The sequence below is a fragment of the Sinohyriopsis cumingii genome, chromosome 5 (genome assembly GCF_028554795.1).
Source record: "Sinohyriopsis cumingii isolate HCF-2022 chromosome 5, ASM2855479v2, whole genome shotgun sequence".
Classification (NCBI taxonomy): Eukaryota; Metazoa; Mollusca; class Bivalvia; order Unionida; family Unionidae; genus Sinohyriopsis; species Sinohyriopsis cumingii.
In genome coordinates, this window is record NC_142965.1 from 76960643 (window position 1) to 77104821 (window position 144179).

The following is a 144179-nucleotide window of genomic DNA, read 5'->3' on the forward strand; positions in this document are numbered from 1 at the left end:
AACCCGGTTCTTAAAGTCAAAGCGCGGACGTGAAGGAAAACATCCCCACACGGATTTCGAGTCGCAACGTTCAGTGAGTGTCATGAGAGGGATAGTAAGAAATGAAAGAGCATCAATCCAACATTCTTATAGCTAAACAAAAGACAAAGGCATTTTTTTCAAAACATAACATTTTTTATTCAAAAATCACTTAACACTAAACAACAACTCTACCATTTTTTAACAATAATCCAACACTATAACATCAAACAATTTTTTTGCAAATCACAAACATTTTTTCTCAATAGACAATCTACTTTGAACAGGGCTGACAACGTTGTGAATGAAATTGTGATTTCCACTGTTGGAAATCATTAGGCCATTGATGGACACTACGTTTCCTAGCTTGAGACAAAAGATAAGCATAATGGTCACAAAACCATCGATCTACTTTCACATCGTTTCTAGCAGAAGAACGAGGATCGAAATGAGTCACTAAATGTTCTAAGGAATAGCCCAGGCTGCGATGATGCAGAAAATACACACAGTACTGTCCACACACCAAGGAATCTGTGCCTTGTAATTTCACATTATTGAATCGGGTGGTTTGAGCATTTCTTCTCATAAAGTCGATGATATCGTCTTCCAAAGGGGGCAATCCGTACGAATCGAAATATTCCACACATCCTTCTTGAGGAAAGTAGACGGCTACCCAGTGGGTTCCTGGGAGATGACTGTCGTCCGTGTTGATCACGTAAGCTTGATGGTCTTTAGGTTTGCGATGAGGGAGTTCATCTTTAGCACAGACGACAGGATTCCAAGAAGCCGTATACGAACTGTGGTTCAAAAGGTAATAAAGTTCCCAGGTATCCATTTGTGTGGTTTTTTTCTTCTTCACAGGTAATAATAAGTCGTCAATTCGATCCTGACTTTTTGCTTGAAAATGTCTGACGAATAAACGGTTATTCGTTCTGTTTCCTCACTCTGATTCAGGAGAGCTTCGATACGATGGATCTCTTGAGTGGTTAATGGTGGACAAGAATGTTCACGCAAGTCTTTATACCACTGGTGCAACACGTCTTTGTTCGAGATGAGACTCCAAGCTTCGTCCAGATACTCGTCCAATTTTTCTTCTTGACTTAACATTAGGCATTTATCGTGTTGAATTTGACTGGGATGATCGTTTTGACATCCATAGCAATTTTTCTTGATCAATTCCGTCATTTTGTCGACCAAGTGTTTGGCAAAACAGGAGACTAAATGGGCTTCTTGTTCTGGCCATCTCGATTTCATCATGATCACTTCTTCTTTTTCCACAGTCTCCTCACATTCCATCTTCAAATTTTCTCCACTAGGTAAAGAGGGATAACAATCTTCCATGGCTTTCTAATAATCTAGAATGACTTCTCTCAAACTGTTGATTTCTATGGTATTATCGAATTCGGCATACAGGATGACGTTCACTGTTGCTGGTAGTTCTTTTGCAAACTGAAGTTCCACACGAATCTGGCCGGATTTTATAGGGTGGAAATGTCCCTCGTCGCTGCCTTGGTCTGGAGTGAAATCGAAAGCCCACAAAGCATAGCCTCCTGCGTAATCGTCGTACGTAATGCCGTGACTGGTGTTGGTTCCTAACTGGCCGGTGGCTTCGTACAGGGACAAGTACGATCTCAAGTAATTCATCTTCGTGTCACTAAAGTCAGGTTCGAAAGGTCGGGTACACAAGGTCTTGCCATCACGACTGACTTCGATTTTCTTCACGTTGAAGTGTTGAAAGTTGAAAGGATTTTCTTTGAAGGCTCCGTTGAAGGCTGAATTCAGGACCATACCAAGGATTAAACGCTTGGGTAACTGTCCCTGAAACAGATGATCTTCGATCATGGAATGCTGTCCAGCAGGAATGGTGAACGTTTTCACTTCCACACGGCGGATGGGATACTTGGCGGTCGTTCTGCTCAACGTCTGACTGATGTCGTTACCCACTTTGGGTAACACTTCTACGCGTCGTACGTAGAGTTTGGCCTCCTCGATTTTGCTTTTGGGATTGCCACCAGTAGTAGCATCAGCATCAGCCAACAAATGGAAAGCGGCACTGCTACGATTCAGTCTCAGGCGAACATTGACCCCGTTCAGCAAATATTTCTCTTGCAACCACATGTCCAAATGCAAACGATCCATTAGTTCTAAACTCTTTCCATCTTTGATTTTGTTTCTTCGTTCTACAAATCCCTCATTGGTGGTTGTTTTTAATTTGGGGTCAGCTTCAAGACCTGTTTTATCAAATTAGTTCGCTTCGTCAGGTTCCCATAGCACGCAGGCATTGAGATGAGTATCCTTGGCATCTATTCCGTACGTCAAGAGATTTTCCAGGTAGGCACGGTAAGGGTAAGTATCCATGCTGCTACTGACCAGTTTGTTATTCAAGTACAAATCCACTGAGCTGAACAAGGAATGCATGAAATTGTTGACGGGAGCTACTTTCTCTTCGCCGCTTATAATATCTTCTCCCTTATCTAGAACTTTGACTTTCAAGTACAAGTAACTGCTATTCAGATCGATGTAATCTTCGGGTTATCCCTTGATTTCAAACTCGATGGGAGCGGAATCGGTCAATGAGGAGACGGGGTGAAATTCCACCCACTGGGATTCTTGCATGGTCATCATGGTAGGGGGCATGGCAAACAGGTCCAGTTCCGTCTTGGAACAAGGGCAAGATTCTCGGTGCATCATTTTGTTCTGTTCTTTCTCAATAATCGAAAACGTCTAAGTCTCGAACGGTTCTTCTTTTCTTGGCCTTTCTAGCTTGAAGTCTGGTGAAAGGGTGTTTTCTTCGTCGTCTCTTTCTGCCTTGTCCTTGCTGAATGCCTGACTCGGTAGCGTGCAGGGCATTTATAGGTGTGTCTCGTCGGCCCAAAAGGTCTTTGCCCGTTTGCAGCAAGACATTTTTGCCAGCCCTCATGAAGGCTTCTTTAGGGTTTTGTTTGTCGATGATGACATTTTGGAGAAATTCTTTGCCTTGCGTCAGTGCCGCATCTTTCAAGGCGTGCAATCCGCGTGTCACCATCGGTTTCAACACTGGGGCCACCGAACGAAAGGCCGATTTTAACATGTCTCCTAAACCGTGTCCTCGCTGTCGTGCAACCCCTCGGTACACTGGATACATGACTTACGAGTCGTGAGAAAACCGTTTTCGAAAATGGAGTTTCACCGTGACTTTTCCTTTGGTGAATGGAATATTTTGTCCCAGATCTCCTTTTATAGCAATGTTGACCGTGTCCAAATACGACTTGCTGACGGGTAAATAGTGAGGATGGACAAATTCGCGGTGGACGTGGTAAGTGTTTCCACCTTCCTCGTCAGTGACCGTGGCAGAATTTACTTTGAAAGGAATGACACGCAGTAACGGTACGGAGGTGTGTCCCACCACGTTGTACTCCACCACATCGGAGTACACGAAGATCAAATTCAGTCCTTGGTTCAGTTCTACCGGGTAACGAAAATACCTTGCAAAATGCCCGTCGTTGTCAATCTACCATTTTAATCTTTTTGGTCTCCCTGTCCGTGACCATTTTGAGGTCTCCACCCAAAATGTCATACAATTCAGGGCAAAATTTAATACGTATACTTCTTTCATCACTTTGAAATTTGATGAGTAGACGGTGAGACAGTTTGTGGTACTCAATGGTGACACGTTTTTTTAGTCCGGTCAGAACTTTGTCAAACGCTGCATAGAATTTGTCAGCGATGGCCTCCACCAGATGTTGACCACTAAAATAATGGCCTGAGTTAATTTTAAATTCATAAACGTAAAAAGGAGGAGAAGGGTCACTGCCGCTGCGGGGTATTGGGGTCTTCGCAAGTGATTTATGTTGAGGAGTGGCCGTCATGGTTTGCTGCACTGTTGGGTCCAGAATTTCAACCTCAAAAGTGTTTTGAGTTTCAGTGATGTTTTTGATTTGTGTTGGGTGAATCATTTCTACTAAAGCCACTTCCCAATGGGCTTCGTGATCTAAGGGGATGGCTTGAGGTAATTTAGCCGTGTAACAGCACAACGTGTTGTGGGGAAACACCTCCATGGAACTGTCACTGGGTAAGGTTAAGTAAAATTGGTTTTCGTGACTCATAATTCTAGAGTTCTGTGGCTGTCCGAGGGGATATTACTGGACGTCAGAGGCGTGTCTCCGCTCAAAATGGGGTTCTGGTTGTGGTTGCAGTGGTGACTGACACTGGCACTGGACACAAGGTTCCCGTTCGAGGAGAATTTCAGGGAGGGATTGGGAAGTAGGTAACCGATGCAACTGCTCAATAAAATGGTCCACAATTGTTTGTCTCCTTGTTGCAAACTCAGATTGGCGATGGCTGCCCCGATGACACAATACACCACGAAGATTTGGCAGAAAAAGACGATTTGCGTTTTAGGCACACGTTCTCCACACCACACCCACAAGGGTTGTTTTTGTAAATCTTGCACAGAAGAACTAGGGGAAGAAGGAGTGGTCGACGTAGCTGCGTCTGCTGAGTGAAAGGGCATGATGGTCACTTCTTCTTTTTATAGTCGATGACTTGTGAAGCGTCGATCCAAGAATCGAAACTGGGTGGATATCCTTTCCAACGTACTTTGACTTCTTTGACACGTCGTTTGCCCACTTTACGGGTTCTGCGTTCGAGAATGCTTTCGATGTCGTACACGTCGTCTTCTTTTTTGGTGACACGTTGTAACTCGGGCAAATAAAACGTTCCTTTGAGCACTTCTCCGTTCATGTCTTCCAATTTATAGACGGCAGGATGACGGCCATGCACTCGTCCAGTGACGCGAAACAATTCGGTCGTCCAGTTAGGTAAGTAACCTTTGTCGAAAGTACGTTTGGTTTTGCCAATGCGCACCCAATCTCCTACGGCCAACTCTCCACTTTTCTTGGGGACAGCCCTCGTCGGGGACGTACCGAACAGGCGCTCAAACACCAGCACTTCGTTGTCAGGAGTCACGTCTTGCGGGGCACGTCCGATGCTTCGATGGTAAGATTGGTTGTACGCTTGCACCAGGTGCGGTAAGATGTCGATGTACTTCAGAGTGTGGTGATGCGTAAAATATTTCCACATGCGTTCTTTCAAAGTGCGTTGAAAACGTTCCACGATGCTGGCTTTGGTTTCGGGATTCTCGGTGGTAAAAAAATGAATGTAACGTTTCTTTAATTCTTTTTGGAAAGCTAGGTTCAGAAATTCGGTGCCTTTGTCCGTTTGCCATCGAAGAGGGTGACGACCGCTTTGTTTCAGCACTCGTTGCAGGGCTCTCACTAACTCGCTGCTCGATTTGGAAGTCAAAGGCACGACCCAGGCAAATTTGGAAAAGACGTCGATGACCCAAAACAAATATTTGCAGCCACGATTGTAGCTGGCCAAATGAGAGACATCGGCTAAATCGGCTTGCCATTGATGATCGATGCCTTCCACTCGGGTGCGACTTCTGGCAAACTTGCGTCGAATGGGTTTGTGTAAAGTGTAGGTAGCTTGTTCTTGTAACCATCGTTGCACTTGAGGTAAACGGAGACTTTTCAGTCGAGTTTTGGCAGCACGATACAATTTTTGAACTCCTGCGTAACCTGCAGGATGGGAGGGATCGTAGTAAATGCTGGCTAAGACTTTTTCCATTTTTTTGTGTTGGTTGGTGTGTTAATAAGGCACCCACTCTTGGAGGATGCAACTCTTTTTTTCTTGGGGTATTTTCTTGGATTGCAGTGCTTTGCGTGTGCGACCGGCAATAGGTGTTGAAGAGGAGGAGGATGTCTGAGCGGGGGATATCGGTTCTTGTTTCACTTCTGTCTTCACTTTCTTTTTCTCTTGTGATGAAGAAGGGGTGGCCATCATCTTTTTAATCCATCCAATTCTGGAGGTAGGTGGTGTTGTTAACTTGCGTACTTTTTCTGGTGGAGTTTGAAACCCTTCTTCTTCTTCTTCTTTTCCTTTTTCTGTCTTGGTCACTGGTACTGGTACTGGTGATGGTGCTGAACTTTTCATCAAGGTCTTAAAATCTTTCAGAGTGGGTAGAACTGTTTCGTCTAAAGATTTCTGGTGAAAGAGTTGCAGTCGTTGCAAAAGTTGACCGTACTTTTGCGATTTTTCTGTTTCGGACAAATCTTGGCGATCCATCAAGGACTGCAATTCGTGTTGTAACTGGGACATCTCGCTCAAATTGGGATTGGGAGGTAAATGCGGGGTGCGCTGTTCTTGCCAACGATGGTATTCCATCCATCGTTTGTAAGGCACTAAAGCTAGTTTTCGTCCTTCCATGGGGTTGTCAGGGGTGGATTCTGAGATCTTGGGACTTCCGAAGGCCTTTTTATCTTGCTCCCACCAGTCCTCCCAACATGGTTCCCAAGACTCCTTTCAGTATGGGGCCTAACAAGAGAGGTAAAATGCCTCCACGTTGCACTAACATCTTCTTTTTTTGACGAATGGGAATTTTCTTTCGAACCATTTGGCGAAGAACGTGACGATGTTTGCTTAAGCATTATTTCTGGTGTTTGGACAAAGGGATCGTGCCTTTCAAAACGTTCAAACAACATTCGCACACGGTATCGATGACCTCTTTGAATGAGTTTTTTTCGTAGGGGTGGAGAAGCTTTGGACAGGACAGATAACAGCTCCCCGTGCTTGGCTAAACGTGGTGGCAGTCCTTTCCTTTTCTTTCCTTGGGGTTTTCTGGAGGGTGACATCTTTGAGTCTTTAGTAGCACCTAAAAACACTGATACCCTACTCGGTCACAGGCCTTTTTTATACTGGAACGCGTCGCCATTGATTGTCTTTACGGCGTATCAGTTTGAGGACAGGCAGGACACGTCGTGCAGGGGTACGTAACGGACTAAATCGAGCCAGTTCTTGCTTGGACAAATCCAGTAAACTTTGTAACATGCCCGATCTTTCATGGACTTTGATTTTGGGAGAAGGTACTTTGTGAGCAGCAGCCACTGCCACTAAATTGGAGGGTCCTGCCACTGGGGAAGTTCTTTTGGGGGTCATCAACGGAGAAGTTCTTGGTGTGATCAACGTCTCCAAGTACTCTTCAGTTCCTGGTGACATCAACGGAGAAGTGGATAAACGTGAGGCTGCCGGAGACGCAGTCACCGCTGTGGCAGGTCGTGGTTTGCGAGTATAAGGTTGCGTCCTGGCCGCAGTGCCTCTCTTGCGACTAGTTTTCTTCTGTGGACTTTTCTTTTTCTGAGGACTTTTTCTCTGTTTCTTTTTCTGGGGGCTTCTTTTCTTTTTCCGGGGTGGTGTCTGGTAAGAGGAGGGTCCTGCCACTGGAGAAGTTATTCTTCTTGGGGACCTGGTCTTTTTCTTTTTCTTCTTGGGGCTTCGTTGGACTTTTGTCTTGGGGATAACTTTGGGGGCATTAGGATCCCATCTTAAGAGTGAGCGAATGATGACCCCTCCTAGAGTACCGCTCCCTCCAGGTTTCAAAATGATTTGTTTTTTGGTTTGAGTGTCGATGCGGGGATCGGCCAGTTGGACCAAAGCGACTTTGTTTCGATCGAAAAAGCGTTTGGTTTGATGAGGAATCTGAATGATTCCTTGGAGTAATTGACGTGCCGTCACCGTGAACCATCGTAAGACTTCTTTGAGACTAGCTTCTAAGACACGAGCTCGTGTTTGTGGATCTTTTTCTCGACTGATGCCATACAAGGCACGAATCAATTTGACGGGAAGATGCGACTGAAGGGACGTCATGTTCGCACTGAGAGTGAGACAGACGAAAAAGGGTCTGAGGTTTTTATAGATTTTTTTTTCATGGGGAGTGAAATGAAGTCGAGGACGGAGACGTGTACAGGACAGTGCCCTCCGTCTTGGCACCAGTGGTGAAACAAGTGGGTACGAAATCGCAAATCCTCGGGAGTCGTAGGTTTCAAATCGACGAGTAAATAGGCGTGTGGCGTTTGAGTGGCATCGTCGTACGCCTAAGTCAGCCAAGGCGTTCCTAACTGTTTGGCTAAGACTTGCACTTGCGATTTATCTCGAGGGCTTTTAAACAAGACCACGTAATGCGCATTGAGACTGATGGTGCGATGGGCTTTTCTTTGTTGAAACAAATTTTGGGTGATGTAAACGACACTGGCATTACGGTGATGCCCTTTGCGCGTGAACCACAATTTAATTTCTTCTTCGTCTTCTCCTAACATGTCGTCGAAAATGACCAAATGGGTTTGACGGGAGTCAGAGACGATGCCGTCGTCTTCTTTAGGAATGCCTTCCACAAACACGATGGAATCTCCTTGACTTTCTCGCAAGAGACTGTACGCCGATTGCCACTCTTTGTAACACCACACGATCCGTTGAGGTGGCCGATCGATCAAATGATGTTTATGTTCGATCAAACGTTTGACGAATTCGGTTTTGCCAGAACCGCTAGGTCCAGCAATGAGCATGTTAAAGGGATGGCGAAGATACAAAGCCTCCCAACTGGCACGATCTAAGTGTTCGTCGATGACTTTGACAGTAGAGGAAGAGGGAGCAGGGACAGTAGAGGTAGCCATGGTGTGAGAAATGTCACTTGTGACACGAAAACAAACAAGACAAGAGTTTATATACTTTTTCAGAACACGTTTATTGAATGTTTTTTTTTCAAACATGAATACGAAAGACAAAAATACATAAAAGCCAAAGGCTTAAGTACAACAATAAAAGGCACATGATAACTATGAACGTGGAATAAACACAAGTGTCTGTACAACAATCACATGTTTTGGGTAATGTTCTAACCAGTTCTATAGTAGGGGGTAAGGTCACACAAGTGTCCTCCCGAAAGGGTCTTTCAGGCCTGTCCACGACAGTCCTGTCCTGGGTGACGGGTTCTTCTGGCACCGTCACTAACACGGGTTGAAAAGTAACTTTTTTCCTTGAACAACTCTCGTGCATACTGGGCCACTTCTTGGGTCCAAGCCTCAAAACCCCATTCTTTCCAGGCATGGACATCTCTCCAATGGGGATGTAAGTCACAAGCTACACACACATCGTCATACACGTCTTGGGTAGCTAAAAGTTGACGAATCTTTTTTTCCTGTTGAGGTCGAGAAGTATCCAGATGAAAACGCAAGGCTTTGAGCAAAAGGAGTTTTTCGTGACCATTTAAGGCCATTGAGGTGGTAAGTACTGATCGTAAAGAGTCCACAAAGAATCGGCTGGTAAACGAAATCCCAGAAAACAAGTCACTAAGACACACACCACTTGTCGTCCCAAATTGAATGGATACAGTTGTTGTAATAATTGATGGTAATGATCCACGGTTTGAATATGGTCATTGAGTTCCTTCCACGGAATCTGTTGGATGACATACGACATAAGTCGTGGCATAACAGCCTGTTTTTATAGTCTCTTTGTTTCGAAAAGAATACACGTACTTTCTAGCCAGAGGTCTTCGTTCTCCAGTTGGGAATGTAAATCTTGCATACTGTAACCGAAACGTTAGAGTTCGATTAGAAGTTTCCTCTTCCGCTAAGTAGATTCCACGTAACAAATGTTGGTAATCCTTTACCTTGTCTTCCTCAATGGGTTGCTCTAGGTGAATCTCGAAGTAACCAAAATGATCAACACGTCGATCATCGGGGGCCTGGAAGTATTGAACAAGGTCTGACCACTGAAACAATTTCTGACGAATCAGTTCTCTTATACCATTCAGGTACCAGTGGTTAAAGATCTGGTGACGTAACGGATGCAGTTGTTCTTTACGTTTCACTTGTATTTTCACCAGCTCTCGGTAAATGCGTTCTCTCAACTCCACAGGCAAAGCACGAATGTTCTCTAGCAAAGTATCCATGAATAGGTCATACTAAATCCTCTTTGGTCTGACACAAGAAATGTACTCTTTGCACAAACATGGTTTCACTTCAGTGTCGAATTTAAATCGTTGAGTCACTAATCTACACATTAGAATTCGTTCAGAAGTTTCCTCTTTCACTAAGCTGACATTGTGTTCAAGATGTTGGTAATTCGTTAACTCTTCCTCTGGAATTCGATGCAGTACGTTTACAATGATGTAACTACAATCGTCCATACCAAACCAATCCTTTTTAAAACTAGAGGATCGTTGATCAATGTCTGTCCGATGGAACACTTCAATTGAATCAATCCTTGTATAGCCTTCAGGTACCAGTGGTTCAAACACCGGTGACGTAACGGATGCAATTGTTCTTTACGTTTCACTTGTATTTTGACCAGCTCTCGGTAAATGCGTTCTCTCAACTCCACAGGCAAAGCACGAATGTTCTCTTGTAAAGTATCCATGATCAGATTATTATGGTAAGAAGTTACTTCAATGTCTCGGTCCCACTAAGGGTAAGTAATGACAATTCGGTGACCATCGAGCATGTTCTACGCAGGCCGAATCTTGCGGTTCCCAGTGGTGAAGTGACACACCGCAACTGAAGCACTTGACTTTATCTCCTTCGCCCAAGTAGAAAAATCCGGCTCTGGCTAATTCTTCGGGGGTCGGTCCTCCCAGATACTTTGGCCATTTTCCTTTGAACGATTGAAGACGATTTTCAAAGTCGCAGTATTCCGACAAACGCACAGGGAACGAATATTCGTCTTTCACAGGTTCGTTTCGATGAGGGTTGAGTGACATGGGCAGGAGTTTGTTCAGGGCTGGATGACATCCGTAGGGGGGTAGACGTGAAGGTGAACATTCCCCTTTAAAACGAAACCCAGTAAAATGTCCAAGAGGACGAGCGGCATCGCTTTCGCATCCCACAGGTTTGACACGCACAGCATCACTTTCCATGACAGGGGTAGGGACACTAAAGTTCCCATGATGCTTTACGGCATCGCTCAGGTCACAAGGTACAGCATCGTATCCATCGCAAGGCTCACAATCGCACTCATCTGCAAACTCCGTTACGCAATTACAATGGTAACCACATGGACAATCGCAGTTTCCTTCCGGACATTTTCCGTCGCAATGCATGGGTCTTATCCATCCAATATTAGTCACACTAGAGGAAGATACAACTTTTTTACAATCCCCAAACTGGAACGATGCCTCTTTCAAAGTATTCATCTTGTTCGCTCGGTCTTGGTAGTCACAATGAACTATCGATCTTGCCTAGGGTTCCTTTTTTATATACAGACCAATACCGACGTGACCGTACGGCAACGTAAAGTGATTGGGAAGTCGCACTCGCTTCTGGTACACGATTTGATAGACTTTTTCCAAGGGCCGACTGACGATGTGGTGAGTGGGTAAACGTACAATCTTGTTCGGTTGATAGGTGGTCACTTTAAAGTTTCCATCCTCTCCCGATTGCAAGGCTTCTTTCAATACCCCAAAATTGACCACTCGACTGGTACGATGATTCAGAGTCAATCCTTTCACTTTGCACGTCGTGTGCACTTCTCCTTGTTTGTCCCGGTATTCGTAGCCGTAATTTTTGGGACCGCCACTGACGAAACTTAGAATCTTGTCGTCGGGATGCTCGTCTGTCCAGGCTCCTAAACGGTCTCCTTCGATGTCAGGGTGATGTTGAATCGGGTGATGGATGTAAATGCAACTGTCCGTGTCAAAGTACAGGACGCGTTCTTCTAACAGTTCCAAAGCTTCGTACAATTTTAAGCGAGCATGAGCTGTCACGTAAGCCGCAATGATGACATTTCCAAAAGGGTCGTCTTGTACAAAGTCCAGATCTTCTTCGTAATTGACCAAGATCAAATTCTCGCGATCGACGTCCACGTATTTCATGTATTTGGTTTTGTCGTGAATCATTTGGAAGTAGCGGGAAGGTTCTGTCAAATATTCCGTCTTGGGTAAACACGGTCGTTGTGCCATTTTACCCCACAAGCAATTTAACATCACTTTGGCAAACGATCGCCTACCTTCGTTTTTCTCGATGTGGTCTAAAGTGATGCCTTCTTGTTCGTAGTATTTCTCTTTGAATTTTATTTGGTCTTCGGGAGTGTGACACCAGGACGGATAGCCGCTGGCTTCTTGTTTCAGTTTCAAAAAGGCATCCACGTAGTCGGCGAAAATGCCTTTCTGAGTAGGGTCACCCTTGCGGTATTGTTGTGTCTTGGGAAAGTGGCAAATTTCGTACACTTCTAACAGTTGGTATCCCATGTCCAGAGCTTTGAACAATTCTACGCTGACCCAGGTTCCCGTCAAGGCCCGTTCTTCCTGGCTGTGATGGCAAGGTTGGTCCTGGTTGCACGTTTCGGCACAAGTACGGCACAAGGGAAACATCAGTTTGCCTTGACAATGGTGAGGTAAGACGGGATGGTATAGGTTCGTGGTAGGCAAAACTTTACACTTGATCAAGCCTTCGTATTGTCGAATGTTTTTCAGGTTGATGTGTTCCGTCAGCAATTGCGGGTGCCCTACAGGAAAGCGACAATATCTGCACACGTAGGGATACAGCGAACACACGTCCAAGTATTTGATTTCTTCTCCTTTCTCTTGGTCGGCTTGGTACAGCAAACAGGTGGCATTGGTCCCTCCTCCGTACAAACTATCCCTCGGGTTTAGGGGGTCCATCAGCTTGTAACTTTCCACGGCACGTTTAAACTCGGGATCGATTTTCAAACGGTGATCGTATTCGTGTTCCCACATTTCCACCACTTGGTATCCTTGCTGTTCTAACTTTAGGCGCCGCTGACAAGTGTCCTGGTACAGGTCTTCCGTGGTCCGTTGTAAAAACTGATTTTTAGTGTCACGGTCAGGGTAACAGACGGGACATCCGTGAAATAAGCAACCGTTAAACTCGTACACGATCTTGCGGTTTTCTAAGTCCCAGCCATCAACCGAATACGTTCCGATGGTCTTTTCGCCCCCTCCGTTGCGGGCATGCTGAATCCACTTGTCTTCCTTGTCGCACAAGTAATGTAACCAACGTAGGGCTTTGACCGAGTATTGACGTTTGACATAGTGGGTCGTTTGAGGACTGATGACAGCCACGGTGTTTTCAGGCATGAATCGTTGGCGGTACACTAAGGAACACGCTTTGGCAATGGTGCAAGCTTCTTTCAAAGGATCGACCCCTCCGTGTTCCATGAACAGTTCTCGAAATTTTCCACAGCAACGCCGTAAAATGTCCACGTCGGAACGACAATACTTTAGCATTTCTTCCTGAAAGTTGAAGGGGTCCGAAGCGTGAGCCTGGTACCAAGCGTAGAAAGCTTCTCGTTGTTCGGTACGCATGTTGTCGGGGTCGTAATAGTGAGCCTCTGGTAAATGGGGTAGAACAGCATGTTGGTTGGCTTCCGTATTGAAAAAGTGTGGAAAGTACCCTTTAGCCATTTCTGTCATTCCAAACGTTTTAGGCATTCGACTCAAAGGCATGGCCAAGTAACTCATCGAATCTTTAAACTGTACTTGTCCCACTTGCATGAAAATGATTTTGGCTCCGTTCAAAGTCACTTTAGGACGCTCGGTGCCATGTTCCGTATAGTACCTCAAAAGAAACTGTCCATCGTATCCGGAGAAATTGTGAGCCATCACCGTGGCATGGCGATGACAATCTCGGTAACGTTCGATGTCCTCTTTGCTCCACGTCTTGTCGACGGGGTCTAAGACCCATTGGGCAAAATCGGCTAACGTGTTCGGTCCTCGAAAGATTTTTTCACGCCCTCCAGGAATCTTGCTGCAGTGAGGGCAATGACTGAAGATAGGTTCTTGAATACACTTCTCGCACGCTCGATGAGCCACGCAGAAATTAGGAATGTGAATGCCAGTCTCTTGCATGCATTCGAAATCGAAAAAGATGAAATTGCCTTTCTTCTTGTGACCGTCCTCTTTCTCTGGTGGGGGTTGGTATTTTTGCATGTAACATTGGTGTTCCAAGTCCACGATGTGGTGACAAATGTGACATTTTTTCTTTCCTGAACATACGTGTGTCTTGGTATTATTGGTACGTATGACTTGTTCACACGTAGGGCACAATCTCAGGAGTTGACAAGCACATTTCTTCTGTGAACCTTGCGTCTTCAGATGTTGTTGGTAACAGGTAGGGCTGACAAACGTGCGCAGACAAGTTGAACAAGGCACTGGTTCTTCGCTCAGACAGGGTGAAGAGGCCAAACATCCTGGGCATTTCGATCCACAATGCTTGTGTTGCTCTCGATTGTTATAACCACGGTCACATTTCTCACAATAATAAACATATCCCAGGAATCCAGTGATACTGGTAATGGTATCGAAATGTTCATCGTGATGATAAAGGTGAATGTATTTTCCATCCTTAAAATCTTGGCCTCGAAACAACAGAGGTCCGCGCACTTCTTGAGGGTGCACTTTCAAGGTGTAGCGTGGAGCTAGGACATCTTGCAATTTTTGCATTTCAGGAATGCCACAGGGTGTGTCTTTGGACAGGCCAGCTTGTTGCAACAGGAGTTCTGCTTCGTTTCGTTGTTTGGCTCGGTCGGATTGTTGAATAGTTTTCCAGGTTCTTTTCCATTCTACCGTGTCGTTCTTGTTGGCATAGGTTCGTCCCACCACGATGGCACGGGCTAAACACATCTGGTCTTGAGGGTTGTGAATTTGGACGAGGCTCTTTTTGGTACTGCGAAGTTCGTTCACCAATAACACCTTACTGCGTTGTCCAGTCCCTTGAGGAAGAGAGACGTGAGCAATTTTCAGTGTGGCTTTACCATCGGTGATGTCAAACTGGTCATTAGATTGTTGTACGTGTTGAATCTTGTCCATGATTTTGGAAGGGGTTAGTTCTGCGGGTCTGCTAAACTCGATCCAAACAGGGGATTTCAAACCGTCGTGATCTATGGATAGTGTCAAGCGATCGTCTTCTTTGGGTTGACATTGTCGCTTGAGTGAAGTGAGCAAAGAATCCCACATCTCGGTGATGAACCCTTCTGCTTTCTCCAACGGTACGTCGGACTTGAAATCTTTAAACTTCACCGTGTAGGTGTAAGCCGTGGTTCTAAATTTTCTAGAGGAGCGCTTTTCCGTCTCTCGAATGGAATAGTATTTTTCAGTGTTGAGTAAGGGTGACGAACTTGGTTTAGAGGGTTCGGATTCTGGTTCACTCATGTCCTCTTCAAAATCACTGGCATGAATTTGTGCCAAGATTTCAGCCCTGGTACGAGGCGATAGATCACGTTTCTGCCTCTTACTTTCTTTTTCTTTCCTCTCAAATGAATAGGATCGTTTCATCTTGAGTGAAAAACGTCAAATGACTCAAGTTCAAACACCATAGACTAATTTATAGTCATGGCAGACTAGCGTATATAAAAGGGTGTGTGTCTTGTTCTTTCACTATTCATTTCACTCTCAAGCCGAGCACAACGATGGAAGAGACTAACCAAATCGAACGTTTCGTCAGAGCTTTGCGAGGGGTCATTAGAAAATTCTCTTCAGACCAGCCTACGGACTACTCTCCTTCCTTTCGAGATAAAAGTCAGGATACTTGCTATATCTGTCAGAAGAAAGGGCATTGGTCTTCAGAATGTCCAGACCGTCAAAAAAAAAAAAAACAGGGGATAAAAAAGACAAAAGTCAAGATACCTGTTATTATTGTAAAGAAAAAGGACATTGGTCTCCAGATTGCCCAAAAAAGAAACAAGAGGAGTCAGAAGAAAAGAGGAATTCTTCAGAAGAAGAGAGGGATTCTTCGGAAGAAGAGAGGGATTCTTCAGAGGAAGAAGAGGAAGAAAAAAGACAATTTTATTTACAAGAGGCAAAGAAACAGGAGAAGAAGAAAAGAAGAAGGGAAGAAAATGAGGAAAAGACGGTGAAAAAATTCAAAAAATAGAGAGACTAAACAAGGAGACAGAAGAAGTCAATGAACTTTTTATTAAAGTGTTGTGAATTGTGAATTGGATTGTAAAAAATGGAGAAAAGAATAAATGAATGATATAAGGTAAGTGTCTTTGAGTTTTGATTTTAAAATAAAAACGTACACTCACGCACTCATACACAGACACGTACTATAAGGGTAAAATGGGCTGTTGAATATTTTTTTGAGTTATTGGCAATTTGAAATTGTATATCTTTTCGAGAAATGTGGCTGGCCCTGAAAAGGGCCTTTTATTATTTCGGTGCAGGGGTGAGTTTAACCAATCAACTTTAACTGCCTTATGCCTTTGCCACGGCCAAGGCCTACTTCTGAACTGCGTAATGTTGATGATTGGGTTGAAATCACTAAGGGTGGTACGGTAGGCTTAGTCACAGGGTTAACGTGTTTAGCTCGGGAAGGTCGTATTCTCTTCGGTCGTGATAAAGAAGTCTGATACATTTGTCTCAGACTTCTTAACTCCGCTAAAATGTCCAACAGTACCGTGACCGTTTGATTTTCACCCTCTTGTTTCTTTGCTGCTACTTCTTCTTGCTGTTGCTGCTGTTGTTTTTTTCTTACCTCTTCTTCTTGCTGCTGTTGCTGTAGGAGAAAAACTTGTTCGGCTTCCTTTTGTCGTTGTATAAATTTCTCCAATTCTTCTTTCTGTCTCTGTCTAAAATTTTCCACTTGCGGTAATGAAGAAGGTAACACAGGTTCCGGAACAAATTCTTGCGAGGAGAGAAAATCCACAAAATCCCAATTCACCTCTTCTGAAAGTAAGTCCGGGTTCCCTTGGGCGGTCTCCCCTGCTGGTGCACCCCATTGGATCGTTTTCTGAGTTTCCGTCATGTTGAATCACTGTCGCATAGATTGACTGCACACAAGCGCTAGCGAATCTATATTGACTACGTGACGTCACAGACTGCTCTCTTCGGATTGGATGCGGGCTGACTGAATTCTGTAACGCGTGTTCGGATTGGTGAATGAACTCAATCCGTCTCAATCCTTTCTGTCCCTATAAATAAGCGCAGTTCACTGCATTGATTCACCTATTCTCGGAGCCTCAACATGTGGACCGACGTTGAATCTTCAACCCTTGTGTCAACAATGATGTTCAGGACGGACATGCTCATGTATGTCCGATCCAAGTGGACCGTTGTCCACAGGACCAGCAGCAGCCTGTGGATAAGAAGAGTCTATATAGAGAGACAAGGTTGCCTCAAGAGGACTCTGATGTATGGCCCTGCTGTAAGACGAAGTTTGAGGACAAGAAGATGTCGCAAATGCCCTTTATGTTAAGGGCATATTAACATAAACCAAAGGCCCTTTTCAGGGCCAGCCATATATCTCGAAAAGAGATAGCCTTTCAATTGCCTACCCCTTTTTTTTTAAAAAAAAAAAAAATCCCATGTTCAATTTCCCTTGACGCTAAACCGACCCACGATTTTTTCCCCATGTTAATTTCCCTTGACGCTAATCCTACCCACGATTTTTCTCCATGTTAAATTTCCCTTGACGCTAAAGTGACCCAAGGGTGTTTTTAATGCTAATTCCCATTGACGCTAATCCTACCCCCCTTACTACTAACAATCAAGCGTCGCAAGGTAGGATGGGAAATCTTGCATTTTTACACGTGAAATAAGGTATCAGAAAATATAAAAATGAGCAATAATTGAAATTATTTCAAAAAGTCTCTATAGTTCACACTTAAGTTTATAACAAAAGTTAGGTTTGCGATATTTCACGTTTTGCTCTGCGTAAGTGATTAGACGGAAGCGGAACCGATATTTACAAGAAAAATGTACATATCTGTACACAACCACCGAGAGACAGTACGGCACGTACAGCTTTACTACAGATTGCAGGTTTGTGATAAACAACTTTCGTTCGTTTAAGTCAGAATCCTCTGTTTAGTTTTTCGAAACCAATAAAAAAAGCATTTACCCCGTAACTACGAAATATTTTGTAAAATATGGGCAAAACAAATAATAAACTACCGATTGAAACAGGAGAAAGCGAAGGAAATAGAATCAAGCAGAAAATCTATTCTTTTGTTGGGGTTGCACTGTGGGAAATAAATGTCACCGAATCTTAATTTTCACACAGAACTGTTCGTGAGGTTTCACATACATTTTAATAATTCAAACATGTGGGGTTTTAAAAATAATCGTCCGCATCCCCTGTTTCTAGTATTATATCATTTTCAATAAATAACATATACAATATAACATTTAATTCTTTGAGCTCCAGCGTTGTGTGCATTATCTGATCTACTTTCTTAACTGTTTCATCCTTTTGTGTTCATTACATCACTCCTTTATTGTGTAGGTTTTTTTTCTTGAGGCCTAATTTGAAATGTGTACAATGTGATTGTTATATGATCGTTATATAAAGCAAATTTTACTTTCTGAAGATCAACACAGATGAGTAAAAATCAACTAACTTCCTTAATGTATGCTGCGATTTGCTAAATTAGCTATTACAATTCTTGGAGCAATTTATAAATTTATTTTTAATATAATTTTCTCTTTTACGCATACAAATTACATTAAAGCAATCTTTGTCAAACTACGTCGTCATTCTATGAATTTTATAAATTCTAATATGTGCAATGTACTTACGATACAAGGAAAAAGAAACTTAAGCAATTAGGAGTTATATCCTACATTTTAAGTAGTTCTAATTTGTCTTCAAGATAATCACTTGAACTTCATTCACGCTGAGTCTTATATCAATCACGTGTTTTAAGGCAAAATGATATTCGTAAAGTATCACTTACATTCACCCCTGAAAACAATTGATCCAGGCACATCACGCCAAGATATTGTCATGTGCGAAACAATGACATACATGATAATTGCATTCACGATTTATATGGAAAGTTTTTCATTAATAGGTAACTAGGCACTCCTCGTTTCATTTTAATGATTTATACATCTCCTTGTATATCACTGATACAGCGTACGTATATATATATATATATATATATATATATATATATATATATATATATATATATATATATATATATATATATATATATATGTGTGTGTGTGTGTGTGTGTGTGTGTGTGTGTGTGTGTGTGAGTGTGTGTGTATATATGTATGTATGTATGTATGTGTGTGTGTGTGTGTTAATTATTTGAACTATACTACTCTTATCACACCTAGAAAAAACTTATTTTTTTTTACTATTCACAGATTTACGCTGTGTATTAAAATGGATGTCATGTATTTTTGACGCTGCGTGGAGAAGACTAAAATTATTGTTTGCCAGATTGTACTTACTGCCATGAAATGAAAAGTGGATCATGATGATGATCGTTGTCGTCATGACCATCATGAAGATGGCGACGAAGAAGATGGCAACGACGACATTGGTGATAACGAAAACAATGACAACGACTGTGATTAATTATATTTATTCATATTGTAGTTGCTAGTGTTTCTGATGCTGAGAGCGAGGAGGAGAAAGAAAGACCGCTGATGACGGCAAAATATTGAAAAGAAAACGATGACGATGACTATGGTTTTCTTCTTGTTATCGAAGGTATAGGAACTTTCCGAGTGTGATGACACTGCTGAAAAGATAAGCAGATTGATGTGTGTTTTTAGCATGCAACGTTTGCAATGAGATAGCGACTTTGATGTCAAGGAAACTAAGATCATTTCGATAATGTTTTCGAAGCTAACGCCTTCGAAGGCTATGAATATAACAGTGTAAAATACAGGCTATATATATGACTAATCAATAATGTAAAACATATTTATGGTAATAACAACGGTATTCAACCATTAATATTCCACCTCTATTTGCTGCACTCGAGGTTATTAATCTCCAACAATTTGTATACCCATCTTGTGCAAGGTTTTATTTGTTAAGGCATTTTACAACTCTTTTGTTACACATAAGATAGTTCCAGTGTATTAACCCTGGGGCAGGGTTCGCAACATCGCATGTTCTGATAACACAAACAATACTCTTATCTGCCTGCTTTTACGTATGACCTTTATTGATTCTAACTTTGATTCATGCGCGGAGAAAAATAGTTCTTTCTTAGGCAGTCATGATAGACCATTAATCAAATATTTGACCTTCTGGCCGCCGCGTTTTCTACCACACGCGGTGCTCTGGACCAGACAGTAAGTTATAAGACAAGTGAATAAACCCTTGATTGGGGTGGACCAGATTGTTTTTGATGTTGTGGTCTTAACGCCATTTTCCAGTACATGGTAGACCATATATGGACCTATGGTACCTGTATATCTCACAGAGAAAGATCCCAGGAAAATCCGAGAAGAATCACCCACCCACAGGAAGCTACTGGCTTGATTTCTCACGTGCCACGTCGACCGAGCCTGAGACTCGAACCCACGCAGACAGAAGTGATATGTCAGTTACCTGTAGAGGCCTAGGATCAGACTAAAGTTACGTTTCGGAATCAGATTTTGCCTGACAACGAAGACCGTTGCTAAGTGCGCATATTCATTTTTCTTTCACTCATTAAAAAAATTGAAGAAAAGTATAAAGAATAAATGTTGTATGTCATATTTAAATAGTCACCATGACTTCCATGATGTATATTAACTATTATTGGAATTACTGAAGTAAACATGACACGACCGAAAAGAGTTGTAACAGCAAAGATAATTAATTCAATCAGACAACAGCATACAAAATGAATTCAATGACACTTATTTTAACGGTGAGAAACTTTATCAGTTTATTCTTTCTTTCTTTCTTTCTTTCTTTCTTTCTTTCTTTGTATATTTATTGAAAGTATGATGTGCACAAATATCACAAGGTGGCTGATATCGTTAGACATACATTGTTCATTTGTGGCTTTATTTTACCAAACAATTACGAAAACAAGGAAACGATAAGCGTACTCGAATCAATGGACATGTACGACAGGCAGAATGAAATGGTACTTCTGTATCTGTCAATCAATACGCCAGCTGAAATTGCCCCATCTGTGAACATTTGCAAAAGCTTCAATCTCTCAGCGTGGTTCAAAGTCCCCTGGTAATCATGGCCACGCTTTGGATACAAATTTCTATATAAAGACTTTTGGAAGGTCAACAGCAAACCATTGCTGCGCATTTATCGCAAAAGCTGTAGAGAAATGCAAATTGTTAACTTCAGAGTTTTAAAGGTTTATGAACTGTTATTTGTTTAGCTGAAGACAAGACTGGGAGTATTTTTCGCTAGATAGGAGGGACGGAATTTAGTATTACGGTCTCAAAATACTAATATTAAAATAATGTAACCTAAAGAAAATACCTTTCTCGATACTAATTTTATGACAGGTAACGTAGCAATTACGATTTTTTTAAAAAAAAACACAGCTACCTTACATACTAATTAAAGAGATCATTTCTGCACATGAATTAAAAAAGACAAAATAATTTAAATAAATAGCTGACGATACAATATTAAAATGACTGATTGTTCATAAACGCAGATAATATTATTCAAATATTTCATTATGATATCATATTGCTGAGAGACATTATAATAGTACGCAGGAGATATAAACATAAAATAAAATAAAGCGAAAGAATCAAGGTCTTGAGAAAGAGATTGAGGGGGGGGGGGGGGACACGCCGATAACTGGAAACAAAACCTATTTTTGTAATGCAAATACTGTATGTACACACTTCTAATCCGAGCCCAACAGCAAACTACACAGATCCAGATTTGCTCTCGCATAATGCGCAAGACATGCGTCGCATAATGCTACGGCAGATCTGGATCTACGCATTTTTGTTGGAGTGATCAGCAGAACAAACAACATAGACCTTGATCTACGACGGTAGAACATGGCCTATGTTATGTGCAGCAGGACTTTACTTATAAGTAAGTATATACGATATGTCAAAGACTGAGATATACATTGTATGTAATATCTAGTTAACACTATATTCGTATCGGTGTTATTCTAACCGAAGTTTTCATTTGTTGACTCTGTAACATTGTTCCAGATTTCCTGACATAAGTACAGGAACACAGAACAATAAAATTCCTTAGCGCATCACTTCCAGTAACGATATTTATAAATATATGCGTTGCGCATTGTATCTCATACGTTATTCAGAGCAATTAAGTACTTCCAACGACGTATCTAAAGTACCTTACCGTGAATCGTAAAATTTTAGTATGCCAAATTTTTTCTCAGATTAAGTACATTTCTATATATTTTAATTGCTTACTGGCCACACCTATCTTGTATAGCCGTGAGGCGCGCAGCTGTTTATACGTAGATACGCAACTGCGAACGAGAATTTTGACAAGAAAAAGTAATACATTTCAAACCGATTATTTTAATGATTTGTTAGTATTACAATCAACCTTGATATGAGAAAAATCACCACATGATTATATGACCAGTGTTTACATTATATTATAGGCAACCAGTCTGTGTTGTTCGTTACGCGATCAGGGAAATAACCTTCATCATTCTATATACCAGTGTTGTCAATATGAGGGTACGAGGGGGGGGGGGAGGGTGCCAACCACACCAGGTGACACCATCAAAGTGGGTGACACCAAAATGATGTCTATAGAATTTTTTTTTTTTTTTTATTTTTTTTTTTTTGTGCAGGAAGGTTGTCCATGGGAGTGACACCATGAGTTTCCGCACTGGGTGACACCAACCTTAGTGACGCCACTGCTATAAACTGGTGTGTGACGAAAAACGGACTTGCTACGCGCCTGACCGTTTGTGTTTTTAACGCTTGAGAAGCGTTGGAGAATAAAACTAGATCAATAATTAAAACTCTCCGTCCTTGACAAAACATGCACATTGTTTAACACCGTTAAACAAACATATAAATTAGTTAACACTGTAAACAAAATATCCAAATTTTGTAACACAGTTAAATCAAATATTCTACCAAAAAGTGTATTTCCATTTCTTGTGTAATCGTAATTATTGTGTATTATGTACAACCTGTTTTGATTTTACGCTCCTCAGTATAGATCTAGGGACATTTTAACCTCCAACTCATGGAGAGTTATGTATGTTCTGAAAAAGGGCGTATTTCACCCACGTTTTATTTGTTCATTCAGAGATCGCTCTGGTGTCCTAAGAGGTTAAAGCGTCAACATCAGGTGTGGGAGGTCGCGAGTTCAAACCCTGGCCGAGTTATACCAAAGACATAAAAAAATGATGCTAACAGCCGCCTCGCCATTAAGAGGTTAGTCTTAGGACTACTCGGCCTGGTGCCAGGATAACGTGACTGGATGGGACATCGTGTTACATGTCTGAGGCTTGATGGCCCAGTGCTAGACATCACTATAAACTGTAGTGCAGATATCGTAGCGATATGACTGGAGAATTGTAAAAGCTACGTTACAAAATCCAAATCTCACACACACACACACACACACACACACACACACACACACACACACACACTTGTTCATAAATGCTCATATCTTTTAGGCAATATGTTATTGGTTATACTGTGATAAATACAGCCCGTAAACTTTTAAAAACATCACAGATATACGTATGACCCTACTTCCTCGTCAATATTTTGGTCAGGACACTGTTTAATGCACGCATATGAGGCACTACAAACAGAATATCGATTTTACTACTCGTGAGGACCACACACGGGATAACCTTGTAAATATAGGGTTTACTATCCATCCACAGAGTACGTATAAAAAATACTAATTTGTATCTCGCATCTTTCTGATGTATAAACTGAGTAGAAGAATAAAACATTTTCATAAGTTGAGTCCTTTATATTTCTTAACTACATGCAGGTAAACCTATTATAAACGAGAAAGAAAAAAATATGTACGCGACTGACGCTACGAGGAAAACAATCATACTAAATTGCAAAATTTTATATGAAATATAGTCACACTACGACTGATCGTCTCCACTGTGCATGACGATATATGGCTTTTAGCGCCTACCACAACAACAACTCCAACCCCAGTTAAAAAAAAAAAACAAAAACAAAAAAAAAAACGCTTCCGTCTAATTTGGTGCCTCTTAAAGCCTGTCGTCCTTAGAGACTCCTTAATTCGCTTACAAGGTGGTCCCTGCCCTGGCCGTCTCGCGTTTCAACCCATGTCAAATGCTGGTGAGCTACAGCTGTTATTTCTTTCATTCCTCGTTCATTCATTCATTCACACCTATGGGCGCTGAGATATATAACAGGCCCGACGTGCCGTCCTGCGTGTCGTTATAGGCGACAAATGGAGGAAGATGTTGCGTTTCTCAGAGGTTAGCGTGCTAAACTCGTGGTGGAAATAATGCGTGCTCGAATCCTACAACTCGGTCAGCCTGTGTCGTCTACCGTCGTGAGCCCTTGGCCAATGCACATAATCTAACTGCCCAAGTAAAACATCATTCAGACGGTTTTGTAAAAGAGTATATACTGTATTGTACATAAAGTGGTACAGCGTGACGTGAAAAGAAAAGATTCACGTTTGGACTAATTTAGTTTGACCGACCCATTAACTCTTGACAAAATGTCTTTTATTTACATGCTTGCGCACGTCAGTCGTTAGCTTTTCTGTTGGTGTAAGGCGATGAAGAGTTACTGCAGATTTGTCCGCTAACAGTACAGGTTACGCAATCGCCAAGTAGTCAATACATTGTCGTTTTGACTCGAGCTAAGCCCAGAGTTTATACTTGTCGGTAATATTGGTTCATCTTAGGCAATATATATTTTTCGGCTTATAATTTTATGTAACCTTTTATAGACAGTGGTCTCGCGATAAGTCAGTCGTGGTGTTGTGCTAAATAAAGAAGTGCGGGAAGGCATGTCACTCAGATGCCGGGGTGGGGATGGGCGGGGTGGCGGGTGGGGGTGGCGAGCGCAAATAAAGTAAGGAAACACGGTTCCCACATCATTACTACACCCATGTGTGGCAGTGTAATCGATATGAAAGAAGTAACTAAAAGAAAGTATTGCTGTGCGCAAATATAATAGTTAAGCGAGGCACTATTCTCGTTTGTTTTTTTTATCAATATGTAGAAAAATTAGAATTAATTAGACAGTGTTTCCCGCTGCTTCTACTACTAATGGATAACGAGGAAGGCTGTAATATAGTAGTATCATCATCAATGAACGACTCCAAATGTGCCTTCTATATTTACTAAGCTATAATATCTTGTCCCCCAATAGACATATACTCAATGAATATGAAAATGTCCACCGAAAGTGAAGCCACAGCTAAAGTAGTTTTGTTGTTGTGCTTGTTGTTCTTGTTATTGCTATGGATTAAAAGGCCATTATTCAGCACACGATAGGTTTATACATGGTGGCCAGTATGTTCGGTGGAGGAAGAGCTGCGAAAACCCCGGGAAAAAACACCGACCCACGGGAAGTTATTGGCAAGCTTTTACACGTGCCGACGATAGTCGAGCCTGAAACTGAGTCCGCGTGGACAGAGATGAGATGTGAGTAATCTGTGAAGGCGAGCGCCTTCGATCATGTGATCCCCGGGGCCCCCAGAGTAGCGTAGGAATCTAAAAGGCAATGTCTTTAGGTATTTAAACCGGTGTGCCTTTGAAGAGACAATGTTGCAGAATACACTGATGAGTTTTGTTGCTCTGTTATCTTCCTCTTACATGGCCGGTTATAATCATCGTCTTTCTCTACATGGCCCGTTATAGTCATTCGGATTGTCTTTGTCTACATGACCGGTTATAATCAATCGGATTGTCTTTATGTCAAAAATTAATTTAGCGACCAACTTTCATATTTATTTTCATTTGCATGTAATTCAATATTGAAACTTGTAATACATTACGGGGGATATTTGCTCTAATTAATAATGAATTTTAAATATTTAACTACCTTCTTTCTTTCGTTTAAACCAGTGTTTCCCAAATTGGGTGGTACCGCCCTCTTAGGGCAGTGCCATTATCGAGGGGCGGCACTAATGCTGATTAATGCTTATTACGGGGTAAGGTACGGGGGCGCTAAGGATAACCAAGGGGCGGTGTCCCGAAATTTGTTGGGAACCACTACTTTAAACTAATAAGTAATGAATTTTTCACAACTAGTATGATAATCTCGTAGGGTTTCTAACCTATCAGAGCAGCTATGCAGTAGCGTATTAAATGTGGTGGGGGAGGGGGCAGTTGACCCAGGCACCAAACGTCTTGGGACGCCAAAACCACGGGCGCCAGAGATAATAGGGCGCGTAAACCTCTCTGGGCCTTCATCGTCGCCCCGGACGCCATTTACCTTACGTCACTGGCAGAGGTCTTGGTGGTGTCAAAATACCTTTGGTCCTTCATCGTGGCCCCGGACGCCATTTACCTTTAGTACACCACTGTAGATATACAATTTAGAAAATGGAATCTCATTTGAAACTGGCAAGGCTATTGAAGCGCAAAATATAAAGAACATCAAAACTTCTTAAATTGACATACATTGCCTCCTTGAAGCTTTTCAGCCATCAACCCGTGTATAACCTAGGAAATGTTTGTGTGTGTGATTTGAATTTTTAACGTAGCTTTAAAAAAAAGAATCAATCATATCGCTACGATGTCTGCAGTGTGACAGTTTATAGTGATGTCAAGCACTGGGGCATCAAGCCTCAGAAATGTAGCGTGATGTCCCACCCAGTCACTTATCCTGACACCATGCCGACCAGTCCTAACACTAACCTTTTAATACTGAGCGCCAAGCGAGGCAGCTGTTAGTACCATTTTTATAAGTCTTTGATATAACTCTGCCGGGGACTGAACCCATGACCTCCCGCATCCGAGGCGGACGCTCTAACCACTAGACCACCGGTGCGGTTACTTAGGAAAGGCGAGTCACGGAAAAGATTTCACGACGGTCAGTTTAGTGCGGCAATAAAGGCGTTTTTATCAGTGCATAATGCTGTTCATAAAATGTAATCGGTGAGAAGATATCACACGATATATGAAATTACGTTTTATCATTGATAAGATACAACTGTAATCACAGGCGTGACATCAAGAGATTACTGTTATCGATCGATTCTATGTGGAAACAATAAGTTACACTCACATAATATTTTCAAGGATTTCAGCTGTTTTATTAAAGCTTGTAAACATGATAATGTTATGACAAATTATGAATAAATCGGAAAGTGTTAGAAATTTAGGTAGTAATATCTTTTACTGACGTATTTTAACTTTAAATCTATAATATGGTGTTATTCAATATGAATTTGAAACGATAAAAAGACTGATAAGAATATTAATAAAAACTACTACTACTACTAAATAATCATCATCATCATCATCATCTAATGACAAGGAAAAGTTGATTATGATGGTGAAGATGTCGACGAGGATGAAAACAACGTGTAGTTTACTAGTAATATAGATTCGCTGGGATCTTGCGTGTATGTATGTGTGTGTGTGTGTGTGTGTGTGTGAGAGAGAGAGAGAGAGAGAGAGAGAGAGAGAGAGATTGTTACTCATTCTTAAAAGATGTTTCATTTCAGGATCAAAATCCTATTGTTATTGTTGTTGTTGTTTTTGTTCTTATTGTTTTAACGCAATTCTCAGGGAATGATAGGCTATATACATGGCGGCCACTTAACTGGTAGAGATGAACGACCGACCCACGGGAAGCTACTGGCAGCTTTCTCAGATATCCACATTAGTCGAGCCCTAGATTCGAACATACGCGGATAGAGAAATCCGAGTAAAACTCGAGCAGTAAATTTATATTGCACTTCATGTGCGGTACACTTTTGTTTGAAGTAAATGAATATTTACTTTATTTTAACAAGAGTCAAAACGTTTTGAACACTACTGTCATTCACGACACAGAACATTAATCCAGTACTTTGACTTTGCTGGGTTTATTTTTATACTGCATGTATGGCGACGATCGATTGGCGCACCGGCTGGTCATGTGATCAATTAATACCAACAACGCTGACACAGAACACATTGCCTGTTAGTGTGTATTGGTAGATAGAGCGAGAAGGCTGTGTAAATGTGTACTCTATAATACCCCGTTTTCTGCGGGTTTTATTTCAAATGTTTGGACTTGTTTCATATGAGATTGTTCAGTAAACAGCGTAGGATAGGCCTTGAAGTACACGTTTCATTCATTCCACTGTGCCGTTTTCTCGTCTTTTGTTAAATTTCCACTGAACATATAACAGTTGTTATCTGTTGAACTTGCTCCCTTTTGTTGCAGATGCAGCGTGTCTTTCACAGTATAGGATCGTTACGCTAGAGAAAAATTTCTTCGGAGGTGTTTCGGAAGGAATAAAATACAGTTTTATCAAAAATGACCGATCAAGAAAAGGACTGTGCAAAGAATCTTTTAAACAATGGCATGCCGAACACAAATTCTGTATCAGCAGCTGATTTAAGACAGATTAAACGTTATTTATTTGGATTGACGGTGGTAGTGATTATTGGAGATTTCATTTTGATTGTGGTAGTCGCAGTTCTCTACGGAAATTTAAGCCACGATATAGAGCACCATACTCATAAACCGAAAGTAGGAGAACAAATCAACAAAATACTGAAACGTGAGGAACTATGTCTCCCATGCGACCAGATTCGTTTAGGACCCAGCTTAGAAGAAGACATGATGTTAGATGCATTTGTCAGAAAACATAGCACAGAAGGGGAACAATGTTGTGTAGAAACCCCCTCACAGCTCCTTCGAATGCTGGAATTGGTAAGTGCATACGTGATAACATATTTGATATTAAAAAGCCTCCTGTCCTACATGGTGCTAAATGGTTATTTGTGTGTAAACAAACTAATTAATGTACGAGCAAATTTTATATATTGTGTCGATTTCTTCTGTTACAAATTACAATGACAACTGAACCTGACAAGTCTTGGAAGGTGTAGGTGGGTGTTAGTATATACGGATATTAGGGTATTATCGAGCATTAATCAAAAGGACAAAAAGATAAACATGTACATTATTCATCCACTGTCTATTTCAAACTATTACAGTGTTTGTATTCTTTTTTTACAGTATAGTTTTGTTTGTACGTTTCACGGGTGATGATATTTACTATCTTCACTAATTCATGAATACTTTTAGCAGGTTTTATTTGCTTTATAATAAAATGAATATACACAAATAATGTGCCTCGTTTTTTCTCTAATGAGATAGTTACTTGTTTGGCAGTTGTATTGGATTGCTTGATATTGAAATAAGGGTGCAATAAATTGATGGACGCATTGTTCTTAAACTTGTTTTCTACCTTTATGATATACCTGGTTAAAAAGACCCCCACCCAAAAAAAAAAAAATAACAAGAAAGAAAACCCAAAACAAAACAACGAAAATAGAAAACCGCTGAGGTCTCGAAAAGGAACCAGCTTGATTTGTCATACAATTTTGATTGTGTAATTGTAATAAACAGAATACGCTCGTGTCTTGTTTAATATCATCAGTACATAAATTCAAGAAGGTAGCACGGATTTATGTTTTAATTTTAGAACAAATGCTTCCGATCTAATTTTAGATCCATTCTTATTTAACCATATTTGTGTATCGCTTTACAGAATACGTACTATCATATAAATAATGACTGTAAAAATGTTATAGAACTCGTCCAGACCATTGAACATCTTTGTATGTATGTAATTTTGTGTATATATGCATGTAGGTATATATTTTTTTAATTAGGTAGAAACATGTACGTGACCAGCCTAATGAACCTTGCGTACTTGCGTATGTGCTTTTGTTTATGTGTGCCTGTATATGCATTAATGCGTATGTATGTATGTATGTATGTATGTATGTACGGATAGATGGGTGTATATATGTAATCCGATAAATGGTTCACAATTTCAAATATTCACAAAGAAAGAATATATTATTGATGGATACGTAGGGTTATTGCTTAATATATATATATATATATATATATATATATATATATATATATATATATATATATATAATGAAATGTCTACAAAGATTGATAATGTTTATTTTAAGTGAGATAATTAGAAAGCAATGAAGCAATGGGAAATATAAAAACCAATAGTATAATTGATTCAGTAATTTTTGTCATTATATTTATGCTCGAAATACTAATGACATTTTACACATGTGAGGAAAAGATATGGCCTGAAAGCTACATGTGTACAACAGTAGTGTTTGGATAGACTTGAAGCGGTATTACCTATTTGCTCATATATAGCGCCCGTCCCTCCGACAACAAGTATGTTAAATTGAGCAGCTGTCAGTAGCATGTAATTGGTCTTCATGCCGTACATTACACAGCTAGTTCTCACTGTTAACATCAAACAACAGGTCAGGACTTGGTATTGTTTTTCTTTTCTCCATCAAGAATGAGCGAGTATGTATGTATGTATGCATGCATGTATGTATGTATGTATGTATGTATGTATGTATGTATGTATGTATCTACATCAGCATAAACCTTCATGTATTGTGCCGTGGAAGTTTACGTTGAGGTATCCCAAACAAGGTACGCAAGATAATAATGTTCCACTATGTTTTGTTGTTTTTGTTGTTGTTGTGGGTGTGGCAGAGCATTCCAGTATTAAGGCCGAGCGAGGCAGAATGAGAGAATAATTCCTTTACATTGAATGGTAACGATTTTGAACTCGGGTTCATTTGTTTTGGCATGTGTCAATAAACACAGTAATGTAAGCTGGACCCTTGGGTCAAGTTCAGAGAGAGAGAGATAGAGATAGAGAGAGGAGAGAGATAAATCGCATCAAAGCTAATTCCCAGGTAGTCGCTACCAAAAGACAAACATGTTTTATATGGTTGCAACAGAGAGCAATTTCTCCTGACGTCATACAAGTTAATTTTCTTTGCAAACCGTTTTTTCGTCCACTAGCCGTCCAATCATTATTATTGCTAGTGAACACATTTTAAAATATTGGTGCTTATAAACACCAGTCTATTCTAAGGCACATGTGCCGTTTCTGTTGATCCCCGATGCATACGTCATCAGTCATCAGTCACATTTTATGTGCGTGTTTGTGTGTGTGTGTGTGTGTGTGTGTGTGTGAATGTCTGTGTGTGTGTCTGTGTGTGTGTGTGTGTGAGAGAGAGAGAGAGAGAGAGAGAGAGAGAGAGAGCGCAAAAAAGGCAGATACAGAGATGGTGCGAAGCTATTACTTTTCCCCGTAACTTTCATATGAATGCGCCAGATTGTATTGACCTCATCGATACGCCTCAAGGCAAATAAAAAAACATTTTGCTAAAAGGTGATGTTACAAGAAGCAATAGATAATGAAAGGTTTCACGTGTCAATAAACGGATTTGAACACAGGCAAATGTGCGACTGAGACGATATGTACACGAACTAAGAAAAATCCCGGTTGGATCGAAATAAAAATCAAGTTCAAGTGATTTGGTTTTGATTTTAGGGCTCTCGAACTGCTTCAAAAATAGTATTGCTCTGATTATAGTGCACAAAAGGCCATTATATTTCCGTGTATTGATTGGATATTTTTTTTATATCTCCAGGTAAAAGAAAATAAAATATTCAAGCTTGAAAGACACCCCCTCCGCCAAAAAATTAAGTGATCGATTATTAAAGTGCCTAGCCCAAGAACACACCTCCGTAGCCGGCCGTCACTGCTCCGATAGTATAATTTGAACACACACCTTTACGTACATGATAAATAGTTGTTGGTATACGAGATGTGAGAATAGCTATAAAACGTGTGGTGTAAATTTGTACTTCTTTTATATTTTAATGACAGCTACGGACAAACGAAAAACCCCGTTTCATTTTAGCGTTGTGAGGATAAAATACATCGATCCTCAGATTGTTTGGCAAGTGCATAGGCAGGTAGATTAGTAGGTAAAGTCTTAAGTAAATACAATAATTCGTATGTTAATTGTCATGTACGTTTACATGATCTCTGCGCTTTTACGCCGATTCTCACGAGATCATGTATCTCTCTGTAACGTTCTCGTGAGAATCGGCATGAAACCGCATTCTTTTTAATATGGAAGAGAACAGCGTATTTTTAGCCGTACATTAAGGATCACCCGTGCCAGTCTGTCATTCTAAATTTAATGCTGAGGAAATTATATTCATAAGGTGAGCATAATCGACCCAACAACAAGTGAAACGTACGGAACAATTAAAATCTCGTTTCGAAAGATAATCTGTTTACAGGGACTGAGATATTTATTTGGGTTTTAAAAGGATTAGGTCTGACCTTGCCAACAATAACGGTTGTCGAACCAAGTTCTTTGCCACAGCGTTATTCGTTTTTGTCAGGCTAAACATCTCGGCCCTTTATACATTCCTGTGAAACATCTCGGCCCTTTATACATTCCCGTTAAACATCTCGGCCCTTTATACATTCCCATTGTCCAAGCTCAACCATGTATGACATATTGACTGTTTGGACCAATACTGTCACATATATATATATATATATATATATATATATATATATATATAGAGAGAGAGAGAGAGAGAGAGAGAGAGAGAGAGAGAGAGACGTACTGTGAGGAGTAAAGTGGGCTATTTATAGTTATCTTTGCAAATATTTAAGATATACGATTGTGGTGGACAAAATGGTATTGAAAAACAAATTAGTAGATTTGCTTTGGCATAAACGTCCGCATGTTTGAGTGAATTTGTCGACGTTTAACTGAGAATATTTCTGAGCTACAGGCTGTAAAATACTGTACTGCGGCAATAGGACGTTCTAATTTTAGCAAATTCTTTTATATGATACAACTATTTACATGTAGCTGTTTACCAGTCGACTTGGGGGTGGTGATCTTCCTCCAGAGAAAGTTTTTATAAATGATATGCGCGTATTCTTTGCCAAGAAAAATAAACCGTTGTTATCGGATTTAGAAGATATGCTAATATCATCCCTTGAGCAGTGAAGTAAATGTTACCCGCTATTCGAACAACGGGCGTGATATTCTATGAGGCGCCGTAGCGGACAAAAGCTGTATGAGGCGCCGTAGCGGACAAAAGCTGGTCCAGTGAGAAAGTTGCTGTTGAAACTTCTATGTCGTATGTCGAGAAATCCAATATCACGTCTTGGATCAAATTGAATGTCCTTAAAGTTCCATTTTCTAGATCGAGATTTTAGATGTTATATGTTGAATTATACAGTGGTTTAAAGTTATGTTTCCTATGTCGACGTTTTACGGTGTATATTTTGAATTACACAGCGGTGGTTGAAATTTCAATATCATATGTTGAGAATCCCTAATTCACACACTGTTTGTGATGAAAGTTTCATTTCCGATGGAAAGCATTAAGATTTTACCTCTTGAATTTCACAGCAACGAGAAACTGCCTCCTTGTTTAAAAATAACGCGGTCTGTTCACGCGATCGACTAGCGAATAAATGCATAATAATTCTCGACCTGTGAATAGTAACTTTCCAACTGTAAATGCATGAATGTAATGTCGCCTCATAACTGAATTCACGAATGGCGTATGTTAATACTAGATATTATTTTGTATTGTTAATTTGGACGTTGTGTAATGTTACTTTTAACACCAACACATCATTTCACCACATAAAAATAGCAATTCTGACAAGCACAAATAAATGTCCAAGCACCGCTGTGTAATTCAAAAGATACATTCTCAAAACTCAACATACGAAATGGAACTTTAAGCACAATCAATGTGATTCAACATGTTAAACTGAAACTCTCGACATATGACATTACAATTTCAACAACTGCCGTGGAATTCAGAAGGTACAATCTAAACACTCGACATTGGACATCGAATTTTCAACCAGCGCTGTGTAATTCAACAGATTAAATCTAAATACTCAACATATGAAATGGAACTTTCAACATAAACTCTTTGAACCAGTACGTAAATTATGAATTCTCGACGTAGGACATTGAAATTTCAACCACCGCAGTGTAATTCAAACGACACGATCTAAAACCTCGACATAGAAAATATAACTTTCAGCCACTTCTGTTTAATTCAACAGATACAATCTAAAATCTCGACCTAGAAAATGGAACTTTAAGGACAAGAATTTTTTATACAACACGTGAAATTGGAATTCTGGACATATGACATTAAACTTTCAACGGCAATGTTCTGATTGGACCAGCTCATAATATTCACTGTCTTGCACATGGAGGTGATTTTTTTTTTGTTATATCGGTAACCCATTTGTCTTCTAATTTATGCATGAACTTGAGATTGATATTCGTCACGCTTGCGATTTTCTTTTTTCTTTTCCACCATCAGTAGTGCATAGATATTAAAAGCAGTTCAATTCCACAGAAGGTCACTTGGATAGACTAGAGAAGCTCTTTATTTTATATAATGTTAGAATCCCATTCATTTTTAATTACGTTGGCAGTGCGGTGTCTCATGTGCATCATCAGTCATTCATTAGTCATAGACAAACATCATTATTATATTTTAATGAAAAATGTTATGGAAATTTGACATGGTTTTATCTAACGAATTATAACAAGCAAACTTAAAAAGTACAGACTCTGATACTGAGAATTAGCGAAACATATTAATAGTTATAAAACAATATTGTAAACGGCCGGCCCTTCAGAATACCCCTTGAAATACCAAACCTCTCCAGTATATAGATAATAGACGGGCGGATTGACAGAAGGACTGATAGTCAAGATAACTAGATATGCATATATATGAAAGAGCGGGCAGTTGACAAGTAAAAAAAGGACAATGACATCAAACTTTATGATAAGAATGGCAATCTCACTTACCTTTTCATTTATTTTACTAGGCTGTATCTATATATTATATCTCAAAGTCACGTCGGCACAAACTTGGAAATTTGATATTGAATTAGATTGGAATTTAAGCACAGCTAGATATACGAAATGCCACTCCTTAACTATAATACATACATATTCAGTAGTAACTTTGATTAAATTATTGTATCATGTTACATTAACCTGAAATTTATATTAGACTTTATTATGGTATTAAAAGTGCATACTTTCGTAAATGCCAATGGAAGCATATAAACAAGTTACCGTCAACCCTTCAAACAACAAGCCTACCAACCAAAGAACTTATTTGAACCATCAACTACAATGCTTGGTTGATACATCTCTCAACGAATCTACATAAATACAACGCTTCCGGCGTGGCGTTTCAACGTGTTTTAAAAGGTTTTTACAGCCTGACATTTATTTTATTTTTTTAGTTTTCTTTGATCCAATTTGCTTTTTTTCCCATTCTTATAATTGCTATTTTCTTTATGTAGAAGGATATTTCTTAATATATATATATATATATATATATATATATATATATATATATATATATATATATATATATATAACACCCCCCCCAAAAAAAAAAAACCACAACAAACAAACAAAACCAAAACTATGTTCCATGTGCATATCCAGGAGTACCGATAAATAGGAGTGCCTATTTACCGATAAACCCATTAGGGTTCGTACTTTTGAGGGTACACTGTCGCCAAAATGTACACAGACAACCACACCATACTGCTCAAATTAGAAAGAATAGACAATTACCTTTAAATCAATACAAAGAATGCCCAAATCTAACTCTTGTATCACCACCAAATATACAAAATGGTCCTAAAGAGACTGGGACTACATTCCGCAACTGATAATTCTGATATGATTTCAAATGACCAGACGATAACAGTTTCTGAATTTGACTGTTGAAATTTAGGACATATTCCTACGCCCATTCAAAATGTATTGTTTGATGTACGTGATTTTCACGTCGGTAATCGGTGCTGTAAATGTTGCTATTCTATCCATCTTGAGAAATGGCGAACAAGGTTCAGTTGCAAAAACATGGTTCCAGCTATCTCCGATTTTTCGTCAGAAAACAGTTTATATCCATCTTGATATCCTTCAGGTTAGTTCACTGTGATAAATGTGCTATTTATGTTTTCAAGTTCAAATATATACATAAAATATGCTCATGATTCAGGGAGAATAACTTAGAACATACTTAACTTAATTCTGTTCGTCTTAATACAGGTAAGGGATGTGCTGTAACAGAAAAATTAGACCCTAAACCTTGCATTTCAAATCTTGATAAATGTCATATCAGTTTGTAATGCTGTTCGTAGCAACAAGTGAATTATATATATTTCCTTAGTGGAAGACTATCTGTGTGTATTATGAATAATGGTGGTGTATTTTTTTTTTATGAAAAAAAGATTAGGAACTCGTTTCACTATGCTTTAGCAAACTGAGCTTGTAGATTATTTCACGATAAAACAGCGTTCTGTATATAAACACATTAAAGGTAAATGGTTCCAGTTGTTTTGTTATTTTCTTTAAATCAGTAAGAGTGGTACCTTAATGACATTTAAGTTGTGCAAGAATAAATCTTAACGTTTCATATTTTTCTTTGAAAATAAGTTGTTGATAAGTCTTTTTGAAGCACAGAGAAATATAAACTGATAAGAAATTCAGCATCATAAAAGTGTACTGCCGATAGACGGATTATAAGGTCTACAGCAGGTGTCGGCAACCTATGTTACATAGCGTGCCGTTTTTATCCGGATTAATTACCAAAAATGAACGAGCGCGTGCCACCAGTAAGTAACACACTGTTAAAATCGAGATTTTTGGTTGCCCTTCGCATACCACACAAAACTGCGGAACGCGTGCCGTAGGTTGCAGACCCATGGTCTATACGCGGTCGACAATAAAGATCTCGTATTTGGATTTAATTCTAAACTTTAGTTTTAGACTAATTATTAAAACGGAGCATGACCACCGACATCTAGGATAAATGGTCCCATATTCTCCAGACGTGATGCGTCCCCGTATGGAACCTGTGTGGAGGGCTCCTTGTCAGGTAACTAAAGCAATGAAAATCATGTTTAGCGGCATCTCCATGCAAAACTTAGTCAATAGATTTAGCAGATGCCCTTGGAAAGTTTCATTTTTTATAATTTACGAAGCTAATGCCTACTTAATAGCCAGTCGATATTTTATAAATGCATGCTTTGTCTAGAAAGTGCTTTTAGTTAGCTTGCTGGTACTTCTTTTAAAGTGCCCATATCGTTGTTTTGGATAATAGCAAAGATCTGTCGGCGTTTTATGGTGTGTTGTCGCAAAATCTCGTTTGAATCCCGGTTGTTGCTTCCATTTTATACGGCCTTATCTCTGCTGTGATCGATGGAAGCAAAACTGCTCCATGTAAATGATGAAATACTACCGCTGTTTTACTTCCATTATCTTGGCTAGTTGTTAGCTTGAAAATCAATTCGTCAGGGGGATCTTGCCTCAGAAAGCTATTAAATATCTGAACATGGTGCGTTGTCTGTCGTATCAGTACACCATTAACTCGAGGATGTCCCAGGGATTGGTCATTATAAGTTTGGGATGAAAGTATTGTGGATACAGCTAAACTGTTAAAACTTGCATGGTTCGACTCTTGCTGATGGTTGTCTTAACTTTTTGTGGGACCGTCTGTTTTCATTTTAAAAGTCGTGGGTAGAGGGGCAGTATTTCCCAGCATCCCCAAGTTTGAAAAATATCTTTCCTGTGTTTTGTAGACAAAATACCCAGCTATATATATTGTATTTAGAGCTAGGTACCCTGACAATTTTGTAGCGCAGTATTTATAAACATACATGAACCGCAATTATATTAGTGGCCTACAATTGAATATTATGAGACAGAGGCCTAGCGTTATTTTAAAGAAAAAAATCCGTCTGGATAAAATATCTTGCTCAGATTTATAGCAAAATAACACCCTACTATATCCATTATATTATTTGAAGATAAACTAATTTTGAGATAAGAGAATATATAATATCCCATCTCAAAAGAAAATCGCAGCCCCCCCCCCCCAAGAAATTAAATTGTCAGTTCCATATGGTTGATACATTTGCTAATTTTGTGTTAATTTTTGTATAACTTGGAATATTAGAAACTGTAACTAAATTGAGTTGATTAAGCTAACACTATAGCTGACACCCCGTAAAAAACCTTGTACCGACATTAGGGAGATGGGTATAAAAAAATAGAACTAAGTGGTGTGACCGTGGCATACAATTTACAATCTATAATATTGACATAATAGAGACACCCTGAGGTGGGTGTCAACACCCGTGCAAGATATTTGCAAAGAAGGTTCGTAAACATAAAACATACTGACTCGGCAAATGGGAAAATATGTAGTGGACTAGAGAAATTATGTAACATTTAAGCAGGAAACAACGGCATTTCTGAAAATCGTACAATAATGCTCAGCCTTACAAAGGAATACATGTTGTTAACAAACTAACATACGCTAAAAAATGAATAAAACATATTTAGTTTTGTTTTTCAATCCGAATTTTCCCCTCAAAATTTGGATTTTAATGGAATATCTTTCACCACATGCCACTTGGACACCACATTGGTATACATCGCACATGTTAAACATGTAATTAAAGGATCATGAACGTAATTATATTGGTAATAATCAAAATTAGTATGTGTCAGAACATATATATATATATATATATATATATATATATATATATATTATATATATATATATATATATATATATAACGAAGATTACTCGGGAAGTTCCGTACATTTATTACTGATGGACCGGTACAGTGAAAACGTACCGTGTTACGCACCACAGGAAAAATATACCGCGTTATACTGGTAATACCGTGAACGTCTGATTATATTTTTGTATTATTATCTTGTGGTAAAAGAAAGTGTTTTGCTTGAGAAAAAATCCCCGTACCCACACTCTCAGCCCCTATGCATACTGACGGTGTGGACTTTTTAAGAGCAAAGATGAAAGTAATCGTGTTACCTCACCAGGATCAAATGCATGTACACTTTCAGCACAATTGATCCCATCAATCTGTCGAATGGGGCTAACTTCTGCCGCGTGAGCCCAGTTGAAGTTCAGTAGTATTTCTTCGTCGATTCCTAGGCCTTGAAAATTCTTTCACTGTAGTTAGAAGTTGTCAGAATATCCAATTTATATAGGCGAGTGCTAATTCAATATAGCTCTTCGCCAATATTTTCGTTGCCATTCAAAATATTCTTGCAAATTATTTTTGTCCAAAAGAACGAGTGCTAATCATCCATACGCCAAGGCAGCATAGCCGTCAAGTTGGTAGTACCAAGTAATCCACAACAAATCATTGTGAATCCCATTTTAGAAAATTGCTTATATGTATATCCAACCCACCTAGATAATGGGTTGCCTACCTGGCCTTATATATATATATATATATATATATATATATATATATATATATATATATATATATATATATATATATATGTCTGTGTGTGTGTGTGTGTGTGTGTGTTGTCAGTGCCTTCTGGTCGATTTTAAAACGAATAGAAAACAAGACCATATTCTGCAACCATTTGTTTTCAAGTGATTTTTAATTACAAGGACAAAAACGGTTGATGGATGTAATTCTTACAACAGTAGGTATGTGGTTGCAAAATCTAGCATTATTTTGCATTTGGTTAAAGCGTTGCAATACCAAAAAAATTAGAATCGGGTGCCAGATTGACGGGATCTGGCAACTCTACTAAAAATGTCCACTCGTTTGACATATCCGTCCGTACCGCCATTATATGTCTAGTTGGAGACATGTAGGGCTCAAGGTACTAATTCAGTTCCCATAGTAAACATATGCAAACACCATGATATTAAAAATTCAATAACTTAAAATTTTTGAGTGCTCAAACCTATATATTTATCAGTATGGATGAAATCTGGATGTCAGCTTCTGTGTAGAGGAAAGGATATTAGCCGCGGCATTTTCTGGACCTGCATGTGTTTGAAACATGTGCTTTCAATTCCGCACCAAAGAGTAAGGTGCTAATTTTTGTAATGAGTTTTCCAAACTCAAGACTGTTAAAGGACTGAAATTCCATCAATAAAATAATTTCTCTATTTTTTTCTTCATTTGCAACTAGGACAAACTCTCAAAAGATTATTTTTCCTACAACATAACTTACGTTATTAACCAGTCCTGGTCAGCCAAACCCATATAGACTCTATTTTCTGTTCACCCATTTCCAGGCTGGTTCCCATTTTCCATACCATTAGTACCGTGTGTCCTGTAAAGCGCTGGTTACCTGAACTCGTTTAGTTCCTATTACAACACTGCGTCACTCAGAAAATGCAATTCTCACTATAGCAACAAACATTTTGAAATAACCCTTTATTTCTTGACTGAGCTACTTTGCTGTAGACAAGCTGGACTATGGTTCTTCAAAGTATCCCAGTTGTTCTCCTGATCCAGGGAAATCTCGATGAAGGTATTATAAGGATTGGCTGTATAACAATCGGATTGAAATCAGATCTCCACCATCCTGCGTGAAGATATGACAGCGACCGCTTAGGGGACAGCTTTGGCGATCTTTGAATTAGCCAATGGAAATGCAGCTTTCAGAAATGTGAAAGTGAATCAGATTGTTCGGTACGCGTTGATGCTCTTGAGCCATACTACTCAGTCTCCCAAACACAAAGGTATAAGACTTCAACTGATAGGTTAATAAAATTAGCGATTATGGTTAGCACACAGGTCACCAGAACATGACCCGTACGCGGTCGCTGTCAGGTCTTCACGTTAGTACTAATATTAGTACCCTTACTCGTACCTCGTGGACAGGGTACTAAGATGAGCATATACGTGTTAATGGAGCAAGTCGGGTGTGACTCACACCCGGCGCTCTTTTAACCTAATAATAAAACTTTAAACATATTCCTTGCATATAATTCAATAAATTGAGTAGTCCTCCTCTTATTTAATACCGGAAGTATCGAAAATCATTGTAGAAATAGTTGTGAAATCTCGTTCACATTTTTTAGCCGATATTTTCGTTTAGATCGTCCGCCATGTTATTTCAAATAATGATTGCTTCCGTTCTCAGCCTCATTTGTTTGTGTGCCATATAAGGACATTGACGCCTTATTTGGAAATGTAAACAAATCATAGTAAAAATTTGGTGCCGTTTAGGTCAGGAATTCTGCGCATTAAAAGTAAATTCGGTTTATCGGCAACTTTGAAATTCCACCAAGAACGATTATTCGCACTTGATTGATAATAATATAGCGTAGAATATCCAAAATATGGTCTGGCAAGCCTTACGTAGAAAAGAGGTCACGGCGAGAGTGTCACGTTATCTGTCATGGCGGACAGGATACGGTTAGAGTAACCATGCCAATTTATTTTATCGTGTAAGGGCTTAATAAATTCAAAATAAGCCAAACTTCTTTCACAACATGATTATACTTATGTAGTTGATTTCTACACTGTTTGTTTTTCTGACTTTAGTGATTATTTTATTTTGCTCCATTACATGATATGGGATCAGTTCGTAGCCTCAACCACAACAAATCAAGTTGAGGCTACGACATCGTAGCTAGTCTTCACGTATGACAGTGGAGATCTGATATTAATCAGGTTGGGATGTATAACCTAGTTGAGAGAGAGAGAGAGAGAGAGAGAGAGAGTTCAACCTGTTATAGCTTGAAATGCCCTCATTGTATAATCATATTTCGCCATTTTCAAGCCTTGTTTTAGCATTACTTTACAAAGACTTATTTATCCACTGGTTTAGTTTTCAAACAAGAGCTACAGATTCACTCATCAAGATTATAATACTTTCATGCTGTTCGTGTTCTCATTGAAAACAACTTTATCTTTTCAGTTCGTGGAACGCAAGTACAGACAAGAAATGGCGAAGGGTAAGCATATACTTTTTTGTTATCGATGCCTAATAATACTATTATAGGCAAATTCTTAATATTGCCCACATTATTAAACAGCTATCCGTTAGCTGCTTTCACGTTTGTAAAATCAAATAAACAACTTCCTTTCTTTCCTCTCTCCGACTATGTATTATTTGTTTACCAGGGTCGTTCATGTCAGTGGATATGACCTTTTCAGCCTCTCGGTCAAGAGTTCAGTGTTCATCCTTTAGAGTGATTTGTTGCAGAAGTAGGCATTAATACACATACAACATTCATGTTCATTTCAGTGAATAGTACCGCCTAGTATTGTATAATGTTTTTAAATGCCCTTGATTGTGAAGTAGGTTAGGTCTATTTCCATTTAAGGAAGTCGGAATTTGTATAGTAGCTTGAATGGGCGCCTTAAATGTCCCGAAATTTAATTTCCACACAAATTCGTTTTAAAAGTATTTTCGTATTTTACTTGGCCTTGCTTTAAGGTCAAGTGTTCCTATGGTGTCGCCTTTCCTCCGTCGTACATCAACAGTTGTTGCCACTCTTGAGTCTGTACTGACCACATTATCTAATTTAGATTAAACTTTGACCAACGGCTTTTATCGCCAAGATCTCGGATGAGTTTGACAACGAGCGAGATCCATGCATATTGATAAGTGTTCTTTGCAGCTACTTGACTGAGCTTGATTGTACTCTGGAAACCAAATTTTTGATCTGATTTTGTCCAAAGGTAGAAATGGACTCGTCTGATAAAGATAGCGAATTACGTCGATAATGAGAGAGATCATTAAAATTAAGAATTCGTTTTTGCATCAGAATTGCTTAAATTGCTTAGATTCTGGAAGTAATTTCTAATCTGAATTCTGTCTGACGTCGAAGATAGCCTTACGTAATCAGAATTTTGCAAGAGTCCATGGTGAATGCATACTAATCATGCACGTGATTGATAGAGCTTGTTACCACTATGGAAATCCATGGTTCGCACAACCTTGCAAACGCCTTCATTTTCAGGGGTTTCCTTGAAAAGTCTTTGAATTTCACAAATGTTGGTTTTGTCCTTGAAAAGTCTTTGAATTTGTTGCAAAGCTCCTTGAAATTTACCCCAAACCCAACAAAAAACAGCAAATCTCAGTAAAACATAGTTTTTCAGTTAGAAAGTTATTTATCTAATTTCCAAATATGATGAATTGCTGTTGAAACATAATTTTGAATTTTATTATAAATTGTGTTGATCAAGCCATACAGAACACCAACAGTTAGCGAACACGTATATAATCGATTAAATTTCAGTTAGACAAAATACTCATTGAAAACATGGCGTTCCTTGGGAACTCATTGAAAATTCCGTTAAAAAAGCACCATTTGTTTTAAAATCCAGGTATGTATGCTCCAGATAATCAGGTTTCGGTCAGACTTGGAACGTGGCCCCTTGTATATCAGTATCTAAGTATAAAGTTAAATGGTAAACAATTGTGATATGTAAGACTGCGAGCGTCAAGGGCCGTAGGGCCTCTGCTTGCTTTCTTTCACAAATAACTGAATTTTAGTTGCGTATAATTATGTATTGTATGTTGTGACTTTTATATCTTAGTTGAATGAAGGTGTTTCTGTCAGTTTCGAACAAGTCTGTACGTGACCATGTGATTAACATCGAGAAGAATGTCTTGTCTAGTTGACCTAGCAAAAATGTGACGCATTTGTTACTTGATCCTTTTTGACCACTCAGATGTAGTGCTTTTCTGATGAGTCGATTTGGTAGACAATAGTGTAGTTTCTGTTAAATGACCAATCAATCAATTACGGATTCTGTGATTGGTTTTGGTTCAGATTCGGTTCTGATTCATTTCCACCGTTTTGAGTTTAAGACGTTTTGAAGCAAAGGGCATTGATGTTTGGCAAGACATCGTGTTTACAAATAATGAAATATTACTCTATAATCGATCGATCAGCAATAACTGGATCGCCTTCATTTGAAAGAAAATCCACTACTAAGTGACCTGCCATTATCGTTTGAAGACGCTCTTTGTCTTCATTTCTGTTTCTCACATACTGCCCAACACTTGTATGAGATTCGTTTTTCCAAGCGTTACACGAAATCAACTGGCATTAATTTTCACCATCGTTTTTATCAGCTTATGATCATATAAAAGTTTTCTTTCGATAGAGCCTTCACAGCTGGCGCAGAAATTGGATAATACATTCCGTCCATTTGTACGATCCTTATTCGGATAACATACCAGTTAATGCACTGAGAGCATATTCTGTACAATAACATCATGGTTCTAATCCATACATGTTAAATTATGCATCTATTAGTGGATAGGTACAAGTCTGAAAGAAATTCCTTGACAAGAAATTCGCTTTCACCAGAATGAAAACTGAACCATTAAAATATGCTGTTGTTTTTTTTTTTTTCTTCATGGCCAACCCCTCACACCCAGAAACAACTTCAATTCAATGCAACTTAATGGTAATGTTGGATATGTAAATGCGTCTAAACTATGCTTGTATACGTTATTTTGTTTGCGTTCATTGTCTACTTGCTTCATCATTTTTATCATTACATACGGTATACTGTACCTTTTATTTAGGAAGGGTTTTTGTACCGGTTTAATTATAGGTGGGCATATTACCATCGTGTTCGTGTTACAAGGTTTAAAGATTTCACGTGTATTTATTGTGTATTTATTTATGAAACGAAATCGAGTAAATTAGCAGTTGTGATTAGTACAGCAGTTTCGATCGATCGACCTCGCTCTCGATCGAGAGAGATGTACAGCAGTTTCCGTGTTCCAAGTACATGGTAAAACACAATCTTTAGATAACATGTCATTATCGAGATGTGAAATCTCCCTCACCCTGGAGTCTTTTTTTATGCATGAATATCTCCATGCATTTGATTGTTAGAATATGTCTGTGTGTAAACGTTTATGTCGTAATATTTAGAGCGCCATCGTTTTCAGATCTTTCCAATTTCCATCTTGGTTTCATTTTTTTAAACACGAATTTAGATCATTTCGGATATAAAACAAAACAATTGCATTGTATACCGAATTAGTAAAACCTTCTCCATGACAAGTTGGAATATAACGTGTTAGAATCGTTATATTACGGAGAATATCTGTTGTTATGTCGCTTATATCATTGCTGCAAATACATGTCAGTTAAATAGAGTTGTTGACGCTTTTTGTATTGGACAGTCACTTAGAGTCCAAATGTAGGCGAGGAAGATTCCGCAATCGAGAATATTTATAGCATATATTTCTTAGTTGTGTGAATATTTAGGATTTGCCTCAAACATTATATCTAGCCTTGTATTACTAGGAAGCTGAGCTTCCCATGTTTTGAGGATCCATTTTTTTAAAAATCACATGCTTTTTTAAAATGGGTAGTGTGTACTTGAGCTTTTCTGATTAATCAATATCGTCTCTATACAAACTTTATGTTAGTTTACCTTCAGTAAATCAACATCCATTGATAATAACAAACCTGGCTTCTTCAATCGCATGAATCGCAAACAAGTTTATGTTGAACAAAATTTGTCATCTTGTTCTAAGATCAAAGTGGTATTCTCTTTAATGTCTATCGATCGCATCTCCAGGAAGCGATATGACGATGCACTAGGAAATGCTTTTAACAGCCAGAGAAAGAGTTTCTATCAACGGTTATTACCAATAGTACAGTTCATATAAGATTCCCTGCTATAATGTACAAATATAGATTGGATATGTCAGGACACGGCGCTTTGGTTTTGACTTTGTATTTCTTTCTTGGAAAGTAGTTTGGTCTTTTACGTTCAATGAAACAGCGTAGTCTTTAAACGTTGGAAAGCATAATGCATTCATTAATCGATAGCACTTGGCTTAACATTGGCGTCATTAACTTGCTAATAGCTTATAGTATAGGCAGGAAGAAAGAAAAAAACGCACATCTTTTTGTCAAGTCTTGAAAAAGTTTAGGTTCTTCCGTGTAGACCTTGTATAGGTTTTGTCCCATCAAATGATAATTGAGCTTTATACAAATTGTTATCTGCCTTGAACCGATAGTAAAGGAGTTAAATTTGGTACATTGTTACATTTTCACTACAAGACTTGTTGCATTCCACATTTGCATTATGTTCAGAATCCAGTTGACTTTTATATATGCGTATGGTTACTTTGTCTTGGATCGCTCCGGTGTGCCTTATTGGTTAGGGCCTCGGATGCGGGAAGTCGCGGGTTCGAACCCCAGCCGTGTTATACCAAAGACTTATAAAAATGGTACTTGCATCTGTCTCGCTTGGCGATCAGTATTAAGAGGTTAGTGTTAGGACTGGCCGTCCTGATGTCAAGACAATGTGATTGGATGGGGCATGATGCTACGTGTCTGTGGCATGATACCCCAGTGCTAGACATCGCTATAAACTGCCACCCTGCCGACATTGTCGCGACATGACTAAAACTATTTTATTAAAAACCGACACAGCCCACACTTATATTGAAATTAAAAGGGCGTGATTCTGAACGGAGTTACATTGTGCTGCTCATTTCAAATTAACCAGATATTATTAAAACATTTTTATGTTTTACGAGTTACTTGAGAACGTGGTACAATTTTTAATGCAGTATGTAAGTGTTTAAGGACCCACCCACCCCCCAAAAAATGTGGCAAGACGAACATAAGATTATCTCGCTTTTGTAACATCATTTGTCCCCCAAAACATTCGATGTGTTCCCCATCATTATTGGGCGAGGAACAAAATGTTTCCTACCCTTCTGATCCTGTATGCATCTCTGAACGTATACTTGTATTTATCTGTTACGTGTAGGCAAGAGAAATTTAAAAATAATGATACATGCATATAATTGTTACGGTTAGCCACCTTTCATGTGGCTATAATTATGTGCCAAAACACGTTGATTATCGGATTCTTTCATTTCCCACAATTTGGCGAGAAGTCCAGTATACAGTCTTGTATCAAATATTACCACCACCACCCCCCCCCCCCCCCCATTTTTTTTTTATAGCATCAAACATACTTGTTTTCGTTTCTGACAAAAATCGAAACATTTGGAAAATTGGTGTATACGCATCCTGCACATGTTTTTGCTTCACGCAATTTGTTCTTGCAAGTGCAACACCTATTAAAAAGAAGCAGGTTGCGTTCTCTGCAAGACCGTTCCATGTATCTTGTTCTAGATGTGTGTTTGTGTGTGTGTTTGTGTGTGTGAGAGAGAGAGAGAGAGAGAGAGAGAGAGAGAGAGACTGGCGCAGGAACGTGCACTGTTGTCGATAACAGTCTTATCGAATCCTTATTTTCTGGTGCGTGGACATTTTCTACAACTGTTATCTCAATTGATTTTCAAAATTAGCGGAAATAGCTCGGCTCGTGAGTGTGACTGAAGCAAATGTAACACTCACCAACTCGATATTGAAAGTATTGTCACAGACAGCCAAAGCTATTAGGGAAAGGTTGGAGAGATCTATCACTTTGAAATATTGATTTATTACACGCTGAAGTTGAGCGATAAATTAATAAACCTCGAGCCACTCTTCATAGCAATTTAATGTAAACTGGGCGAGATTTAATATTCAAGTTTCGGTCTTTGTGTTGGGTTTTCAACGCCATTCAGGCAAATAAAACAGTGTTCGCTGGTCTAGCGCAGAAAATATGATATTTCAAATAATCATGTGTGATGGAAGGGTGATTCATCAAAATATTTACCAAAATAATGATTATTTCAATGCAAGATCAGTGTAACTAGGCCTGGTGCTAATTGCGACTAAACAGTGCATAGGAGTTTGCCATGCGATTACATCTTTAGAAGATAGGGAGGGGGGAGAGGCTGTGAAGTCATTACGAATTTATCTATCCAAAATGGTTTTCATTGCTCATAACTTGTTAAGTATTTCTGCGTCATTCAAACGGTAGATTTGCGCAAGAAATGACACGGACGACTGCAAATATGCCATCTACAACCTTAAACGAGATCTTTTTTTTTTTTTACCAACGTTGAAGTTTCACAGCGTTTTGACGTCTTAATAAGTCTTGCGAATGTAATTTAGAAGTTGGAGTTCTAAAATCTGTCGGTTATCATTTATTATTCCTAATTGGACATCATACTAGGTGAATCATTACAACACGTGCAATACCTGTCAATTATGCCTGCCAAGCGTGGGTATATTTTGCAACGAGTTTAGCCCATTTAGTTAAAATAAATGCGTATATTTAATACACTATGCCACATAGACATTCCTTAATGGTATGAAGTCCTGTGAGTAGTTTATTTGTATGCCGGAATAGGTCATGCATGAACAATATTCCGGTAGCGGAATTAGGACAATGATGAAAAAATACCTGGATCGTATTATTTTTCCTTTAAATAGACAAATTGTACGTTGTACATATTGCATCCGTGAAGAAATTATTTAGACAATTAAAATCAATCCGTACGAAACAAAATGGAAAATATAAACGTTGCAAAATTAAAATGGTTGGTATTCCTCAAGACGAGATATAAAATAATTTGTTTTAAATTTAGAATGATACAACATTCCTTGAATGGCCACCAAAAGTGTGATTGTTTTGAAAATACAAGTATCAACCTACATCCATCTTGGCTTTTTTCAAACGTTACCAGTGGTCCTTTTTAATTAGTCTAATCGATACAACATCATTAATTATGTGCTTCTGCCACAGCGACATTTTTTTTACTTGGGTTGGAATCGAAAGTGTTAAATTACTGCTCATGAATTTCATACTTAAAACGTAAAGGGCTCAACTTAAATCGAATTAGAAACAACCAGGTAATAAAGAGGTCTCAGTATGTTTTTCTTCCTCCAGGGTTTTTTCTTTCTTTCCCTCTCACTCTCTTAAAGGATTTGTGGCATATGTAAAATATTCGAAGTTTATCGTGATTTTATTCAGTGAACTTACGTACTTTTGGGAAAGGAAAATAGCACGTATCCGTTGACGTAAAATAAGTTGATATCAGTTTTAAAATGGTTTGCTTCCTACTGGAGTTAACTTTTGTATGGAAATATGGCAGTATTTCCCCAGTAATATGCCCAATACATGTTTAAATTTTAGATTAAATTATGTCATTGTGTTCATATTTGAATCGGTAGGACACTAGTTTTTAACACTTAAATCGTATGATTTGCATATGCATAGCAAACACAAATACTCTTTGTATATAGGTAAATGGCCTAAAATTAAATGTCCCAAAATCGAAAACTACAACAAACGGTCAATTATATCAACGCTGTCTTTATATTAACCAGAAAAGGCTGCAGTGCACATTTGCTTGTGTGTCCAGCTTTATAAGCCTGTAGTCCTTCGGTAGTTATTTCAGTTTATAAAAAGAAACGCACTGATACATGATGTACATAATGGCAGCGTCTACTTTGATTTCATTTTGAAACATGAATCTTAGCGAGGTTAACTCATGTTCGTCGTTGTCACTTCTTGTATAAAATGAGACCTGGTTTCAAATATAAAGTGATAAAATCTTTTATTTCTTCCTCTAATTACAACATAAGGACTTATAGCTAGATTGGATATATGTAAAAGATAACGTCGGTTAGAAGTTGCTTTATTCGAAATATTGTTAGAGGACTAGGGCTAAGATATATCAGAAGTGGTTTGTTTTAGTTCCTTTGATTCATTCTATATAGTTATCTATTTTTTTGTCCAGTTTTTGCACCCCCACCCTCAACCCTGTTTTCGTCAACCAAAGAATAACATTTGGGTGGAGGGTGTTGACAATTTATATTACCAGCATCCAGAAATTGGGAGGGGGAGGAGGACCCGTCCGGGCAAAATCAAATATCTGGGTAGTGCAAAATCCGGCCGGACCAATTACCAGTCCATCCCTACTAATGACCTACCTGTTGCTGTGTCATTAAGCAACAAAATCGAGTTGTATTGTGACACTACCTTTTAGGCATCGCATTGCAAAAGAACGAAACAAAAACAAAGCTAACACGTTCTGAGCACTATTGACTAACACATATCGGTGATCTAGGAATTTAATTACTCTATACTTTATTCCTTTGCAAGTTTTTTCCCAAATGTAAATATGGTTAATTACTAACGGCATTAAATGAAGACATTACGTTTTTAAAATATAGAACGTTATCGATATATTTTTCTATCACACTTGCAAAAATCGAATGGAGAATGCAAAATCGTAAAGCGAAGTGTTTTGAAGGGTCAAACGAGATAATATTTTCTCAGGCAGGTCTTTTACAAAGTACGGTAGCATCGCTGCATATTTGCATGTTTTACCGAACGCATGCCCCTCAGGGATTCAAGCGGTTAACTTTCTGTACGCATCAAGGAGATTTATTTTCCCCATTGAAAACAAAATGGTGACTGGGTGGGACATCATGCTACATGTCTGCGACATGATGCCCCAGTGCTAGGCATCATTTCAAAACCTGCAGACATCGTAGCGATATGACTGAAAACTTGTTAAAGCTACGTTAAAAATCCAAATCACACACACACACACACACACACACACACACACTGGTGAAATGTAGATATATTTACTATACATGTATATAATATCTCGAAGTAAGTTAAAGTTAACTCATGTTTGGAATACCTCACCTTGTGCTTGTTTTGGATTCTGTCTCTTTTATTGTTATCTTTAATTAATCAGCATGTACAAGGGCGCTAGTTTATTTAGGAAGTGGAAAAGGAAACCTACAATACTGTGATTGGAAATAAGCGTGTGGATGAATATTCAAGGAGAATAGATATATCATAAATGAATAAATTATTGGACCCTTTCCCAATTAGTTGCTAACATGCTAGGTGAAAAATAAAGACGATATATAGACTGGTATCCAGTTCCCCAGTGATGATCATCAGAGCTTCATTTATGGACAGGTTTCCAGGCTAAGGTGATGGGGTGATACCAGCGATGTTGGGGGCTGGGGCTATCAAACTCTGCTATTTCTGCGAGAGAATAATGCAGTTTGGTTCATTAATTTACAAAGAATCGCGCCTTTGTTAGCCGAAAATTTGTTTGCAAAAACGAAACATCATTTTACGATCGGATTGACCTTAGCAGATGCAAATGCTAAAGAATAGTTTGATGTATTCGCAATTTTAAAGTTGATCCTTATTTCGTATTAAGGTGGGCCCTTCTGTAGCTAACGCCATATATTGGCATATATCAGGTGTGTTCCGTAGGACTGACCGATAAGTTCCGAATGGAGCTGGAAGGAGTGGGCTGCGAATGAGGTGTGGACAGGTTTTTAATGGAAGATGGTGTGGATGATAATTGAAATAACAACGGTGCTCAAGATTCCTGGATGCAACCCAGGTTGACCACCGTTGACTTCACTGGATGTACTGTAGAGTTGGTGGTCCTAATCATGCGCACGATTTGACTAATCGATATTCGGATTATCAGCTTTATTTTGGTTTTGAATATATATATATATATATATATATATATATATATATATATATATATATATATATATATATATATAAGTAATAATTTTAGTGTGTAGTTAGTTTTATTAGTAATTAGTGAGGAGAGAAGGATTTTACTTTACAGAAGCAGACTTGTTTAAGTTGAAAGTCTTGTCTGTCCGAAAGCTTTAGAGAAGTACCTTTTTGAATGTATAACCCAGAACAGTGGCTGGCAGCCTAATTTACATAGTGTCCCACTTTTTCCGGATTAATTAGAAAAAGACGGAGAGCATGCCACTAGTAAAAGAGTAACACTGTTAAAATCAAGATTTTGGGCTGCTCTTCGAGTGCCACACAAAACCGCTTGAGCTGCCACCTTGTACAAGCGTGCAGTAGGTTGCCGAACCCTGGCCTGCAAAAAGTCCCATCCTATTTTTAATGGATACTCTAAAATGTTAGAAAACGGCAGAGAAATAAAGTTTGAAAGAAAAAATGTACAGCCTGCTTAAATCACTTGTAAAAGTGTCAGCATTGTTGTCTTAAATGATATGTACATTCATCCTATGTACAAAGTTTAATTCGATTTGCAAGTAACCGGTTTCTCTGAAAATGCCCGTCGCAAGTAGCCGAGTTCTTTGAAAATATATGGTACAGTTCTAGCACTTCCCGTTATAGTGTAATATGAATTTTATATGAATTTGATCGTCGAAAAAAATACGAATTACATTAGAATTATATATATTCTTCACTGGTTATACACAAATATAAGTGCACACACACACACACACACACACACACACACACACACATATATATATATATATATATATATATATATATATATATATATATATATATATATATATATATATAATTGCAAGGAAGATATATAATAGCTGAAACCATGTACTTTGGAAATTAATCTCTAATGATAAATATAATGAATCTGGTGTACTTGGGTGCATGGTTGAGCTTGTCAGAATACCTTTTTTTTCATAACCATTACAATAAGGTAATCAGCTTGAAATGAAAGCCTTTCGATTTTTAAAATTGAAATTGACACGTTCAGAGAGTTACGAGAGGCGACTTAAATATGTGGTTGGTTGATTGGTTGGTTTGGTAAATAATGGAATAGACGGTTCAGCGGGTGGGCTACACTAAATCAGAAAGAAGGGTTCAATATACATCCAACGGACGAAATATCAGTAGGACTTCTGTGTGTTTATATTTCCTTGTATGAACAACGTCCTTGTTAGCGCTACATGTCTTGGACCAGAAGAGCTTACGGGATGGTTTTTCGTCCGTCGTCCGGCCAAAGTTTGTTATAGCTAATTATTCTAAAATACATGAAACGTTACACAAACATTCATCTCACGGTATTAATGCTTCTAAATGAAAATAAAGATACACGGACATCGAATATGTCCGCCATACTGGCTATCTTGAGAATCTTCTTACCACTGCTACTCCTATTGGATGGCCATATCAACATGGGATATTCGCTAAAAGCGTACTTTGGAGCTATGCCATCGTCTCTCGTAGACGGACGGATGCCAAGAGAAGACTTCTTATGACGACTAGATGGTGCTAAGTGAAAATGGTACCGATCTAATACCCAATTTGACCGCCACAACGGTCATCACGAAACTCTTGTTATTACTCATTAGTCCTCATACTTGGATGGTCGTATCAACATATGACTTTCATTACAGCGTATGCGAACGTGGTCAGGTTGGCGAATTAATTTAAATGTAATTAGATATTCATTGTTATTCTTAAATTTAACGCTAATATAGTTTAACCAAAGTATATTAAATCCTGATTGTCAAATATTCAGAACCTTAAGTGTCATCAAATGTTTCAAGATGAAAAGTATTGATCGCTTTGGACTTTTCAAAATGGTGGCCGTGTGCTAAACTGGTCAAGAAAATCTTGCAATCGCTGGAGTATGGCAGAGATGGTGCCAAAACTAAGCAGTTCAAAAGAAGAAATTATCTTCTGCTGAGGTTTTGAAATTCCTTTCGCCCAAAAGTGGATCAGTCCATTTGATGGACTGTGGCCTCAGGTGACTGCAACGTCTAAGGTGCTTGCCTTTACAGATCCATCGCACATCTCATCTCTGTCCACTTGAATTCGAGTCTCGGCTAGTCCAGCATAGGTATGTGAGAAAACGTGCTGGTAACTTCCCGAGGTTTTCCGGATTCTTCACCAAATATACTGGCCGCCATATATAGCTTTCGTGTACTAAAAATGGCCTTTGACCACCCAAAGCCTCAAAATCGAGGGACTCGTGTTCGTTGTCAGTACATTTGAACAGTTTAACAAAATAGCGCTGAATGACGCGAGCGATATACATATTCCTCCCCCTCTCCGTTATTATTATTATTATTACACTTCTTGTTATCTTGGCTGTTTTATCCTCACAATATTGTTGTTGACAGATGTGGTAATTATATAAGAATAATTGTGTAGTTTTAAGATGTCATTTATTGATGAATTAGGGACAGAAAAAAGGCATTCAGTTCCTGTGTACTTCACCATTGTCAGTCGCGGAAAAATCAGATGATCACTGACAACAACTTGGGCAAGGCACTATACTTCAATTGCTTCAGTAATAAATAATAAATAATAAATATGTGTTGATATGCTGAACAGTAAAACATCAATTCAAACCAACCCGAATCATCAGCTTCGTTTGAGCTGATATCACGCCATTTACCAGGATCCCTTACAAAACCTTTGTACAAACTTCCACTTCGCGAATTATATACATGTATAAATGAACTCTGTGTGTGTGTGTGTGTGTGTGTGTGTGTGTGTGTGTGTGTGTATTCGGTATGGTGCCGAAATTAATTCGTTTTTATACATGTAGACAAATATTTTACATAAGTGTCAACCAATTTTACATACGTGACAAAAAGGCTTACATGGAACAATCGTTTTCACCAAAGTGAAATTTTGTTCGACATGCGTAAAATAATTTTTTTTAATGTCATATATGTATAATTATGTATTACAAAGTGACAAGTGACAAAGTTTTTTTTTCTTCAGAAATTAATGTCGCATGTTAAATACTTATTTCTTTTACATATAATAAAATCATCTTTTCAGACACTTAAAATTCTTTTTCACATGTAAAACTCGGTATTAGGTATCACGGTACCAATTGTTTTTCCATATACCTCAATGCTAATGTTTTGTGAAATAAATATACTTTCTGTCCTACTTGGGCATGCATGTCACACGCTGTCATATAGAACAATGCTAGATTGTCAATTTGACAATGACATAACCAGGTACTCCATTGCATTTAAGAGAGATAACTCTACTGGAACTAGACAGGGGTAAGAGTTATCTAGTCACAACAAGCACATTTTCAGTCATGTGTACCATATTTTAAAAAAATCATAAAAAATACAAAATATGATCTAGATAGAAATTAACACAAACTCACATGTTGCCAAGAGGCTCAACTTTTTTTTAAGCCAAACAGAAAGTACAAGTCTTACATAATGCACCAATCACAGCTAGTTTTGTTCTTTAATTCTGAATACAATGTTCCATACACCTTAAGCTCCGCCCACCTGGACTTGCGCAATTGGTACCGTTATACCATTACCCAGTAATACTGCTCCGTTGGCGTAGCATTTATAGCGTCAGACTCCGGCGCTCGGCATTATGAGGTTAGTGCTAGGACTGGTCGGCCTGGTGTCAGAATAATGTGACTGGGTCGGACATAATGCTATATTTCTGCGGCATAATGCATCGGTGCTAGACACCATTATAAACCGCCACACTGCAGACATCGTAGCGATATGACTGAACAATTGTTAAAACTACGTTAAAAATGGGACATCATGCTACATTTCTGCGGTATGATGTCTCATTGCTAGACTAAACATTTTTAACACGACATTAAAATCCAAATCGCACATATTACCCAGTCACAATGAATCATTCATTTCGCATAGGTTGGAAACTATTTTACTTGTGTGAAAGCAAACAGGACTTGTCGATGTTATCCTCAACATTTTTGTAACTGATGTCAAGCTTAGTTTTATATTGTTGTAGCTATTCTTTTAGTGTGTGTGTGTGTGTGTGTGTGTGTGTGTGTGCATTTTATTTAAGTAGCCAAAAGTTATTATTAACGGTACCCCAACATAAAGTGAGAGAATACCAACTCAAACACATTCACTTTTAGTTGATCTTCATTTGATGGCCGTCGTTGACGTGTACATGACTAAGGCATCGTTTACATGAAAAAAGCTATATATACACGTGTTTATTCCCAGTGCAGAAATTTCATTGTAATGCAGGGGCATGTATATAAACACGACACACAGATCCAAATCTTCTTTAAGATACGGATCTATATATATATATATATATATATATATATATATATATATATATATATATATATATATATATATATATATATATCTCTACTTGTCTCGTTTTGCTTAACGGTATGTACAGATTTGCTCTTCAGTACATGTATGTAACCCACCGTATTCAAGCAAATGAACCGTTCAGTCGTCTATGTATCGGACAAAAAGCATATAGATATACCGTGAAACATATACATGAGTTTTGTATCAAATTTCTTATGCCATATTGTAGTCAATACCTATGTAAAGAAATTTAATCTTAGGTTTAGAAGGAAGTAATACTACATGTCCTTTGATGAGTCAGTGCACAGGTTGTCGTCAAATATGATCACATATTTATATTGATGTCTACGTGAAATATAATTCTTACTTATTACTCTGTGTGTTTGTGTGTGTGTGTGTGTGTGTGTGTGTGTGTGTGTGTGTGTTCTGAAATTGTTCGGTGGAATATTTATATTAAGAGGTGACGATGCTGAATTGGATTGTAAGTGAAAGTGCACGGACACGCTTCTTTTCCAGTGTCTGCTTTATTCTTTCGCGTTTTAGTTGTTTCTGCCTCTTATGTTTCTGATTGTTGTTGTTATTATTATTATTGTGTTTCAGATATTCAGAATCATTACAAGATTACTACCCGTTCCATTCACCCTTTTCCCTTCTCAACAGTGATCAATCAGTTTGAATTTGACAGTTTTAAGTATGTGGCAGGTCAGACATATCCAGTGTGTACTAAATCCTGGTATGTGCTATACCCAATAAATAACTTGTACTATAACGTCATTCTCCTGCAGGTTTGGACAGGGCTGATATTGATAAATGTGGGGATGGGATTTTCTGTAGAGTTTTATATTGTATTGACGCCGTAATTAGCCGTTATGCATTCCTGTAATATCGTATTATTGGGGGTTTTACGATCCCATTAGTATTTTCTCATTGTGCTGAAGTTTAGTTGTCATAAGACGTTAATACCCCACATGGTATTAATGTCGTTGTAGTTGCATAGTAAATTCTTTTTATCGCCATTTAACATTTTAATTCTAAAGACGTACAAAATTATATCAAACTTAAGCTTAAAAGTCACACATCGACAATTGAAAATTAATAAAACTGAGACGTGTTTAAATCAGACAGACCTCCTCCTGGTCCATTTTGGTTCTCGTTGGTCGATTTATTAACGGTACCTTGGGCACATTATTTCATTTATTTGCCTCAACAAGTCAAGGAAACGGAAGCAATGTCCCTGTCCCGAAGACACGATGCGGATATTCAACCCCACTATCCACGGATCTAGAGAAACCCAACTAGTTACGTTATGAAATTTGTGTTCAAATGTGGAAACAAGTAAGCTTAAAATGGCGTTCAACGTTGAAGTTTACAAACAACAAACCTAGTATATGTATTTTCAGTTTTCGAACAGTAGCGTTCGCAATGAGGGTGGGGTTTGGTGGCAAGGGAGGACCGTTTCCTTATTCCTTCCACCAGCTCGGATTTCAATTTTAAAAAATTCATTATATATGTGTGTGTGTGTGTGTGTGTGTAAGGTAACCTATTGTCCATTTGAGTTTGTCTTTTAAGAATGAACAATATTACAGTTTAGTTTTGGGGTCGGGTTGTGACTCTACTGCTTGTACTTCTTCATGTATGTAGGTAGTAACAATAACACCTATCAAGTGAAATCGATAGCAGGTATTTAAATATCATTTAATCTTAGCTTCGGGGTACAAGTGACTCCAGACACACAAAATGTAACGGTAAACTTGTTAAGTGCACGTTGAATTTTTGAGTTGTGTGCCCTTTTGAAATAAATGTATGTATGTATTTATGTATGTATGTAGTATGTATGTATGTGTGTGTGTGTGTGTGTGTGTGTGTGTGTGTGTGTGTGTGTGTGTGTGTGAGCGGGCGCGCAGGGTTTGAAGGCAGATCAGTACAACACTGGCTATATCATGCCAACAGGGCATTAAAAATGGGTAAAGGCTAAAATGCGTACAATTCTCAAAATATAAACTGTACTCTTTACAAAATCCAAACACCATTTCAGTCGGAAATATGGGACGTATGGCAGAGCAAAATTGCTGCCCCAACGTGACTTGCTTTGAATTTGCCAGTTTTCTCCACCGCATGTATTAGACTTGTGCTCGTATCTGGACTTCACGGTTGCACTTTTGATAAGTCTCTCTCTCTCTCTCTCTCTCTTTCTGTGTGTGTGTGGGGGTTGGGGTGTGTGATTGGATTTTTTTAACGTAGCTTTAACAATTTTTCAGTCATATCGGTACGATATCTGCAGTGTACCAGTTTATAGTGATGTCTAGCACTGGGGCATCATGCCACAGACAAATAGCATGATGTCCCACCCAGTCACGTTATCCTGATACCAGACCGACCAGTCCTAATATTGATCTCAATGCGGAGCACCTAACGAGGTAGCAGTTAGTACCATTTTGCCAAGTTTTTCTTAAGATTCTGCCGGGGTTCGAGCCCGCGACCTCCCGCATCCGAGTCGGACGCTCTAACCAATAGGCCACCGGAGCGGTCTGAGAAGCCTGGTGATATATAGTTTTGATAGATAGGTGATACGGTGATACAGTGTACAGCCTATTTAATCCAGTGTTCGAATTCTGAAAGCTTTTTTTTTTTAAATGTCAGCAAAACATTTTATAAAACATACATCAGCACAGAGATCGAACTCAAGCTTTCTTGCAGTACCTATAGTGTGGTGTGTGTGCTGTTTTGCATGACGTTTTGAAATTTTGACAATTTACTTGCCATATATAGAAAGAGCTACCAGCTTGTCAGCCATTCGGGTAAATTTAACACTACAACGGTTTAAAATTATTTACTGTTGACCTTGCTGTCTTTCATTGCTTTGTATTTGACAAATACTCTTGCTTTTTCAGAAGCTCTGTCTTAGGAAATAGCACGGTAATTAACCTGCTTAGAGCAAAGCTCAAAATGCCATGTAGGCGCTTTCTTAACAACGAATGAAATAGTTCCTCAGCTGTTTGATTTAGTCAAGACGCTTGAGGCAAACACTCAGAGGACGACTTAGTAATTTGTCTTTTTTATCAACTTATATAAATTATGTGCTGTTTATTTGCTCGAAACCGTTATGGTTGGTTGGTTTTTAACGGTACTTGTAGCCCTTCATCAAACAGGAGCACTGAAACTAAACTTCGTACCCCAACCAATTTTGCCCGAGTCTTTCTTTTCTTTAATTTTTGTTTGCTTCTTTTGTTATAAACCGTGGACTAGTCTATAACCCCCATCTTTGTTGATTTCCTCCTGGGTCGATTTTGACACATTTCCATAATAAACACACAAGTAAAATTGTAAACTATGTATATCTTCTATTTCGTTCATGCATCAAGGTGCTGGTGTTTCTATATTCAGTTTTGATCAAATCCATTGTAAAAGAAAAAGAAGTTGACGCTCAGATTGGATGGAATTTATACATTAAATTTAAGAAATACATTTTCGTATTCAGTTTTGGTATGTATGTATGTATGTACGTATGTATGTATGTATGTATGTATGTATGTATGTGTGTGCGTGCGTGCGTGCGTGCGTGTGTGTGTGTGTGTGTGTGTGTGTATGCCTGTATGTATGTATATATGTTCAGCACAATGCTGTTTGTATCATAGTTTAGTAACGCCATTGCATTTGTTTCTTCCTGAAATTATAATTTTGTTTACTCTTAGTTCTTATTGTGTAACGGATGCCACGTGAATTCCAAAATTCAGATCTGTGTCACTCGCATGACCGTACCTTATTTGTTGTTACATCACCTTGAAAGTGGTGATTTTACAGGACTAAACACACAGTAGCTACTTAACTGTTGATATAGTTGCGAAAACTAAAAACTTAAGTAACGTTAAATCACGTGTGCTTAGTATAACAACAAGGCCTGTGCCAACGATGATAACTCACGTTCACTAGTTTCCTATATTAGGTATTCAATTACCCGGGAGCAAAGTCAAATTTACAGTGACCCATATTAAAAGGCTGACCACAGGTGCGGATTTTCCTGTTGATGTTGGAGCTTAGATATTACCTCAGGCAGAGCAACGTTAAGGTGGGTTTAACCCAGTCAAACCAAAGCCTTATTGTGCGTACCTGATGCAATAACTATCAGTATATATAAGTGCTATTGCTTTTAATATTAGTATGTTATTGCTTTTAATATTGGCTTGGTATTGCTTTTAATATTGGTATGTTATTGTTTTAAATATTGGTGTGTTATTGCGTTTAATAGTGGCGTGTGATTGCATTACATAGTGTTTGATATGTAGACGGATAGCCACAAAGTAAGGAATTTTTTGTCAAGACTGAAATTAAATTGTTGAAGATCTAAATTAATTTGATTGTTCTTGCAGCTGTTGCAAAAGTTATATGGCAGCTGAATACAGTGTGTGTGTGTGTGTGTGTGTGTGTGTGTGTGTGTGTTGGATTTTTAACATAACTTAATTTTTTTTTTTACCGTCCTATCGCTGCGATGTCTGTAGAAATGCAGTTTATAGGGATATCTAGCGCTGGATGGATCATCATGCCGCTGACGTGTAGCATAATTTACCACCAAGTCAAATTATCCTGATACTAGGCTGACCAGTCCCAACATAAACCTCTCATACTGAGGGCCTATCTAGGCAACTGCTAGTACCATTTTTATACGTCCTTGGTATGACTCGGCCTGGGTTGGAACCCGCGACCTCCCACATCCAAGGCGAACGCTGTACCTAATGTAACATCAGAGGTCACCGGATCGGTCTAAGTAATCGAATTAAAGGAAGAAAAATGTGAAATGATTCATTTTAGAAGAATGCCGTATACATGACAGGTACATTGGTATTTTATTGTTACTATTACAGTTTATTTCCTTAATAACTTCCAGTTAATACAGGTTATTTTATACAACAACAGTGAACAATAACCATCTGTTGGTTTTTTCCCCAGCCAGTTGGGCAACCATTTATTCAGTAAGAAATCGCATTTATGGGATGAAGGATCTGTGGGTTCGAGACCCACTTAAGTTACTATTATTTACCCTTAAACAACACAGTTAGCCTAGTTCGCTTGCTCCTTACTCAGTATGGTGTTCCAGTATCCGGACGGACCGCTGGAGACTGTTAACCTGCGATAGACTGATGTCCCGTCGTGACGGTTTCGTATTCTGTCAGTCGTTCATAACTTAGGGAATTGGGATTTATTATCTTGATTTTGTATATATATATATATATATATATATATATATATATATATATATACAGACAGACACACACACATCCTTTCGTCCACAAATGAATAAATGGTCAGTCTTGTCTTACGCTTTCATAGACTTGACGCGAGTTAAATGACCAAACTCTTTCATCTAGTGCACTTTGGTCAGTCAGGAAACATCTACGTCCGGTCCGTTATGTCCTCAGCGCAGTTTAGGAAAATGAGGTTTCTTAATGTACGTATTAAATATGATATTCTCGTCATATTTTGTCGTTATGTGCCACAAACATTTACAAGAATACGTTTGCCCGGAAAAGACTAACCATAGCGTCAAAGCTGTAAGAGAGATCTTGGCAAACCATAATCAGTTTTAATAAACTTAACCATAATCAGTTTTAATAAACTTAATGACAACCTGTTAAATAGTGTACATGCTTTGTTGAAACGTATTCTTTGTTTTAAAGTAAACGCCAAATTCGAACAAACGCATACATACATATATACGCACATACATACAGACATAGGTGTGTACACATGTAGGCGCTTGAATATGCATTTGGAAACGTAGATATACGCAAGTACACCCCCGTAGGTACACCTATAAATAATTTAAGCACACACACACACACACACACACACACACACACATGCACAAAGGATATCAGTTATGTTTATTTTATTATTTCAAGTGCTCTGGCATTATCAGCATGGATGCTCTTAAGGTGAATATATTATACGTTAAAATTATTCAACTGAAATCCTGCTGAATTTACGAATTTATTTTTATATATGAATCAACAGAAGGTGAACCTGTTCACTTTTCTGTTACCTATATATGCTGTTATTGTATTTCTACATCTTCGTGTCCTTGGCCGTACTGATTTCTGAGTGGAATAATAAATCTGTGCACTGCTTCATGAATACAGCAATAAGCTGTATTTGGCAGACTTATAAAGGTGTTGAATGAGACTGACATAGTAACAATCATGCTGGGGAAAACTTTTTTTTCCTCCATTAGCATTTAACTTTGCTATTTCGTATTTTAATGTGTAAACAGGTCCTCTGTTGATCATCGAATGGATTTAGTAAGTGTGAACGAGCTTCTTATTTCATTAAGTTACCTTGCTGATTCGTTATGCTTTAGTAGTTGAAAGGCCATTGCATTGTCAGAGGGATGACCGTATGTACTTGCTTATAAGTCAGTATAATTGCAAGAAACATAAATCTTGATCTACCCTTGCATAATGTGCTAGCAGATCAGCATTCGTGTTGCTTGTTGTACTGATTGCTCTTGATAAAACCGTATCGACTCATCTGCTGGCGCATTGCTTGTACGTATGGGTTTATAGAGTTTGCGTTTGGTGTACATACGGTATGTCTTATTTTGCAGGAATTCAATAGACATTGCATGGTTTTGAAATGCACTTTTTGGCGTTCACTAAGGAAATTGAATATTTTATTTTCGTCTTCTAATATCAGCATGAATCTAAACAGCACTGTGAGATTAAACTCAAACATATAGAAATAGCAGTTTTTGATTTACTGAAACAGTGAACGAAATACATGTGTTATGATTGGTTATCAAAATGCAAAGATCACACAGTCATGGCCGTCCGTCGGCTGATCTTTTTCTCACATTTTGCAGTGTGTCCAAAATCTCGTCGTAGCTCATGAAAGAAAGCAAATGCTAACGCTCTGTTGATGTTTCTTAAATACTCCTACCTCCCGATCCCAACCCATCTCAACACACGCACACAGACACTCACACACACGCACACATTCACACACTTAAAATAACGCCTTAAAGCGGAAATTCCCGTGTCTTTTGGACACCGCAGTGTTCGTTCAAGTTATTAAACTAATCAGTGCTGTTTTCACAATGATATATTTGAATGTAAAGAAAAGGAATGATTAAAAACAACAGTTTTGAAACCTGTATTAAATTAGGGGGTGCATCGAGCTAACGTGCACAAATTAACATAATTGCACTTGTTGATTGAATCACTTTTCCAAGATCAATATAGATCTACTATGCAATTACAGGGGAAAAAATTGTGCATCTTAAGGAGGTAGGGAAAAAAAGTAAATTTGATTTTTATAAGATGTAGGGAGGTATGCAAAGTAGAAGTGGACTTAATATTGATAGAAATTGCATTGTAAGGGGACAGCTATTATTTGTTACATTTTGCAACTCTGAAACAAGACACACACACACACACACACACACCACACATAAACACACACACACAACATATTTTTGAGGTAATTGTGAAATGATTGTCATTCCCAGAAAGCTACGTCTATAGCAGTTGTATGTTAACTATGTCCCTTGAATCCTGGCAATGACTGAAGGAAAGGAAGGAATGTTTGAACTATAAATAAAATCCGTGATTGTCGTTCAAAGCTTTGTAAACAGCTAGTGTACAATCGAAAATCAATTTGTGTACAGAGTTACATGGGTATTTTTGTCAAATTTATGGGCTCGAAATACAGCTGCCCGCATGAAGAGTTTTCAATGGAACATACGAATCAATACAGTTAAAATTATTCAGCTATATCGACGTCAAGGTAGCAAATGGGATACATAGTAGCGTTATGTTTGGAGTCATTGTCCGATTATGCATACTAATGTTTGATCTCATATGCAGATTTTTTTGTTGCATTTTAGGAGATTTATATTTATTAAGTAGTCAAGTGCCGATATTTATATTGTTTTAACTTGCGGTTCCCAAACTTCTTCTTGCCACCGCCCCCCCCCCCCCCAGTTAACATCAGCGCCACCTACCTCACCTTGTAAAAAGCATTAATGAGCATTAGTGTCCCCCCCCCCCCCGATAATCTTACCACAGTCAAGTGGGCCGTACCGTCCACTTTGGGAACCACTGGTGTGAACCTTGAAGGAATATTCGGACTCCCTCGGTTATTTACGATTTTTATTTTCTTTCATAACTTCTCTATCAATTCTAAGGTTAATCTAATTATAGAAATGGCCAACGGGGCCCGAACAGATTGCTGTTTCTCTTTGCTAAGAACTTTCCGGCAGAAAAATTTAGTGATATGTTTTGTAAATATACATCCGAGGTATATATTTGGCTCGCAAAAATAGGCGAGGTGGTCCAAATCTTCGCTGTAAAGAATGGGCAGGATACACTTCTGTTATTCAATTAAATATTTCTTATTCGAGTTGCTTGCGCACTAGGCATCAGGCAAACCTATAAATCTGTCCCATAACTCGTTATAGTTCTCCTATGGGAGCTCTAACTCAGCACTGAGTTGGAATGAATTAAATTACTGATGGCTTTTCCTCAAGTCGATGGTCTTGTGCAATCGTAATTCGAGTCAGATGATGGAAAACTCGACTGATGTTAGCAAAGGTAAAACCAGTTTTTCCATCGCATTGGATAACATCACAGTATATGTGTTGAAAGTCTTGTTAATATTGTTGAGTGATATATTGTTTAGTCGATGTTTTAACATTATGTAAAGCTGGATGTTTTTACACGATTAAGAGTTTGAACTAAAAGGTTAGCTGAAACGTATGTATTTAGAATGTGATGAAAATGGAGGGTAAAGTGAATATAAGGATAGGTCTAAGTAATGCCTAGGACAGTCGAAGTATCCAAAATCAGGAAGGTAATAAGACACACATTAACCAAATGGTCGAAAAGTGTTGGAGCGTTTGCACTAGCGCGTTCGCACAGTAGATATCATTTCAAGCATGCGTTTTCCCGTCATTAATGCACTACTTTGATCCTGTGTATAACTGAAGGCGCGTGGTGGTGCAAAAGCTTCTTTGAGAGTAGAAATATGCTGTCGTCTTCCGTGTGGAAGTAGCCATAGCCATGTTGCAAGTAAACTGAAGATCAAGCATTCGTTAACCGACCCTTTAATGTTCGGTGTGTTGTTGCTGGTTGTTCTTTCGATCTGAGATATTTTCTTACATTTGTAGCTAAAATAATGGATATAATAATAGCATCTGTGTTACCTATAAATTACAGCAAGGATATGTGGTACTGGAGAGTCGGAAATTTCTTCCGAAAATCCCAAGGTCCCCTCCGACGAAAACGAAATAGTTGGTCCGTAAATAATGGAATGTTTGCATTTTGTACGTCTGGAAATGTGTAATGTTTATGGGTAGATAAGCTGAAGTATGAACGGTGTGTAAAATGTTTTTCACGACATGAATTAGAATAGAGCAAAACGTAATGTCACACAACACAAGGTACAACATAAAGGGTTGAATTCATTTTGTAATGTATTACATACTAGCAGGTGTACCTAAGTCGGAATGTATCTTACTAATAACACGGTAATTCATGTAATTCATACTAAATCGAAATTATTCTAAACTCGATGCTTTATCATTTCTAGGTATTCACCAGGTATCAGTTCTTGAAACATTAAATTGTTCCCGCAAGCTTTCGCTAATTGTTGTTACGCTAGTCTTGTACAAGTAACCTCCCCTTTATTATTCCACTCAATGGAAACATCGTTATAAATTGACGTTGCTGAAGCGTTGCGCAGTATACAAGTAGATGCTCGAGAACGAATGTTATGCACCAACGATACTGCACCACCATTCAAACCTAATTACCAAAGCTTTCCCCAAATAACTGGTTTGTTGGGTAACAAGCAGAACAGCGATGATGTTGCTTTAGGAAAGGAATGTTATGCTACATATAAAGTGGCGTACCGATGATGTCTCTTGACCGAGAAGATACATTTCTTATTTTTCTTGGTAGGGTGTTGTAAAAACTGATTGCACATGCGTATTAGTCCATCGTAATTCTTACGATAGGATGCTTGTTACGTGTGCATTTTCACTTGTGTGTACATTTCTTCTGCAGGAATCAAGTTAATAGTTGCATGTACATCATGGCAAGTGAAATTAATCTAATATTCGAAATCATTCGTAAAGATAAATTATAACAGTAATCTCCAACAAATAATTCAAAATGTTACATCTTTTCCTTTGATAAAATCAGTTTATTCATTTATTTTATTTATGTAACTCTAAAACGGCTACGATAACTTTATCTGTTTGCACCTGCTTTGACCTAATATGTTTTGAAAAAACTGGTGGTGTCAATAATGTATGTTTTAACAAATTGTCTTTGAGCCAATCAAATAAGCTTGTGTTTTGCAAACTCGAGACTTCTGAAGACTTCCGTCCAGTTTTCATTAGACATCAAAGTTGTTTTGTAAAATGGAATACATAACGACAGCTTTAGAGTACATTTGAAGTTACGCCATGCGAGTGAAATCGGTGTTTGTTCTTATGGGCGTAAAACCGTATCAAGTCTCTCTAGGTGAAATTATTAACTTTGATATATTTCTTGCTTGACTTAAATAAATACAAGATGGCAAGTCAATAGGAATACGTACGGTTTAATAGTTCCTCTCCATAACAGAATCAAGCAAATGGCAAAATATACATAAATCACAATTAAAAGCATATCGCCATATATTATGATAATAAAGAACACAAAACGTGTCCATACATTTGTAATGTAGGTACTGTAATGATAAGTAAGGCCCGTCCTCGTCTCAGACGTGAAAATGGAGCACATTGCCCCTAACGAATTGATTGTACAAACTTCACAATTTATCATGCTGTGTGATGGTACGTCCAGAGTGAAATAGTTTTTTTTTTTTTAATTCCAGTTTTTTTTATATAAATTTCTAACCAAAACACACCCCACAAAAATTGAAGCGTTGCCTTCAACAAAGTCACTATGACGACGAACACTAGCAAAACAACAACAATGCCTTACATATGTTATGTTCAGTAGTGGACTAAAGGTAAATGGTGTCGAGGACAACAATAGTACCCTGTTTGTTATGTTTCTTTTCTTCTATAATCTGGCCGTTGAATCCTACATTACCTTGCTCTTATTTTCTCCAAGGTCACAAGGGATAGAGCATCTGCTTCCAATGCGTTATTTTTGTTAGTACATGGGGTATATTGTTTATTTTATGGATAACACAGAAATCCATTACATTCCCAGTGTTCATGGTTTGTTACGTTTAGGAGTTTTCTAATCTATCTGCCATTTCAAGATGGCGTTCCAGAACTAGCTGCTATTTGTTTTCTCCAGCCTTGAGCGCTCGAGTACATTGGTAAGATAGTCCAAAAATGCGACGAAGATTGATTGATTCGTTAGATCCAGGCGCTCAGGATTTCCTTTATATTCCGCACAGCAACATTATTTACACTTCCACGTGGCATTTAGCGATCCCTCTATTACAGTTCCATTAGTACAGCATAAATCTTTGCAACGTTCTAGCAGTATTCATCATGGGAATGGAACTGTTTTGGAATTGGTATAATATCAGTTTATGGTTGACACAAGGCCTTGTTTGAATCAGGCGTGTCGTTTGTGATCACTTCAGCTGAAAGTTTGAATATTATCTAGGGCAAGCCACATTCTGCGTTATCTTGTTGCATATCTATTTACTTACCTTTCTTTCACCTCTCTCTCTCTCTCTCTCAGCATATGCATATATATATATATATATATATATATATATATATATATATATATATATATAGGCAGACAGACAGACGGATGAACATACATAATCAACCTATTATATTTTGTAACAAACTCGGGCTCGGGAAACACGAATTGTGATACCAGGAAGGATGAGAGAGAGAGAGAGAGAGAGCTTTAATAAGAACCAATCTACCACATAGATTATCGCTGGTAGGTTTTTACCCTCAGGGTAAGATAATCCATTTTTTTGTATATCCGATGCTATGAGCTAATCACAAAGTTAATTATTGTTTCATTTGCCAGCAGGCCTGACCCTAGGGCAAGGCGTACTAGACAACCGCCTTTAGCCCCGCGCTTTCAGGCAATTCATTTTTTCCTTGGGTCGCGGGCTCATCGCTTGCTGCCATGGGCCCTGCATGCTGTCTTGTTGCACGTCCTAGGGCAGGGCCTGTAGGCTAGGTCTGCCCGTGTCCCTAGTGTGTATTATAACTCGGTAAACGGAGAGTCTTCAGACGCTACATCTTCATTAAACACTGTATAAAAGTAATGACGTATATACTGTATCAAAGCAAATGACATTACAGAATTTCAGAGCGAACAACATTCGATTATGTCAAGAGAAGAGCTTCATCCCAAGGTGAAGGAAATGATATAAAATTGCTCTCATAACAGTGGTAATGGACACAACGGGATTCGAACTGCCGCTCTTTCGCATGACAGGCGGATGTGCTACCCACCATATAACGTCTGTTAGGACAATATTGAGGTCAAAATAGGGGATCATTTGAGATTTTTTGAGTAAAACCATTGATTCTGACACTTTTGTGCTTGTAGAGTTCCTAACAAAGTGTGAAAAAATGTTTGGGATAATGATTAATGTGTGTGTAATTTGGATTTTTAACGTAGCTTTAACAATTTTGCAGTCATATCGTTACGATATCTGAAGTGTGGCAGTTTACAGTGATGCCTAGCACTGGGGCATCATGCCGCAGACATGTAGCATGATGTCCCACCCAGTCACTTTATACTGACACCAGGCCGACCAGTCCTAACACTAACCTCTTAATGCCGAGCGCCAAGCGAGGTAGCTGTTAGTACCATTTTTTGTAAGTCTTTGATATGACTCGGCCGGGGATCGAACGCACGACCTTCCGCATCCGAGGCGGACGCTGACGAAGATTGGAGTTGGTAGACATCATATGCTTCACTGATGTTTGCTACAGTTTGATGACAAAACGCTGGCAGGTGCGCTAGAACGTAGAAGGGCTAAAACATTACAGTAATGGGATCTTTTATATCACTTTGCATGCGATTTTGCTGTGTGTGTTTGGGGGGGGGGAGTATCACTCTGCATCTGCAGTAAATATCAGCAAAAGAATACACACGCGATTCCAATGCATACGCAGTGAGTAAATCTGGAATGAAAAAAACACCCCAAAAACTTGTATCGACAAAAACAACTGATAACACATTTTTTCAAGCAGCTAAACGATGAGACCGTTTCCATCCACGTTGATCCAACGTTATTACCTTTTGCACCTGGATACGTTCTTATTTTCGATTTCAGTCCTAATTTAAATGATTGAAGACATTGCTAGAGTTCGTAACAAGAATATTGTATTGATAGAGTTGTCAGAAGAAATAAATGTCAGTAAGTTTGACCATAGGAATATTAAAAATGTGCACGGTGACTTTAACAGATTTGTCCTTCTTTATTAAACTTTTGTCCTGTTTACTCAACTTTCTTGAAGAAATTATCTGTGAAATTATTACCTGGATTATATAAGGCATACTACTGCAAAAGAGTTTTAGTTTTCTTGTCAAACGTCTATAACGAAATTGAGCTACCACAAATGTATGTTTCAGAGTCCCATTAGTTCGGTATATCTGAGATTTTCTATATACTTATCATGAAAATGTACATGCAACTGTCATGCCTCTGTCCAAGACATTGTTGTTTCCTAATGTAATTTCAGTATACTGTAATACCTATCGCTCTATGTTCAGAAATACGGCGGTATGTTCAGAAATACCGCGGTATGTTCAAAATCAGCGCGGTTATGTTCGCATATACCGCAGTACACCGTGGTACAAAATGTTTCACAGTACCCAAGCTTTTGTATCATCCTTACAGAATATGACCTTTCTTCTTTCTTTCTGAAAGTAGCTTATTAAGCAATTATTCCAGGATCCTGTGAAAATACAAGCGAATGAATGTCTGCAATAAACGAATTCCTAGAACCGAGATGTAAAAAAGAAAACGAAGAAAAAAAACCCACATAGTTGCATAGGAAAATGCATATTGCCTTTTAAAGTCTCTATTGCAAGATGTAGTTTTTCATAGTGAGCCCAGGGTGGCCGAGTATATGGGACTCGCCTTAACAGATGTACTCACACATCTCGGCTCTGTCCACGTGAGTTTGAGTCTTGGCTCGACATTGGCATGTAATAAAGCTTGCCTGTAGCTTCCCGTTGGTAGGTGTGTCGGGATCGTCGTGCACCAAACATGTTGGCCGCCATATGCTGAAAATGGCCTTTAAGTCCTGAGAACAAAACAAAATTGATCTTAAGTCTGTATCATATCAGCCGTATTGAATGTTGACTTCTCACATATTATTGCACGTATTCGCATCGCGTCTTCAAATTGATAACAACAGCTAATTTATTCACTTGATAAAACTTTGGAGAATTGTTTTGGTCAGTGCAACGGAAATTGTATCCCTCCACGCTTCTCTGTTCTGTTATATCATTAAAGAATCTTGACATCTCACATATTCCTGCGCATCTTAGCTATCGACTATGAGCTAATTAAGCAAGGGAAAGGACATTGGATAATTTGTCTTTGTCAGCACCACGGAAGTAGTCTCCTGCCACGCTTGTACTCTATTTATTACGGTATGTACTCGCTTAGAAGTCGAATCAAACCTGATACCCACGTTGCTGGAGACGTGACTCGAACTCCACAGACAGAGGTGAGATGTGTGCGATAATATATGTAAAGGCGAGCGCCTTAAACCACAGTCAAACACCCAGGCCCCTTTAACATGTTCTAAAATATGACTCCAAGTTAGGCCTCTCGATTTGTTCCCTAAAGGAAAATGAAAATGGCATTCGCAACCGCTTAAGAGTACCGTATTTATTCGCTTATAAGTCGAGTCAAACCACAAACAACACAGATCCTGATTTGCCGTAGAAAATTGTGTGTGTAGATCAGGGCTTATGTCGTTTGCTCTGCTGATTACTCCTTACAAACTGCACCGACCCAGAACTGCATACACATAGATCTAGGTCTGTGCAGTTTGCAGATGGACTCGTCTCATAAACGAGAACCTATGGTAGGTTCTCTTTTTTGTGGAAAACTGTATTAATATTGAATATAAAGTGTTTCGTTATGGTATGTGAGTGGTGATATGTGTATGTCGCGTTTTCTCACTCATCTACACTTGCTACACCCAAGTGTTACCTTTAACAGTATTAATAATATACTATCGCATACAGATGGGCGAGATAGTCACAATATATGGTGTGATCGAACAAGACCCGGCCGTTCTGTTCGTACCTTTTTGAGGCTCTTGTTATCCGGAAATAAGAATGACTTCTGGGGTACTTCTGTGTTTAGTCACACCTTTTCACTAACAGCGGACGTCCTTGGTCATGAGTATCCAGAAATTGGAGATTTTGATTGGAAAACTGGGGGTACAATCACTGCATTCAAGGCAAAATGAGAAAAGTTTAGATTAAGAAATCATACATTATAATTTTTGCTATTGTATGGTTCGTGTACAATTTTTTTGTTTTATTATTTCACATTTGTGAATAAGTGTTCTTTACTCTCTCTCTCTCTCTCTCTGTATATATATATATATATATATATATATATATATATATATATATATATATATATATATATATATATATATATATATATATATATATATATATATATATATATAAGGAAGAGTCCCAGCTGCAGAAGATCGAATGCTTTATTGAGAATTCTCAGCAAGCTTAGCTTTAGAACAAATAAAGTTCAAGACTTGTACTTGAAGGTCCAACAAGCTCAGGAAGTGTTGATAGTGTTTTGAAGATACACTACAGTGCACGTTTTGAACTAGTTTGCTATGTTTATCAGCGATCCATGAGTCAAATCAAATTGTGAAGTATTTACGCAGACGTCGACATTTTTATTACTAGATATTAAGTTTGAAGAAATAAATCCAGATTTGTCGGTTGAATAATCCACTACCGTATATACTCGCTTATAATTCGAGTCGAATTGCAAACAATAAAGATCCTGATCCGCCGTAGCATGATATGCCTGCAGATCAGGTTCTGTGTTATTTGTTCTATTGATTACTCCAAAGAAACTGCACATTATGCGGTTGCAGCTTGGATCTATGCAGTTTGTACTTGGATTTGTCCTTTAAGCGAGTGTATATATATATATATATATATATATATATATATATATATATATATATATATATATATATATATTACTGGTAGAGAACACGTCTACGTAGACGAGAGCATTTTGTTTTCAAGCTTCTATAGCCCTTTTAATCATGCAGTGCTCTTTGTTCCAGCTGTTTGCAGATTTTGTGGAGTTATACATAATGGAGTCTCCCTAAAATAATAAACTGGTTGAACGTTATTGTATATTATTTTTTATATTTCTTTTTAAATCCAGGTAATATAAAGTTAACGTCATCATCGCCAGCGGAGCAGAATGATGAAAAACGACCGGTTGCTCATCTGATGGGATCTGTGCAGCGACCCGAACTTCCATCAGGTATTAATTTTCTCTGCCCTTACGAAAATTGTCACATAGATCTCGCGAGCGTTTAGTCTTACCACGGTATTTTGGGTTTGTGCCGGAAAGTAGTTCATTAATATGAAAAACGAGCTCTATAATTTCTATATTTTGCGGGGCAGCAGGTTTCATACATTTTAATGAAAAATATAGTATAAATGTCAGATGTTTTTCATCACATTTTGAAATGTACTGATTGTATGTTGTAGCATCAGATACGCATGTAATATATAAATATATGTTTTATAATTGTACATGACAACATTTTAACGAAAGGTCTTTGTGAAGTGCATACAAATAACATAGATGTTATTTATTTGCCATATGTCCTAATAACGACATCATGAGGTGTTTGTTAATAATTGGTGCAATAATTAATAGCATGGAAGAATATAAACCTAAATAAATCTGCAATGATGTGATGAAAACTTGCAAGGTTCAACATTTAGATTTGAAAAGATGGCACCTTAACATGCCATGTTTTCTTTAGACACATGCCATGTTTTCTTTAGACACATAACATGTTTTCTTTAGAAACATGTAGCTCAGCCTATATATTTTTTCATAATATTTTTGTTTGGCAAAATTTATCGATGAAAGCAGCATCGTAGTGAGGACTTGTACTTAAATACCACACGAATCTATAGTTTCATTTCTAACAACAAACATAACAATACATTGAGCCAGAAATCCATATTTCATTTATTTTCGCAGTTTTTTTCTCACATGTACAGTTATATCACGAAGGTTATGGTTTACACGCTTTCCACATAAAACACTGAAACTTAAAGTTTTCATTTTCTGAAGGGAAGGTTTTAGGGACTTTAAGCTAAGATAACAGTTTATGGACAGCAAAAATAGTACCAGTTTTTGCGTACTCACACATCAGCCAAAACTGTACTCTTTATTGTTATTTAAAGTGATGCATATTTTCGATGTAACATTGTAGGATATCGTTTGCAAATGCAACACTTTGAGTCATGTATCTTAACGACAAATCAGTTTTTTCCTGTTCTGTTTCACTGGTAATGTACACACACACACACACACACTTATATATCCATAATGTTAACATTGCGCATGATAACGAAGGGGCTGAGGCATCCTGGTTTACAGTGAAAATTTACCCAAACTAAAACGTACTCAGACCGAAACGTACCCAAGACAAAGCGTACTCGGACCGAAACGTATCCAACACAAAACGTACTCGGACCGAAACGTACCCAAGACAAAGCGTTCTCAGACCGAAATATACCCAAGACACGCTAAGGGTAGTCCAAAATCTCGATTTTAACAGTGTTACTCTCTTTCTGGTGGCAAGCGCTCGTTCATTTTGTAAATAATCGGACAAAATGACACGCTATGTAAAATAGGTTGCCGATCCCAGTTAGATTATCATAGGCATACATTAAACCACGATTATAATTTGGGCCAATTAGGCTTTGACCCAATGATCTATGCCGCTGATCAGCTTTGAATCATCAGTGATAACTTTTCTTCTGCGTCTCATTTTTGTTAACTACTAGCGCTTTTAAGGAACTTTATAGATATTTGGCTGCATTAAAATCCAATTATTTTGCAGACCTTTAAATTAACCAGGTAATCTAAACTGGAAAAAAAAATATGATTACACGCGTGCAATCCACCTCAATCCAAATAAAATTCGGCAACTTTTGATCATGAGCAGCGATTACATACATGATGTTGTTAATATCAACACTTTTATGACGTTCATTGCTGTTTTTGTGAGGATGCTATTTATCATAGAAAGGCTCACTAGCTGACATTTTTCTAGCATTAAGTACTCTTGCATTTGCATGGAAACCCTATAATATTCGATTATTAATCAGATTTATTGCTTAATGACTACTGACGGGTGAACTGGAAATATATGTTGACTCGCATGCAAAATCCCACCTAAATCCAATTTAATTTATGGCGCTTTCTGTGTTCTCCGAACTTTCTGATTTTTTTTATAAAACATCTACAGGTATTGTCACAGTGACCGATTCGCGCATACAACATGGTGTCTGTATCATGACTTCTACCTGTGCAATGTTTGATCATTGCGGGGAAATTATTTATCAAAATAAAGCGTGCACGCCGACAATCGTCTTTCTATACGAGCTCTTGGAAGCGTTTACATGGTCTCCCGGTAGAGGATTTATAAACCAGCTCCAATTTACAAGTAGTAGTTCTATCTGTCTATCTCTCTGTCTCTCTGTCCGTCCGTCTGACCATCCATCCATCTTGGCTTTTTTTCATCCCGTACAGTCGGATTTGATTACCATTTCTTATAATACTGTTCGAGTTATTCCAAATTAAATTATTTAAAGGGGTTCCGTATCAAAGAGAATTTCAAAGACCAAGATGGTGTTAGACTATTCACGTTTTCTTTTCTACAATGTTCAGACAAAGGCGATCTAAAATCATGTATGCCCATTCACGACGTACTGAGGATTAGTATCTACTGATATATGGAATTTTCAACATACAAAACGTAGTAAATGTCCGAGCCTCGTTTTCAGTCTTGCTTTAATTTGGGTATGTTTTGACTTTTGTACATTTGGACTTCAGTATGTTTTGACATGGGTACTTTTTGACTTGGGTACAGTTCGGCTTGAATTCATTTTGACGTCTTTCTGCTAAGCTCACCTTGTCAGTGTTCATTATGGCAAAGTAAAGTTTATGAGTGTAATTTTAAATTGTTGTTGTTTTGCATAAAATGCCATTTCTCAATATAAGATAGGCCATATTTGGTGGCCAGTACATTTGGTGCGAGAAAATACCTGGTAACATCCTGGTAAGAAGCACCGACCCTAGGGTAACTACTGGTGATCTTTATCACATATACACATTGGCTGAACTTGAGACTCAAACCCACACGGAAAGAGGTGAGGTGGCAGCCATCATTAAAAGCACTCAGCCACCAAGGTCTGCTTTAATTTTAAGCCAAAGCAGCTCTGATGGAAATGGACACTAGCTTTTTCTTATAGCTATCAGTTGAACAAACCTTGTATATTATTTTAAGCTATTTTTTTTAATGAGTACATTTATACATTGTGGCAATGTGTGTGTGTGTGTGTCTATATATATATATATATATATATATATATATATATATATATATATATATATATATATATATATAAACTTGCTTCATTTCAGTTCCAGGTCGACAGTTCCCTATCTCCCAATGGATTTATGATGAAGATCTTGCCTTCTACAACCTAGTTTCATACAGGCATGGGCGGATTGTGATTCTCACACCGGGGCTTTACTATGTGTACAGTCAGGTCTCGTTCCTTGAAATGTTTGGTATCGGAAGCAATACCGCAGAAACTGGTTCTCAGAGTCTGTCTCATTACTTGTACCGGTATAATATAGTATACCCTAACGGAGGTGAGGAAACTTTGATTCAGAACTCCATTACAAAGTGCTGGGGACAAAATAAGAACTTTGGAGAATACACGAGTTATCTTGGAGCCATTTTCCAACTCAGGCAGGGAGATGAACTGTTCGTTAAAGTTTCAAACTTGTCTTTGATAGTTAGAGATCCCAAACAGAACTATTTTGGTGTGTTTAAACTTTAACACAATAAATCTAGAAGAACAGTGTTGGAAGTCAGCATAATTGTATTGCAATCTCATCAGCTGTTTAAACCTTGTTTCTTATGTTGCATTATGAGGTAAACAGTCTTTAGGCTATAACACAATTTAAATTTTGTGTATTTCTGTGGGAGATTTTTTTTTTAGGAAACATTTCTTGTTATGTTCATTCTAAAAGCTGCTTGGATGTTATGTGGCTTACTCAAAGAGATGCATCAGCCCATGAAATGAATTAAGTCTCAATCTGAAGCCCTTTTTTGTATTACAAGTATCCCTGGTGTCTAAATGTTCTTTTTCTGACCTGATTATTTTATTGAAAATATTTTAACTTTCTTACTGCAAATATTTTAATTTTCTTACTGCTATCATAATTATTAAATGTGCTTGAAGAAGTTCAACCATTTGGATCCTGATTTATAATGTTTATGGGGGTATGTTTGTTTTTTTATCATCAGTTATCAAAAGCTAATGAAATTCTGTTTCCTGCCAAAAGTGTATGTCAGATGACTATCATCACTCGTCATGCAGCTCATAAAACCCATTGTGGCATTCCAAATGCCAAATTAACTTGACCTGTTTCTACAGGTTTCTTGTTAACCCATCATCACTTAAATGTCAATGATGGTCTGCATACAAATAATGTGTGATTATTATGTTGCATGGAGTGTTCATAACATTCATACCCGAATCCCATTTTTGCAAAGTTGATTCAGTGTTTTGAGACTGTTTCTGAAACTTAAAACTCAACATGGATTATGAAGAATTCAGTATCTTCATTAGGTTTTTTCACAGAGGAATGGTCATGTAAGCACATGGCAACATAAAAGTACCGCATTTTAATTGTAGCAGATGAATATTTTGTGCAATGTTCAAGAAACATTGCATTCGTTTTGCATAGTCAGCATATTTTAGAGTTTACAGGAATGAAATAAACATACAAAAACACACACACACACACACACACACACGATTTTGTTCCATATTTTAGAGATCTTGGAATCCGTTTCCTTTCAGCCTGTGGTCAGAATGTATCTTCTTGACACGCTTGACACTGTAATGGACAGTAGAGAAAAACTAAAACTTTGAGGTTGCAGTCATGCATGACAAAAATATCTCAACATTGAATCAACTCATGTGAAAACAACTCTGCTGAAATCCTGTATGAAATAACATAATTTGTCAACATCATGTACATATGTATGATCAGGAAAAACGATTGATGAAATATTATCAGTTTTATTGCATGATATATCGAAAGTGTAATGATGTCCAATTTACTTTATTGGTTTGAATCTGTATTTTTTTATACATCTAAAGATATTGTACATATAATTGCATGTACTAACACTCACATGATTGAATTAAAAAAATACATTCCATGTTTTAAATTTTAGTAAAACTAACAATGAATGTAAACTTAGACTGACAATTGGCTTCTACCACATTACATTTGCAAGAATGTTTTCCATGAATAATATTGTGTAAAATTTAAAATTTTAAAAACAAATGACTGTAATTGCTGAACTGTAAATAGTCTTAAATTCAAGTTATTTTTAAAACTATTTTGGTGAGTTTTCAGTTTTGGCATGCCTTTAACACATTGCAAAAACAATTGCACATTTTGTGTTTTTTTGTTTAGCAATTGACAATTCAAGTGATTTTAATAATATTTTTAATGATTTTAAAATATTTTGAGTGAAAGAGATTTGTTTCAATGGGTACCCCTCTGTTGAGGTTCAGAACCATCTTTAAAATGACAACTCGTTTTAATTTCAAGTACAAGTTTGTTTGATGTTTAAAATATTCAGCAGATGTACCCTTGATTCATAGTATAATTCCTATACATGTAATTGGGAAACACATGTTCCTACAGAGAGCTGCCATCTTTACATGTGACTAGTCTGGCTTACAGACTATTTAAAGTGACCAGTCTAATAAGTATAATATGTGGCCAGTCTTATAAGTATAATGTGTGACCAGTCTAATAAGTATAATATGTGACCTGTGCAGTGAAACCTAGAAACTGCTACAGGTCTAGTGAATACAGAGAGAAAAATATGGAGCTGGCAGTAAAGTTACTGTCACTGAAACTAGCATACATGTAGACATGGCTGAGGCATTGCTAATGTAAGCTATCGTTTGAAGAGAATGAATGTTATGACCCATTATCAGTGACTATGAGGCCAGACAATATGTATTGAAATGGATAGATAACTCTATATATTGTATTCTAATGGCTGCCATGAGCTTGAAACAGATGATAACTCATGACAATTCATCAGACTGGTGTTTTTATACAGCTAAAAATCAGACTGGTGTATGTACAACTTAGACTGGTGTATGTATACTTTTATAATTTATACTGATGTATAGACCTTTCTATTTTTGTTTCCATGGGTGCAGCCATATTCGTATCACGTGACCGTCTGCCATTAAGGTACTGATTTATCTCTGCGGTTAATCTAAGAGACGGTTATTTCCTACATGTTGTTTCTGAATATCAGCAATTATCTCAAGCAGTCATGTCAAAAGAAAAGCTTATATTAGTAGACAAATGTCATTTTACAGTTAAACATAAAATAATTCCAAAATAGAAATAATTAGCATAATTAATAAGATGGTAAAAAATAATACCTGGGCAATGCTGATTAAGTCTTCTCCCCATTTATTCCCATTTTAGCGGACCAGATTGAGTCTGGTCCTTAAATTTCTGACATGATCAATTGTTTTTTAAAAAAAACAGTTGAACTATCACCATGAGCAGCTTTTGGAAAAAAGAATAAAACAAAATGATGAAATATATCTGCAAATGCGAAATGCCGAATAGTTTTGATACATGCTCCAGATAGTACAATCCTCAGTCAGTTATGATCTTTCAGATAAAGCACACGTAGCGCATTAAACCTGTGAAGTTTTTGCTGACCTGACATGACAACACTTTAAAGTACTTTAAAATGGCCCCTTGAATTAAATTACAGCCCTACGAACATCTTGGTGCAAGGAATGGGAGAGAGTAGATAGTGACTTGGATACCAGATTGTAGGACAGAAAGCCATTTGACAAAAAGTCACAATTCTGATTTCCAGTTATGAAATAGGTGTAGGATTAAATGTTAAAGGACAAATTTTATTGGAGTTATGAAGCAGACATGGATCAAAAAGTCATAATATGATATGTAATTTTTGAAGTTTCTTTACTACATAAATTAGAACCATGTTTTATTTCTCCTGTTAAATCTAGTATTCATACACTATTACCTTTTTACCTGCTAAATTCTTGTCCAAAACCACCTCTTCCTGCGTACAATGGAAGTTGATAACGAGAGACCAGACATCTGCTTCTAACATGCATATCCAGTAACCTCATTTACGTAGTAATTCAAGAATGCCAATTGTCAGATTGTTATCAACATCACCCCTTCCTGTAAAACACACCTTCTCTAAGAAATAAACCAAACTACCAAATTATTGTCAAAACCACCGCAATGTGTCATACATGATTATTTTATTGTTATTTCATTGTGTAGTATTTGTGCTAATCAGAATACTGAGCAGTGTTTCAATACATTTGTATAATTATGATCACTAAGAAGAAAAAAATAAATGAAAGAAAGGATGAAGCAGATAAAAGTATATTGGTATAATGCAGATATTAGGTAAATCCAGTAAACTTAATTATTTTGTTGTTTATCTATCACAGTTTGTATTATCTGTTTTAGAGAGATCTATTCAACAGCAAGACACCATAAATATTTAAAATAATTTCTTTTAGATGCACACAGCAAAATGTGAAACTTTTTTGTAGCACCAATTTTTCTACAATATATATATATATATATATATATATATATATATATATATATATATATATATATGATTTATTGATTGGTGCATTATGAATCTGCTTTTACATGACACTCACATCATGTTGCTGGTGTTAGGTTCATGACATGAATTATTAAGTAATTTTGAAATAAGTGTGTTAGGTTAACAGATCTGTTATCATAAATAGCCAAACGTACAAAGTCTGCATGCTTGGTAGACAGGGTTAATCTGCCACTTAATGGCCAACGCAATTGATGACACCTTTCGGTGAGGAGGAGATAACTATGTGAGCACTATCTACAGGAAAGGTCTATATATACAGTTATAAATCAGACTGGTGAATGTATGCATTTAAAAATCAGACCAGTGTGTGTACTCTGTTAAAAATCAGACTGGTGCATGTATACTGTTAAAAATCAGACTGGTGCATGTATAATGTTAAAAATCAGACTAGTGGGTGTATGTATTCTTTTTAAAAATCAGTTTGGCATATGTATGCTGTTTAAAAAAAACTTATCTTTTTTTGCAACTGCTCATTCATTTTCCTGAACTGAAATGTTTTGTCTTGTAGAATTAATTCCTCACTTGACAGATTTAATGTCCTAATGTACAAGAAGATCAAATTGTTTGGGCTTGGCAACCTAAATTTTTCACATGTTCATTAAAATTTCAAGAAGGTTGCCCTAGATCTACTGAAATAGTACAGGTACTTGGAGTACTATTGCACAAGGACACAATATGAAGTGTAATGATCTCATGTCACTACTCAGTCATGTAATAGTATGTGTAATTCATGTTATTACTAATTACCACTCAGTCACTGGATAGTATGTGTAATTCATTTTAGTACCAATTACCACATAGCTTAGTGACTGGATAGTATGTGTAATTCATTTTTAGTGCTAATTACCACGCAGTCATGTAACAAACAGTACATGTAATTCATTTTGGTACCCATTACCACTTAGTCTCGTGATAGTATGTATAAAAAATGTAAACGCTTAAATGTGTGGGAAGATATATTTTATATTTAGTTGTCAATCAACCATATTGTCCTTCATGTATGTTATTGTAATTGTTGTATATCATTATAATCAGTTTAGCTTAAGGAAAAGGTATTCTTTTATTCATTTTTTCTGCCAGTTGTTTTATTTGTACATTGACTTCTCTTTTCCGATCCATTAGAAGCCCATTTAGCGTAATTTTCATAATTGCAGCCATTCTTAATTTACAGGAGAGTTTTTTCACATCGTCGTTGAATTCCTTATAAAATGCACTATGTTAATTCATTTGTTTATTAAGATTCAACTCTATGAATTTAGGAATTATACTTGTCATTTTTTACAGACTTGAAGAATCTCTTGCAAAGGTGAATAAACCAACTGATTTTTTTGGATGTTTTTGGTTTCAATTCTTATGGCTTAGAATCACATGGATAATTGATTACACTTTGACCTCATCGTTTTGAATCTGTCTGTAAACTTTCTCAGTGGTGTTTGCTTATGGAGAAAACCAGTGATCCTGTGAAAAGGTTCATTCCTGTTTGAATTTCGTGCTTGGTTCGGTACGGAAGCTTTAGAATTTTCATTGTTTGAGTTACTGTCAGTTGGTCTCAAAATTAAAATCGAGTGATTTTGTTTTAAGGATGTAAATAACGTGTGCAAGAAACTGTCCTTTTAAAGTTGGAATGGAGTCATTTTGTAATAGTTTTCTCCCCAAGATCTACCAAAGATATCATGATTTTTAAGTTAGCATCTGTTTTTCTTTCATTATAATCTTATAATATGTTTTCAGTAAAATTCTTGTCCATATGTATCTGATGCTTCATAGTATAGAATGATAGCTTTATTGATTATGTTGTGAAAGGTCATGCCATTTGTGCATTGCTTTTTTTGTTCACTACTATAGCATTTGCTATATGTTTTTTAGAAGGTTTATATTTATATGTAGTGTATGATTGTTCCGACATCTACTGCATCCTCTTCACTGCTTAGTCTATGTGGATTCACATACTTTGGGAGAATTTATTATTTTGCGGAATAACACATATTGTTGCACTATCATGATCAAATATCTTTCATGACAGTAAAGTATACCTAATTAGTATTTTTATTATTATCCATTATTGTTTTTCTACAAAGTCACTATTTTCTTTAAAATTCAAGTCAGATTTAAATTGATCAATAAAAGAGTTCATAGGCTAAAGGCAGAAATGTCCACAATTGTTTTTTGTCAACATGAAGTTTCAGACAATCCCTTTTCTGATCTTGTGATCCTTTGATACTGTTACATCAAAACTGTAGTTCTGAATTTTTTCTTACTGTTACCATATATACTCACTTATAAGTCGAGTCAGACTGCAAAAAACAAAGATCCAGATCTGCCATAGCCTTATGTGCCTACAGATCAGTGTCTGTATTGTTTATTCTGCTGATTGCTCCTAACAAACTGCACAGACTCAGATAGCTTGTGCATTATGCAATGGCAGATCTGGTTCTGTGCAGTTTGCAGTTAGACTAGTCTTATTAGCAAGTATACTTGGTATTTCTCAGTAATTCTTGTCATTTATTACACAGGAATGCGTTATGATTAGTTTTCCTTAGATTTCACAGGTATGTTTTTTTTTATGAAAAAATTTAAGAGATACGTTGCATTGAAATACGTTTTGTTTTAACAATGTACGATCTCATATATTTATAGGTTATTGCAATTGTATGGGATAATATGAACACGTTGTTCAGATGTAAATACTGCATGACTTTATTGCAGTATATCCATCCAACAAAACGAGTTCATATTTTTGCATACAAATGCAGTAACCTTTTTATTATATGCTCATTTTCTTATTCTACCTAATGCATAATTATATTACCAAAATACACTACAAGAAACGAAGTAACTGAATGTATGCCATATTCCAAACTGAATACACAAGCGCAGATTCATCATTACACAAAAACAACATTATTTCTGTGCACATAACTCCACCCAGATAAATTTGAACTTAGTCGTGCGCTCAACATAACTTTCGAAAGAAAATGGTGTGTCTAGTTAAAATGGAAATTTAGAGTCATATTGTGAATAAATGCATATTGCAACAACTTTTCTATTTGATCTGGAATGAATAGATTTTGGTATTTTTTTAATTCTGTGACAATTTTTGATTATGGACTGGATTTATATGTAACAATTCTGCATGAAATACATCAGATTGAAAAAGCGAGGGAGAAGCGTGTTGATATTTGCAAATTTGTTTCTGTCATTGATTGTTAGAAATCAAAGTGTGGGAAAAATATGAAGTCTTTCAATTGCAATTATCAAAAAGATGCTTTGGAGTTAAATGCTTACTTAATTTTGAGTGCAGTAAGGATGATGTAATTGCACTTATATTTGAAATTGCAGTACAATTTCGAAATGTGTAATCAAGATTGAGAACCTATGACATGGCTCATCTAATTCGGATTTGCAGAACTAAGTACATTTTGAGGAATTTCAGGATGTAAGTCTGTAAGTATATTTTTTTGCCATTCTTATTACCAGCTAAAAAAGACAGTTTATTCCTTGTCACTTGCATGTTATTTGTAAGGACCCTTTCTGTCATCTACTGTATAGTTAGCCTAAATTCGAAACATTGTATCAAAAAATTTAACATGGAATGTAACAAAGCAGCTGGTATGTGGCAGTCCGTGAAACATCTACTTTTATTCAGAAACAAATTTATTCAACCAAAACGTAAAGTGCCTACTATGCGAGTGTACATGATTTGTTTACAAATCAAAAGTGCTGACATCTGTGCCTGTTGTTTGTTTACAATAGAAAGTAGTTCCTTTATGCATGTGAATGCAATATGAAGATGTGGAATATCTTAAAATACTGAATGATTCTGACAATGTAAAGTTAATGGAGAAAAAAATGAGCATATAATAATTTGTCGTACCAAATGTCCTCAGTTATAAGTCGAGTCTAACTGTGAAAAACATAGACACTGGTCTCTCATCATATAATGTGCCAGCAGATCAGGGTCTAATGTTCTTTGTTCTACAGATTACTCCTAACAAACTGTATAGACCCAGATCTGCATCGCATTATGTGACAGAAGATGTGGACCTGTGCAATATGCAGTTAAACTCGTCTTATATGCTAGCATGTACAGTATGTGGCGGTTAAATATATTTTAGGTTTCTGATGTTTATTCGAGTTTCATTTAAAGCTAGAGAGCTGGTTCCTCAAAAACTCACCTCATGTTTCTTGAATCTCGTTATGGATTTGATATTACAAAACACTGAACCTTTTAAATTATATGGTTCAGTTGTCATTGGTTAAGATGACGTTACAGGATATATTTGTGATTTTTCAAAATGGTGGTTTGGAAATGAGGATTTTTCAAAAACGGGGGTTTGGCAATGGTAAGAAATGCAAGCTAATTCGAGTAATTGTATTGAAATGTAATGATGATGTTAGAGGTACACAAACTTAAACTGATAGTATGTATTAAATGCCTGTTCCTTTTCCAGCACATTTAAAATGTAATAAGTTGTATGTTTCCTTTCTTTCAGTTTCAAATGAAATATGTTTGTTCCAGAAGAATGTTAGGATAATCAGTTTACCATTTTGAATGAGAGTTGTACATAAACCATGTGAAAATGGTTAATCCCGTGTGTGGAGTTTATCCTTTTAATGTAGCAAATCAATTTTTGAATGTGATATTTTTGTAAAAAAGAAAATCATTGTGATAATTGCGACGAAATAAAGTGGTAAAATATCTAGTTGTTGTATGATATCTCAAGATACCTACAAATTATTGCTATTCCAAGAAAGTATTTCCTGGAACAAAGGTATGTGCCTGTAATAATTCAGGATATAGGGTATTTGCACTTAACATTGGTAATTGAGATGACAAAAGGTTTTCGATGTAGGCTTTAGTTTATCTTGAATCTTTTCGTGTGCTTAAAGCTGACTATCTGAACAATGTCAGACCTGATGTTACAAAAGCATTCCGTTGAAATTGTTGAAGGTTTGATGCCATGGTAACTTCATTATCACTATGTCGACTGCTGATATTTAGTTATCTCGTCTATTTATAGCAAAATATGCAAGGCCTGCATTTGATAACCTGACTCCAACAATATATCCAGTGTTAAAGCACAATATTTTATAACATTGGTTTTAAGGTGTAGTTTTAAAAATGCTGTCATTAGCAAGAAATACAAGTAGAAGGATTCTTAATAAGAAATTTACACTTTAGTTTGATAATGGTATCATATTTACCTTATGTCTTCTGAAAGAACTATAAATTCCAAAATAAGTGATGTTTGGGTGCCCCACTTGTTATTTTGCGCTTTTGTTTGGTTATATCATTATCTAGGAGATGATCAACCATGATGTTATTGCCCAGAGTAAGTAAATAATAAAATAAAATATCAAAATTAATTGACTGAATAGCAGAGATCTGAGCAGAGCTATAGAATAGTACAACACAAGCCCATATATGTCAAATGTAACAATTTAATCAGTTACTTAAAATCAATTGAACATGACATTTGAATGTTACATATTTCTTAGAAATAGAATTACACAATTGATAAGAAATACAATTAGCCATTCTGTTGCACTGATAAAACAAATTTCATCATAGAATCGAGTGAATGATCAAATTCATTGATCAGCATGATTGCATAACCTGTCTGCCTCTGTTCCTTCTAAATTCAATGTTGGTGATAGGCCAGAGTCACCATATTACTTTTCCTCCTCTTTATCTCTGCAGCCTCTTTGAGCCACTTGGTCGACTGCTCCCCTGTCTCTGTTGTGTAATGCAGATATGGAGCTATATTTCCCCATGTGCTTTCTAAGACTTGATTTCATTTTTTATGAAGACAAATTTCTCTTTTCCATGTCCCTCAACTTCCAGACACCCGTCCTTTGGACAATTTATAACGATAAATGTTATTTCTCAGAGTCAATTTCTTGCTCTCATGTAGACACTTAGACGGATTAATTTTGCAAGGGAAATTACCTAAAACATTGTATTTCGTCTGGAAAACACGTGCCTAAATTAGTTTAGCAATCAGGATTAACCTTATCTAACCGCCAAAAATTTAAAACACCCATCAAAGCTAAAATAATCCCCTCTACTCCGCCTTTGTTAATAACTATTTCTGGAAAAACTTGTTTCATGACACTTGTTTCAAAAATTGTATCTGGATTGTCTCCACGTTATCGTTTCTTCGTTCCTGAAGTCCAGGTTAACACCACAGCTCTCTCTTTCTCTACTTGATCGTTATCACAGTGGATTCTAATTAAAAATCAGTCATGTCCCCAAACAAAAGCATCAGAGAGTAAGCTTAAACTCATTTTGACCTAATGCACCAATTATACAGCCGTAACAAGCCAAATACAGGCTGTGACACCTAAGGCGCTCGCTTCGATTGCTATAAAGGAAATGTCTACAAGTACAAAAACAAACCTGACTGAGGATGCATGATGGGCTGTGTGGAGGATACCGAAACCACCAGAGGTACAGCTGCTTCACGATCTATCTGCCTTATTCGATATGGCCTGTGTGTTTGTAGTAGAAGATTGTGAAATATCACTGATAACACTATATGCACAACACCATAACAAAAAATGCTGCAGTTTCTTGTAAACGCGGCAAAAAGTGGCCGGCCAAGCTGAGAAAACAAGTTAGTCTGCTGGGGGTGGGGGATGGCGGTGTTTACATGGTCCCAAATGACATGAGCCTAACTTTGGCACCTATGTGGGTATACCATCCTGATTCTTACAGGAGACAACACCAGGACGATATCTGATGTGTCACAACTGTTTGGTAAATAACTTGTGACGGAAATAAAACCCGCCTGATAAAAGTGACACTCACGCCATATACTTACATGAAGCGACGATCGCAAAAGAGTGCACGATACCATTGTATATTCCTTTCGTCGACTTGAGTTTGGCGGAGGGCTTTGCGTACTCCTTATTGTGCGGCGCACAGCTCTGAGAGCGACAGCAAGATGTAGCGGACGCGTTCGAGCAATAAACGCATCAGATGTCAACAGAAACGCGCACTGCCATTTCATCCTTCTGTATAAGTAGCATACAAGATGTCTCTACCACCCATGTCAAATATACCAGAAGCCTAATTTACCATGGAGAAGTATTCGATGGCATTGTGATTATGTAGAGGTTGATTGTCAAATGTTTGGTAAGAATAAAACCAGCTAACATTGGCCGGCAGTAATTTAAAAATGTCGAAAAGACTAACCGTCACAGTCATGATAGTTTGGACACATGGCATGCTAATTAAACAAAGTATCATTCCAGCTAATACAAACATGGTATATGGCTTTCATGGCAGTAGGAGCAATCATTAATGCCTTCGCATTCTCCGGCTTAAGCGATCTCGTCTCGCAGATAAATGGAAAAGGAGCAGACGCAGAAAACGTCTGTCGTGAAACTTCAAATCTGTTGCTACTTTTTTTCTTGAAAATATATGGTCAATGTTTAAACTGTTATATGATTTTGGAAATATGAATAAGAAATATATAATTCAGACATGCTCTACTCGAAGATTGGCACTGAAAAGAACGCAATTATAAGATGGCAGAACTAAATAGCAATTCTATTAAAATGTATACAAAGAATTTAAATTAAGTTAAACATTGTATTTGAGCTTATTTGTGGGTATATTTGTAGGATATATTATGACTATTCGCTGATTTTGTTTCAATTAAACAACATTATGGAAATTGAAAATCTGTTCATATGCTTGTGTTTGGAATTGTTATTTGTTTGTGTCTTGAGTTTCAATGACATTTTCAGCGCATGGTGAAGCAAGTCTGCGAAACTGGGCTACTAACAGCGATCAACTGCGTAAATTGGGCTGAAACTGAACATCCGATTTGGTTCAATTATATATGTATGCCATCTACAGCATAAGATATCTCAACATCATGATGGTCAAAGAATGATTAGAAGCATACCAATTTACTTTTTCCTTGAGGTTTCTTGGTTACAACTGAATAAGCCTTAATAACGTTGTAACTAGACACATACATGAAAAAAGTAGCATTCTCTTTACGAAATCTGTATCATCAAAATCTAACAAATTTGTTGAACCACGCTGTAAATAACTGTCTTAAAAATGTTGTAATTCCACATCGAAGCCTCTTACATTGTCCCGTCAGAAGCAATACAAGAGCTGTCAGCCGAGCCTCAGATATAAACTTTGTAAGTTATTGAGCTATTGATACCTTCCGTGATGCAAAATTTGACAACTGAACAATAACTGTAAATCACATATATAGGTTTGCTGTCCTCGTGCATTAAATAACTCTTTCTGCCCCGTATTGTTTCAGAAGCGTATTAATTTGATCAGAAAACTGATTGGTATAAAACACAATATTATTATCGTACTGATAGGATTCTGATTGCTAGATCACATCTTTTTGTCAGCATTACAAAATCCTGATCATGACTCGATGGTTCGCGACTCGTACTAATTCCGAGTTACTGATCGTGACAGTCTGCGTGATCTATCAATTATATATATATATATATATATATATATATATATATATATAGAGAGAGAGAGAGAGAGAGAGAGAGAGAGAGAGAGAGATTTTGATTCCAGTCTTTTATCGTGTTCAGAGATGAGTTTGTTTTAACAGAACAAAAATTCTTTTTTATTTTTTCACCTTAAGGTAGCTACTTTATTTTGTGCATTGATTATGACCCTATTTGTACCTCTAGACTACTGAAAATGTGATAGTATAGCATTTGTATAATGTACTGCCGTTTCTACAATTATGTAACTCCAAAGGTCACGTGAGGACATCACTTTATATTTTAGTGGCGCTTTGCATCGCAACTCATCGTCATAAGCGTTGTCCTAAACAGAACAGATTTTACAGTTACTTCCTCTGGATCCTTTCATGTGTGACATTAGATAAATCATCATTTGTTTAAAAACATCAAATTCAAAACTATATAATACACTCTGTCATTTAGACAGCAAACATTCTCCAGCCTACCTCTACTTTTGTTTTTCTTTCAGCAGAGACATTATTGTTGTGGCTTATCCCCAACTATATTTCATGGTTGGCCAAGGAAGATGAGTTAAGCCGACTTTTCATATGCCAAAATCAAGTCCCAAGAATATGGTCGATTGGAAGCTTTCAATTTGTCTCGGATTGAAAACTCTTGGAGCAGTAAAACTGATTTCACACGTATTATTCCCGCCATTCTGTCGTCACGACAATTAGAAGTGCGAATGACGCACCTTTTGTGTGTGTGTGTAAATATAATTTATTCTCTCAGCCAACTATTCTAAGGTCTGGCAGTGTCGGATTACCAAATAGACAGAGTAGACACCGGCCTAGGGGCCCCGCGACAACGGATCAAACCAATATTGATAAAACGTATTAGAAGATAATTTGAAAGGGGGGTCCCAAGATTTCGACTGCTTAACGGCCTAAGGGCCTCCATAGGGTTTAATCCGGTACTGAGGGCTGATCGTCATTCGATCAAAACTTTAGAGATATGTTAGTAGTTGTATGCGGGTGTCTGGAGCACAATAAGTCATACCATTACGGCATATGATTACTTTGTGGGTCGCTCTGAGGCACAATGGAAATTGAATGTTTCAATTGTCCATAGTCGTAGATGGGTGGGTCGCTCTAAGACACAAGGGAAATGCATATTTTTTAATCTCCGAAGCAGCAAACCATATATACAGTCCAACACGCCACGAGTAGTGATCTATTTTACCCCGGCATCTACAATTCAATACCCCTATAACATGCAACCCACGTATCATGTGTAATGAGCAATATCTCATCACCTATTATCCAACACCCTACTTCTATTGTATATTTATATCTAGACAATATTATTATATAAAGCATTATCTAAACCTCAGATTATGTTGCAAGTGTCATTAAATTTGCGTATACTGTAACTCAATCAAGAGAACCATCTCATAACAACACTGAAAAAGATGTGACTGAAAGTGATGCTTAACTTCCGAAACTGTCTCGGCCGTAGACAAGACCAATTCCTAAACACTGGATTATAATGACCTATACTAAGAGTAGTACTAAATATCCGAATTGACACGGACTAAAGCGGAGACTGAAACAAATCAAGGAAAAAATGTACAAACAATATTGGCCTAGACTAGAAGTACAACAAAATTTCCGAAACTCTCTCGGACTTAGCAGAGACAAAAAACGTTCAGGACAAAATATAAAAATGGTGGCCTTGACTAAAAGTAAACCCTCGATACCGAACCTCATAATCGTATTATGACAATGCAAATATTAGTGTAAAATGAGATCTTGCACGAAACATTGCGATCTCCAAAAGAAAAGTCGCCGTCCAACTTCATTTTCGAAAACAATTCTCCAATGAATTGTACAAGAAATATCTTGTGTACCAAGAAGTAGCTCGCCATCGGAGACATGGTTTAAGAGATATGGAAAAATCAGCTTTCCGTACAGTAGAAATCAGCATAGGCCGATCCTGTGGCCTAAGTGGTTAGAGCGTCCGCGTCGGATGCGGGAGGTCGCGGAATCGAGCCTTGGCCGAGTCATATCAAAGATTTATAAAATTGGTACTAATAGCTGCCTCGCTTGGTGCTCAGCATTGATAGGTTAGTGTTAGGACTGGTCGGCCTGGTGTCAGGATAACATGACTTAGTGGGACATGATGCTACATGTCTACAGCATGACGCGCTAGTACTAGACATCACTATAACTGCCACACTGCAGACATCGCAGCGATATGACTGAACAATTGTTAAAGGTTCGTTACAAAAATCGAGATCCAAATTTCAGCACCCATTATTAAATTTGCAGTCACGAGATGACTGAATGCTTTGGAAGATGCAGTGTTGACATAAGGAAAAGAACTTGTCCAAAACCCATTCATCAACCAAGAAAGCCCTAAAGAAGCCTTGATGAGAGAAGGAAACGTGTTGATTCCATTTGGAAAAAACCCCTCCTTTAAGTTCGCTTCAAGTTTCTGGCGAAGAAATTAATTCATCCTATACGCCACAGCAATGTTAAAGCAGAAAAGTACTTCGAAATCTCAACAGACCGAATCGACACGCAGCTGCCCAACTAAAGACACAATAACAACTTCCGCTGAAGTGGACGGTTTTGTGATTACTAACTCTAAAAGGGAACATGTTGCATCGAGACTCATACCGCGATCTGTATGACATCTGAAAATCAAGGACAAGCCGCATATTACATCGATCTAAATAATATATATTTGTACGAGAAAGGCAAATTTCTCTCAGTGGACAACTTGCACTCCATGAGCTAATGCCTGGGTAGTTCCCATAAACAATATCATGCATTCATTGTTCAGAGAAGTGGCTTTGTAATAGAACAATAATCTCCAGAGTCGCGGCTTGTACACTATCCTTGTCAGGCGTGCCTGTAAAATCTCCAACATAGGAGTAACCCGAGATGACCAGTTGTTGTGTACCAGATCCTCTGAATCTAACTATGCCTGGAAAGAATTACACGAGATCTTATCAAACACTGTTTGAAGCAACATGGCTCTTGGGTACCAAACGTAGCCACGGTAGTACAACTATTATACAGCAGGATATACTTTGTGGGGATTTGATTTCACTGGAGCCAGGAACGTACATCTGGATACTTCACTGGTATGGAAACCTGACATCATGGACAAGTTCGCCAACCCAAAGCTGACTGACGAGGACGATCTTCACAATGCTCTTTTTATCTTCCGCCAAAAGAAAGTCAAACATTGGCTAAGTTTATAAATGGTATATCGTTTACATTTGAATATGTGGTTGCGATACAGGCCGTTGTTGAATGGAGTGGATGTATTCCTGAGACTCGATGGAAGCAGTATCTTGTTCCCGTTGATGGCCAATGCTAATGAGTACAAAACGAGTAGCGAAGAAGCCTCATTTTATATGCACGGTGTAGAAGTCTTAATTACAGTGAATAACGAAATAGTCAAACTCTGAACTGAACGACAGTTAAGTATCTTACGATGAGTGGAATAAGCAACATTCACCATTGCATTTGGATTCCGATACAAATTTGAGTACCGTTTCCCATCGACAGCTAATAAAACGTGTGCTCATTTGCATCATCACTAATGAGGACTTTAAATGAATCCTCAATCAAAGTCCTTTACAGTTACCACACTTATACGTGTCCAAAATAGGAGTCACCCGATATGACCAGTTGTTGTGTACTAGACTCTCTGAACCTTACTATGCCTGGAAAGAATTACACGAGATCTTATCAAACTCTGTTTGAAGCAACTCGGGAATTCAACACTTTGAGAGAAGTGACTCTATAATATCTGAGGAAAACTGAAAAGATAGAAACTAACCCCAATTGAGATCGACGATGAGGATGCTCCTTTATTCAAAACATCACGAACAACGGAAGGCAGAAGTCACAAAAGATTAAGAGGACAAAAATGCAGGCGTGATGACAAGATATCCAGAATAAAAGAACATTTAGTTTTCCGTTTTGCTGTTACCTTTGCTTAAAATGTTACACACTCAGCCATTGAACATCGTAACAGATGTGAAAACAATCACTCTCGTCAAAGAAATACCAACACTACAGCTTTCTACTTATAAGTTCACAAGAAAGGTTGGACGAGTATCTTGAAGATAAAGGAACTTTCATCTCAGAAGAGAATTTTTTGAGAAAGTGGTATAAAGATTTTTCTGATCAATCCTTACCACTGTCGGTTTCTCTGGAGATGAAATGCACCGAAGCTCTCTTGCAGCAGGGTATGGAAATTGCCTGTTGTTCATCAAGTTGATATCATTTTTCAAGGCAAAAGTTAGATGGGAACTGATAACATAGTTTTTCCTTTGAAGAAAACAAAGCAAAAGCGAATACCTGGGATTGTCAGTACTTTTCGACTCCGAGCTCCTGCACATTTTCTTGTAATCCTGGTGTGTGTGCTAAATATGAACTTTCACATCAACACAGACAATAGTCGTCGACCAGACATCCACTGGGTAGCCATCTACTTTCCCAACGATCACAGTGTGGAATATTTTGATGCTTATGGATAGTCTTCACTAGAGGATGAAGTAATTGGCTTCATGAGAAGAAATGTTGTATCTATTGAATTCAATAATGAGAAATTACAGTGATCACATTTCATTCTGTGTAGACAATATTGTGTGTATATTCTTCATCAACGAACCGGACATTTTCCGTTTCTCTTAGAACTTTTACTAACTTGCTTTAACCAAGAATACTCTAGAAACAATTATAACATAGAAAGCTGGGTTTCTTTCCGTTCAGTTTTCAGTAGTTGGTGTTGGGGGTTGCACACTCAAAACAGATTGAAAAATTGTTAAGTTTATAGTCGTGTTTTTAAAAATAATTAAATCTTAAATTATATATTTTGCATTTATATTGTCCTGCCATTTTAAATTTTACGCTGACGTTTATTCAGAACATTTATAATTAGGATTTGTGTTTGTAATTACACTATTATTTGGGGATTTATTTCGCAATGCCGTAAGATCTTTTTTAGTTTCATTTTATTTTATAGGGAAATAAATATCTTGTTTAATTTTGCATAGATTGATGATTGCAACTCTTTTCTGTTAGCTGTTGTAAGATCATAGACTAGTAACGGTTATTGTGAGTCGGTTTCCTTGGTTATTACTATTTATAACATAGGTACAATATATGCAAATTTACGGATACGTCGATCTTCATATGATGAATGGGTAATGCTTTATATCGAAATTTCGGCTAAATGCACACACTCACTAAGGAGCAAGTCACCACACATGGCGTGTTAATGGTGTAGAGTGCCTTTGAATAGTAAATGACTGAGTATTGATCTCAGAAGACGGCATGCATATTGTACAGTAAATACGATGAGTTGGATTGTGGATTACGAAGTATTAGTCAATACACACTGCTTTTTTGGATAGTATGCGTTTTTAAACAGCATTTGGCTGAGAATTCATCCATACACACGGCATGTAGATGGTATATGGTGTGGTGTGGTCACTACACATTGTGTCTTGATGGTATGTTGTGGGGTGTTTTATAGCAGAGAACAGGGCAGCACTAGCAGCACTAAACACGGCGTGTTTATAGCATAACGTGAGGTGTTTTATAGTTAAGAACGGGATATTGATCACTGCAAACGGCATATTGGATAGTAAATAAAACAACATTACATTTTCTCTTATGCACTTGAATAACCCATCTTACTCTAAATTTCAGGATCAGTCTGGGGCAAAAATAAATCCTTAGGGCAGCTCTTTATGCCCCAGAGCGACCAAGACGAGTAAGTATATCGATAAGTTTAATATAGAATTTCCTTTATGCCTCAGAGCGACCACAGTGTTATAATATTTATACTATAACATATTTTGTATGACCCATGCAACTATTTATGTTTGTGTTTGACTATTGGTATGTTCATACAGATATTTTTCATAAAATTCTTTACTTCCCAACCATATTATAAGGCAAAGATCTAACAGCCTAAATCTGATATATTTGGTACAAGTCTTCAATAAAAAATGTTACATAAGAGCGACAGTGGGCATCATGCATTCATGTGTTGACTGTAAGTGATAATCGTAATATTCACTGACCCGTACAGTTGAATTAAGTTTTTCTAGTCTACCATACGCATTTCCAGGTACTCACAAAAATCTAATGCTAATTATAATCTTTTTCTTTCATCATAGTGGTAAAAAAATATTTCAAAAGGAGCTATAGTGTTTTAAGTCACTTAATTAAAAATCTCTTTTAAAAATCCACGAGGTTTACTTTGAAGTGAAATTTAATCTGCCATTTGTTTATCAACAAGAGTAAATTCATGTAAACGTAACAAATCGATACACATGTCTATGGGAAAAAAAGATAGTTCAATTTCAATTTAATAAATAAATATTTTCAGTTTTAAACAGAATATTTAAAATTGGATCAATGTTAAATTGGGGTAATTATCACTATCATGCATATAACGAGTTTGTCCCTAAAATATATTCAACTTTATATTCAGGAAACAAATTTTCCTCTAAATTTCATCCTTGTATAAAGGAAATGAGTTTTGTCTTAAAATGTATCACACTTCATATTTAGGAAACGAGTTTTACTCTAAAATATATTCAACGTTACATTCAGGAAACGAGTTTTACCTTAAGATGTATCAACATTTATTTTTAGGAAACGAATATTACCCTAAAATGTATTCAATGTTATATTCAGGAGACGAGTTTTACCCAAGATGTATTGACCTTTATATGCAGGAAAGGAGTTGGTTATGGATTTTCATCGTCTACTATTTTCAATTTTCCACATTGTATTCACTTATCTAGCATCTTTTCTTTTTGTTGTTTTCGATTTGTCACACACACACACACACACACACACACATCTAAAAACGTATTACATATATTTTATAACGATACCATACTTATGTTAATGCATTAATCAATTCTTGCAAGCCAAAGTACCGTCAATAAATTGATATAACTGTTAGTTTGATTCTGGTGATATTTTTTTTCCATGTACATAACGGTGCTAAATATTTTAAACATATTAAAATATATAAGAATAATTTATCATTACGTCTGCCCTTGAAGTATTTTAACTTATATTGTTTTTAAACACCCGCTATTTCATTATTTGTAAGGTTAAAGTGAGAAAATCTATGGAGAATAATTGAATTCAGGTGATACTGAATTACTAATTATAAACCACAATTCCATCTTCTTCATAATATTTGGATTTGTCATTATGTTTGATTTATAGTTTAGAACACAAATAGGAACTACAAAGACATAATTCAAATATTATAAAAACGTGTTTCTCACACACCTTCGTATTCTAAACTTTCTTTTCTATTTGTGTGCATCACAGATGCACGAAACCATTTCGGTTTGGTTTGGGTAAAGCCTACTTTCAGTTTCTTGTGTGCCTAAAAGGCACTTCTCGGCTCCAGCATATATTTTTTAGATCTTAACTGTTCTTGCCAATCAGCGTGTTATAAAAGCATTACAGCGTGTATTGAAGTGTGTCTCTCGTACGCATGGTATGCAGTTCTAGAGTTCATTATCCGATTAACATCATGGGATGGGACGTGCTTTCAAATAAGTGCATTGTAATGAGATTCTGTCGACCATTATAGCATTCGGTTCATACGTGACTTTTTGCTAAGATGTTTTAAATTGGGTATAGTATAAAAATGGTGTTTGTGAGCAGTGTTTGTTGTAACTAATTTGGCTGTGTTTATATCTCCTTACTTTACATTAACCCTATTCGATAAAATGGATACACCAAAGGAGTCCAGTTTTGCTGTTGTTGTTGTAGGGTTTAACGCCATTTTCAGCAAACGATAGAATATACATGGCGGCCAGTATTAATGGTGGAGGAAGAACCCGGGAAAACCCCGGAAAGAACCACAGACACACGAGAAACTCCTGGGAAGCTTTCCAATTTTGTAATTTTGCATGAGCAAGTCTCTATATGGTTAGGTTTTCATTGTTCGGAAAACATTTTTACACTTGCTAAGACTTCCACCACACAGCTTAACGCAGGCCATATTTTTATCCCTTTTTTTGCGCAAGCAAATGTTACGTTTTCAAACATGGTCAGTGTCACAATCCAATGGTTCCCATGGTGACATTGACGACGATGCTGCGGAATGTATGAGATGAACTAGCCGAACATTTGGGAATAGGGAAGGAAATGTCAAAGAGACTAGTAAATGTTTAGGGATTGTTTAAAGCTGTCCTTAGTCCAGAATTATGACAAGTGTTTGAATAATTAAAGTTTTTGTATTGGTAAACTTAGGCGTCGTACATTAACTTTGGGTCTGAATATTTTGTCCCGACTTCAAAATTGTAAAGAAACATAATACAAAGAATGATTCGGGTCGTTTGATATAATACCTGCGCAACAATCTTCTCTCATGGGAAAAATGTTAATTAAAAAATGTTGTTGTTGTTGGGTTTAACGCTATTTTTCAGCACAAGAGGCTATAATGGCTGCCAGTATAATTGGTGGATGAAGAACCCTGGAAAACCCCGGGAAGAACCACCGACCCACGAGAAGCTACTGGCAGGCTTTCTCACATACCAACGTTAGCTGAGCCTGATACTCGAACTCACGCAGACAGAGATGAGATGGCAGTGATCCGTAACGGTGAGCGCTTTAGACTACTCGGCCACTCGGGGCTCCATTAAAAAAGGTAAAAGTGGTGTTATTTGGATTAAAATAGATTCAGTACTGACTGACTTTGACCACTTACAAATGTGATTCAGTACTTCTTAATTTTAACTACGCTGCTATTACTGAAACGTTAAATACATCAACAGGGGATGTTACTATTGACCTGATAAACATACGCGTAAACGCTGATATTATTAAAAGATATTCCTATGGTTTTTTGGCTACTATTGTAAATATTATTGGATTAAATTTCTCATATTTAAGATATTTTGATTTAGAGAAATACAAACTTTAAAGTTTACTTTTACTTGATTAAGGGTAAAATCTATTACTGCATCACCCAATAGCTCTCGGCAGTGGGATTTACAACTTTTTATTTGTGTGATATTATATATTTTGTACATAACTCATATTAAATCTGTCCAACACAAAACTACGTAAAAATACATGTTTCGGAAAGCTTCTTCAAAGCTAGAGCAATATAGTTTATAAATTTCGACTGATGTCACGCATACTGTTAATTTAATTTTCAACCAGTATGATCACCATTGTTAGAGACAAACCCTATGATATGATGAAATATGATGAAACGAGGGACACAAACAAAGTGTAGTTAAATCTCAGGAAAAAAATATGTTTGTCATTAATTCTCGTCTGTGTCTGTAGGCAATAGCAACATTTTTATCAATCAATCAATCAATCAATATATCTATCTATCTATCTATCAGTCAATCAGTATATTTATATATATATATATATATATATATATATATATATATATATATATATATATATATATATCTATATGTATATTTATATATCTATCTATCTATCTATCTATATATATATCTATCTATCTATCTATATATATATATATATATATATATATATATATATATATATATATATATATATATATGTATGTATGTATACGTGCATATATATATATATATATATATATATATATATATATATATATATATATATATATATATATATATATATATATGCATTTCTATGAGTTCAAGACCCAGCATTGATTATGACCTAAAATGATTTTAGAAGTGAATTTGATTAACGAGTGCGGTAATTTTCATTAGGATGTTTGAGTTTGTCAGAAAAGGTTATAAGTCAAGTGGAGATGATCTGAGTCTGAGATCAACAAGATTAGTCATTCCTCATTTAATTTCAGATACTAAAAGTGTTTACTGTTGCGTTCAGTCATACTTTGGTATGAATCTTTGATTTAATATTTATTCCTAGGAATGACAATGTGTTCTTTGATAGTTTTGAGGAAAACAGCGCTACTTTGAGATTAGTGAGGGTTCATTAAAGGACATTTTGGATGATATTATTGTATACATTAAGACTATTGATGCATTAACACATTTAAGACAATTGGTACATTAACAAATTCGAGATATTTAATTCATTTGGAAAGCTCTAAATTTACGGAGATGTGACAGAACGTTTATGATTATCTGAGATTTAATTCAAAATACTTAAATTCTTCTTTTTTTAAATTTATCTTTGTATTAAAAGAAGCTAAATTATTCGCTTAGCGTTTTCTATGCTAGTCGGTTTTGTTTTCTCTATTAATTAAATTAAAATTTGGATTGATTTAGCTTTCATTCTTAAACAGATTGACACATTAACACATTGTTTACATGTACGGCTTTCACTATACGTATTAGGATATGTAAAGTACGTCTTAGGATAGGTAAAATACATCTTAGGATATGTAAAGTACGTCTTAGGATATGTAAAGTACGACTTAGGATATGTAAAGTACGTCTTAGGATATGTAAAGTACGACTTAGGATATGTAAAGTACGTCTTAGGATATGTAAAGTACATCTTAAGATATGTAAAGTACGTCTTAGGATATGTAAAGTACGTCTTGGATATGTAACGTACGTCTTAGGATATGTAAAGTACGTCTTAGGATATGTAAAGTACGTCTTAGGATATGTAAAGTACGACTTAGGATATGTAAAGTACGTCTTAGGATATGTAAAGTACGTCTTAGGATATGCAAAGTACGTCTTAGGATATGTAAAGTACGTCTTAGGATATGACAAGTACGTCTTAGGGTATGTAAAGTACGTCTTAGGATATGTAAAGTACGTCTTAGGATATGTATAGTACGTCTTAGGATATGTAAAGTACGACTTAGGATATGTAAAGTACGTCTTAGGATATGTAAAGTATGTTTTAGGATATGTAAAGTACGTCTTAGGATATGTAACGTACGTCTTATGATATGTAAAGTACGTCTTAGAATATGTAAAGTACGTCTTAGGATATGTAAAGTAAAGTACGTCTTAGGATATGTAAAGTACGTCTTAGGATATGACAAGTATGTCTTAGGATATGTAAAGTACATCTTAGGATGTGTAAAGTACGTTTTAGGATCTGTTGCATACTTAGAAAGAAAGGTTTCTTCTACTTCTTTTACAAAGATTGGAATCACTCTTGTAGATAATATACAATTTTTAAAAAGCACAAGTTTACTTTAAACAATTTCGAAAGCGACTTGCTGTTTCTTGCACCACCTAATCAAGATGATCATGTGTGTACCACTCACGTTGGCTTAAATAAACCTTCTGAAAATATAAATATTTCAAGAGTTTCCTCTTCAGTGAAGTCAATTATGCTGCTCGTGCCATCAAACCTTCTAAGATTGGCAAATAGTTTATTTCTGGAGATAAAATATTCAAGCAATATGTTCGCATTTCAGCACTGTTTATATTAAATTCAAACCACTCAGCCATCTTATTCTTAATTGCAATCTCTGTTGGCATGTTCTTAGGATCTGACAAATAACAGGACAATCATAGATGGTTTTTGAAAAACTCTTAGGAAAAATTAGATAGCAATGGGATGGCCACTAAAGTCATCGATTTCACTTGTTTATAAACAGACACGCATGGCAATGTCTACGTTATTCATCAAACTTCCCTGAGGTGTTGCGGTTTAGGTGGAAATTTTAATGCGAGTGGAGATTTTTATATCGTTTCTTGATTATTCTGCAAGTTCCAATGTAGTATTATCCGAGAGTTTAAACTGCGTATTGTATGATGACACGCTTAATACAGCATTCTTTAAATGAGAGAGAGAGAGAGAGAGAGAGATGTCATATCCACTTCGCTGATTTATTTCTATCTTTCAGTGACATATGTACTTTGTTTGGACTACCCTGTCTGTCTTTGTTCGTGTCTCTCTAATTATGTGCATAAATATAATGAAGCAGAAGCGATACGGCTGAGACAAGTGTGTCATGTTAAATCCCTCACTATGAGTCCTGCATAGGCTACGTGTGGCCTCTTGGCAACGTGTTATTTATCAAACTTAGATGTTGACCTTTAAGATTCATCGTTTATTATTTACTGTTCCTAATTGGACAGCACTTGATTTGGGGCAAAATATTGCAGCATGTGCTTAGTCTGTCAAATTAGGTTAAGAAACATGGATATATTCGCCCATGCGGCACGTCATATCAACGTCTGCCAGTGTATATATTCAGAAAATTCATAGTAGATATTAGATATTCTAAAATCCAGCACTGCCTCCAAATTCTTATGATTTCTGGATATTTATAGTTTTAGCAGCACTGGGACATACCCGAATGTTAAACCAAACCAATGCAGATTGTTTAGTTTTCAGATGTAACAATCACATGATTTGTCCAAGTAGAAATTGTTCACAATTTAAAATTAAATTGATAAAACACGATTAAAATAAAATCGGTCGCCGCAAAATTAATATGACTGATAATAATGATCATGATCAACTGATAAATTTTACCTTCTTCAATATGAACTGTACGAACCCCATACAATTTGATAATTTTAATAGTCCAGCTTAAATCGCATATAGTTTTGATAGTTTTAACAGACCGGCTTAAATGTCAGAAGACTAGACTGTGCTTACTTAGGATTTTTAAACAATGGACAGTTCTTTGAAAGAAAAATAAGTGTGATCTGGGAACTTATATCACGACACAAGATGGCGCCCCCTCTATCCGCTGTATTGCTTTTGTCTCATTGATAGTTATCCTGGATCACAATGTGGCAGGAACGATGGCGACACATAAACATAGCCATTCCTTTTTAATGCGATTTTGTTGGGATTAACCAGATTTACGTGTAATGTGAATGACCTCGGGTGCTTTTGGCGCCCTGACCGTATAAGCTAATCGTACCTAGAATTCATGAAACAGAAGTGCGGTCTTATTCACGTAGAGAATGGCGAAGCAAGAACAAAATGAGACGACCTAGTATCCGCTCTCTTGTCTTTGCCTACGACTCTTTACAGCCACCTGTTGTGTCAAATTGTTTCTGTCGAAACGTGAATAAGCCTATTAGATTATGATGTCAAATGTTTATAGCGTAATGGATGACAAATGATCAAAATGATACACGATTTATTTTATAATATTTATCAAAGGTCTGCTAAAAGACAACGGTGACGATTTATGTCACGCGTAACTGTTCAAAATTGAATCCAGAATAGGCAAAATAATGACAACTCTTTGCGCGATAACGTTAAACGATCTCTACCAAGTGTCTGTTTGTTCCACTCGTAAGATTTAAACGTTTAAGATGTTCAGCTAGTTAAAGTTTTGTATACCCGTTGCAGTGCCGGATTACCAAGTAGGCAGAGTAGGCACTGGCCTAGGGGCCCCGCGAAAACGGATCAAAATAATATTGATAAAACGTGTTAGGATGTAATTTTGCGAAGGAGGCCCGACTGCCTAAGGGCCTAAGGGTATAATCCGGCACTGACCTGTTATGTTTCACGAATATATATATATATATATATATATATATATATATATATATATATATATATATATATATATATATAACAGATACAGCTTGAATTAATAAAGTACATTGCATATTGTCAGTTAAAGGGCTGTTTCTATTAACATCACATTGTCAGCGAGTACTGTGTATAATGTAGTTTCATTGATATTGTAAAACAAGGAGACGAATTTAATTACGCTGTTCAGACAGTAACCTCATTAAAAGAAATTCTATTTTCAACGGTGATAACAGTTTCAAATTTCATCCCTCTCGGTCGGGTAGTTGACCAAATTTAAAAGCTTCCTGCTCGCTTATGCTCAATTAACTTTTTGTAGGTGAGCCTTATTACAGTAGATAACATACAGAGGTTAGGTCCTTAAATGTAAATGAATACACTAAAACGCTAGTAGTTTTCTTATAACTGGTCTAAAGAATACATTTTGAATAATTATGTATGTACGAATCTGATATGCTCCGCACACCGGTGTTGATAGCAAGGACCGATGTCGTCCGAAGTGTACTCTGAATTTCTAATTGTAGGCTGCAAGTGACATAAACTTGAATCAAAAACTGGAAGGGATAGGATATCTGTCCCTTATGATCATTTAAGCTCGTGTAGTCGTGCTAGTTGTCCCATTTTTCACTCCCGAGCAAGGTGTAGGAAAGATGAAAGAAAAATTGTTTATTGGTGTTGGATACAAAAAGACATTTTGGCGAAACTGCTACACCATGAAAATTAAAAATATTTAAAAGTATTTAAATATTTATATTTTTTTAAATATTATGCCATAGGTCAACTGCGATTAGATAATTTCTAAAAGATAATACCCAAAATATTTCACAATCGTTACTTATATTATATTTTATATTAAATTCTTCGTCATTATATCTATTTCACCTGAATAACTATTCATATTACTATGAAATTGAATATTCAACAACTGAAACCTTTCACCAGCGGTCAGTTTTATATTTGCTTTTCTTTATTGTACTAAACTGTAACATACTGGAGTGAACCATTTCTGATTTTTCCAGATTACCAATGGTGTTACCCTACTGGAAACATTAATATGAATATCACCCACGACAGGAATTAATTTTGACACATGAAACTTAGAAGAAACTTATCTCATTTTAATGTTCGTCACTTTTGGCATCTCGGGGATCTTGTTTCATAGATATAAAGATTTAGGAAATAAAATGTGAAAAGTCGATGGCAGAACTGATTGGACCTATAAAGCGTTTGTATATTCGAGTTAATGTACATTGAAAATGCAATATTTTCATCCTTTCCAATTGAAGCAGCAGCTCAGCGACGATAGCGCGACCATCCCATTTTATAGACGCAGTCTCTTCATAACCATAATCCTACCACACACACACACACACACGCACGCACACACACACACACACACACACAGATATATATATATATATATATATATATATATATATATATATATATATATATATATATATATATATATATATATAATCGTTAAAATAAAATTGCATTTAATGCAAAACGCCTGCAAAGAGCTTTTAAGGAATGTTACGTTTATCCGTGTGATTAGACATTACACCATCTTAAAAACGGAGCTCGTCTACGTGTAATATGGTCAAATGACGCATCGAAGTGGTAATGCAAATGACAGGTAGACATCGTGAGATTGTAATTCAATTTCTATAGTAACCCTAAGGAAACACCATACCATTATAAATTCAATAACTTCAAATTCGTAAATGATCATGCTCAGTCCTATAATTCTCAGTATATACTTATTTTATGCAATCATCGGTGTAAACAAAACCAAATGAGTCGCGGCATTATTTTGACCTACATGTGAATGCAGTATTTATGTCCTAGGTAGCACGTACATGATATGACGCTGCTTTCAGTACTGAGTGTTTCTAAGTCAAACCTGCGAAAAGAACAAATTGCTTTAATAGAATATTGTACCTATTTTATTCAGTTACAAATAAGTTAAGCTCTCTAAAGGTTCTCTTTACCAAATGTTACTTTTCATTATCAAGCAAGCGTGCCACCCACACCAACACCTAATCCTTCTCGACTGGTTCACACTTGTTCTGGATAATAAGCACCGCGAGTCCTCGCTTCTTAATGTTGGTGATTAAAAAAAAAGTATGTTTGCTGCTGTCGCTGATGGGATGAAATAGTTTTAATGCATGGTAATGTGTTCTTACAGGACCAAAGTCAGATTTATCTGCTACTATAGTATATTGGATATAGCAACTCATTTGTTGTCTTTGGGGCTCATGAGGGGTTACCTAAAGATACTACTAAGTTCATGCTATAACATAAGAATCTCTCTCTCTCTCTCTCTGTCTCTCTCTCACACACACAGACACACAACTAATTTAAATATAATAGTTATGCCTGTTTATTTGATGGTAGAGATGTATTCAAGATTATTCGATAACATTTAAAACATATTTTAATATTTTTTCCTTTTGTTAAATTTGTTCATTATATATACATTTTATTTAACGAACGTATAACACTTTTCAGCCATGAATAATGACTACTAGAAGAAAGACAATAGTTTTCGACATCAGTATGGAAAGTGTATCGAATGTAAAGTTCACGTTAGGATATATGCAATCCATTAGGATTGGTTCTAATTTACCAAAAGTAATGCAAGAGAAACCATCTTTTCCTTTTTGTCACACGTTTAATGAGTTTTTGAAAGAACCAAAACGTCGTTTTAGGCATTGAAAAATTTCTTAAGGAATTAACACAAGATTTCAGACGGATCTAAATTATAACAAAACCTTTTATAAATCAAATGCTTCATATTTTGCCAGTTTTAACATAGTACTTGTTTCTTTCACCTACATGAGATCGATATTTGAAAAGACCATGTCTTACGTAACAATACCAACGTACCTATTACTACGAAGATGATGGTACACATGATAAACTGATATTCGAATTCGAGTTCATTATTATAGCGATACTCTCATCTGTTTCGTTTTATGGTATATCGGAATATTGAGTTCATAAATAAAATAATGACCTCATTTAAGCAAATGTAGTTTGGAAGTTCAGTAGGCAGATCGTTTAATTAATTTCAACTTCAAAAAATTATCTTACAAGTTTAAATGAGCATAGTTACAACTTATCTGAAAATATTTTATCTATTTTGGCATGAATATATTTAAAACTCTTTTTCAATATGAACTGATAATTATTTGCATCAACAACCAATGCATCATACAAAGCATATGAAAAGCCATATTTGTCAATTAAGGATTTAACATTACTAGCCCAAAATATACACCCATTACTAAAATATTTTATTAATCCGTTGTATTACACTGATGTTAATAGTATTTACCATATAACACTACATACTAATTCGTGGTTATCTTCCTCGTTCCCTGAATAGTCCCATATAGATTGAGGAGGACTCTGTAAGAAATGGCATATCACAAAATTCCAAATGTATATGTTCGATCTCGTTTGAATCTGAGAATCGTCAAATTTCAGATGCTTAACTAGCTACAGACCCAACAAATGCGCCAAAACGTTGACAGATGGAATTTGGCTTCAAATAGTATTTGCATGCATTGGCAATCAATATACTCTTTTTTTTTAAAGCTGTTAACGGCTTGTGCCTCTTATAGGTGTTATTGTATACAGTAAGAGTTCCTCATTCTCTAGATACCGATGCATTGATTATCTCGGTATTGGTTTCGAAACCCCATTTATTCAACATATTTCTTAAAAAATGAATTTGAATATAAAAAACCCAACTAGAATTGTTAGTGGACTATCGTTATGGAGGTCATAAGATAGCCCCACTACTGCGACACGAATCTGTTTCGTTGAGAGTGGTCCATTAACCATAAAATGTAAATCTAAACAACCCCGGTTTAGTGCGTCAAATATCAAATTTCACTTGTGTATGGTGGCAATATGTTTTCAAATGTTGGAATTACAGCCAAGAATGAAAGAATGAACATATATTTTAAGCCAGTTTTGAATTAATACATTAATGTGAGTTAGTTCGTAGCAATGTAGCTCTGGAAAGCAACAAATATACATCTTAAAATGCCAGTTAATGCAAGTTTGGTGGCAACATGTGTAACGGTTGTTGAAGTACAACCTATATAAAATTTAAAAGCATTTATTTCAATCAATCATAGGAATTAGGTCACTTTGACCCAACCTTGGTAGACAATACATCTTATCCACAATTCAAAGATGGTGCAAGTTTCATCTTAATAAGCAACATGGTAAAGGAGTTAAATAATGTCTAAGGAAGACGGACATACATACAGATAGATATACGTGTCCCATGTACAGCTCATTTATGGATGTGACGGTATAAAAAGCAAACCTATTTTGAAAAAAAGCAAACATAAAATAATGACTATTACTCGAGGGTTGCATTTTTTAAAAATACAGATTGTATCATTTAAGGGCATTTAATTTAAGGAGTAGCCCCCCCCAACACACACACAAAGAGACTCAGACAGCAAATATGAGGCAATTAGATCGCTAATTAGGCTTACACTCGACTGAGAGTCAAACGTGATAGCAATTTGTAGGCGAGTCCAGGCACCTAGTTGTTTTTAATTTAGGAAATATGAGTTAGTCCTCCAAAATAAATTTATTGCAGAAAATCTAAAGAAATTTACAAACAAATACAATATTTGATTTAAATTGTCCACGTAGTTTTAAGTTAGTCAGATACGTGTTTCATGCTAAAAAAAACAAAAACAAATGGTTGCTATAGAGATTGTAACAAACAACATTGATCAGAACATGACGCAATGGACATTTCCTGAAAGTTAGATAACAATAACACAAGTTATTATGATGAAAATTGTGTTTCTCGATTTCATTTGGTTGATCATGGTATGAAAAATATTTTCTATTTTAAAACATAGACGTTAAAACCAAGAAAGGTACGGTGAACATAATTTTAAAGCAATGTGAAAACTGCATAATTCAAAAGGTGCAACAATACCACACAAATTCCACATGGGTCAAAGCACCATCCTTATATGTGTCTTACATGTGCCTGCAGAGAATACCACTCGAAGTCTAAACCTTTGAGCTACAACGTAGGATAAAAACACTGAGATGTAACACAACTTTGGGACCTTGGAAGGTAGAGTCAAAACAGTGAGACATACCAAATCATGAGGCCTTGGAAGGTAGGGACAAAACATTGAGAGATAACAGATCTTGAGGTCTTGGAAGGTAGGACCAAAACAGTGAGATGTAACAAATCTTGAGGTTTTGAAAGGTAGGGACAAACTATTGAGATATAACACAACCCTGAAGCCTTGGAAGGTAGAGCCAAAAATGTGAGATATAACGAATCTTGAGGTCTTGGAAGGTAGGGATAAAACAATGAGATATAACAATTCTTCAGGTCTTAGAAGGGAGGGACAAACTATTGAGATGTAACACAGCCCTAAAGCTTGGAAGGTAGGGCCAAAACTGTGAGATTTAACTTATCTTGAGGTTTTGGAAGGTGGGGATAAAACAGTAAGATATAACAAATCTTGAGGTGTTAGAAGGTAGGGCCAAACAGTGAGATTTAACACAACCTTGTGGCCTTTGAAGGTAAGGACAAAACAGTGAGATATATAACACAACCTCGAAAGCCACATAATTACATGCTAATAATCTAAGTAAGTGATAATTAACATGTTAACGAGCGATAATTGACAACAATCTGTGTTAATACACTCGCCGTAGGCACGTGCATATTAAGTTACAACGCCCCATACATTTGTGTGTGTGTGTATATATATATATATATATATATATATATATATATATATATATATATATATATATATATATATATATATATATATATATATATATATTTGTGTGTGTTTGTGTGTAGGTGTGTGTGTGTGTGTGTGTGTGTTAGAACTTGATCCTCTAATTAAAACTGCATAGGAAGAAAGTATATAAAGTTTCTATATATCTTGAGCATCGGAATTATAAGAAAAGTAATTATATATATATATATATATATATATATATATATATATATATATATATATATATATATATATATATATATATATATGCATATATGCATATACACACACACAACACTTCTAGATGAGAGAGAGAGAGCGATAAACAACATACATGATGTTGAATGATAGCAAGTGGGTAATAAATTAAACGGTATTACATATAACAAATAAATGAATGTACGTGTTGATTTGGGCCTGCAAATGACTAGATATACGGAAATCAAAGGAAATCACGTGCGACGCGGAAACATTTTATTATCACTATTGGAAATATCCTTTAGTTCATTATATATACTCAAAAAACGTAAATCGTATTTTACGTAAATACCTTTTAAGGCAAAAAGAGTTAATTTAAATGATGTTTTGTATGCCTTATTTCGTGTCAATTCTGTGAGTAAAGGCTGCATTGCTACATTTATAAAATAATGGCGTACTGAAATTTTATTATAATTTCTGGACAGCGATCTTTTACAAATTTAAGTCGTACATATAATTCTTAAGATCGTTTGTTTTGTCAAATTAATTGCTGATTCCACACGAGAAAGAAGATATTTTTATTTTCGTTAGCGCATTTCTTGCGCGTATTCGTACAGTGAACATTGTTCGGATGGGGATACCATGAAAAACATTATAAAACGGACATATCAAATAGACCTCAGAGCGTAACAGTTTGGAACAAAATATTTTAATGATAGTGATATTAACTATAAGGATTTGGGTTCTTTATGTTGCTTATTTGTGCATTCAAACGTGAATTGTATGGCAATTGTAATATTGCCGTCCTGTTCGGTAACGGGCGATGCACTCAGTTGTTGGTTGTCACTTGATTTGGGCCTGAAATCAACAATCATCTATCCACATTTTCTTCGTCGTTTTCAAACATGGGTATGATTGGATGAGAGTTAAAAGTATTATTCAAATAATCGTATTACTATATGTAACTGTTCGTTATGTTTTTCCTTCGTTTTTTTCCCCCTAATATTTATTTTCTGATGCCATTGAGTGTAACACGTGTACGATATTGAATGAGTGACACAGAAGAGCGAATCTAAACAGTTCATGCAAATCCAGTCACGTATAAGTTACACAATTCATGTGAAAAGTTACTTTAAAAAAATACCTGCAGCCTAATTTTTGTTTGGAATTCGATTTTACATAATTTGTTTAGTGCGCCCTTTCATTTATTACATCTAGAAGGTCTGCACGGTTGACATAGTGTAATATCTGTTCATACTGATGAAGAATCAGTGAGGGAGAGAAGGATAAATGATGAGAGAGAGAGAGAGAGAGAGAGAGAGAGAGAGAGAGATAAGGAGCATAAGAAAAATGAATACGGCATGACAATGTAAATACAAGTTGGAAGTTTAAATAGTTTCAATAAGATACAGAAAGACGTATATGTTTCTAAATGCGAATAGAAAGTAGCTCCAATCATGAAACTTCCACTGTGGTGATACAAGTAGCATGGCGACTATATATATATATATATATATATATATATATATATATATATATATATATATATATATATATATATATATATATATATATATATATATATTGAACAATATTAGATCCTGGTTTACCCTGCCGTTTATCGTAAAAACGATTCATGGAGAACGAAACTGAGATGATGCAGTAGTTGGCATCCTAAATATGCAACCGAAGGGGTGAGGGTTCGATTGGATTAGCCCAGGTTGGCTACCCTGATGCGACCATTGACGAGGCATTCAAACTGACTCGATACTAAACGACTTACATGCCTTGCTCTGCAATGAAGCACTAACCAACTGACCATCATCACCTTTCAATAAATGTTTTCCAAGCTATTAAGTACGGTCAATCACTCTTAATAGTAATATTGTCTTCTACATCACATAGGTATATATGTTGTAATGCATTGAAAATGTATATCATTTTGCAACTGCTTGCCCTTTATTTTCAAATATAATTGTTTTTATACCATACCATGCTAGTTACTGGATAAACCCTTGCATGTATCTTATATCTTGCAATAAATATGAAGTGCTGGGCTATGTAAATACCGTTACAATGCCACCTTTTACTCGTTCAGCAAATTTGTTTCAGCTCCTAATGTCCTGCTTGTTTGTGATGTATTTTACATAATACAGCCAACACTGCCGAAGGATAAAAAATTATGACGGAGATATCAATAATATCACAAAGGACTCTTAATGCCTGGGTTTTAAAATTCTAAATGACACTAGTATTATGATTTGATTACTTAATACGTAATAATTTTGCAGGATCTTCCCATAACGACGGTATATGCCTAGGAGAGAGATTTTGTGCTACTATATATATATATATATATATATATATATATATATATATATATATATATATATATATATATATATATATATATATATATATATATTTTTTTTTTGTTAGCAAGTATGTATGTATGTATGTATGTGTGTGTGTGTATGTGTGTGTGTGTGTATGAGAGAGAGAGAGAGAGAGACAGGCTATTGCACTTATGTAAACAGTGCTGCCTTTCGTGCACTCGCTATAACTAATCGGGAGAATGCAATAAAAGCGATCATTTGTTTAGGCAACTGCCAGGATAATCGAGCCGTAGGAGGAATCAGAACTTCTCCAGATGTGCTGACCTTATTTTTGTAGCGGTTTATCGATAACATTTTCAGTTTGGCATCATGATCATACCATGCACACGCCATGCAAAACGCTCACTTACAGTAATACAATTTTTGTTTCTTCAGGGTTATGTTTGGGTATTTCGTACCCTTTTTTTTTTGATTTTTTATGGCAATGCGATGCATAAATATCCAAGCATGGGAATTTATTGAAATAATTTATTACTCAAAGAGCTAATACATACATCAGCCACTGTTTGCCAGGGAAAAGACGATAAGACAATCCACGCAATGCTTATTTAATCACACCTCGAAGCGACTAGTTGTTTGCTTATAATCAATGTCGGTGCTAATTAGATGACTAATATCCACATGGCTGTGTTAATATAAATAAGCTATGTATGTATGTATGTATGTATGTATGTATGTATGTATGTATGTATGTATGTATGTATGTATGTATGTGCATGTAAGCATGTAAGCATGTATGTATGTATGTATGTATGTATGTTTGTGTGTATGTATATGTGTGTGTGCAAGTGTGTGTGTGCGTGCGTGCGTGCTTGCGAGCGTACGTGCGTATGCATGCATGCATGTATCAATGTATGGATGGATGGATGGAAAGACAAATTGAAAATTCATCCGTTTTCTTCATTGTTCCCGATGCATCATTCAGTAGCTGTGGTTTAAAAAGGTGTCGATGGCGGTCAACGCTATGTTCATAATGCCTTTTCTAGAACATATCTAGTTTCGTCATCCTGAACAAACACATTGCATATATACATATTTTCACCCGAAACATGCAATATTTACTTTGTGCTAATTAGTTTAAATCACACGTAGGTAACATACCGCGTCTTTTATTGAGATTGTTTACTTAGGTCAACAACGTCAGATTGAAATTGCGGTAGTGAAACAAATACAGTTTCGTTTCTTCTCTCAAAAGTTAATTAACTATTGGTTATGTTATTGTTGTTAAGTAAGAATTCTTATCCTTGGCCTTTCTCCGCAAACAGTATTATGTTTATTAACAGCTTAGTTCTCTCTCTCTCTCTCTCTCTTATATATATATATATATATATATATATATATATATATATATATATATATATATATATATATATATATATATATATATATATAGTGCTTGCATTTGGTGGGGTTCACGCAATTTTTCAGCACACGGCGGTCGGTCATTGCATTGTTGGAAGAAGACCTTGGAGAGACTCGTTGAAAAACCGCCTACCCATATGAAGTTAATGCCAAGCTTTCTCCATGCCAAACCAAGAGTCAAATCCACGCGGCGTGAAGTGAGATGTGAATGATCTGTAGAGGTGAGTACCTTAGAGTACTGGTCAAGCTGGGGCTCCTACATTGTTTTGGACAGTTCCCAAAGAAACATTCTACGCCGTGTTTGGAAAAAATATGGGGGTGATTAATTGCGGAACGGTTGTGGACATTTCAGAAACCCATATCGCAATGACACCCATAGTCCATTCTATTAAAAATATGAGGATATCAGTGTCTCAAAATATGGACGATATAGGTGACGGTGGATCAGTCGGTGACATTGTATATACTTTTCATTATAATTTAGTATATATGTCATATAATTTACCTCCATCTACAAGCAAGTGTCCATCTGCAACGAAGAACACTTTACCGTTGAAACCCTCACAGAGGTAACGCGGTCTTTGAGCTGGAGGATTCCAAAGATTAGCTAGAAAAAATAACTAATAATAACTTTAAAAAAAGGATGCTTTAATTTGGCATTGCACATATATTGAACACTGCCGACTTATCTGATGAATGTAAATAAACTTGAATTATTTGCAAATATATACCGCTCGTTGATTCTGTGTAATGCAGACTGAATTTGAAAATCGCAATTCAGCTGAACTTGATACACGAACAGAAAAAAGTACATCTCAGATTTTATACCAGTATAAATATGTATACGTAAATATGTATACGTTTGATATTTTTAATTCCATTTCCTAATTGCAAATATGCACACACACACACACACACACACACACACACACACACACATATATATATATATATATATATATATATATATATATATATATATATATATATATATATATATATATATATATATATATATATAAAATTAATTAATCTTGCATATTTTATTCGATTTTTGTATGCAAATATGTGTTCATTTGGTGTGTGTTATTCCACTTATTGTTTTTGTTTCCTTGTGTTCTGATTTCAGACCTGATTGAAGGGATGGTACATGTGTTAAGTCAATGTAATCGGGACTTAATGTACATATCATCACACCTACTGCTAAATCACCTGCAGAAAGTAAATGTCAAATTCGATATATTAGACTTGCCATGGATCTTGCAGTGTTTTCCACTGTATGCGTTATTACGATCTGATTCTTGGCAGTTAATTTGAGGAATCTTGTAATGGTGTGTGTGTGTTTACTAGCTGACGTGTTAATGCATCATATTTGTGGATTGCTGATAGAAAGTGCTGATGTTTGTAATGATTCCACATCAATGGCAAAACCCCAAACTCAGGTATATCAAACCTATCAAAGACAAATTCCCAATGCGCATCTGTAAATGTATGGGGCCTTAATCATAAACATTTTACTCTGATTACTGTGATATTTATTGTGTCTGTGAAACAAAGATAGACACGTTCGATATAATTGAATTGCGTGGACATATGTATTGGTCTAAAAGTCGGAAGCAAATATATCACCCAAGAGCGACAGGCTGGACATTTTTGTAAAGAATTGTATTTCTCCTTTAATAAATATCTTTCAATCTGATTCTGATTACATTCTTTGGTTTAAAGTCGAGAAAACTGGTTTTCAAACTGACGACGACGTTTATTTTGTAGTCGTATATGTTTCTCCATCATACGGAAGGTCTAATACTAAAAATGAAAATGACATGATCGCATCCGAAATCACTAACAGGTGTACTTCGAAAAGATGTATGTCTTAATGGGCGATTTTAATGCCAGAACTCATAATATAAGGAATTTTTTTTAATTAGACGAGTTCCGTCTCAAACGTTTTAATTTGGGTACCGAATATGTTCCGTCTTGTAATGATACCACGAACATTCTGGATGAATTTAAGTTGCCTAGGAGACGTGTGACACTGTACAGGGAAATTAATAATAATGGTAAATTTCTGGTAGACATATGAAGAAAGATTTATCTCATTAAATAGAAGACGTGGTGATGATATGATTGTTGGTTCGACAATTATCCGAAACACTTCGTTTATAGAATGTTATATTGCCTCTATCGACGCTCTGAAATATGTTAATAATTTTTGCATACATGAGATTGATCCAACTTATACTGACAGTCACCCATTATTAATTACTGCTTTAGTTTTTACCATAACACCGTGCAAATTGTACTTGATAACAACAAAATAACATCACAAAAACCAAGATGGTAAGAAATTACAAAGGATGTTTTTATTAATAATATTGATACCGGAAAACTTGAAGAGACAGCACACAAAACACGGAATGGACATAATATTATATCAATAGGCTGTATTTGTAAAAGTCAAAGTGTTTTGATGTAAACAGTAATTACATTTTTAAAAAAAACCCCAAACAACAACAGATCTTTTCGAATTAAATGCCAAAAGGAATGCAGAAAATATCACCTAGAATGAAACGTATATACGAAAACCGAACACATATAAATGGAACGAATCTTGTGGACGCAAGTAATACATTATAAAAGAACTCCAATGAAAAGATAAAAATGAGTTCAGGGCTTAAACAATGAGGAATATGAAAAAGTAAAAGAAAGAAAACAATCGATCATTCGAAATACTAAAAAACATTGGAATGGGGTCGTAGAAAAAAAATGTTAACCTAGCAGAATTTTATTAATTTAAACAATTAGGAATATTGATACCGATACTATAAGGTAACTAAGATATTACACTTGATGACAAGACGAAATCCTTAATTCTGCAATTACTGAGTCAGAAATTAAAAACTGTTTTTAAAGTCTTAAGAACAATAAAACACCAACGAATGATAATGTATGAAATGAATATATAGATGCACCTCTGATATACTCATGCCCTTGTATTTCTCTTGTCTTAATATAATATTTGACACTGGTCTGATTCTGAGTGCGTGGCTTGGACGAATACTAAGACCAATATATAAGAGTAAAGAGGACCCAAGTTCTCCTGATAATTCTGAGACCTATCATGATTCTGAGTTGCTTTAGTAAACGTTTTGCATCTGTCGTTGAAAAAAATGACTGGAGAAGTATTTAGATTTTCACGATGATCGTAAAGAGAACCAAGCCAAATTCAGGCCAGACTACTTGTCTACATATTATAATAATTGTCTTCACGCTCTTTCTGAATGTTCACGCTAATACTTATAAATCGGAGAAGATTCTGATAACTGTTGGGAGACCGGACTTCCTACATCATGAATTTATTAATATTCCGAAAGGAACAAAACGCATGAAACTTTGAGAGACCTTTATATACAGTAATGTCATCTTGTCATCCAGGGGAAAATTACAAGAAGACCTACATATGGAAAACCACTTATTACTATTACCTAGAATTCAGTGTTTACAATTAATACAATACATGAGTTCCAATCGCACACTCCACATTGAAATCATTCGTTGGTACAATGCACCATTTGAGGAAAAAGTAAATGTTATCAGTGCAATAAAAAATGACCTCGGGGCAGCATCAGTTTCAGGGCTGTGCGGGCCCTGTGCAAAGTGAGGACAAAGGGCCTTCCAAAGCAGATTTAAATTTCACTGATGAAATGTCGGGACATATTCACAGAAAAATAGAGGTTTGTTTTCAATATCAAATTTATTTTTAAATAATCTGCTCTAAATATTAGTTGTTTGAACAAGTTCATATCTTTTCGTCCCAATATCATTGCACATCACTAAAGCCGCAAGCTGATTGGAGACTTATATAGTTATTCGTTCACTTGTTCCAAATTTTACAAAGAAACTGGCATTTTATAAAACCGTTCTTTTACCGCGAACCTTTATTTTGGTAAGTTACAAATCTCATTTGCCACCAATAATCACAACATTCTCCAAAATCTTGCCAAATTTGTTATTGTGATAAGGAAGACAGTATCATAAACTTTGTACTATATATGGATGCATAAATGTTCCATAATTCACAATGATATAATGTTTTGGTTCTCTCTTAATAGTTTTGTACACTTAAGAAGAATCTTTGTATTCTGTTATAACAAAGTTACATTTATGTTCCTAAATGACCACACATTACATCCGAATGATTATTCTTGTTCTGATTGCAAATGTTGACATATTATGTGATTTGTATCTCTATATATTAGTGTTTGTGTGTGTGTGTGTGTGTGTGTTTGTGCGTGTGTGTGTATTTGTGTGTGTGTGTGTGTAATTTGGAGTTTTAACTTAGCTTTAACAATTTTGCAGTCATATCGTTAAGATGTCTGCACTGTGAAAGTTTAAAGTGATGTCTAGCACTGGGGCATCATGCCGCAGACATGTAGCATCATGACCCACCCAGCCACATTATCCTGACACCAGGCCGCGCTGTTAGTACTATTTTTACAAGTCTTTGGTACCACTCGGTCAGTTTCGAACCCGCGACCTTCCGCATCGGAGGCGGACGATCAAACCAATAGGCCACATATTCGCGGGTCCATATATTAGTGACTTCACCGTATATTGTTGTATTGAGATTTACTTGTATTAATAAGTTTTGTTATGTTGTGTTATGTTCTGTAAAACGTAAAACATTTGAGAAACATATTTAGACGTCAATAAATAGTTTAGAACACACATGACAAAGCAATCGGAAAACACAGGCGTTGTGTCGGTGTCTATGCAAATGATTTGTGTACTGATTCTTTGTCTCATAATCACTTGCTGAACTTTCTTAACAGTGGCGACCTCCAGTGGCGTCACTAATTATACTGCACTACTAGAGGTAACACTGTAAAATACGACAGAGTCTTCAGTAAAGGGCTTTTGGCTAACGACTGATATACCTGCTCAATGTTGAAGAAAAGCTCTGATAAAAATAACACGAATATGTTTATTCAATAATTTAGGCCTACGGCCTATACTAGCGAATTCAAAACAAATATTTCGATTTTATCTTTTGGCCCCTTTGTAATCAGTACATCTTCATATACAGTTATATAACAGAGTGTTTTAACTGAGTAGATAAATGCTGCTGAGATTGACTAAATCGACTGTAAATAAACTATAACCAAACCCATTCAAAAGATAGCATATTTAACTTAAATGGTAGACCATTCCAGAGATAAGAGTTTATTTAAGACGGAATGCTGTATGCAGACAAGATATAAAGATTAAAATACCTTCTATCCATTTCAATGTTATCGTGTCTTGCCGTTTTGTTTTTCATTTAAGCAATGAGCATATATAATAATCCACAAGAGTACTAGATTTCGAGAATCCAAATTATTGTTTTAAAAAAAAACTAGTTATTTTATGAGGATATGAAATATCACTTTGCCGCTTTTGCGCGACAAATCATTCACCTCTTGCAGGTGTAAAGAAAATAAATTACCTTTTGTCCCCAACGTCTTGGGATAGTGAAGCAAAATACTCTTTGGTCTCCCACACCCTGAGATAGTTAAACAAAATACCCTTTCGTCTCCCACATCCTGAGGTAGTAAAACAAAATACCCTTTCGCCTCCCACATCCTGAGATAGTAATAAAAGCTATACTAATGTAACACCTTTATCTCCCCATCTAACACAGTTTGTTTCATCTAATCATTCTAACATCAGCAACTGTGTTATAGACTAGTTTGTACTCTCTTGTTTTTTATCCAATATTTAATACATTCTAAAAAGATATACATACAGATTATCTGACAATATTTACCGTGTACAATTGTATTACTTGCGGCGTTGACCAAAAAGGTAGTTGCATATGATTGGCTGTTATCATCGTCTTAATACAATATATCAAGTACCGCAACAAAACTCTTCATGATAATTAAGGATACATGCTGTAGCGTCCTTAGCATCAGCTGCTAGTGTCTGCTTCGCTTATGTCGAGTTCACTTTCGATTTGAAAAATAACTCCATATATTTATAGTAAGGTACACAGAAAATTTCAAACGGTGTCAGTGTATAAACCAGTCCGAATGCTTCCCTTGATACAGAAATCTGTAAATTGATCGACACTAATGTTGTATTGTAGAATATTGTATATAATTGGGATTGATAATTAATATATTTGTTGTTTTTATTGATGATAATAAAAAAAACTGTCAATCAAAATCAACAGGTTCATTGATATTTATATTGAACAACTGTAATTCTTTGAATTAAATGAATGTCATTTACTTACTTAGCTGATACCAAATGTATGTGGAGTGTGTACATAACCCTAGAGAGTGTATACTGAATTGTGGTGTGTGTACATAACCCTAGAGAGTGTATACTGAATTGTGGTGTGTGTACATAACCCTAGAGAGTGTATACTGAATTGTGGTGTGTGGGCATAACCCTAGAGAGTGTATACTGAATTGTGGTGTGTGTACATAACCCTAGAGAGTGTATACTGAATTGTGGTGTGTGTACATAACCCTAGAGAGTGTATACTGAATTGTGGTGTGTGGGCATAACCCTAGAGAGTGTATACTGAATTGTGGTGTGCTCAAAAAGCCCATGGACACAGTAATATATTGTGGTGTGTGGGCAGCAATCTGGGCTTTACATGCTGTATTTTGTTGTGCGTGCAAAGCCCTGGGTATAAGACACTGTACAGTGGTGTGTGTGCAAAGCTCTGGGTTTAAGACACTGTACAGTGGTGTGTGGGCAAAGCTCTGGGTATAAGACACTGTACAGTGGTGTGCGTTCAAAGCCCTGGGGGGTATAAGACTGTACAGTGGTGTGTGTGCAAAGCCCTGGGTATAAGACACTGTACAGTGGTGTGTGTGCAAAACCCTGGGTATAAGACACTGTACAGTGGTGTGCGTGCAAAGCCCTGGGTATAAGACACTGTACAGTGGTGTGCGTGCAAAGCCATGGGTATAAGACACTGTACAGTGGTGTATGTGCAAAGCCCTGGGTATAAGACACTGTACAGTGGTGTGTGGGCAAAGCCCTGGGCAGAATATGCTGGATACCTTCTTTTATAATAACGTGCACATGCCGAAAGTGATGCATAATATAAATACATTACATATTAATTTAAAGAGGACAACTCATGTTTGATAAATTTTTAATATACGTCACACTGTTTGCGTAGCATTCATGATCTATTTATCACCACCGTCGGAAACTCACTTTCGATCGATTATATTACCACCCCATTTATCATACGGGGTTTCAACAATTATACATCACATGCTTTTATCTCTTTATCAAGGTTAAACTGTGAGCAAAGTGATCGTTATGTCGACGTCACGGATAACGTTCGTATATTGTATCAGGAATCGTCAGTTGGCCAAACCTATTATGTTTCTGTTTCAAGGCGTCACCTGCGTACCGTATGATATATGGAACTCTGTGAAAAGTCGTTACAAACCATTTCCTGATTTTACAAATTTAGCCAAAAAGTCAAACATGTTGTGCCTCCTTGTGTTATTATTAATACATGATCGAAATGAAAGATAATAATAATAATAATAATAATAATAATAATAATAATAATAATAATAATAATAATAATATATTTAAAGATAATTTAACTGTAAAATCAATCTATCTGCGGGGGAGTGAATCGAGTTTTAAAATAATCACGCTATTTGCAAGGATAAATATTTTCTCATTCAACATGCCAATGATACGTTTATTTTTTCAATAAGTTTCGGAATTGGCGTAGTTTTCACAACATGAGCTAACTGGATTCCCTGAAATATTTGTTCCTGAGTTCAATATCGGATTTAAATGCTGAGGTATGTAATCTGTATGAAATATAATCAGTCTCAGAGCTGGCAAGTCTAAAAAGCCTTCCGTGCATCGCCCTATCGCACTCTTCATCCCTCGAAGTTGTTGGTACTTTGATAAATATTGTAAGATGTCTAGTCTGAAACACTCATCCCTCATTGCTAGCAAATTTAAATCGCCTTAACCATTAATTCTTCCATATATCGCTCTATCGCAAGCTTCATCTCGCCATGAGGTTGGTAATTTTGGTAAACATTGAAACATGTGTAGTCTGCAAAGCTCAGCATTCGCCAAGGAGTTTTAAATACAAATTTGATATGCATGTATATACTTAACTTCGTCTATAAATACTAAGCCCGGCGTATAATAGGACAATTTAACCAGTTAAAAAATATTTAGCATTTACTTTTGAATGATTAACTTATTGGTAAATTTAATCGGCTGCCACTTTGTATTTAGGTGTTTATCAAGCGTCATTATGACAACACAATATAGTAATAAATACTTGTCTCCATTCACTTATGTACGGGGAGTGATACTCATCTGCTTGAAAGTTTAAATTGCTGTAAACGAATTGTTATTCTGCCAAAAGTTGTTTAACCGACTGTGCGTATCAGTAATTACCTGATGAAACAACTTCAATAAGCGAATTGTGCATTGTTTTCCAAGCAGAAGTCATGTTTTCCAGGCAGGTGTCATGCTATTCAAGCAGATGCCATGTCTACTAGGCAGATGACAGGTATTTTTGCGGTCTTTTGCGTTAAGAAGAACAAAATAAACCACTCCGAAAATACAAATGAAAATAGTTTCATTGTACAATGGTTTTGTCTTTATTTTCTTGCGTCCATTGCTTGCTGAGTATTTGTTTTGGAACACGTGACAGTAATCAACACTTTGTGTGCAATGTTCACAGAGAATGAAATGCCTTGCAAATGTAAAAGCGGTTATTAAGAGGCTAATCAGATATTAAAAGCTATCGGATTTGGTTCGCTTGAAGTTGCAAACTCCATTCTTTATTCAGAATGTTCTAGATAGATTGAGAATGTATGTTCTAGTACGAGAAGTTGAGAAAGAACAAGGCAATGTTTTGAGAAAGGAAGAAGTACCATGTTTACTGGAACGAAGCTGCATGTGAAGTGAACAAAAGCAAACAGGTTCTTAATTTCCTCTTATAAACCGATGTTATGTGGAAATAAATAAAGTGTAGAATGCATGGAGCAAGACGATATAATGAAATACTGGTCATTTCCTTGTAGTGACAGTGGGATAGTATGTGCGTTGTTCAGTCTTTAAATATATATGGCTTCACTTTTTTTTAGTATGTGCGTTGTTCAGTCTGTAAATATATATGACTTCACTGTCGTTTTAGTATGTACGTTGTTCAGAAGCTGAGCTGCTTGACTGTAAAGTTGTCTGAAATTTCTACAATTTGTTCGGTGTTCTTAAATCGTGGGGTCAAGAAGACGAAATTTCCACAATAAAGTTGTATTCTACTCTCCAGAATCGTTGTGTTAAGTCAATATATCTCACTGTACGTCATTGATGATCAATGGATAGAAGCTCCATTCAACAACTTCACAAAAAGTAACAACATTATATCATAAAATGGATTTCCGCTATTGAAAAGTTTCCATAACTATTTAAAGACCTTTCATAATTTATTTTAAATCTGGTGACATTTTCAGAGTAAAACTATCGATTTTTTTTAAAAATACAATTTTATAAATTGCACAGTAATCAACAAGTTATGAGTAGGTGCTAGTCTATGGGTAGATATTAAAGGCCTCCGCAGTGGTGCTACTTGAATGGTAAGTTAGGAAAACATTTTCTTTGAAAGTTATTTATAATATTTGTCAAGTCCAAGTTCCACGGTTTGGGTCGTTTACAATGGTTTGTAGTGAATACATTTCCATAAGTGTGAATTTGTTGTCAAAAATAAGAATATCGTGTTATAATTGTTATTTGTTCAAGTTTATATTTTCACTGTCGTTTTGCAGGTTTTCGTTCCATGCTGTTTCGTGGTGTGATGATTGTACGTACTTTCTACAAATTCTTATTTATGTAGAATTTCAGTACGTAAGTAGGATAACTAAGCACGAATTTGTTTATTAAATGTTTCTCTTGGCGATTATCCTGATGCTCTTGGCTTAAATGGGGAAAAGAGTTAGATCAGATATAATTCTATATGATTCTCTGTATTGTGTAATTCTGTGTAAATCTTGTCCCAGGGTGAAAACGGACGAAGTGTTTATATGAGTACTAATGTCACTAGGGTAGTTAAAAAGAATAAATACCAGTTATAACTCACTGAATGTTGCAAACGTCGGTCCTCTCTTTAAGAGGTCAGTAGGATTTATCCAGCGTTCACGAGACGGACAGTACATGCCCAAACAGGACAATAACGTGTCCTGTTTATTGCTCAGGGCAGAAACGGCCATGCGGTAGAAACATGCTTTCTCAACGTGAAGTCAGCTTTTGAAAATACAACCCCCAAACATCTTGGACTATGTCTGAAAGTTTTAAAAAATAATTTGAATGTTGTTTGGTGGTCTGTGCGGCCCTTTCCGATCATAGATAATCAGTTTTAGAAAGATGTCATCGCGTATTTACACGTACAGACCCTGTAGCATTTAGTTACTCGTTTGAACTACAAATGTAACAATGTAGGAATTTTAAGTGAACGGAAACTTGACACAATGCGAACTCTGAGAGAAGCGCAGAAAATGAAAAATGAACAAAGAACGAACGATAAACGGTATATCCCAATCGATACTTGCTGCAAGCAACACAAATCTAAACAATAAACAATAAATGGTAAATAATCGATGAATAATGAATCTTAAATGCTATGATATATGATTTTCAATAATCCCTTCTTTCCCTAATTGAAAATGCACTCTTTATATAAATAAGTCTCTTAAAAATATATTCCGCATCCCCTTGAAGAATTTATGAACTCGGTTAATAATTGATCTAATTGTCTTGCGACTCACGTTTTTTCAAGCCTGTATAAAGACTCAAATTTTATGAATAAAGCATTGACTCTTTTTTTCTCAGTTTCAAATAGAATTAGCTCTTAAAAAGTTATTTTTACTAAATGTTTACTTTTTGTTTGCACCAAACCTAGCCAGCCAAACCAAAATACATGTACACTACTTTTAATGTTTTCCCACTTTAATTAGGTTATCCTTTGTCAATATAATTCATATGGCGAGTCCTGACAGACGTTTTGTGCAGAGGAAAAAGCTGCGAAACAGCGCTAGATGGTGAAATACCGATTAATGCTAGCATTGTAAGTCTATTGGATACAATGTGCTCTCGCACGCACATTACCCATTGCTTACAGTTATCTACGCAAAATAAGAGTTTTACAAATACATTATGGAGTGATGTGGGTGTAGGTGGTTGTTTTATCCATTATATTTGCCCAGACAACAATTTGAGTTGACCGATACTCGTTTGGATGAAGAGAAATGTAATTCTAATTTCTCCAGGCTATCATGGGTGCTTTTTGTGTGTGTGTGGTATGTTTACGTAACTGCCGTAGTATCACAACTTTAGAAAATGTAATATCCCATTTTTCTGTATTAAATTTTATTTTGTAACCTATTTGCATCGACGTGGGGTGGGGGTAGGGGGAGGTAGCTGTTACATGATCTGAATTGATTTCCTTCCATATCTGCCAACCAAGAAAAAGAACAAGTCTTCACCAAAAGTACCGAAAACAGATTGGATATCTACCCAGATCACAATCGAATTTCCTTTGTGCTATTGATTTCTTGATTCTTGCACACCACCTCAGCCTGATGAAGGTCCCGTGATCCTTTGATGTGGTAAATATGTCTTGGTCATATTTCATCCCCACATCTACTTCTGTTTCCTTTTCTCTCTCGTTGTCAAAGACGCTGCCATCATACCATGAAATCAAATGTGCATTTACAAAGATCTCACCTAAAACCTATGCCGTACCCTTGTTTAGACCTTAACTTTAATCTTGTATAAGCAGTCTGTTGACGTTTCTTGACTACTTTCTCGGACAAGTAGAATTATATATATATAAACTGCCCTCAACCAGAATTAGACCCCTGTACTAAGTGATCTCGTGCCTATTCTTAATGGATTATGACATGCAAGCAATGCTGGCAACTAGTCCTAGCGAAACCATACTAAGGAAGGAGAAAATAAAACTTAAACTATTTGATAAAGAACCTGCTTATTTTTGTTCTAACTTGTAAAAATAACATGCTGTATGTTTTCACTTTTTGATATGTGTAATATGCATACTTAGCAAATGATGATAAAATAAGTTTGCACATGGTATATTGAAGTTTATATCAATCATGTTTTGTGTTTACATAAATGAATTTACGACTGAGAGTCCCTATCGTACCATCTCTCTCTCTCTCTCTCTCTCTCTCTCTCTCTCTCTCTATATATATATATATATTCATTTCTTTGTAATATCGGTCTTTGTGAATCTATGTTCGGTGTTTGCAGCTGTGTTCAGATATAATTCGATTGTAATTATTTACAGCATTCGTTGGAGTTAAGAGTGTGTTCAGTGATAAAACATAAAGACATGAGATGCGTCTTGTTGTAAAAGGCATTTCCTTGAGTACTAAACTAGAGATCTTATGAAGAATGGTTTGATTTTCTTCTTGCGTTGAGTAATAATGACTAATGTCATGATTCACCATGGTGTTGTAGGAAACGATTATTGATATCAAGCATGCTTCATAATTGTTTTAGTTTAGTCAACACTTAAAAGAGTAGAATTCCTCCAAAGTAAACTGCCTTGTTCTGAGATACAATTTCACCAAAAGAAGCAACGCATGCACAATAGTAGCACGTGCATTTTGATCATAGATTTAGAAAATTGGTAAATGATCTGTCCAAGTAAATTAAATTACCATATTTCGACTAATATGTGCATGTTTGCATCAGTTCTTTATTAGTGCAAGTAAAATGTATTGCATTATGGGACAAAAAGAAACAAATATACAGTATTGAAATGTCGATTTTAAAATGTTATCAAAGGGGCTGACAAAAAGAAAATACAGGTAGAAGCGGCGCTTTTGGACTAAATTTTGAAAGTGGTAAATTTGCATACCCCTTGCTTCAAATGGTTCAAGCCAGGAAATGAATCCTTATTAATTATGTTCAATTGCGCAACGGTCTGAAGGAAAAGAAACTGAGTAACAATATTTCGTAACTATGTGGGTTTGGCGAGTATAAGCGGATTCATGCTGAATGTATTACTGAAGGGATATTGCAACTAAACTTATATTGACACGCATTTGTTTAACTCAGCCATAGTGTGATGATTGTACATGACTCATCTAGTATCTGATCAAAACATCTCTATATTTTGTCTGTTCTACTGGCATAAGGACGCTGTCTAGTCGAAAGATATAAGACCAGAGGTCTCACCATTGTATTAGATGCCATTTCCCTAATGGCTTCACGTTTTGTTTTAATGTTGTACGAGAGTAAACTAAGTTCGTCTTCTACTCTTTACACACAAACACAAACATAAACTTTGCAACTAGTAAGGAAGGCTCTGAACCAGGTCACGGTATTGTCTTGTACACCATATTGATGGAGGTTGTCATTCAACTTCAAATTGGTCTGGTTCTGGTAAGATGACGAAGTTTTGAACAAGTATAGTTATTACCCGTCACACGAATTAGGCGGTACGTCCGTTGTATGAGCGGTGTATTCGATTAATTTTGAAAAAATATTCACAGTTAAGACGTGTTTATTGGCAGTTAACATCATTTCCTAAAGATTGGATATTGTAGTGGTTAAAAAGTTTGTAGAGATTATTTCACAGTACATTCTGTCGTTGACAGCGTGACACGCAAACATTAAGTTTGACGCATGGGCTAGATCCGCAATATATTTTTGACTTCGAGGGATGGGATCTGAACAATTTGGGGCGTAAATTGAATTTTAATTAGAGTTTGTTCGATAACGGTCCGATAGATATGTGATTGTAAAGTCAAATAGCTGAAAATGGCAGAGTTGATACCAAAGATAGCTAACATTTTGGGAAATCTTGGGCGATTTGAAACACGTGTCACAGAATGATACTTTCGAGAATAGTTATTAATATAGGCGGACTAGAGAGGGTAATTCTGATTTCAAAGAGTGGATTACAATATACATTTTTGGTCGTTATAGAAAATAATCCTGATTAGCCTATCTAAACGAGGGCGAGTGTGTTCCAAGGCTAATTTAAAATTTTTAAAGTAATCTCCCCACGAGATTAGTCTGTCTAATTTCTAACATTTAGCCCCGAGAAATAATAAGATTTTTATCTCGTTAGATTGTCCAAGGGACATGTGTCCGAAACTTGAGGACACGAAAACGTGAGTTTCAGCTGTATAGTAACGGTGAGTCTCAATAACGCACAAGGTTAGTATCAACTGCACACACTATCTTGATTGGTGTAAATTTGTAATTATTTGTTGAATTTATACATTTTAAATTCATATATTACTTTTTCCGTGAGTTCGGAAACTAGGAGTTTGCATGCCTTTGGCTTGAATGTGATATTACTATTGTATTAGATGAATTTGTTCGCATTACTTCGTTCAGATATAATAGAAATCATGTAGTGTAGGAATGTCTTTGAGTTTTTCTGAGAAGCAAACTATCTGTATGTATGCTGAGAATTGATTTTTATATCTCTGGAACTGCATATCAAGTAATCGCTAATTTGCAAACTAACATAGTTAGAACCAGGAGTTGAGCCTATTAATTCATTCTTTTCAAACGATAATTGATGATGTTAGCATTAGGAACATTTGTCGACTGACCTTTCGGCTAGTTATTTGCAGTCCACAGGGGCGCAGTAATAGTTATCTAAGAGGTCTAATTATAGAAAAATACATACTATTTCCGTTAATAATGTCGTGAGTGTATATTAGCTTCCGAACTGACCATATCTTAGTTGTGTTGAATTTTTATAGATATATGTAGTAAAAGAGTGGGAATATTGTTTTACCAGGAGAAGAAAAAAGCTGACACGTATTTACCTTGTTTGTTATATTTCTATTTGGAGGAGAAAATAGCTCCATACTTATCCGAACAGTGGACAAGAGCACAGTCTACAGTCAAGATGGTTGACCACACGAAGAGGCTAGAAGAGAGAGAGAGAGAGAGAGAGAGAGAGAGAGGATATAACAACAGCGGCATATCACCAGCAGTGATTTGGAAACGTCCGGAAGGAACCAGGTGATCATGACATGCCGGCAATTTGTGTTCGATCAGTCACTCGATTGTATGAAAAAACATTTGTTTCAACGGCGTAACAAAACGACTATATTCCTAAGGGAAATTAAATTATTCAACAGTTATTTTCAGTTTCATTTCCTGTATGTAATGGATTAGATTGTTATATTTTACAAACCGGGGCACGTGTTGTCCTATTTTATTATATACTCGTCTCCGATCTACGTTATTCCATCCATTAATTTCATATTTTCTTTTATTACTTGTTCGATCCGGGCAATAACACCGTGCTCAATCATTTCCTATGTAACGATAAGCAAACAAACTCTAAGGACTGGGGATTGCACAGTAGTGAAGGGGGGCACCCTACGGACAATGGGAATTACCATTAAAAACACCCTTGGGGCACTCTACGGACAATGGAAATTTAACATGGAGAAAAATCGTGGGGCACTGTACGGACAAGGGGATTTAACATGGCAATAAATCGTGGGTCACTCTACGGACAAGGGGATTTAACATGGCAATAAATCATGGGTCACTCTACGGACAAGGGGAATTTAACATGGCAATAAATCGTGGGTCACTCTACGGACAAGGGGAATTTAACATGGGATTTTTTTTTAAAAATTTAAAAAAAAATTTTTTTAAAAAGGGGTAGGCAATTCAAAAGGCTATCTCTTTTCGAGAAATATGGCTGGCCCTGAAAAGGGCCTTTGGGTTTTATGTTAATGTATTCATTAACATAAATGGCACCGCATTGGTCTTCTTCTTGTCCTTAGGCTGCGTCTTACTGTTGGTCCGTACATCAGCACTCTTTTCAGGCATCCTTGTCTTTCGACGTAGATCCTACGTATCCACAGGCTGGTGTTTGTCCTGTGGACAACGGTCCACTTCGATCGGACATACATGAGCAAGTCTGTCCGAAACATCATGGAAGACACAAGGGTGGATGACTCAACTGTAGTCCACATCTTGAAGCGACGAGAACAGGTGAATCAATGCAGTGAACGGCGCTTATTTATAGGCGGAGGAAGGATTGAAACGGATTGAGTTCATTTACCAATCCGAACACGCGTTACAGAATTCAGTCAGCTCGCATCCAATCCGAAGAGAGCAGTCTGTGACGTCACGTAGTCAATATAGATTCGCTAGCGCTTGTGTGCAGTCAATCTATGCGACAGTGATTCAACATGACGGAAACTCAGAAAACGATCCAGTGGGGTGCACCAGCAGGGGAGACTGCCCAAGGGAACCCGGACTTACTTTCAGAAGAGGTGAATTGGGATTTTGTGGATTTTCTCTCCTCGCAAGAATTTGTTCCGGAACCTTCGTTACTTTCTTCATTACCGCAAGTGGAGAATTTTAGACAGAGACAGAAAGAAGAATTGGAGAAATTTATACAACGACAAAAGGAAGCGGAACAGGCTTTTCTCCTACAGCAACAGCAACAAGAAGAAGAGGTAAGAAAAAAACAACAGCAACAACAGCAAGAAGAAGTAGCAGCAAAGAAACAAGAGGGTGAAAATCAAACGGTCACGGTACTGTTGGACATTTTAGCGGAGTTAAGAAGTCTGAAACAAATGTATCAGACTTCTTTATCACGACCGAAGAGAATACGACCTTCCCGAGCCAAACATGTCAACCCTGTGACTAAGCCTACCGTACCACCCTTAGTGATTTCAACCCAATCATTATCATCATCAACATTACGCAGTCCAGAAGTAGGCCTTGGCCGTGGCAAAGGCTTAAGGCAGTTAAAATTGATTGCTTAAACTCACCCCTACACCATGAAGAAAAAAGGCCCTTTTCAGGGCCACCCACATTTCTCGAAAAGAAATACAATTTCAATTTGCCAATAACTCAAAAAAAAACTCACCCATGTTACCCTTTTAGTACGTGTCTGTGTATGAGTGCGTGAGTGTAGCTTCTTATTTTAAAATCACAACTCAAAGACACTTACCTTATATCATTCATTTATTCTTTTCTCCATTTTTACAATCCAATTCACAATTTATAACACAACACTTTAATAAAAAAGTTCATTAATTTCTTCTTTTCTCCTTCTTTAGTCTCTCTGTTTTTTTAATTTCTTCACCGTCACACTCTTTTCCTCTTCTTCCTCCTCGCTTTCTTCCCTTCTTCTTTTTTTCTCCTGTTTCTTTTTCGTCACCTGTCTTCTTTCTTCCTCAGAAGAATCCCTCTCTTCCTCTGAAGAATCCCTCTCTTCTTCTTCTGAAGAATTCCTCTTTTCTTCTGACTCCTCTTGTTTCTTTTTGGGGCAATCTGGAAACCAATGTCCTTTTTCTTTACAATAATAACAGGTATCTTGACTTTTGTCTTTTTTATCCCCTGTTTTTTTTCTTTTTTGACGGTCTGGACACTCTGAAGACCAATGCCCTTTCTTCTGACAGATATAGCAAGTATCTTGACTTTTATCTCTAAAGGAAGGAGAGTAGTCCGTAGGCTGGTCTGAAGAGAATTTTCTAATGACCCCTCGCAAAGCTCTGACGAAACGTTCCATCTGGTCAGTCTCTTCCATCGTTGTGCTCGGCTTGAGAGTGAAATGAATAGTGAAAGGACAAGACACACACCCTTTTATATACGCTGGTCTGCTATGACTATAAAGTAGTTTATGGTGTTTGAACTTGAGTCATTTGACTTTTTGCTTTCAAGATGAAACGATCCCATTCATTCGAGAAGAAAGAAGAAAGTAAGAGGCAGAAACGTGATCTATCGCCTCGAACCAGGGCTGAAATCTTGGCACAAATTCATGCCAGTGATTTTGAAGAGGACATGAGTGAACCAGAATCCGAACCCTCTAAACCAAGTTCACCACCCTTAGTCAACCCTGAAAAGTACTATTCCATTCGAGAGACGGAAAAGCGCTCCTCTAGAAAATTTAGAACCACGGCTTACAAATACACGGTGAAGTTTAAAGATTTCAAGGCTGAAGTACCGTTAGAGAAAGCAGAAGTGTTCATCACCGAGGTGTGGGATTCTTTGCTCACTGCACTCAAGCGACAATGTCAACCCAAAGAAGACGATCGCTTGAGACTTTCCATACAACACGACGGTTTGAAATCCCCTGTTTGGATCGAGTTTAGCACCCCTGCAGAATTGACTGCTTCCAAAGTCATGGACAAGATTCAACACGTACAACAATCTAACGATCAGTTTGACATCACCGATGGTAAAGCCACACTGGACATGACCCACGTGTCTCCTCCTCAAGGGACAGGACGCAAAAAGATGTTATTGGTGGACGACCTTCGCAACACCAAAACGAGTCTCGTCCGAATTAAGAACCCTCATGACCAGATGTGTTTAGCCCGTGCCATCGTGGTGGGACGAACCTATGCCAACAAGAACGACACGGTAGAATGGAAAAGAACCTGGGACACTATTCAACGTTCCGACCGAACCAAACAACGAAACGAAGCAGAACTCCTGTTACAACAAGCCGGACTGTCCAAAGACACACCCTGTGGCATTCCCGAGATGCAAAAATTGCAAGATACCCTAGCTCCACGCTACACCTTGAAAGTGCACCCTCAAGAAGTGCGCGGACCTCTGTTGTTTCGAGGCCAAGATTTTAAGGATGGAAAATACATTCACCTTTATCATCACGATGAACATTTCGATACCATTACCAGTATCCCCGGATTCCTGAAATACAGTTATTACTGTGAGAAATGTGACCATGGTTATAACAATCGAGAGCAACACAAGCATTGTGGATCGAAATGCACAGGATGTTTGGCCTCTTCACCCTGTCTGAGCGAAGAACCAGTGCCTTGTTCCACTTGTCTGCGCACGTTTGTCAGCCCTACCTGTTACCAACAACATTTGAAGACGCAAGGTTCACAGAAGAAATGTGTTTGTCAACTGCTGAGATTGTGCTCTACGTGTGAACAAGTCATACGTACCAATAATACCAAGGCACACGTATGTTCAGGAAAGAAAAAATGTCACATTTGTCACCACATCGTGGACTTGGAACACCAATGTTACGTGCAAAAATACCAGCCCCCACCAGAGAAAGAGGACGGTCACAAGAAGAAAGGCAATTTCATCTTTTTCGATTTCGAATGCATGCAAGAAACCGGCATTCACATTCCTAATTTCTGCGTGGCTCATCGAGCGTGCGAGAAGTGCATTCAAGAACCTATCTTCAGTCATTGCCCTCACTGCAGCAAGATTCCCGGAGGACGTGAAAAAATCTTTCGGGGACCGAACACGTTAGCCGATTTTGCCCAATGGGTCTTAGACCCCGTCGACAAGACGTGGAGCCAAGAGGACATCGAACGTTACGGAGATTGTCATCGTCATGCCACGGTGATGGCTCACAATTTCTCCGGATACGATGGACAGTTTCTTTTGAGGTACTATACGGAACAAGGCACCGAGCGTCCTAAAGTGACTTTGAACGGAGCCAAAATCATTTTCATGCAAGTGGGACAAGTGCAGTTTAAAGATTCGATGAGTTACTTGGCCATGCCTTTGAGTCGAATGCCTAAAACGTTTGGAATGACAGAAATGGCTAAAGGGTACTTTCCACACTTTTTCAATACGGAAGCCAATCAACACGCCGTTCTACCCCATTTGCCCGAGGCTCACTATTACGACCCCGACAACATGCGTACCGAACAACGAGAAGCTTTTTATGCTTGGTACCAGGCTCACGCCTCGGACCCTTTCGACTTTCAGGAAGAAATGTTAAAGTATTGTCGTTCCGACGTGGACATTTTACGACGTTGCTGTGGAAAATTTCGAGAACTGTTCATGGAACACGGAGGGGTCGATCCTTTGAAAGAAGCTTGCACCATTGCCAAAGCGTGTTCCTTAGTGTATCGACAACGATTCATGCCTGAAAACACCGTGGCTGTCATCAGTCCTCAAACGATCAACTATGTCAAGCGTCAATACTCGGTCAAAGCCCTACGTTGGTTACATTACTTGTGCGACAAGGAAGACAAGTGGATTCAGCATGCCCGCAACGGAGGGGGCGAAAAGAGCATCGGAACGTATTCGGTCGATGGCTGGGACTTAGAAAACCCCAAAATCGTGTACGAGTTTAACGGTTGCTTATTTCACGGATGTCCCGTCTGTTACCCTGATCGTAGCACTAAAAATCAGTTTTTACAACGAACCATGGAAGACTTGTACCAGGACACTTGTCAGCGGCGCCGAAAGTTGGAACAGGAAGGATACCAAGTGGTGGAAATGTGGGAACACGAGTACGATCACCGTATGAAAACCGATCCCGAGTTTAAACGCCTCGTGGAAAGTTACCAGTTCATGGACCCGCTGAACCCGAGGGATAGTTTGTACGGAGGAAGGACCAATGCCACCTGTTTGCTGTACCAAGCCGACGAAGAGAAAGGAGAAGAAATCAAATACTTGGACGTGTGTTCGTTGTATCCCTACGTGTGCAAATATTGTCGCTTTCTTGTAGGGCACCCGCAATTGCTGACGGAACACATCGACCTGGTCAACATTCGACAATACGAAGGCTTGATCAAGTGCAAAGTTTTGCCTCCCACGAACCTATACCATCCCGTCTTACCTCACCATTGTCAAGGCAAACTGATGTTTCCCTTGTGCCGTACTTGTGCCGAAACGTGCAACCAAGACCAACCTTGTCAGCACAGCCAGGAAGAACGGGCCTTGACGGGAACCTGGGTCAGCGTAGAATTGTTCAAAGCTCTGGACATGGGATACCAACTGTTAGAAGTGTACGAAATTTGCCACTTTCCCAAGACACAACAATACCGCAAGGGTGACCCTACTCAGAAAGGCATTTTCGCCGACTACGTGGATGCCTTTTTGAAGCTGAAGCAAGAAGCCAGCGGCTATCCTTCCTGGTGTCACACTCCCGAAGACCAAATACAATTCATAGAGAAATACTACGAACAAGAAGGCATCTCTTTAGACCACATCGAGAAAAACGAAGGCAGGAGATCGTTTGCCAAAGTGATGTTAAATTGCTTGTGGGGTAAAATGGCACAACGACCGTGTTTACCCAAGACGGAATATTTGACAGAACCTTCCCGCTACTTCCAGATGATTCACGACAAAACCAAATACATGAAACACGTGGACGTCGTTCGAGAGAATTTGATCTTGGTCAATTACGAAGAAGATCTGGACTTTGTACAAGACGACCCTTTTGGAAATGTCATCATTGCGGCTTACGTGACAGCCCATGCTCGCTTAAAATTGTACGAAGCTTTAGAACTGTTAGGGGAACGCGTCCTGTACTTTGACACGGACAGTTGCATTTACATCCATCACCCGATTCAACATCACCCTAACATCGAAGGAGACCGTTTAGGAGCCTGGACAGACGAGCATCCCGACGACAAGATTCTAAGTTTCGTCAGTGGCGGTCCCAAAAATTACGGCTACGAATACCGGGACAAACAAGGAGAAGTGCACACGACGTGCAAAGTGAAAGGACTGACTCTGAATTATCGTACCAGTCGAGTGGTCAACTTTGGGGTATTGAAAGAAGCCTTGCAATCGGGAGAGGATGGAAACTTTAAAGTGACCACTCACCAACCGAACAAGATTGTACGTTTACCCACTCACCACATCGTCAGTCGACCCCTGGAAAAAGTCTATCAAATCGTGTACCAGAAGCGAGTTCGACTTCCCAATCATTTCACCTTACCGTACGGTCACATCGGTATTGGTCTGTATATAAAAAAGGAACCCTAGGCAAGATCGATAGTTCATTGTGACTACCAAGACCGAGCGAACAAGATGAATACTTTGAAAGAGACATCGTTCCAGTTTGGGGATTGTAAAAAAGCTGTATCTTTCTCTAGTGTGACTAATACTGGATGGATAAGACCCAGACATTGCGACGGAAAATGTCCGGAAGGAAACTGCGATTGTCCATGTGGTTACCATTGTAATTGCGTAACGGAGTTTGCAGACGAGTGCGATTGTGAGCCTTGCGATGGGACCGATGCTGTACCTTGTGACCTGAGCGATGCCGTAAAGCATCATGGGAACTTTAGTGCCCCTACCCCTGTCATGGAAAGTGATGCTGTGCGTGTCAAACCTGTGGGATGCGAAAGCGATGCTGCTCGTCCTCTTGGACATTTTACTGGGTTTCGTTTTAAAGGGGAATGTCGACCTTCACGTTTACCTCCCTACGGATGTCATCCAGCCCTGAGCAAACTCCTGCCCATTTCACTCAACCCTCATCGAAACGAACCTGTGAAAAACGAATATTCGTTTCCTGTGCGTTTGTCGGAATACTGCGACTTTGAAAATCGTCTTCAATCGTTCAAAGGAAAATGGCCAAAGTATCTGGGAGGACCGACCCCCGAAGAATTAGCCAGAGCCGGATTTTTCTACTTGGGCGAAGGAGATAAAGTCAAGTGCTTCAGTTGCGGTGTGTCACTTCACCACTGGGAACCGCAAGATTCGGCCTTCGTTGAACATGCTCGATGGTCACCGAATTGTCATTACTTACCCTTAGTGGGACCGAGACATTGAAGTAACTTTTTACCATAATCATCTGTTCATGGATACTTTACAAGAGAACATTCGTGCTTTGCCTGTGGAGTTGAGAGAACGCATTTACCGAGAGCTGGTCAAAATACAAGTGAAACGTAAAGAACAATTGCATCCGATACGTCACCGGTGTTTGAACCACTGGTACCTGAAAGCTATACAAGGACTGATTCAATTGAAAGTGTTCCATTGGACAGACATTGATCAACGACCTCCTGGTTATAAAAAGGAATGGTTTGGTATTGACGATTCTATCTACTACATTGTAAACGTACTGCATCGAATTCCAGAGGAAGAGTTAACGAATTACCAACATCTTGAACACAATGTCAACTTGGTGAAAGAGGAAACTTCTGAACGAATTGTAATGTGTAGATTAGTGACTCAACGATTTAAATTCGACACTGAAGTGAAACCATGTTTGTGCAAAGAGTACATTTCTTGTGTCAGACCAAAGAGGATTTAGTATGACCTATTCATGGATACTTTACAAGAGAACATTCGTGCTTTGCCTGTGGAGTTGAGAGAACGCATTTACCGAGAGCTGGTCAAAATACAAGTGAAACGTAAAGAACAATTGCATCCGATACGTCACCAGATCTTTAACCACTGGTACCTGAAGGGTATAAGAGAACTGATTCGTCAGAAATTCTTTCAATGGTCAGACATTGTTCAAAACTTTGAGGTCGCTAATGATCGACATGTTCATGATTATGGTTACTTCGAGATTCACCTAGTGCAATGCATTGAGGAAGACAAGTTAAAGGATTACCAACATATTTTACGTGGAATCTACTTAGAGGAAGAGGAAACACCTAAACGAACTCTGACGTTTCGGTTACAGTATGCAAGATTTAGATTCCCTACTGGAGAACGAAGATCTCTGGCTAGAAAGTACGTCTATTGCATCCGAAAAAAAGAGAATATAAAAACAGGCTGCCATGCCACGGTTTATGTCACATGTCATCCAACAGATTCCGTGGAAGGAACTCAATGACCATATTCAAACCGTGGATCATTACCATCAATTATTACAAGAACTGTATCCATTCAATTTTGGACGACAAGTGGTGTGTGTCTTAGTGACTTGTTTTCTGGGATTTCGTTTACCAGCCGATTCTTTGTGGACTCTTTACGATCAGTACTTACCACCTCCATGGCCTTAAATGGTCACGAAAAACTCCTTTTGTTCAAAGCCTTGCGTTTTCATCTGGATACTTCTCGACCTCAACAGGAAAAAAAGATTCGTCAACTTTTAGCGACCCAAGACGTGTATGACGATGTGTGTGTAGCTTGTGACTTACACCCTCATTGGACAGATGTTCGTGATTGGAAAAAGGGGGGTTTTGAGGCTTGGACCCAAGAAGTGGCCCAGTATGCACAAGAGTTGTTCAAGGAAAAAAGTTACTTTTCAACCTGTGTTAGTGACGGTGCCAGAAGAACCCGTCACCGAGAACAACCACTCGCTTCAGGACAGGACTGTCATGGACATTCCTGAAAGGTCATTCCGGGAGGACACTTGTGTGACAATACCTCATGTAGAGACTGTAAGAACATTACACACTGTCCCTAGGACATCTTGGTTACCCAAAACATGTTGTACAGACACTTGTTTATATTTCACTTTGATCGCTTTGCTGTGTTTTATATTCCTGTACATCACTATTTGGGTTGTATGTATTTTTGTCTTTCGTGTTCATATTTAAAAAAAAAACATTCAATCAACGTGTTCTGAAAAAGTATATAAACTCTTGTCTTGTTTGTTTTTTCGTGTCACAAGTGACATTTCTCATACCATGGCTACCTCTGCTGTCTCTGCTCCCTCTTCCTCTACTGTCAAAGTCATCGACGAACACTTAGATCGTGCCAGTTGGGAGGCTTTGTATCTTCGCCATCCCTTTAACATGCTCATTGCTGGACCTAGCGGTTCGGGCAAAACCGAATTCGTCAAACGTTTGATCGAACATAAACATCATTTGATCGATCGGCCCCCTCAACGGATCGTGTGGTGTTACAAAGAGTGGCAATCGGCGTACAGCCTCTTGCGAGAAAGTCAAGGCGATTCCATCGTGTTTGTGGAAGGCATTCCTAAAGAAGACGATGGCATCGTCTCTGACTCCCGTCTAACCCATTTGGTCATTTTCGACGACATGTTAGGAGAAGACGAAGAAGAAATTAAACTGTGGTTCACGCGCAAAGGGCATCACCGTAATGCCAGTGTCGTTTACATCACCCAAAATTTGTTTCAACAAAGTAAAGCCCATCGCACCATCAGTCTCAATGCGCATTACGTGGTCTTGTTTAAAAGCCCTCGAGATAAATCGCAAGTGCAAGTTTTAGCCAAACAGTTAGGAACGCCTTGGCTGACTCAGGCGTACGACGATGCAACTCAAACTCCACACGCCTATTTGCTCGTCGATTTGAAACCTACGACCCCCGAGGATTTGCGATTTCGTACCCACTTGTTTCACCACTGGTGCCAAGACGGAGGGCCTGTCCTGTACACGTCTCCGTCCTCGACTTCATTTCACTCCCCATGAAAAAAATCTATAAAAACCTCAGACCCTTTTTCGTCTGTCTCACACAGTGTGAACATGACGTCCCTTCAGTCGCATCTTCCCGTCAAATTGATTCGTGCCTTGTATGGCATCAGCCGAGAAAAAGATCCACAAACACGAGCTCGTGTCTTAGAAGCTTGTCTCAAAGAAGTCTTACGATGGTTCACGGTGACGGCACGTCAATTACTCCAAGGAATCATTCAGATTCCTCATCAAACCCAACGCTTTTTCGATCGAAACAAAGTCGCTTTGGTCCAACTGGCCGATCTCCGCATCGACACTCAAACCAAAAAACAAATCATTTTGAAACCTGGAGGGAGCGGTACTCTAGGAGGGGTCATCATTCGCTCACTCTTAAGATGGGATCCTAATGCCCCCAAAGTTATCCCTAAGACAAAAGTCCAACGAAGCCCCAAGAAGAAAAAGAAAAAGACCAAGTCCCCAAGAAGAATAACTTCTCCAGTGGCAGGACCCTCCTCTTACCAGACACCACCACCATCACCCCGGAAAAAGAAAAGAAGCCCCCAGAAAAAGAAACAGAGAAAAAGTCCTCAAAAAAAGAAAAGTCCACAGAAGAAAACTAGTCGCAAGAGAGGCACTTCGGCCAGGACGCAACCTTACACTCGCAAGCCACGACCTGCCACAACGTCTCCGGCAGCCTCACGTTTATCCACTTCTCCGTTGATGTCACCAGGAACTGAAGAGTACTTGGAGACGTTGATTACACCAAGAACTTCTCCGTTGATGACCCCCAAAACAACTTCCCCAGTGGCAGGACCTTCCAATTTAGCGGCAGTGGCTGCTGCTCACAAAGTACCTTCTCCCAAAATCAAAGTTCAAGAAAGATCGGGCATGTTACAAAGTTTACTGGATTTGTCCAAGCAAGAACTGGCTCGATTTAGTCCGTTACGTACCCCTGCACGACGTGTCATGCCTGTCCTCAAACTGATAAAACGTAAAGACAATCAGTGGCGACGCGTTCCAGTATAAAAAAGGCCTGTGACCGAGTAGGGTATCAGTGTTTTTAGGTGCTCCTAAAGACTCAAAGATGTCACCCTCCAGAAAACCCCAAGGAAAGAAAAGGAAAGGACTACCACCACGTTTAGCCAAACATGGGGACCTGTTATCTGTCCTGTCCAAAGCTTCTCCACCCCTACGAAAAAAACTCATTCAAACGGCCTCCAAAGAGGTCATCGATACCGTGTGCGAATGTTGTTTGAACGTTTTGAAAGGCACGATCCCTTTGTCCAAACACCAGAAACAATGCTTAGGCAAACATCGTCACGTTCTTCGGAAAATGGTTCAAAAGAAAATTCCCATTCGTCAAAAAAAGAAGATGTTGGTCCAACGTGGAGGCATTTTACCTCTCTTGTTAGGCCCCATACTGAAAGGAGTCTTGGGAACCATGTTGGGAGGACTGATGGGAGCAAGATAAAAAGGCCTTCGGAAGTCCCAAGATCTCAGAATTCACCCCTGACAACCCCATGGAAGGACGAAAACTAGCTTTAGTGCCTTACAAACGATGGATGGAATACCATCGGTGGCAAGAACAACACACCCCGCATTTACCTCCCAATCCCAATTTGAGCGAGATGTCCCAGTTACAACACGAATTGCAATCCTTGATGGATCGCCAAGATTTGTCCGAAACAGAAAAATCGCAAAAGTACGGTCAACTCTTGCAAAGACTGCAACTCTTTCACCAGAAAGCTTTAGACGAAACAGCTCTACCCACTCTGAAAGATTTTAAGACCTTGATGAAAAGTCCAGCACCATCATCATCATTACCACCACCACCACTACTGTCATCCCCAACCGTCACCAGAGATGCTACCCCACAAAGACCTGAGGAAGAAGAGACGCGCGAAGTGTTTCAAACACCGTCAGCAGCTCCCATTTCGAGTAAGATTGCAGCATCCTTATTGACCCCGTCCCCCACACCCCAACGAGAAGAAATGAAAGCTTGGGTTAAAAAGATGATGTCCACGCCTCCTTCGACAGAAGTGAAAAAGAAAGAAGGGAAACCAGAAGCGAAAAAAGAAAAGAAAACCAAAGCCATTCCATTGCCACCTCCACCTCCACCACTACCTTCGACTTCTACTCCCGTAGCCCATCGGACACGTAAATCTGTTTCCAAACCACCCTTTCGACCCACCCAAAGTAGCATCACCGAAGAGTGGGTGACTTATTAACACACCAACACAAAAATGGAAAAAGTCTTAGCCAGCATTTACTACGATCCCTCGCATCCTGCAGGTTACGCAGGAGTTCAAAAATTGTATCGTGCTGCCAAAACGCGACTGAAAAGTCTCCGTTTACCTCAAGTGCAACGATGGTTACAAGAACAAGCTACCTACACTTTACACAAACCCATTCGACGCAAGTTTGCCCGAAGTCGCACCCGAGTGGAAGGCATCGATCATCAATGGCAAGCCGATTTAGCCGATGTCTCTCATTTGGCCAGCTACAATCGTGGTTACAAATATTTGTTTTGTGTCATCGACGTCTTTTCCAAATTTGCCTGGGTCGTACCCTTGACTTCCAAATCCAGCAGTGAGTTAGTGCGAGCCCTGCAACGGGTGTTGAAACAAAGCGGTCGTCGCCCTCTTCGATGGCAAACGGACAAAGGGACCGAATTTCTGAACCAAGCTTTCCAAAAAGAATTAAAGAAACGTGACATTCATTTTTTTACCACCGAGAATCCCGAAACCAAAGCCAGCATCGTGGAACGTTTTCAACGCACTTTGAAAGAACGCATGTGGAAATATTTTACGCATCACCACACTCTGAAGTACATCGACATCTTACCGCACCTGGTGCAAGCGTACAACCAATCTTACCATCGAAGCATCGGACGTGCCCCGCAAGACGTGACTCCCGACAACGAAGTGCTGGTGTTCGAGCACCTGTTCGGTACGTCCCCGACGAGGGCTGTCCCCAAGAAAAGTGGAGAGTTGACCGTAGGAGATTGGGTGCGCATTGGCAAAACCAAACGCACTTTCGACAAAGGTTACTTACCTAACTGGACGACCGAATTGTTTCGCGTCACTGGACGAGTACATGGCCGTCATCCTGCCGTCTATAAATTGGAAGACATGAACGGAGAAGTACTCAAAGGAACGTTTTATTTGCCCGAGTTACAACGTGTCACCAAAAAAGAAGACGACGTGTACGACATCGAAAGCATTCTCGAACGCAGAACCCGTAAAGTGGGCAAACGACGTGTCAAAGAAGTCAAAGTACGTTGGAAAGGATATCCACCCAGTTTCGATTCTTGGATCGACGCTTCGCAAGTCATCAACTATAAAAAGAAGAAGTGACCATCATGCCCTTTCACACATCAGACGCAGCTACGTCGACCAGTCCTTCTTCCCCTAGTTCTTCTGTGCAAGATTTACAAAAACAACCCTTGTGGGTGTGGTGTGGAGAACGTGTGCCTAAAACGCAAATCGTCTTTTTCTGCCAAATCTTCGTGGTGTATTGTGTCATCGGGGCAGCCATCGCCAATTTGAGTTTGCAACAAGGAGACAAACAATTGTGGACCATTTTATTGAGCAGTTGCATCGGTTACCTGCTTCCCAATCCCTCCCTGAAATTCTCCTCAAACGGGAACGTTGTGTCCAGTGCCAGTGCCAGTCACCACTCCAACATCCACAACCAGAACCCCATTTTGGGCGGAGACACGCCTCTGACATCCAGTAATATCCCCTCGGACAGCCACAGAACTCTGGAATTATGAGTCACCAAAACCAATTTTACTTAACTTTACCCAGTGACAGTTCCATGGAGGTGTTTCCCAACAACACGTTGTGCTGTTACACGGCCAAATTACCTCAAGCCATCCAGTTAGATCACGAAGCCCATTGGGAAGTGGCTTTAGTGGAAATGATTCACCCGACCCAAGTCCACAATGTCATTCCCAATCAAAATACTTTTAAGGTGGAAGTTCATGACAAACAATTGCAAGAGGAGTTGGATAAGATTGGCACATATACCAATAGAACCTATGATGAGAAAACTAAAACGTGGACCTACAACTTGTCCATTCTGCCAGGCTATTATTTCAGTGGTCATCATTTGGCCAGCGCCATAGCCTCCAAGTTTAATGGCGTGTTTGGGGAAGTTTTTAAGAAGGACAATGTCAGGAACAAAAGTGTCACCATGGAGTACCACAAAGTAGCTCGTCGCTTCTTGATGAAATTTGAGCGAAGTAAAATCGTCTCCATTGAATTTTGTCCTGAATTGTTTGACATGTTGGGCGGTGACATGGAGATGAGGAAGAAATTAGAACAAAAAACACCACCCGAATTACCCATCATTTACGACAACGTGACGTTTGGCCAGTATTTTCGTACCCCGGTAGAACTGAACCAAGGACTGAATTTGATCTTTGTGTACTCCGATGTGGTGGAATACAACGTGGTGGGACACACCTCCGTACCGTTACTGCGTGTCATTCCTTTCAAAGTGGATTCTGCCACGAACGCTGACGAGGAAGGTGGAAACACTTACCACGTCCACCGCGAATTTGTCCATCCTCACTATTTGCCGGTCAGCAAGTCGTATTTGGACACGGTCAACATTACTATAAAAGGAGATTTGGGACAAAATATTCCATTCACCAAAGGAAAAGTCACGGTAAAACTCCATTTTCGAGAACGGTTCTCTCACGACTCGTAAGTAAGTCATGTATCCAGTGTACCAAGGGGTGGCTCGACAGCGAGGACACGGTTTAGGAGACATGTTAAAATCGGCCTTTCGTTCGGTGGCCCCGGTGTTGAAACCGATGGTGACACGCGGATTGCACGCCTTGAAAGATGCGGCACTGACGCAAGGCAAAGAATTTCTCCAAAATGTCATCATCGACAAACAAAACCCTAAAGAAGCCTTCATGAGGGCAGGTAAAAATGTCTTGCTGCAAACGGGCAAAGACATTTTAGGCCGACGAGACACACCTATAAATGCCCTGCACGCTACCGAGTCAAGCATTCAGCAAGGACAAGGCAGAAAGAGACGACGAAGAAGAAAACACCCTTTCACCAGACTTCAAGCGAGAAAGGCCAAGAAAAGAAGAACCGTTCGAGACTTAGACGTTTTCGATTATTGAAACACAGCAACAACAAAAAATGATGCACCGAGAGTCTTGCGCCTGTTCCAAGACGGAACTGGATCTGTTTGCCATGCCCCCCACCATGATGACCATGCAAGAATCCCAATGGGTGGAATTTCATCCCATCTCCTCATTGACCGATTCCGCTCCCATCGAGTTTGAAATCAAAGGACAGCCCGAAGATTACATCGATCTGAATAGCAGTTACTTGTACTTGAAAGTCCAAGTTCTAAAAAAAGATGATAAAGGAGTAGAAGACGATGACGATATAGCTCCCGTCAACAATTTCATGCATTCCTTGTTCAGCTCAGTGGATTTGTACTTGAATAACAAACTGGTCAGCAGCAGCATGGATACTTACCCTTACCGTGCCTACCTAGAAAATCTCTTGACGTACGGAACAGATGCCAAGACAAGTCATCTCAATGCCTGTGTGCTGTGGGTAGATGACACACCAGAGAAGTTCGACGTAGTAGATAAAAGCAATGAAGGCTTTGAGGCAAGAGAAGAGAAAATCTTAAACAAGAGGAGTTTAGAACTGATGGATCGTTTGCATTTGGACATGTGGTTGCAAGAGAAATATTTGCTGAACGGGGTGAATGTTCGCTTGAGACTGAATCGTAGCAGTACCACTTTCCATTTGCAGGCTGCTGATCTTGCTAAGGCTCCTAAAAGCATAATCCAAGAAGCCAAACTCTACGTACGACGCGTAGAAGTGTTACCTAAAGTGGCAAACGAAATCAGTCAGACGTTGAGCAGAACGACTGCCAAGTATCCCATCCGACGCGTGGAAGTGAAAACGTTCACCATTCCCGCTAACCAGCGATCCATGATCGAAGATCATCTGTTCCAAGGGCAGTTACCCAAGCGTTTAATCCTTGGTATGGTCGAGAATGAAGCCTTCAACGGAGCCATCGCTAAAAATCCTTTCAACTTTCAACACTTTGGCGTGTCCAAGATCGAAGTCAGTCGCGATGGCAAGACCTTGTGTACCCGACCTTTCGAACTTAAATTTGATGACACCGATAAGACTAAGACGAATTACTTGAGATCGTACTTGTCCCTGTACGAAGCCACGGGTCAGTTAGGAACCAACACCAGTCACGGCATTGAGTACGAGGATTATGCAAGAGGCTATGCTTTGTGGGCTTTCGATTTCACTCCTGACCAGGGCAGCGACGAGGGACATTTCCACCCTATAAAATCTGGCCAGATTCGAGTGGAACTTCAGTTTGCAAAGCCACTGGAGAAGACAGTGAACGTCATCCTGTATGCAGAATTCGATAATACCATAGAAATCAACAGTTTGAGAGAAGTCATTCTAGATTATTAGAAAGCCATGGAAGACTGTTATCCCTCTTTACCTAGTGGAGAAACTTTGGAGATGGAATGTAAGGAGACCGTGGAAGGAGAAGAATCTCAAGACAAAGACGAAGAAGATATCATGATGAAGTCGAGATGGCCAGAACAAGAAGCCCATTTAGTCTCCTGTTTTGCCAAACACTTGGTCGACAAAATAACGGAATTGATCAAGAAAAATTGTTATGGATGTCAAAACGATCATCCCAGTCAAATTCAACACGATAAATGCCTAATGTTAAGTCAAGAAGAAAAATTGGACGAGTATCTGGACGAAGCTTGGAGTCTCATCTCGAACAAAGACGTGTTGCACCAGTGGTATAAAGACTTGCGTGAACATTCTTGTCCAGCATTAACCACTCAAGAGATCCATCGTATCGAAGCTCTCCTGAATCAGAGTGAGGAAACAGAACGAATAACCGTTTATTCATCAGACATTTTCAAGCAAAAAGTCAGGATCGAATTGACGACGTATTATTACCTGTGAAGAAGAAGAAGAAAAACAAACACACAAAACAATGGATACCTGGGAACTTTATTACCTTTTGAACCACAGTTCGTATACGTCTTCTTGGAATCCCGTCGTCTGTGCTAAAGATGAACTCCCTCATCGCAAACCTAAAGACCATCAAGCTTACGTGATCAACACGGACGATAGTCATCTCCCAGGAACCCACTGGGTAGCCGTCTACTTTCCTCAAGAAGGATGTGTGGAATATTTCGATTCGTATGGATTGCCCCCTTTGGAAGACGATATCATCGACTTTATGAGAAGAAATGCTCAGACCACCCGATTCAATAACGTGAAATTACAAGGCACAGATTCCTTAGTGTGTGGACAGTACTGTGTGTATTTTCTGCATCATCGCAGCCTGGGCTATTCCTTAGAACATTTAGTGACTCATTTTGATGCTCGTTCTTCTGCTAGAAACGATGTGAAAGTACATCGATGGTTTTGTGACCAGTATGCTTATCTTTTGTCTCAAGCTAGGAAACGTAGTGTCCATCAATGGCCTAATGATTTCCAACAGTGGAAATCACAATTTCATTCACAACGTTGTCAGCCTTGTTTAAAGTAGATTGTATTTGAAGAAAAAATGTTTGTGATTTGAAAAAAAATTGTTTGATGTTATAGTGTTGGATTATTGTTAAAAATGTTGTTGTTTAGTGTTAAGTGATTTTTGAATAAAAAATGTTGTGTTTAGAAAAAAAATGCCTTTGTCTTTTGTTTAGCTATAAGAATGTTGGATTGATGCTCTTTCATGTCTTACTATCCCTCTCATGAACATTGCGGCTCGAAAACCGTGTGGGGGATGTTTTCCTTCACGTCCGCGCTTTAACTTTAAGAACCGGGTTGTTCCCAGTCTAGCCATCCATTGTCGACTCATCCTCCTAAGAAGATGTGCTCCAAACTAGCTAAGCTCAACGAAGCCTACGTGAATCTGCATAGGGTCAGACACAGTCTGATACCGAAACCAGAAGAAATAGAGAATGTGAGAATGTTAAAAATCACTGAAGACCTGATAGAAGAGCTCTTCAGAGAAGAAATGAACAGGGAGAAAGAAGAATGGACAGAGAAGTACAGACTTCAGAGACAGCAGCAACAGCAGCAA

General features: G+C 37.7%; 1 protein-coding gene across 1 annotated transcript; it reads left to right on the forward strand.

Moving 5' to 3' along the window:
• The first annotated feature begins 27678 nt into the window (after window positions 1-27678).
• LOC149799522 (tumor necrosis factor ligand superfamily member 10-like) lies at window positions 27679-83921 on the forward strand. Its single transcript, XM_089958869.1, has 4 exons — window positions 27679-28403; window positions 41363-41399; window positions 71601-71702; window positions 74892-83921. Exons 1-4 carry the CDS (start codon window positions 28005-28007, stop codon window positions 75314-75316), a joined length of 963 nt encoding a protein of 320 aa, XP_089814995.1. The 5' UTR covers window positions 27679-28004; the 3' UTR covers window positions 75317-83921.
• The last annotated feature ends 60258 nt before the right edge of the window (window positions 83922-144179 follow it).

Bases quoted from the DNA above. Each gene is read 5' to 3' on its own strand.
- LOC149799522 (XM_089958869.1), top strand. From the start codon at position 28,005: ATGACCGATCAAGAAAAGGACTGTGCAAAGAATCTTTTAAACAATGGC. The intron at 41,400-71,600 runs GTAAGCATATAC...TTTTAAATCCAG, and splicing joins CAGACAAGAAATGGCGAAGG to GTAATATAAAGTTAACGTCA. The intron at 71,703-74,891 runs GTATTAATTTTC...GCTTCATTTCAG, and splicing joins GCGACCCGAACTTCCATCAG to TTCCAGGTCGACAGTTCCCT.